Source organism: Lissotriton vulgaris, chromosome 1_1 (genome assembly GCF_964263255.1).
Source record: "Lissotriton vulgaris chromosome 1_1, aLisVul1.2, whole genome shotgun sequence".
NCBI classification, from domain to species: domain Eukaryota; kingdom Metazoa; phylum Chordata; class Amphibia; order Caudata; family Salamandridae; genus Lissotriton; species Lissotriton vulgaris.
The window spans coordinates 853,430,291-853,574,469 of record NC_141685.1 but is presented as its reverse complement, the minus strand read 5'-3'; the positions used below and the strand labels follow the sequence as shown (position 1 = coordinate 853,574,469).

Sequence of the window (144,179 nt, the reverse complement as noted above, 5' to 3'; positions counted from 1 at the left end):
CCCTCACCCCACCGAGCAGCAATATATCATCAGGGCTGTGAACGCTGTGGTCTCAGGACGCGTGCATCCATGCACTCAGAATAATCAGCAATGTTTGTTTCCCCAGCATAGGATTTCAAGCCAACCAGAGCCTTCTCGTCGAGTCACTTCCTGTGCGCGCACGACGGGCAGCACTGGTAGCTGGGAGCGGTAGTTTCGGAAGGGCGCCTCCCCCCTACCATTTCTCCCACATCTCGCGGAAAAGAGCAGCAGCTCTTTTCCAATATGCGGGGGGCACGAGAGGCTCAGCGGTCGGGGTTCCGACCATGACAGGTAACCTTTGCATATAGTGGACAGTAATGTAATCTTGTCTGATTTGGTAACTGTTACAACACTAATGATATTAGTAGCTCTTGTGGATTTTCAATAAGCATAAGTAGCCCTTACTTCAGAAAAGGCGGAGACCACTGGTCTAAAACCATCCTTAAAACAGATGTAACATCCCTAAAGTGTTTCTGCAAGACCATTTACTTTAGTTTCCTAATGGAATGTTCCTGGAAACATACATAGTGCCTAAATGACATTACATGTTCAAGACTTTTAGACGCACTACTATAGTTTGTTAAACCGGTATGTTAGCCTGGACACATACTGAAAGTTAAGTGAAACCTCAGTTATGATATAGGTCTCAAATCCAATAAACATAGCACATGGGAACTCTTACTCCAACCACCAAAGACTGTAAAACTCCCCTGTGCCACCTACAATTGTATTCACATCTTATCCATCAGAGAGCCACAACACAAGGCAGCCATGATGGGAATAAAAGTCACTGAGTGACAAGTGAAAAGCGTTAATGAACCACTTAATACAACATGTGAGCTTCACAGGCGTCAATGGGGCTCATATTTGACACTCCCTGTACCGCGTTTTAAGGCAATCACTCTTTGCATTCTGGGACTTTGAGGCCTCTTGTTTCATCTCAAACTGGGATGAGAAACCATGGCAGTGTCCTTAATGCGTAGATCTTCACAGGCAGTATGAGCTGTGTAGAGGACCTGTGAGAGGCCACCGTTTCGTCACATAGCAGAGCTTTAGCAGAGAAAAGTGTAACAAGTCCAAGCAGCAGACAAAATGCTCTTGACTAAAAGGCAAGGACTGGTCACACATGTCAGTCACAAAGGAAATCAACTTTGCTGCTGGCTAAACAAGTATTTCTAATGCAATAGGTCTCGCATTAGGAACGTGTGAGCTATTGGTATTGTAAATTACACATTTTTTTAAATATGTGTTGGCTTTGAAACTATATAAATTAATAGCATTGTTATTCACAAAGCCAATAGCTTACACTTTCCTAATGCGAGTCCTATTGGCTATGGCAATGCTTGTTGTTAGAAAGCATGGACAGTGCTGTTGTGTTGCTGAGTGATGATGTGGTTGGGCTGAGTGATGTGGTGGTGTATTAGAGTGATTTGGTGGTGTATTAGAGTGATGTGGTGGTGTATTAGAGTGATGTGGTGGTGTCCCAGAGTGATGTGGTGGTGTCCCCGAGTGATGTGGTGGTGTCCCTGAGTGAAGTGGTGGTGTCCCAGAGTGATGTGGTGGTGTCCCCGAGTGATGTGGTGGTGTCCCCGAGTGGTGTGATGGTGTCCCAGAGTGATGTGGTGGTGTCCCTGAGTGATGTGGTAGTGTCCCTGAGTGATGTGGTGGTGTCCCTGGGTGATGTGGTGGTGTCCCCGAGTGATGTGGTGGTGTCCCTGATTGATGTGGTGGTGTCCCCGAGTGATGTGGTGATGTCCCCGAGTAATGTGGTGGTGTCCCCGAGTGATGTGATGGTGTCCCCAAGTGATGTGGTGGTGTCCCCGAGTGATGTGGTGGTGTCCCTAAGTGATGTGGTGGTGCCCCTGAGTGATGTGGTGGTGTTCCTGAGTGATGTGGTGGTGTTCCTGAGTGATGTGGTGGTGCCCCTGAGTGATATGGTGGTATCCCCGAGTGATGTGGTGGTGTACCCGAGTGATGTGCTGGTGTCCCCGAGTGATATGGTGTCCCTGAGTGATGTGGTGGTGCCCCCCAAGTGATGTGGTGGTGCCCCAAGTGATGTAGGGGTGCCCCCGAGTGATGTGGTGGTGTCCCAGAGTTATTTGGTGGTGTCCCCGAGTGATGTGGTGGTGTCCCAGAGTGATGTGGTGGTGTCCCTGAGTGATGTGGGGGTGTCCCTGAGTGATGTGGTGGTGTCCCTGAGTGATGTGGTGGTGTTCCTGAGTAATATACTGGTGTTCTGGAGTGATGCGGTGTTGTCCCTGAGTGATGTGGTGGGGTCCCTGAGTGATGTGGTGGTGCCCCTGAGTGATGTGGTGGTGTTCCTGAGTGATGTAGTGGTGTTCCTGAGTGATATAGTGGTGTCCCGAGTGATGTGGTGGTGTCCTCGAGTGATGTGGTGGTGCCCCTGAGTGATGTCGTGGTGTTCCTGAGTGATGTAGTGGTGTTCCTGAGTGATATAGTGGTGTCCCGAGTGATGTGGTGGTGTCCTCGAGTGATGTGGTGGTGTCCCCGAGTGATGTGGTGGTGTCCTCGAGTGATGTGGTGGTGTTCCTGAGTGATGTGGTGGTGCCCCTGAGTGATGTGGAGGTGCCCCCGAGTGATGTGGTGGTGCCCCCGAGTGTTGTGGTGGTGCCCCCGAGTGATGTGGTGGTGTCCCTGAGTGATTTTTGTGGTGTCCCCGAGTGATGTGGTGGTGTTCCTGAGTGATGTAGTGGTGTCCCTGAGTGATGTGGTGGTGCCCCTGAGTGATGTGGTGGTGCCCCTGAGCGGTGTGGTGGTGTTCCTGAGTGATGTGGTGTGTGAGGGTGAGGGTGTGTGGGAGTGTGAGGGGGTGAGGGTGAGTGAGGGTGAGAGGGTTGTGAGGGTGAGGGGTGCGAGGGTGTGAGGTTGTGAGGGTGTGTGAGGAAAGAATGAAAGAGGAAGACATTTGCGCAGAGGGGGGCAGGGGAGAGGAGGCATTCTGGATAAAACAACACACAGCTCAAAGTTCGTTTTAAAAAGGAGTCATTGGTCAGTTATCACTCGTGAGAAAAAATGCAAGGGCTGCGACCTTTTCACTGCAACATTATATCATCATGGCTGCCAGATTGGAGAGGAGTCGCACTGGTTACCACTCCTAAGATAATATTTTGATAGGCTTCAATGCACCATATAGATAGTCCGGGTCCCAAACATGTACTCCTCAACAATGCGAAAAACTAAATGCGTTCACTTTTGCGGCCGCTTTCATGTGGTATCTGTGTGAAGTCTGTCCAGGATAACAGGATGCGCGCGCTGCGTGTTCAGGGATTTCATGCCCAAGAGGATGTGGCTTAACAATCAGAGCAGCCGAGTTTGAAGCTGGGGAAGTTGGGGAACCAGGTTCGAGCCTGTGATTCTCTGCAAATCTGCCCGTGCCTTTAAAAAAATATATACTGTGTCCTTCTGTAATGCAACTTGTGCTCATGCAAAGCACTTTGATACCTTGGAGTCGAGTTCGCGCAATACAAATTATGTTAAATTACAAGTCCCTGCACTTTCCAGGCACAAATTAAGTAGGGATAGCGCAAAGGGGGGCGGGGGAGAGGAGGCGGGGAGAGCAAGGAAAGAATGAAAGAGGAAGACATTTGCGCAGAGGGGGCGGGGGAGAGGAGGCATTCTGGATAAAACAACACACAGCTAACAGTTCGTTTTAACAAGTCCTGCAGTTCTGAAGTCGGTCCCTCCGCACCTTAGCCTATCTCTCTCTTGCACTATGCTGCATGTCCTGGTGCTGCCAGTCAGGGTGTAGTGATGCAATGTGTTCAAAGAAGCCAAATAAATATAAAAGCAAGCAGATTGCAGACAAAGCTGTAACGGGCAAAAACATGCTGCTTTGTATCAAAGATTTAGAGCTTACCTCACACACAAAAAACAAAGTAGTAAATGAAGTGCTGCACGGCATGTGTAACATATTTGAAAACAATGTCACTGGTGAGAGGAGAAATATGAGACACGGCCTGGTGGCCGTGAAAGTGAAAACAGTAATGCAGAGCTATGGAGTGGAAGGCACCCTCAACACAGCACACGTCTAAAACAAGAACATCGCCGAAAGAAAAAAAAGCGGCTGGGAAAGGATCCCTTTGAAGTGGCCGTGAAAGTGAAAGCAATTAGGGGGAGGAGAATTGAGGCCAGCGCGCACTGCGCACGCTGGAAGAGCATGTGCGAGGGAGGCTGATGGCTTTGATGTGGGGAAATGCGCGTGCTTGTGTTCATGTGAACTGTTTGAAATCCGCCCTATGGTTTGAGAACTTTTTTGCCTCCTATAATTCTCGACTATCCATTCCTTGTGGAATGGGATAAGCGAGACCTAAAAAGCAAGTACTGACTGCAGGTGTTACCCATGAAGGAGGCTTGGCAGCTACACGAGAAAACCTAATAATGATGTGTAACAGACAATCAACACCATTGAATTTCATTTCCTTGCAGTGCAAATGAGTTGTCTATGTCCTGAAAATGATGGGGCATATTATCAAGAATGGGCGTTACATTATCGCCGCTTTTATCGGCAGGAAACTGCTGATATAGCGGCGATAATGGGCTTGATAATATGCTCTATGAATTTCAATCGAAGCCCATGTTAGATGTCTTCACATCTAACATGAGCTTCGATTGGAATTCATAGAGCATATTATCAAGCCCATTATCGCCGATTTATCGGCAGTTTCCTGCCGATAAAAGCGGCAATAATGTAACGCTCATTCTTGATAATATGCCCCGATGTTCTATAGATCATTCTTTGTTTTACAAAATGAATTTTAGAGCAGTTATATAGAAATTACCTTGCATGTCCTAAGGTTTGGTTACGCCCTTCAATCCTTTTAAGTCAATGCCCCCCTCAATCTAGGTGTGTGCAAGGAGCTAAACGAGCAATTCCTTGATGTGTATTGGCTAATTCAAGGACTGGTAGTTTAGTTTCCAAAGATTTCTGGTCGCAAAAAAAACCATAAGCAGAACGGGATAAAAGTGACACATGACAGTAACTTGGCTATTTTTCCTGAATTTAACGTCCAGACAGAATAGTGGTGGAAACTGCAGCCTCATCTTTGGTGCTAAAAAGAGTTAATTAGGTGGAAACTGCTGAGTTCCTGTGAGGTCAATCAATCAATCCCTGCTGCTTTGTGGCCAGATTTTAAAAAAACAGAAAGCTCTCATTTTTGTTAAGCTTCACTCTGCTAGGATGTTACTGATGATTACCGTGCTGATATTTGTAAAATAGTTGTTTTCATTAACTGTAAATTTAACTGTACGTGCATAGTTCACCTCGCATGGTTGTGTGCTTGAAACTATTTATTTAAAAAAATGCGCTGATACATTATCTTCACCTAAAAGTACCGCCAAACTCAATCTTGTAACTGAACATAATAGCAACATTGTGGTATATTCGAACTTTGGCCAGCTTGAAAAAACATACTTCTCATAGCGAAGTCAGGAACATATACTTCTTTGAAAGGAACAAGAAAAACAGACAATCATTAACACACAGCCAGCCCTTTACTTAACTGCAGTGACAGAGTACAGGTGGGCTGGGACCAGCCCAAAGCCACACAACAGGGAACAACATCACCTTACTTCGATTACCAGACAGCAGATACACTGTTAGTGAGAATTCCCTAGGCAATATGTGAGAAATTGGGTTGCTTTTTGAGGAGTTGGGGTTATGAGCCCTTCTCGAGCAACAGGCACAATTCTTGTCAATTACCCTGTGCTTAACCCTGTGTTAGCTTTGCACAAATTCAGTCAGGTTTAACTTAAATGCAATGTGTGGAGAATGTATACAACACTTAAACAGTAGTAATTGAAAACACAACACAAGAAAAATACCATACCAATTATGTAAATGTTAATACATTGTTTGAGACCGAAGTAACAAAAATCAGTAGAAATTAAAATATGCAATTTTTAAGATTAAGATAAAGGTATCGACAAAAGGTGCAATGTGAAACCTGAGGGTATCTGGTTGCACTGGACAGGGACAAAGTCACAAATTCAGACCGACCATGATGGAGCGCAGGCCTGGTAAAGGACCAAGTTTGTCTTGCTGATGATTGTACCTTATGTCCTTGGTGAGCAGTCTGTGCAGTGTTGCTTTGTGGGCCTTCGTATGGCTTCGCTCTGGATTTGGTGCAACCTTCAGTTAGGCTGATAAGTACCTTTAACCCCACTTACAAAAGTCCAGAACAGGAGGAGTACCACTTTGAGCGTCAGCACTCATTCAGGCTGGCTCTAGGGACAGGTTCAAGATAGCTGGAGCCTTTTCTGTTGTGAGGCTCTGATCAGGAGGCAAGGCTACTAGCCCTTGGAATCATTCTGGTAGTCCTGGGTGCAGACAGAAAAGAGGGTCTCAAGCAACAGGGCAGTCCTCTGAGAGTACAAGGCAGTACACTTGGTGCAGTAGGGCAATCCTCCGAATTGCACATCAGGCCACAGACAGCAGGGCAGTCCTCCGAGCGTCCTTCTGATGGTCCAGAAGTGAACTGAAGAGTGGATCTGAGGGTCCTATGTCTATTCCTGGCACCTCCTTTGAAGTGGGAGGAGTATCTGGCGTCCCCCTCCCTCCACAGACATGTCTGGAATTTCCTGCCTCTCGGCTCTGGTCTCAGGTTATATGGGTACACAATGACCTAGAGTGGAGTCCTTTGTGAGTGTGCTGAGGCAGCCCATTTGAAGTGCAAGTGTGGTAGTTGACAGCTCCGCCTCTCCATCTTGCCTAGATGTCCCATCCTGCCACGACTTTGTGTGGCTGTCTGGAAGGAATACACAAAGGTCAACTGCCACTCACTTCTAGTCATTTGACCCAGGAGCAGGCTGCAGGCATCAAATGATTAGGACTAGAAAATGCTAAATTTCTAAAAGTAGCATTTTCAGTATTGTGACTTAAAATATGACTTTACTATTAAAGAGGGTTTCGAATTAAAATTCTTTGAACACCAAACATGAGATTCCTACTTGCTCCCACACAACAATTATCACTTATTAAATGTAATAAGGTAACTAAATGTTATCCTATGGGAGAGGAAGGCCTTGCAATATTAAATAAATTAATTTGAAAGTTTACACTACTAGGACATGTAAAACTTAAAAGTACATGTACAACTTTTTAATTACAATACACCCTGCCCTATGTGCCCTATGGCCTATCCTAGAGATGACTTGTATATATCGAAAAGGAAGGTATAGGCCTGTCAAGAGGTTGATCTTGTCAGATCGAAATGGCAGTCTCAAATTGCATACAGGCTGCAATGGCAGGCCTGAGAGTTGTTATAAAGGGCTACTTAAGTGGGTAGCCCACCAGTAGATTTAATTTACAGGACCTTGGTACCTGTGAAACCACTATACTAGGGATATATAAGTAAATTAAAAACCCACATAATCAAATTCAGCAAAACAGCAGTAGCGAAGGCAAAAAGGTTGGGGAGACCCTGCAGAGAGGGCCAATTCCAACACAATACGAAACATCAAGGAAAAATACTCCTTAAGCTTTTACATTTTATTTATAAGCATAACTGCATTAGAAATTATTAGTTAAATCGACCCCCCACAAACTCCTAAATAGCAAATGAAACCTCAAGAAGAACTATCAAACCCCAAAAATATATCTTTAATTTTATTTTAAAATTCATATGAATCTAAATTGTAACTCTCAAAAGAACCCCACCCGTTCATCTTTTTTATAGGTTCTTCTGACTCACGATTTAACAAATTATTTCTAGTGCGGTTATGCTTATAAATACATTGTGAAAGCCAAGGTGCATTTTTCTTAGTTGTTTGATATACTCATTATCCCTGCCAATTACTGCTAAATTTAAAAGGGTGCACCCTATTTTGGTGTTTAGATCAAGCAATATGAAGGCAGAGAGGAGCTAGAAGATTTGCGTGTCCTTAGATTTCAGTGCTTTGATGCAGAGACCTGTGCTGAAATGCACTAGTTTAACCTGCAATGCGTGGCACTTGTCATGACTGGGTTGGGGAATAACAGGTGAAAAGAAACATTATCTACACCAGTCTTTTCATCAAGTCTCCTCTGGCAGTAAACGGCTACAAGAGCCTTTTCTGATACTATCTTGGAGGTGGAGTAGAGTGTTACCTCCTTGTAATCTTCATTAATCCGAGGTCAGGTTTTCCTTGTCATAACCATGTTTCCCTTAAACCAACATAGTTTGCCTATCTGATATACTACATAAAGAAGGCAGTCCATGACATACTACTTCCTGTTTTCTTTTTATCTTCAGGATTGCCTTTCACATAAAAGGCTATCTAGTGAAGGTAAGATTAGAAGAATAATTGCAGATGGTGCCATGAACTAGCAGACCTGATTTTTTGTCAGGTTGTATACACACTTACTGACCAATTCTTGTGTAAAGCAGGTGTGTTTGGGTATGAGGGTAGTCTGAGGACCAACTTCAGTGGTGTGGCTACAAAAGGGAAACATACCGCTCTTTGATGAATCAGAGCACGTCTTATGTGGTGGTGGCTCACAATAGCGCGCACTGATGATGGGATTGGCACTCTCATGAAATCTGGGGTGGCCGTGTGAGTTTGTATCTAAGCAACAGTATATAAAGTGGATGTCTGGAACTGAGATTTGTTAGTGAACCCTCGGGCACAACCCCTTTCATGAACAACTATTTTGCCCATCTTGTAGTAGGACCTGGCCCAAAAACTTGCTTGTAACCAAGAACTCTACCTCTGAAGGTTGACCTTACCAGAGCTCACTGCTTCCTATCCTCCACTGATCTATTAACCAAGGCCTGTAGTTGAGGACCAACCAATTTAGATGCGGGCGGAGTGAGGGAGGCACTGTCACTTCACCTAGGGTGTAAAATATCCCAACTCTGGCCCTGTTGGTGAGCATCAACTCACGGTTGAACTAACTTAGCAGGCGTTTTGTGTGAGGTGCTTGTGTACTTGGATGTGTCAACCGTGGCCCCCCTGCCGGGCAATAGGTTAATGGTTACCATGTAACACTATTTAATTTCTCTCATTGTTCATATATTAGAGCTTCTCTTTCTTTATCCCAATAAGTGAGCTGTTAGTATTGGCTTGACAACTTCGGTTTTAGTTATGTCTGATTGCCAATATTTTCAATATGAATCTTTATAATTAAGCAAAAAGTAAATGAGACCATTTCATGCATAAAAAAAGTTTTGGTATAAAAGACAAAGTCTAACTGGCCAAGTTTTTGAATACTGATGCAAGAGTTAGCCATTGGATTTGACAGTGGAGCTCAGCATAATCACTGGATCAGTTTTGCTAGAATGGAGATCTACAATAGATTGTGTCACCACGAGTGAGTAGAGAAAACAAGGGCAAAGTCTGATGAGTTTGCTACTGGCCTGGACTGAGCTGGCTTGGAAACCATGGATACACTCGACGTTCCCAGACTTTCAAATGCCTCTTGTTGTTACAAATTAATCCCGCCGCCTGACCAATAGAAAATAAAACCGGCGAATCACCTTTAATCTTCTGTAACACGCACTGTGAATCAGATTGCGCCACAGGTCTTTGATAACCTAAGGTACATTTGCATACTTGTTTTTGCAGATGCGTTCTGAATAGAATTTTCCTAATAATACCTAAAGTACGTTTTAGTTTCGGCTACAGACAGCTTTAGCTAGGTGTCATAAATCTTAAAAAATACAATAAGAAGTACAGGAAAAGCGGGCTTTCAGGCAGCCTCCTTCAGCCATCGGTTTCTCAGTGTTTTTGAGGTTTTCCCATTGCTTGGATGGGCTGTCCATCAAGGCCAATTCTTTTCAGGGATGGTTATATTGCCATATTCGTTTCCCATTGGAATCTGGTGATGGGGCGTCAAGTAGTCGTTTTACTTGACTGCAGATGCAATATGACTGTGGTACTTGTAAATGCGAGTTAGTGTTTGTTCTTTGATACATTTACTTTGCCTACACAACATCATTTTATTTGCTGGTTCATTACTTTTTTGTTAATTTTTTTTTACCTGTTTGGATTCCTCTGGGTATTAAACAAACAGTGCAATTTGTGCAGCATAGGAGGACCAAATTATATGTCAGGGTTGACTAAATTATGTGGCGAAAAAGAGAAATGATGCTGCGTACTGTGGCATATTTTGTGATTATATTTACACATTATTTTGTCATTTTTATGAATGATAACGCTGTCTGGGTTAGAATTACACTCTTATTAGTACTAATTTAACACCTAAATACAGCAATAAGCAACTGAAAGATCACCAGTCAATTTTTCTGAAGGGCCTTCCAGTGCGCAGGAACACGTGTTGCCAGATTTATAGAAACCTTTCATTGGTGTGAGTCAGAAACAATTTTGTTTGTTACAATCTGCAGATTATGCAGAAGATGATAAATTATGTGGTCAATGTGGCAAATCCATCATTATGCGAAAAATCAAAGGTCCACAGAATTGCATTATTCCTGTAGTCCTGGGTATTCTTTGCTATGAAGATAACATGTTGGCTTTAAGATATTTTTTGTTGGTTTTAAGAAATGTTTTGTTCACCCTGAAATGATCTAGGCGCGTATATGTATGCACCAAAAATTCTGACCCGGAGTTAAAAGTGATCATTCTTTAATATTTTGCTGTGTATGCCTTTAAGCTCACCACTTGAAACAAAAACGTCATCTTCTGACTTATTCGAGGGTATTGTTTAACTCTGCCAATGCAGCATGCTCAGCAAAAGCAACATACCCTACTTCCAGCTTTCTTATTGTTGTAGCACAATGTATTGCTTCAGTATGGATTTTAGTTTCTAGGACAGTTTAGGAAAACACACACTAGCCATTGCCAAGCTAGCTTAAACAGGCATGGCGTTTTTCCCAATGCTTGTCTAAGGTATTTTATAGTCACTGAAATAAATGATGCAGGGAGGTGAATACATTATTCTACAAATAAAATGCCAATTACACCGGTAGAATCAACATGATTGAGGTATATCACGATATGAAAAGCAAAGTATGCGGAAGATTCTTAATGCATTACTGTCTAGCCTGTGTTTGTACTAAATGCATCTCTTTCTATTAAGAAACCCGCAAAACAATATTCTACGTTTGATTGTTATAAAGCATGAATCTCATTAGGAACACTTCAGGATTACAGATACCCGACCTTAAAAAGACATGCAATGAACTGTCTGTGGGAAATTATTGCTGATATGAGATCCCAGTCTGAGAGTTGTATGAATATTGCAACACGCATTTTGACAAAAAAGACATTACTTCCACACCCTTTAAATTACACATAAGTGTGCTCATGTGTTGTTTCTTGTTGCAGACAATGCCCCACCCGCCACCAGTCCACCCACTGTGAAACTCAACACCTTTGGGCAACATTGTCACTTCATTAGGTGCCTGAATACAGCAATCAAAGCTGCGGGTTGATCAATTCACATTTACTGAGTGTCTGGCATGGCGTTGTGCCCAGTGTCCAGCATTTCTATTAACCGTAGATCCACTGGAGCATGTGCTTTGCAAAAATCTGTGGGCCTCATTTATGAGGTTTTGCCGCAGGGCAGCGCAGCAGGACTTCCTGCTGCGCTTCTCTACAGCAAAAGAAAAGGGCAGGAATGCACCGAATCTATAAGATACAGCGCATTCCTGTCCTTTTCCCCTGCTCCGACGCAAAATGGGCTGCCGTGCGCCAACGCATGCAACTTTGCACCAAGGGGCAAGGGTGTCTGCGTTGCGGGGAAGATTATTTTTGCACAGGAAGGGAAATCTTTCTGTACAAAAATAATCCCAAAAGGCTTTTTCCTCTTTCGCATATGCAATGCAATCGGTTTCGCATTTACGCGAGTTTAAACTATTGGCATTGTAAATGACAATGTCTTTTATTCATGTTTAAAAAACAAAAACAACAATAAAAAGCATTGTCATTTGCAATGTCAATACCTCAAACTCGCTTAAATGCGAGACCTATTGCATTGCAGATGCTTGTTTATCGTGTAAGGTTTGTTTGTTTTTATGCATCATTCTGTCTAGTGCCATGAGAATGCCAGGAGCATCAGAGTTTGGAACTCTTCAGATGGTTCAAGCTCACAAATTTTCTTAACACTTTAGTTTTGCACTTTAAAGCCAAAGTATTTTGTAACAAGAATAGGAGGCGATAGGTGAAGGTTGAAAACACTGGAGGAAATGTCAAGCAAATGAACTACTCCACAGATGAGCGTGTAGGAATAGATGTCATAGAAATTGCTGTAACCAGTCGCAGATTGAGAATCTGGGCTTTTTACCATTCTGTGGAAGAAGGAACGTGAGCCGGGGGAGGAGGGGAGTAGAGGGAGTAGAGAGCAGGATAATGGTAAGATTGATGGGGTGGGCTTGTCAGTTCTTCTGCCCCATTCCTCCTACAGACTGGTGCTGCAGGGACGGAGCAGTGCAGATGCTAAGAGGGAAAGTTCTCCCCTGCGGATCCGGAATTTCTGTGGAAGCCTGTCCTCCTTGGGTCATTGTAAGGCTCCCACATCATAAGATACTATGGCTTGGGATGTGGAGGCCTTGCTAGAAGAGAAGAACAGCTTTCCATTGTGTCTAGACCTCTTAATATGTGGCACACTTTAGGATGAAGAAACTGATAACTGAAGACAACAAACCCCTCACTATGGCTCTATTGAATCCATTGTGGCTGACATCTGGAAGGATTATCGAAGCCTATTACTGAGAGCAGGTGACACGTTTAATCCTCAGCGTCCTAGATCTGACCGCCGTGCATCTAGTGAACTGCCAACCCGGAGGTGGTGACAGACAAACAAATGGAGGACCTGGTACCTGTGCTTCAGTGTTGAAACCAGAAACGAGGGGTGCTGTTGCTGCCACGTGCCTCCAGGCAATGTAAAGTCCACCCCATCAACAACTGTGGAACTAGCCTGTACCAGTGAAAACAAGAGGGGGGGGCATAAGGAATGCGGGGGTAAACCGGCGTGTCAGGCTGTAATGTCTGCGTGAATCAAATCACCATGGAAGACACTGTCACGAGTGCGAGGGTCAGGAGCGGGGTGGGAAGCTTGAGAGGCAGTGCACCGATGCAGAAGGTTGAGGGAAGCGTGGCAGGACTCTGAAGGGGAGTCCATGTAGTCGCGCAGGCAAATACAGCAATGAGGTAGGAAAGCATGGCAAGGCTCTGAAGGTCACAGAGTCACAGCGGGAAGTGTGGAAATGAGCACTGTAATGAGGCAACGAACGCAGAGGGCGGCCGGGCAAGGAAAATTTGCTCTGTATCAAGTCAGAAAAGCGGCATGAATGTCCTACGACAAGGGAGTCAGCGGGATGGGTCAGCGTGTTAGAGAGGAGTGCTACATGTCGGAATATGAGGTAGAAATCCACAAGAACAGGAGTACACTGTGGGGTAATGCTTCATATGTATTTGCAGCTTAAAAGTAGTGGAGACGCGGGGAGTTAAGAAAGTGAAAGCATGCCGTGCACGCGCTCTGCTTAGACGCAAAATGCAAAATGAAAGCAAAGCAGCGCATGCGTATGTCCTGTCTAGGCGCATTCACATGCTGTGTCTGGGCAAGTCGCGCATGCCCAATTCTTCACTTCCTATCGGCAGGCATGCGCAGTACATCGCTTTCTGTCTCAAACATGCACGGATAAATGTACACAACGTGAAGAGATGCAGTGCGAATGCGCTGCAACGCTAGGCAAGTGGGCGGGGCCTAAGGGAGACAGGGTGGCACAACCCTGCTTCCAAAGAAGCCAGACAGAAAACCAACGACTACAGATCTCGCCAAGGCAAGCAGGCAGCGCATGCGCTGCAAAGCAGGCGAGACCTAAAAAGGAAAAAAACGAGGAGAAATAAAGATATTTCTCCTTGTTGCGCCTCCCTTACGCCTCCCCAGGGGAATCTTTTGGCACTGCCTCAGATTTACGATTTCTCGTAAATCTGGGGCAGTGCCAAAAGGCCATGGATGTTGCTAGGAACGCCCCCAGCAACACCCATTGCACACAGGAAGCTGAGCCTACATTGAGGCTCAAACCTGGTTCCCTAGCTCCAAAGGCAGCAGCTCTGGACGCAAGGCCACAACTTCTCCCCAAAGTCTCCTGTTAGTATAATACAACCATCATTGTGGTACAGTAAGCCCTCACATCTGGGCCCGATGTCACTGCAACGTCTGCATTGATAGCTACTCATGTGGTTTGCAGTGAATGTGGAGTTGGCCTGTGTCACAGAAGCAGTTAGTCCAAAGTTTGGGCCCAATTATGGTGGGGGGCGGATCGCCACCGCCGGGCTGGTAGTGCTCCTCCCCGGCTCGGCGGTGGTGATTCGCCCACCATAAGTCCCTGGACTAATGCTTACACTGCAGGGGCCTGTGTTCGACCTCATGGCCACAGGTTTAAATCCTGGTGGGTCCACTCAGCCTTTCATCCATCTGAGGTCCATAAAATGAGTACCGTTGATTTGGGTAACAATAAACATCTGTTACTCTCAGAGTCAAGATACCATGTTAAGTGTGAATGTGTGCTTTATAAATACATGTTATGCTATAAAAAAAAGCATTGGAGACGTAAAACGCCTATGTCCATGAAGTAAAGGGAAGATGTATCGTGGCAGTAGTTGAGGCAATGTTGCCATAACAAAGTTATTGTAGATCACCAAGTGGCAAAATAGTACATAAATTAGAAAAGATTTCACCCAAAGCAATGTAACTGCCCTCCAAGTTAAATATAGGCGTGATAGGCTTGTATTGGGTTCAATGTTCCTGCGAAATGGTACCATTACCACACATCAGCCACGGCCCGTGGAGGGAGTTACGGTGGGGCAGGAAGGCGGGGCGGGGGAGGGTCAGAGTGGGGGGTGCTAAAAACCAGAACATGGATAATTGGAGGTAAGTAAACAATTTAATTAATAAAACGAATTTCGTAGCGCGCACTGCCTCGGAATGTGGATAATTGGAGGTAAGTAAACAATCTAATTAATAAAAGGAATTTTGTAGCGCGCACTGCCTCGCATTTTGCGAAGGAGGGCGCGCTACGAAATTTGTTTTATTTATTAAATTGTTTACTTACCTCCAATTATCCATATTCCGGTTTTTAGCACCCACCACCCTGACCCTCCCCCCTGACCCTCCCCCGCCCCGCCTTCCTGCCCCACCGTAACTCCCTCCACAGGCTGCGGCTGCTTGATACATTCCTAGGGCCATACTAGAGAAACTTTCTACTAGCGTAACAATCAGGACAGACCTGTTTACACTCCTTTTGCTGCATGTGTAATGAGAAAAATGCATTTTTCTTCAAACCATGTCACACATATAGATCGAGGAACTGTAATTGAAACCATACGTTCCACATGCATTGATGTCTATAAATAAGATTTAATGAGAAAAATACATATTTAAACAAAACAAAATCCGTAAAAATAAATAACCTTTTAAAAATTAAATATGGTAAATTAAATTGGTAGTCATGTACTATAAATGTAGCAAAGTGATTTAACCACAAAGAATAGTCGAATCTTTCCACAATTATTATGCACTTAAAGATGCGTGTTTCCACTTCTTATGAGGTTAAACACAGCACACCATTGTGAAACGGTTTGTGACGTTTTCCAATTGTTCCATTTTCTGCATTTCCTATTACACAGTCATAAAAATCATGCCATTTGATTTTCCTTTGCTATTTTTTTGCATAATTAGAAGTTTCTGTAATAGGACCACCAGATGCTCAAAGAATATTTGATCACAGTTTAGAGGTCGTGAATATGAAGGGATGGCAAAGGCTCTCTCCCTGTGGCGCCCTCCCAACAGTGATGAAAGGTTGTACGTGGCTTTTTATGATTTTTGCAGTTTTACATAGCTCAAACTCGGTCCGAAGGTCATGGAGCACTTTACATGAGCACCTGTTACATTACACAAGGACACATTCATTTTTGTTTTTTAACCCCATGCATGCTTGTGACGGAACCGTTCCGTCACAAGCCTCGGGTGAGCTGTGCTTGTGACGGAACGGTTCCGTCACGGCCCGCTCGCCGTGCCTGCACGCGTCAATTCCGCGCCTGTGCTGACGATTTAATGGGCGGGCGGGTTCGTGACGGAACCGTTCCGTCACAAGCACAGCTCGCCCGCGAGCCGTGACGGAGCGGTTCCGTCACAAGCACGGAACCGCCGCGCAGCCGCCCCACCCCCTTAGCGCTGGGGCGGAATAGCCGCCGCAGCGAAGGGGTTAAGGCACGAGGAGATCAAGGCGCATATTTATTACTTTTGTGGCTTGGGGCAGGGCAGCAGTGCAAAATAGGTTATACATATAGACCTTAGTGTTTTCACCAGGATCACAGAATGTTGAACCAACGCAGAGACTTCCCAGTTCCAAAGTTAGTTGCTCTTGCCATTATGCCACATCCTCTCATTGGGTGGATGACTCAATTCTACTTGGATGGCAAAATGGTGCTGGAACTAGTACCAAAATGATGCAATACTAAGTTGGTCAGAGATTCCTGGGGGAAATTTACGAAGAAGTGGTGTATCGCAGCGTTAGCCTTGTTGGCTAAACACCGTGCTCCGCCACTTCTGAAACGCAGGGCTGCACCCTATTTACAAGGATACAGTGCAGCCTGCGTTTCCCCCTGTGCAGGCACTAATTTAGCTGCCTAGCGCCAATACAGACACCCTTGGACCATAGTGCAAGTGTGTCTGCATTGCAAAGAAAGATAGTTTATGTGCAGGAAGGTGTCCCTTACTCCACAAAACAATGTGAAATGGCATTTGTAATTTCTATATGTGCTGCTTATTTTTTTTTAATGATTGTTTATGTGCAGGAAGGCACACCTTCCTGAATATTAATATTCAATGGCCTTTTGCTGTTTCCTTGTGTGCTGCACAATGCAGCACACCTGGAAACAGCAAAAACGAGGAGAAATTAAACATTTATTCTTATTGCACCTGTCTACAGTCTGGCGCTGCTCCATATTTACGCCATCCTTGCAAATATGGGGCAGCGTCAAAATCAATGGGTGTTGTGGTGAAACAACCACCACAACTCCCATTGCCCACCCCTTTCCTGCCAAGTGTATCATGAAAGGTGCCTTATTCATAAGGCAGTGTTAAGCCACGTTTCATGGCTTAACACCACCTTGTGAATAAGACAAAGCCCCTATCGCCACCACAACGTCTTAAATAGTGTAGTTATATACAAAAATATTGAAGATAGTATTAACTTCCAAAATCATGATTGGAAATAATGTTTAAAGATTCTTTATATTTCACCCCATCTATCAAGATGAGACTCACAAGTTTGTCAGATATATTTCATAGGGTGTGGTTAAAGATAAGTGGGAGACAATCCCAAATTGATGACTGAAAAGCACCGCATTCTTGACTAGAAGTGTGGCTCAGGGGTTAGAGGCGGCAGACCTGGAGCTTGAGTTCGGCCCAGGACCAGGGTTCAATTACCCGCCTTGGCGTGTGTTGGGCTCACGGGTTCACACTCTGCGACTCTGGGCAATAGCTTGCTTAATCTCCACAACGGCCCCTCGCGGTGGGATGCCTGGCTTTCACCTTGTGGATACCCTGCCAGGGTTATCTCACAGGGGAATACCAGGACGGGTTCCCTAAGCAAGCGCTGAGATGCCCCAGGGTAAGTTGTGCGCTATATAAGTTTCATTCATTTCATTTCAGATATCCTTTATACATACCATAGAATTCCATCTTCGTACAAAAAACTTTATTAGTAACATTTGTTATTCCCCATATCGAAAGAGCAAATTCTGTGCCATGGTCAATAATGTGGAGGAGACCTGGCTAGGAAGTTTTCAACAGTATTCCTAACTTTTAGCCATATATTCAACGTTTGAGGGAAGAAAGAAACACATTAGATACATCAAATAGTGTTTTCAGCCTATACCTAGAGTGTGCTTTTCTGCAATTCTGCCATTATATCTTCTGTGGTCATTAAACCCCTAGGAATTTAGGTTAAAAAATTAAAAGAAGCCAGAAAACATATTTTCTTTATCCTACTATCTTAGATTACATAATATAATTAACATAACATAAGTTTAGTGCATCAAATACATAGAATGCATTATTGATCTGTGGCATGTTTGGTTTTCTTGCAGGTTGAAATCCTGGACTGCGAGACCAAGAGGCAGTTGTGCTTTCTAGATAAGGTAAAATCTACAAGCCACAATGTTGAGCAAATATTATAATGACCGTACCAAGATAAGGGTTGAACGACAACGGCATACTGCTGTATTGGATATTTCGTGGATGTTTCGCTTATTGTAGTGCCTCTACATGCCAGGAGTCAATGTGATTTTTTTACCAATTCATCAATTGATTTTAGTCCTCATCAAGAAGGGACGGGGGTCTCTCCTCCAAAGCAATTGTATTCCTTCATGAGAGGAGCCAATTTTGCAATAGAGCATTCCGCAATTTACAGCACACATAGTTTCCGGATCAGTAAGGGCAGAGCACACTCACGAAGCAAGCTGAGGATCGGGTGCAACAGCCCCTTCCAAGAGCTCTACGATCCGACAGGAGCGTATTAAGTAAATGCGCGAGGTACCATAAGACCTCCAGTCCGAAGAAACAGGTCAATACATTTTCGTTCACTTTTGAGCACTCACTTTTTGTTAAACCTCACGTTCCCCGACCACCGGTCCTGATGAATGCCCATAAGTCCTAAACCCAGGCAGACCAAGGTAGAAACATGTCGACCTTTTTTTAAAAATATCCTCACGATCACCCCCCTCAAGTTTTTAATGACTCTGAGTGCATTCAGTACTCGTAACTCAGTCCAAGTGATGCACTCCTATAGAGTTTACTAGACCAACAGCTGAGTAAAATAAAGTAGCAGAACTCACGGTTGTTGTGTCTTTTTATAGTACCCTTATCACTGGCTCATTACTGCGTCAACCATGGGTAAAAACCTCCTGGTGGAGGCTGCATGAATCGAAATCAGACCCAATGATTATGCACTGACGTGATCCAAAAGTGGAGAACCAACATATACCGCTTCAGATACCACCATACCCATCACGTACATGAGGGTCTTTTTTCATCTGGGACATCCTCTTTTCCTGTATATCCAATGGTTGAGCAGGACAAGTGATCCATTCCCCTTTGATGATTACACATAGTAAGAGGAACAATCATTTGCAATGCAATAGGTCTCACATTTATGAGAGTTTATTCTCTTGTCATTTACAATGGAAACAGCCGAAACGGATGTATGACGTTACAACGCATACTTTTACTCCGCATACCATTACAACGCGGTATTTACAACGCATACCGTTACAACGCATAGCGCTTTGGGGTGCTGGATAGTGGTAAGTATAATTTACTATTCTAACTCCAGTCCCCGTGGACCCTAGGGAAGGTGTTGGATAGTAAATTAAACTTACCTCTTATCCTAGAGCGCCCCCCAGCGCAATGCGTTATAATGGTATGCGTTGTAATGCCTGCGTTGTAGTGGTAGTGTGTTGTAAAAATTGCGTTGTAACAGGTGAATACCGCCGAAACTCTTGTAAATGCGAGATCTATTTCACTTCAAAGAAGCAGCCGCCATTGTCCGAGGCAGCTTAAAAGTGAAAGCCAGCATGGTGCACTGAATGTAAGGAAAGCACGTTGTGCATGCAGTAGGAGAAACTCATGAAAGAAAACAGTGCTTAAAGACTAAATAATTATCAACAACAAGGCAGCCCTTAAAACCTGAACCAGGTGCAAACAATACTAGAATCCTAACAAGGGTTCAAGTTAACATAATACATGCACCAAATTTTAAGCTAAAAATCAAAAAAACGAAAGAAAACATTATCATATAAAAAATATGGAATATGGAATATTATACCGATGGAGACACAGAAAAGGAAAAAGGAAAGAGAAAAAGGAGAAAAAAGAGAAAACCAATTTATAAGTATATACAATTCATAGAAAAAGTTTTATTAAAATGATAAATAATTCAATCTTAAAACATATAAGACAAAAGGCGCTCAAAGTGATACACAATCAAAGACCTATAAACAGTGCAATGTGTAAAAAGACAAGTGACTGAGGAAAAAAGTTTCACAAAAATCAGAAGTTCAAGACAACACTGATACAACACCAAGCAAACATTTCATCCTCTTCAATTTCGGACAAATTTGTGCGTCAACGGCGTTTCGACCATAGTGAAACCAAATGGTCATCATCAGGACAAAATGTAATTATATGAGTGTCCGTACCAGTTTCAATAAAACATCTAAAAATAAAAATATATAGACATGGGTTTCAAACATTCAAGGGTTATATTACAGCAGAAAATGAGAGACATGTATCAAACATTCAAGGGTTATATTACAGCAAAAAATTAGAGACAAACTCCCTTTCTAAAAGGAGACAAGAGTCAACGTATATGTGTGGAAAGAATAGGTTAATGTGCAAAAAAGGCCCAAAACTCTAGAACAAGGAGATGTAAAAGTCAATTCACCTCTTGCTAAAGTAGACCCAACCGAAGGTACAATGATCGTATGGAGTCCGCGCAAAAAATGACTCTATAGAATTTAGCTATGAAGCCAAAAAAGTAATGAACAACTATTAATGGCCCTATCCACCTATGCAAAGGAACAGAGGAGGCAAGAGTGTCACATGCCATACTCACTTCAAGAGGAAATGCTGGATTATAATCGCAGGAGCTTATGCATAAATTCAAAAAGCTCCAAGATTAGGTGAAATAATGGAACGGCCTATTCCTTCAAATAATTTTAAGACTGAAAAGGATGAAAGAAATTAGACAAATAATTAAAACACCTTATAGCTGTAGATGATACAATACAAAAATCCATTCCAATACTAGGCATCATATACTTACAGCCAAATTAATTGGCAGAAGGCTTAAACATCAGTGCTAGTAGATCACATAATTACTGGCGTTTATTCATGAATAAACTAAAAAAAGGGGGGGAGAAAGAGATTTTATATATATATATATCCAAAACAAGGGCCTCATTAGGATGGCGGACGGACCTGCGTCCGTCCGCCACCCCTGAGGTGAAGGGACTGTTCGCAGGGGCAGTGGCGGTCCCTCCGGTGCAATTAGGATGTGACCGCCACCCTGTGGGTCACATCCTGGATCTTTAACCTTGCGCCAGGTGCTGCTTGAAGCAGCACCCGCCACAAGGTTAAAAAAGCATGTATTACATTTACATGCACAAAGCTGCAGGCACCGCGCAGTGCCTGCTGCTTTGTGCATGTAAATGCAGGGGGGTACCATAGGTACCCCCCATGTGCACCACCCACCCACCCATCACCCTGGGGGCCCGCAACGAGCCCCCAAAGCAAAGACCGTATGCCTTTTCACGGCAGCAATGCCGCCCCAGAAAGGCATAGGACCGCTGGCATCATAATATGGCTGGCCGTGTCTCGCAGACACCGCCACCATATGTATGCACTTTTTCCGCAGGTCGCGAAGGTGACCGGCGGAAAAGCGGCGGACGGTCTTGCTAAACCGCCACAGATCCCCCAGCCATCCTAATGTGGCGGGGGGTCTTTTCTGTGAGGATGGCGGATGGATTGCCTCTGCCAGGCAGGCGTTGGCTACCGCCGGCCTGGCAGAGGCAATCCGTCCGCCATCCTAATCGGCCCCCAAGTTTGGCTCACGGTGACGCTGGCGCTCTTAGTCTAGCGCGGTGCGTTTCCCTTTCGACAGGACCAATCGATAAACATTTCCACAAATTCCAACTCAAGGTTGGAAATGAAAACGCACTCACTCGGATAATTAATATCAAGGTTTCAGCTGCTTTATTTTACCAAGCTCCTCGCAAAGCCCAACGCGTTTCGCCTTAACCAAAAGGCTTGATCACGGGATGTTGAACCTTAGCAATGAGCCTTCTTTTATGTTTGTGCACAGTGATTAAACCATAAACATGCCAATACATTCTGGTAAATGTAGTTTTTCCAATTTTTTACAAATTTCAAAAAAAAATTCAAAAGTGCTCCATGTGTTAACAAAACAACTTAAAAGGAGATTATATGCATTGTCCTGGATAGCAATGATTTCATTATGTTGTCATTTATTATAGTCTCATATTTTTCAGTGTCTCTAGTGAGATGTATCGTTTTCCGTCACAATTGTGTTTCAGCTTCTTGTGGTTTATTAGGAGCAAAACAAGATTTGTTTTTCCTTTTTGCAATGAAGAGCATTTTGACTCACTGGTGAGTATGAGTGTTTTTGCTTTTACGGCTCAGTCCTCAATCTTTGTCATCTGTTTTACGGAGGTGTGCATTTTGACTCTTTAGTGAGTAAGAGTATTATTTGCTTTGGCGGCTCGTTTCCTCATCTGTCGTCTTATTCCTGTGTGTATTTACAAATGCACATATAATTCTTCATTCTGGTTTAGTCCTCGCGGATCTAAGGTCCTGAATGTGATGAGATGTTTTGATTCCTTTTGCCTGAGAGTTTTGGTCCGATTGCCTCCTCTTTCTGATTCAGGTATTTGTTCGATGGCACAATATCGTAATGTTTCCCAATTGTTATTATGACATTTGTCCATGTGTTTAGCAATGGCGTTCGTTCGGTCTCTATGTGTGGTGGCTCTTGCATGCTCCAGAATTCTTTTGTACACCTCAAAAATGGTGCTGCCAATGTATCTTTTATTACAGGGACATGTGACCATGTAGATTACGTGTGTACTTTTGCATGTGAGATGTTGGCGTATCTTCCATTTCTGGCATTTATTTATCTCAATTTCCTTTGTTGCTGTTGCAATCCTGCATACTTTGCACTGCCTACATGGCCAAAATCCCTCTCTTTGCAGCCAGGTGCTTTTGGGTTTCTCTTTAAAGTGGCTATGCACTCACTGATCGCCAATATGTTTGGCTCTTCGGAAGATGATTTGAGGATGGTCTCCAATTAGTTTTGCCAAGGTTTGATCCGATTTCAGGATTCCCCAATGTTTCCGAATTATTTTAGTTAGTTGTTGGTTCTCTGCATGATATCTAGTGATTAATCTGATTGTTTTATCTTCTTTTTTGACCGTTTTATTATGCGGAATTGCTTTGCGGTCTTGATCTATTACTTTCTTAAGACAGTTTTCCACAACTTTTGTCGGATATTTTCTTTTGAGGAATCTCTCTGTGGCTTTCTTGCTGTGTTTTTCAAATTCTAGCTCGTTGGAGCAATTTCTTTTTAATCGCAGAAACTCCCCATAGAGGATGCTCCACTTGAGTTTTTCATTGTGGAAGCTCTGTCCATGTAAGGTTGCATTAGTTGCAGTTTTTTTGCGATGTAGTGTTGTTTCCAGAGTGTTTTTGGCAATATAAATTTCTGTGTCTAAGAACACAATCCTTCCTGAGCTGATTTCAAAAGTGAATTTGAGGTTTGACGAGGTGTTGTTTAGTTTTTCAGAGTATAGTTCAAATTCCACTTATGTGCCATTCCAGATGATTAGTAGATCGTCTATAAACCTTAGCCAGAGTATAGTTTTTTGTTTCTACTCATAGTTTTCTGTGTTCCATGCTTCATTTTGTTCAAACCATCCCATTGTGAGGTTCGCATAGTTTGGGGAAAATGAAAATCCCATGGCACATCCTCGAATTTGTTTATAAATTCGCTTGTTGAATAAGAAAATATTGTTGTTGAGGCATAGTGAGATCATTTCATTAACACTCTATTATGTTCTCTGTATTGGATGTTTCTTTTCCCCAGATAATGTTTACAAGCATTGGTGCCGATCTGATGTTCAATGTTTGTGTATAATGAAATCACGCCCATGGTGATTAATTTATAGGACCGTTGCCAGACAACATTTTCTAATTTCCTCAGAAGGTCTGTAGTATCCTTCAGATATGATGTGAGGTTTTTAACTAATGGAGCAAGAAATTGGTCTATGTAGTTTGAAATTCCTTCTAAAAGTGAGTTATTGGAGGAGACTATTGGCCTGCCTGGTGGTCTTTATTGGCTTTTATGGACCTTCGGAAGACAGTAGAAGGTGGGCAGTGTCGGATGTTTGTTGCCCAGATATTTGTACTCCTCTTCAGGCCTTGTTGATGCCAGTCCATTAGAAGGTTCGTGGTTTTGATTTTTAACTCCTGTGTGGGATCTTTTTCAAGGAGTTGATAATAGCTTTCATCCATTAGTTGACGCTCGGCTTCCGCAACATAGTCAATTTTGTTTATGATGACTATGTTGCCGCCTTTATCGGCTGGCTTTATTTCCATGGTTTTATCTTCTGCCAAATTCTTTAGGATTTCTCTTTCCTTTTTTGTTAAGTTGTTATGTCCTTTCTTTGGTGTGATCTTATACAATTCCTCAACTACTAGGGAAGAATCAAGGGAAGACACTTGGTCAAAAGACAGACTGAGACAACCCAGGAGATAAGAGAATCAGAACAAGACTCAAAAGAACTAAACATCATTAACTTATCTACGAGAACTTTAACAACAACAGAAAATGACACACTGAAAAAAGGATTAAACTTCTGTCCCACATGCCACCTAAACATTGCAGGAACACGCATTGATTTATATAAATATATAAGCAAAATTATTAGCAAAAGTCTACGCAGAAAAACCTCCTCAAAGTAAAGAGGCCAACAAAAGATCAGTGAAGGAGCTCAATGCGGAAGATATGGAAGGTTTAATGTCCCTAATAACAATGGGCACAACATCTTTATCCCAAGAGGAACAAGCATTGATGGAAATTGAAGAAACAGTCCCAATGGAAGGGGCAAGTGAAAGCGGTCTAAAACAAAAATCAAGATTCAATCCGATATTACCACCAGGAAACAAGATTGATATATTTCAGGAGCTAATAGTTGAGGACTTGTATAAGATTACACCAAAGAAAGGACATAACAACTTAACAAAAAAGGAAAGAGAAATCCTTAAGAATTTGGCAGAAGATAAAACCATAGAAATAAAGCCAGCCGATAAAGGCGGCAACATAGTCATCATCAACAAAATTGACTATGTTGCCGAAGCCGAGCGTCAACTAATGGATGAAAGCTGTTATCAACTCCTTGAAAAAGATCCAACACAGGAGTTACAAATCAAAATCACGAACCATCTAATGGGCTGGCATCAACAAAGCATGATAAATGAAGGTGAGTACAAATATCTGGGCAACAAACATCCGACACTGCCCACCTTCTACTGTCTTCCGAAGGTCCATAAAAGCCAATAAAGACCACTAGGCAGGCCAATAGTATCCGCCAATAACTCACTATTAGAAGGAATTTCAAACTACATAGACCAATTCCTTGCTCCATTAGTTAAAAACCTCACATCCTATCTGAAGGAAACTGCAGACCTTCTGAGGAAATTAGAAAATGTTGTCTGGCAACCGTCCTATAAATTAATCACCATGGACGTGATTTCATTGTACACAAAAATTGAACATCAGATCAGAATCAATGCTTGTAAACATTATCTGGGGAAAAGAAACATCCAATACAGAGAACATAATAGAATGCTAAATGAAATGATCTCACTATGCCTCAACAACAATGTTTTCTTATTCAACAATCAAATTTAAAAGCAAATTCGAGGATGTGCCATGGGATTTTCATTTTCCCCAAACAATGCGAACCTCACAATGGGATGGTTTGAACAAAATGAAGCATGGATACAAAAAACTATATTCTGGCTAAGGTTTATAGACGATCTACTAATCATCTGGAATGGCACACAAGTGGAATTTGAGCAATACTTTGAAAAACTAAACAACACCTCGTCAAACCTCAAATTCACTTTTGAAATCAGCTCAGAAAGGGTTGTGTTCTTAGACACTGAAATTTATATCGCCAAAAACACTCTGGAAACAACACTACATCGCAAAAAAACAGCAACTAATGCAACCTTACATGGACAGAGCTTCCACAATGAAAAACTCATGTGGAGCATCCCCTATGGGGAGTTTCTGCGATTAAAAAGGAATTGCTCCAACGAGCTAGAATTTGAAAAACACAGCAAGCAAGCCACAGAGAGATTCCTCAAAAGAAAATATCCGACAAAAGTTGTGGAAAAATGTCTTAAGAAAGTAATAGATCAAGACCACAAAGCAATTCTGCATAATAAAAGGGTCAAAAAAGAAGGTAAAACAATCAGATTAATCACTACATATCATGCAGAGAACCAACAACTAACTAAAATAATTCAGAAACATTGGGAAATCCTGAAATCGGATCAAACATTGGCAAAACTAATTGGAGACCATCCTCAAATCACCTTCCGAAGAGCCAAAAATATTGGCGATCAGTTAGTGCATAGCCACTTTAAGGAGAAACCCAAAACCACCTGGCTGCAAAGAGAGGGATTTTGGTCATGTAGGCAGTGCAAAGTATGCAGGATTGCAACAGCAACAAAGGAAATTGAGATAAATAAAGGCCAGAAAGGGAAGATAAGCCAACATCTCACATGCAAAAGTACACACGTAATCTACATGGTTACATGTCCCTGTGATAAAAGATACATCGGCAGCACCATTTTTGAGGTGAAAAAAAGAATTCTGGAGCATGCAAGAGCCACCACACATAGAGACCGAGGGAACGCCATTGCTAAACACATGGACAAATTTCATGATAACAATTGGAAAACATTACGATATTGTGCCATCGAACAAATACCTGAATCAGAAAGAGGAGGCAATCGGACCAAAACTCTCAGGCAAAAGGAATCAAAACATATCATCACATTCAGGACCTTAGATCCGCGAGGACTAAACCAGAATGAAGAATTATATGTGCATTTGTAAATACACACAGGAATAAGATGACAGATGAAGAAACGAGCCGCAAAAGCAAATAATACTCTTACTCACTAGAGAGTCAAAATGCACACCTTCGTAAAACGGATGACACAGATTGAGAACTAAGCCGTAAAAGCAAAAACACTCATACTCACCAGTGAGTCAAAATTCTCTTCATTGCAAAAAAGAAAAACAAATCTTGTTTTGCTCCTAATAAACCACAAGAAGCTGAAACACAATTGTGACGGAAAACGATACATCTCACTAGAGAGACTGAAAAATATGAGACTATAATGTAATGTAATGTAATGTAAGCACACATTTATATAGCGCTACTATCACTCCGAGGAGCATCTTGGCGCTCAGCACCCAACCCCGCTGACATAGGTTGGTGGACAAAAGGCAGTTTCACGCAATACAAGCTTTACACTAGTGCTCTGCAGGCCGCATTAGGAAGTCTTCAGAGACTTCCTAAATCACTCTCTTTAACTATGCGCCGAAGCTGAGCTGGCAATTTATTCCAAGCTCTTGATCCTAACACAAAAAGAGATTTCCCCCCCTTGGTGGCCAATCTAAATCTGGGGATCACCAAAAGATTTTGATTGGCGGACCTCAAGCAGCGTGCTGGCACATAGCGCTTAAAGCCATTCAGCAGGTATCTAGGACCTTGAGACTGAAAGGCTCTAAAGGTGATGATAAGAACATTGAATAGAACGCGCTTGTGGATGGGCAGCCAGTGCAAGATCTTGAGCGCCGCCGAGGCAGATGGTCTTCTCGGCCAGCGGAGTACCAGGCGAGCAGCAGCATGCTGGACCATCTGCAGCCTGTGCAGCACTGCTTTATTAGTGCCTGCATAAAGACTGTTGCAGTAGTCCATTCTTGATGTTATAAGAGCTACTGCCACAGTCTTTCTGGCTTCCAGAGGAAGGAGATCAAAAAACTTCCTCAGTGATTTGATGATCTGGAAACATGAGCCATCTACGCCCACCACTTGCTGTTTGAATGAAAGTTGGTCGTCAAATTTAATCCCAAGATTTCGCGCAGAAGCATTAGTATTGGGAGGAGCTTCTGCGTCCTCGGGCCACCATTGTTTAGGGGAGAACAGATTTTGGGGTCCAAAAGGTAATATTTCTGTCTTCCCCGAGTTACATTTGAGGTGATTGTTAATCATCCACTCAAATGTAGCCTTGAGACAATTCATCGAGTTTTCTTCAGCCCCAGCCAGCTCCCTATCCAGCACTAGAATCAGCTGGGTATCGTCAGCGTAGGATATGACTTCAAACTGATAGGACGCAATCAGCTCAATCAAGGGGACCATATAAAGATTAAAAAGAACAGGACTCAAACTAGCGCCCTGTGGGACCCCTGAGCTGATGACCTTTTCCTCAGATTTATAGTCACCTAGTACTATTACCTGACGTCTCTGAGAAAGGAAATTAGTGAGCCATGCCAGCACCATTCCTCCTATGCCTGCGTTTTCCAAACGGTCTATCAAGATAGAATGTGCAACCGTATCGAAGGCCGCCGATAGGTCGAGTAAAATCAAGACGGCCTTCTTCCCTTGGTCCAATGCCATTCGTAGAGTCTTTGCTGAAAACAAATGACACCATAATGAAATCATTGCTATCCAGGACAATGCATATAATCTCCTTTTAAGTTGTTTTGTTAACATATATATATATATATATATATATATATATATATATATATATATATATATATATATATATATATATATATATATATATATATATATATATATATATAATTTATTAATTAGAAATATCAGCAAGTGATCTAATATCTCAGGAATGGAACCAAATATGATATTAAGGCTTTTAACTACATAGAAAAAGTCAAAAGTCGTATTCCTGATTTTAACTTGTACACAAATGTTAACATTATTCAATGTGCAAACAACTACAGACTAAATAAGACATACCGTGTCTCAACAGAAGTAAAAGGGGCAGTTGCCACTGAAGGTTACAAATGAAGACAAGGCAATACTAAGGAGGGACTAAAAAGCCTATCAAGAATCAGAAGCCAGCATTTACAAAGGACAATGACACAAGCCAATGAGAAATATGGGCGGAGAGAGGGCAGGACTTCATGTACATACTCCAACACAGCATGCCTTCCAGAGCATGTGCTGCCCAGTCTCAACCCAAAAAGCCAAAACATATAGTTTTTGTGCTGGAGGTACCCCTTCTTGCATAAAACCTATCCTGACCATATTGCAGGCACCCTTGCAGTTTGGCGTAAGAGACCCCACATTGGTGCTAAACAGCCACAAGTGCATCAGCCACAATGGTCCAGAATCATATCTTGTCCTGCCTCAATTATGGCAATGCTCATTTCCTTGGTTCAGCTCGCTATGTGATAAAGAGGCTGCAGACCAGGCAGAATGCTGCTGCTCAACTCCTCATGAATGTCCTTAGACTTCGATCTCAAAAAGTCCTTGAAGGAGCTCCATTGACTCCCAGTTGAGTAGAGGGTATAGTTTAAGTCCCTCTGTATTCTGAACAGGTCGCTTCACAAGAAAAGTCCTGTCTTACTAAGACCACTAGCGAATATGCCAGCGTGTTAAATATTGCATGAATTTGTTAGCATGAGCTGAAAGCCATTTTGTATTTCTTGCAGCCATCTTGTTTGCCATGTGCTGCTACGTGCTCGCCTTGTGCTCTGTCCTCCCTCAGTGTTGACTACTCTGGTAATCTGCCTAGAAACTAACTATATTCAGCATCTTCCACCTTCGCACATGCTCAGTTGAGCTTGCAGCTGTCCTTGCAACTGCACCTAGTATGTAAATGTCGGGATGTATTTGCCAAAAACAGCCACTGTTAGCTCCTCCCACTTTGTTGAGCAAGCTGATCTTGTATGCCCATATTAGTCATTTTGCATGCTTACATGTGCCAGGACCTCCCCTTGGTCTTATGCTGACTATGTAACCCTAAGCATATATAAGGCCCCAGTTTTCTGTACTCCTTAGACTGCCTCATTCATTTGCTACGGCTTCTGTGATGGCGCTCCAACATGGACCTCATAAGAGAAGTGGCTATCTGAGGAGTGATCTTGTCAGGGGGCAGAAATCTACTGAGGAAGACAGGACAGGATTCTACTAAGGAGGTACTCTGTGCACGGAGATTCTGGGGATTCTCTGTCTCTGCAGCCCGGTATGTTTCTGATCTTCCTGATTTTGATCCTCCACATGATGTCACTCCTGACTGAGAACCTTTTTGGCGTGAGTATTCTAAAAAAGACTGTTAGGTCATTCAGAACTTGGCAGTTAGAATTTGGACAACCATGTGATTGGTAAGAGTTGTTCTGCATCACTTGCTGTTGGTTTTGATGCCTTTGATTTGTAAGGTAGTTTAGTAACACTTACTGTGGCTTAGATTAATGTTGGCCAACTTTGGATTTGTATGGGATAGATATACGAATTAAAATTTGTGTAGGCAGGTAATGAGGAGATTTTTTTCTGTTTTGAATAGATTTGAACGGCACAACGTACAAGCATACTTTAGGTGCTACTTTGCGCATAATATTTGCATATTCTGCAATATTTTTGGCATGCCTGTTTCAAGCACGCATTGAAGAATGTGTTGCTTTTTGGAGGTACCATAGTGAGATGTGAATTAAATTATCCGGCTCCCCTAGAGGGAATGCCTAAATAGGTTTAGGTATAAAAACATATTTCTTCCTTGGTGATTCTGTATCCCCTGGGAATTAAAATATGACAAAATACAAACAAGGATTCTTTTTCTGCGCAATTCTATGAATGGAGATATGCAGAGTGATTTTTTGGTGTTCTGCCAGCCAAAAGTAGTGAATGGAGTGTATTTTCGCTTCTTGGAAATAAAACCCTCTGTTGGGCTGTTTTTTTTGCAGTCTTTTGGAATACTATTGAGAAGCTCTTCTTGTAAATATGACTTACAACTAGTATTTACAAATGGTTTGGTTTAAGTACAGTCTATGGGCTGTCCTTTGTTTCTGTCTTAAGTGTTGATCTGTGGGTTAAATGTGTGTTTAAATGTCTATGTGGTGTTTTGTTTTCACATTAGTGATACTTCTGTAAGTAAATAGCGATTGCGCTCTTTGTGCAAGGATTGCTAGCCTTAAGCACACTGTATTGTGTGTCCTGAGTGTATGCCCCCTTCTGTATATGTCTGGAATGAGCTAAATGTGTGTATTTGTGTTTTTTTGCTTTCATCAGTCTTTTATGCAAAATGTCATTTAATTAATATTAAATAAAACTTAAATAAAAATCCAGAAATGAACCATATGATATGCTAAATAATTATATGTTACTATTTAGTTTATAGAGTAAGAAATTATGCACATGTACAAACTGCCAATGTGTAAAAGATAAAATTAGAATTCACATTCAATAGGAATAAAATAGGCCTCAAAAACAAAATTGTGTGTTTTGCAATAAATAAACTTACAGCATTTTTCTTAGATACATTGTATTAGATATTAATAGGCAAAAACTTCATCTGAGTAAATGTTTGCTGAACTAAACACATATTATAAATGGGGGTGGGGTCGCATACTACTCACACACCGGCGGTGTCGCCCCTAAGGACTCTGATCAATGTAGTAAAGTGTTCGCGATGCATCATCTTTTGATCTTCTGCTATCTTCGCTGTCTTCGCCATCCCTGGACACGTGTTTCCGGGTATCACCCCTCGTCAGCAGGGATAGGCCGTGTACTGGGGTTGCCGATGGCTGCCAATATCTGCCAGGTATAGTACCACTCAGGCGCGTAGGTGCGGGATCCCAGGCTCGTCAGCCCACTGCTCACGGGAGCTTTAAAGTTACAAATGGGGGTGGGGTCGCACACTACTCACACACCGGCGGTGTTGCCCCTAAGGACTCTGGTCAATGTAGTAAAGTGTTCGCGATGCATCATCTTTCGATCTTCTGCTATCTTCGCTGTCTTTACCATCACATATTATAGAACATGCATTGAAATGCCTCAGTTTTAATTAGACAGTCACTGTGCTTACATTTCAACACTAAAAAAAGCTTTCCACCAGCTGTGTTTTAACTGCCGCTTAGCAGCAGCTGTTGTTTTGATTGTAGGCCACGGAGAGACGGGAATGTTGACTCAGCCAGGATTTTGACAGTTAAACACGGGGTAAAATCCTGCATTTCAGACTGCTGTTTTAAAAAGTTACAAAAATCAGGTTCATTATTTTAGATACCAGGAAAACATTTAAGGTAGGGATTTCCTTTCTTAAAGCCTTTTTTTTTACATAAGCACATTCTTGGTTCTGATGTTAAATAATAACTGTCCTTTTAAAAAAGTGGCGCAAAACTTTTCATGTTTCAAGTTAGGCTTCTGTGCTTAGGCTTATGAATGATTGCGTCTAAATATGATAGGCAAGGAATGAAGCTTGTTTTTCCTATGTGGATTGTTTTTTTTATTATAAATAAAAATAAAATATGAAAAAACTATTTAACAAATAAGTGTTTTTAAATTAGTTTTTTAATATTTATAAAGCTTAATACTCATACTGTGACCTCCCAGCATTAAAATTTAATTTAAGTTGTGTTGTATCACATAATGAGGAAATTTGCATGTGAAATATAACTCCGTGCAGGCGTAAAAAAACTCATTTAAATAAGGTTATATATAATTATTTTTAATTTCTAACTCCTGGGCTATGTAATGAACATTCTGAGGATGATTATTATGCAAAAAATGATAGGATATTCATTTTTAAGAGGCCCAAATATCAAAGTCGAAATTGGGTAAAATTCACTAAATAAACAGCATTTCTTTCCATTCAGAGCAGCTTTTAAAGTGCCCTAGGCTTCAGTAAATGCATACATTTAGATATAATACAAACAGCTGACTTCTCTATTGTTACACAAGTATATTACACACTGCTTACAATTGAAAATATGTATAAAAAACCAGCAGAAGTTATTCTTTTAACTACAAACAGGGACATAAGTGCTTTCCAGCTTTCTGTCTCTAAGCGAATTGGGACAGCCGCATGGACACCCTTGAATACAGAATAGGACAGCTGGGAAGAGTTAAATGTCAGTTCTATATTTAGAAGAATAGCATGGCTCCCAGAGTAAAGTTTGCTTTTACATTTTGACCTCTGAAACTTTTTGAAAGAGGACAGGGGAAAAAGGAGAAGTTTTACCTTTTTGTGGCAAAAACAAGCACTTTTATGCATTCATATGATAGAAAACGATATAATGGTATATGTGAACTTTGATTAACAGATATGCTTTGCCATATTTATACAGCACTAATGCTTAAAAGCTGAGGCAATGAAATTTAGTTTGACTTCATGTGCCCTCATGTTTCACTTGTACATTTGCTAAAAGGATTGGGGTTTGGGTATTCATATTTTTTAGCTCTTTCAAAAGTGCTATGTACCTCCTATAACTTTGTTTATGCCCAGTTACTACACATAGGGGTTGATAGTGTTGACAGAAGTGAAACCTGTTTCAGGTTTCCTACTGTCAAAATGGGAGAAGGAGGCTATCTCCTCTACAAATTAAGGCTAGGTAATATGTATGTTGCTCTCTCCTTTTCTCAATTTTTTATCCTGTCTAAACTGTCTGTGAAATAGCAATAAGACATTTAATTGGCTATTCAGTAATACTGTTTTAATTTTTTTTAGCATTAATAAAATGAATAAAAATATATGTTATGTTACTGCCCATCTTGTTTGATGAAATTATGACAGGATCAGTAGTCTAGATTGTTGTTCCCTTATTTTGACCTTTATGGGGAGCTAGATGTGGGTAGTTTTTCTTTTAAAATTCTTAGGTGATAACACCATTATTGCATGTTATTCCATGCTACATAGTTTTGCAAAGGCATTGCTAGTTTTTTATTAGCTACCCGTGTAAATAAGCTGACAGTCCTTATTCAAGCTGATGTTGCATAGTCTGGATCATGAAAAGTAGAACGCAGGGAAGATGCCCATGTGATCCTTAGAGAGTTTTATTTTAAGGAAATGTTGTTTTATAGATAAGAACCCCTGTGAAATTAGCAGTTTTAGATTTTCCCTTTGCACGTATAACATGAGAGGGTGGTCCTAAGCGTATAATGTAGGTGCTTTTTATTAAGAAGAATCATTTTAGAAGTGTCTGCAGTCCTTGTACAAATAATGTAACATGTATGAGAAAAAGTGTAGAACATTACCTTTTTTTGAGGGTTTTCAGATTAGTACACAGGAATACAACAATGTAAGGATTTAGGGTATGTCTGTGTTGTTTTTCTCATTTCCTCACAATTTAGAAAATGAATACAAACTTCTTTGGCTGCTTGGTATTGGGTGATGTATTACTCTTATTAGTTCACCAAAGAGTTCCTTTTATACTTGCCAATAGGTCCAGGTTGTAGTTTTTTTTACTCTCACATAGATAGATGAAAGTGGTTCTTGGGTGCCTTGCTAATATATGAGGCGTCCCAAGACTAGGAAGTATTCAGAGACTATCCTCTCTGTTGATAGACTGTTTCTGTGCCTTGTCTAAAGACCTTTTGTTCTGTCCACCAATATATATTTGCTGCTTTACAACCATTGCCAGAGGGGCCGGACATTAGATGCAGCCTGCGGAGTCAGTGTCAGCACCAGTCCAGCTTGAAGCCAAAGTGAAGGTAACCAGCACAGGCATTGCTGGCAACTAGGACCTCAGTGAAGGCGGAATCACTGGGACGTTAAGTGTATACCCCTGCCACTGCCTTGGGTGAAAGACGGGGTCACAAATAGGAAAGGAGAAATCGTGGATCATGCCCAGCTGAGAGTAACAGACAGACCAGAATGGCGAGGAGGCTTTGCTTGAGGTGACCCCTTTTGAAACAAGGGTTGCTTCAGAGATCCTAGCATCAGGCCTCTGAATCCTGGTCCTAAAGTGAATGCAAGTTTGCTCCTTTGTTTGTTGGTCAAGAGATACCTGGGTACACTGGATGCAAATGTGTGGCCCCAACGAATGAGCAGTGCACCAGTAGAGCAATACAGGAGTTAGGGAAGGACTTGAGATTAGGGTACAGGTGCTGTGTCTCTGGTGCCTCTTAGATTGAAGTGAAGAAAACTGGTGCACTGCCTAAGACACTGGACAGGATCGCTAAGAGCATGTGCCTGGTGGGTGGCTGCCCTATCCTGAAAGAAGAGACTTTTTTTCCTTGAAACTGGGCTGTGATTCTTGAGTTTCGAGTTGTGCAGCTCCACCGTGGAAACAACAAAAGCCTGCCAGTGAGTCTCAAATGGACACAGGGAGAAGACTTCCCCCTGGCTTGGTTGTACAGCGGCTTCAATTTCCCCAAGGACTTCTTTTTATTGTCAATAATGTGCCCCTTTAGTCGTCCCATTGTTGAGGAGGAGCAGCCCTTTGCCGCTCTTCGTCCTAATTCCTATGGCCCTGTGTGGTCCTCCTGGTCCCAGATATGATTGATGTTCTAGCCCTCATAAAAAGAAAATGTTACAGTCAATTAGAAAATGTTTTTATTAGAGATGTCCTATTAGCTATTCTGAAACTGAAATTGATAGTCACTGAAATGCATAGGAGCCCTGAAAATGTTTACTAGATGATTTTAAGATTTGCTTTTGCTTAGGACTAGAAAGATGATAACTCTGTTCGTAATAGTGGTCATTACTCTCTCCTGCAATCTGTATGTTAATTATGACCTGATGCTCCATTCCCCTTGTATTCCTGTTTATACCCACATAATGAAATGTTTAGAATGGAAAATGCCCACCTAGCAATGAATTAGGATATTGATACATTTATGAAAATTAATGTGCAAATATTTTCTATGTTTCTACTGGATCATATTAATGTCTTTAGCTCATGCTAAAAGGACTATCTGTTACACATTGCATGAATTTGTTAGCATGAGCTGAAAGTCATTTTGTATTTCTGGCAGCCATCCTGTTTGGCATGTGCTGCCATGTGCTCGCCATGTGCTCTATCCTCCCTCAGTGTTGACTGCTCTTGTAATCTGCCTAGAAACTAACTATATTCAGCATCTTCCACCTTAGCACATGCTCAGTTGAGCTTGCAGCTGTCCTTGCAAGTGTTCCTAGTATGTAAATGTCAGGATGTGTTTGCCAAAAACAGCCACTGTTAGCTCCTCCCACTTTGTTGAGCAAGCAGATCTTGTATGCCCATATTAGTAATTTTGCATGCTTACATGTGCCAGGACCACCCATTGGTCTCATACTGACTATGTAACTCTAAGCATATATAAGGCCCCAGTTATCTGTACTGCTTTCATTCATTTGCTAAGGCTTCTGTGTGATGTAGTCTCCCTCATCTGAGGTTTAATAAATATGTATTTTATATTACAGCTTCTGTGCCAATTTCTTCTTTGTTGGTTTAAAAGGACCAAGTATCAGTGGGACCCATGACAAGGTTTCTTGTTTTCTTCAAGCGGACATATTTTTCAGTCGGCTTCTGTTACCTTCTTAATCTTAATCAGCCCTGTGCGGTATGTTAAAGGTCATTTATGAAGCCACTTTCAGCCCAAATCTAATAAATTAAATTTTCAAAATATATCGCTCTTGAATACAGCAGGCCAGGCTCTTATCTCAGGGGTAAGCATTTATAACTTGAATGTACAAGACATAATGTCTCATGACATCCTCAACACACTAACCTTCCAGGAGGTATGTACTTTTCCCTGGATCTTCCTTTGATCATTTGACATTTTACACTTTGTTAGAACTATAGCTTAAGAGTCTGCGCTTTTTAGAACCATGTTTTAAAAGACAAGAGCAAACAGTTGTCTTTGGATCACTGAATATCGGAATACAAGTCCAGATTTATCAATATTTGATGGTGCTCAAAACAGGCAACTTGCTGCGCTGCATCAAATGAAGAAACAGATATATGCAATATTAACAAACATAGGGAGTATTCCTGCTCTCTATGAACAACAGCCTTAAGTGCGAAGTTTTGACTTCGGGGTATGTTTACAAAGTATTTTTCACTGCGAAAAGACTGTTACCACGCAAGTCTTAATGACACAAGAATACCATGCATTTGATCTGCAGGTAGCAGTGTTTCTCTATGTACCTTAATACTGAATTTAAACCATAATTGTGGAATAAAAGATTAATTATGACAAGTAAAGACAATATACTTTCAGGAAGAGGTTCAGTTGGCTTAGGAACTAAGGGCATGCTTATGGTGTTGGGCTGACTTATGTCCGTCTGCCACCCTATCAGGAATTGGGACCGCCCGAAAGGCTTTTGGTGGTCCTGGAGTAGGCATTTTGATGTGACCACCACGGCGGTCGCAATGCCTATTTTCTACCTTGTGACGGGTGCTGCTGGCTGCAGAACCCACTGCAATGCAAAACTATGACAATTTACATATCCATGCACTATGAGACAGGCACCATGTGGTGGCTGCTACATGGTGCAGAGATATGCCCCCAAGTCCTGTGTCTGGGGGCCAAGGTGTTAGAGGGGCCTGCTACATGCCCCCAAAGTCCCTATCCATCTGCCTGTTCATGGCGGGTTACACACTGGCACACTGTTTGCTGCTTAGAACTAATGCAAGGACCCTTGTGCTATGGTGCAAGGGTGCCTGTATTTTGGGCAGGATAGTTTTTGGGCAAAAAGGGACACATTCCTACACATAAACAATCCTTAATGGCGTTTACACTTTCCAAGTGTGCCTCAGAATGCAGCTCACTTAGAAAGAGAAAAAGATTAGACGAAATAAAGATCTTCTTGTTGTTGTGCCTCTATCAGGAAGAAACACAATTTTGACATATTCACAGGTTTACTTGTCTCGGTAAATCTGAGAATTCCCCAAAATACATGGGTGAATGCATGGGACACAGACTCTTAAGCTTCTTGAGCTGCATTGAGTTACTCCAGATTTACCAAGCCACGCACAGCCAAGCAAGGTGACTTTGCATAGCTTGATTATTTGACTTAACCCTTTCGATGCTGATGACGAGCTCAGCTCGTCATGATGCACAGTTGAGCTGTGCTGATGACGAGCTGAGCTCGTCATGAATACATAGTAAGAGCAATTTCCAGCACAGGGGGGGAAAACGCCTAGCAGCCAAGGTGTTAAGGATTATGTTGTCCTTGCGTCACCTTGCTTGATGCGATGGCAACGCAATCCTTTAATAAATCTGCCCCTCAATAAGGTAGTTGCAGGAAAGATTAAAGCTTTGCAAACCTGGTTATGAAAGAGTTACTTGGCCAGTGCAATGCCCAAGTGTACTGTGCACCAATCAGTAGAAATGTAGTGATTCTCCCTCAGCTCACAGTGCACTTGATGGATTAACCATGATGATTATCTATCTATCTATCTATCTATCTATCTATCTATCTATCTATCTATCTATCTATCTATCTATCTATCTATCTATCTATCTATCTATCTATCTATCTATCTATCTATCTGTCTGTCTGTCTGTCTGTCTGTCTATCTATCTACTTAGTTTCATATGTAAACCATGTGATTAAGGGTATCCTAATTGCAGACCAACAAGGAACCATAAATACTTAAACAAAGAATGGTGTTCAGACAAAATATTGAGGCAGTAATATCAGTATATATTTTAAATGTATATGATGTCATTATTTTGTATAAATATTGTTTTTAATATATGTGTCACATTTTAGTAGTTATTACATGTAATTTAATTACATTTTGCATCTTTTAGTCCCCCTAGAGGGTTGTAGGTTTTCAAGGAAATAGAGTGGGAACTAATTTAATTTTAATAAATAAATGAATATTTTTTATTTAATTATATTTGTTTAATTGATATTTAATAGTGTTAATTGTTCTTTTATTTTTTTAGGCTAAATGTTATGTGTGGGTTGTGGGGTTTATAGGGGTAAAGAGTGAGAAAGAATGTATTTTTAATGAATTATTAATTAGTTCTTAATGAATATTAATTAATTGATAATTAAATATTGTAATTGTGTGATTTGCTATGTGTGGGTTGTGGGTTAATATGGGTAAAGGGTGAGAATTAATTTATTTTGAATTAATAATTCGTTGTTAAATAATATTCATTAATAAATTGATGATTCACTATGGTAATTGTTTAATTATATTATAGTAAAGGGTGAAGAGTAAATTAATTTGACTTAATTTATAATTAGTTGTTAAAAACTATTAGTTATTTAATTGAAAATTAATTTTACGTGTGTAATTAATGTTTTTAACGTTCAGTTTTATGTGTGGGTTGTGGAGATTATATGGGGTAAAGCGTGGTAAATCAATTACTTTAATGAATTATAATTTGGTTCTTAATTAATAATTTTTATTTAATTTGCTAATTATGTTAATTGTGCACATATTATTTTAGATTTGGGTTGTGGCTTTTGTAAGGGTATGGGGTGGAAAGTAAATCGATTTTAAGCATTTAATAATTTTATTAAAATTATTTCATAATTATTAATTTAATAATTCATTGTGTAGTGTGTTTTGGGGGGCATTTTGTAAGAAGTGCATTAATTATAATTAATTATTCATAAATAATAAATTAATGAAAATTAATTTGTTGATGAATAGTTATATGAATAATGTAAGTTATTTTGTAGGTGCAGGCTGTGAGTTTTGTGGTGTTATTGGGTGGAAAGTAACTAAACTAATTTTATGCAATTATGAATATTTTTTTTAATAAATAATTTCAAAGCAAGAATATTTATATGTATGAAAAGCATTTTTGTATTTTATTTTTAATAATATTTGTAGGTATTTGTGATTTGTATTTAACATTATAATATGTTTTTATAATATAAAATATATATACGTATTTTTAAACATATTGATATATTTTTTATTTACTTTGTTTTTAAAATAGTTGTATCTGTTGAAGATATTTTGTTTGTTTTTAATGTTAAACTGACTGGTGTGGGAATAGTACATTTTACCCTTACGCTACTCAACACTTTCCCTACTCTTGCACTTATTGGGGTGGGAATAGTTCATTTTATCCCTCCGCAATCCAACACTTTCCCTACTGTTGCATTTACTGGAGTGGGAATGGTAATTTTACCACTAGGTAATCCAACACTTTCCCTACTGGTGTGCTGACTGGAGTGGGAATAGTAAATGTTACCCCTCTGCAATCCAATGCTTTCCCTACTGTTGTACTGACTGGACTGGGAATAGTATATTTTATCCCTGTGCAATCCAATGCTTTCTCTACTGTTGCACTGACTGGAATGGGAACAGTACATTTTACCCCTTAGCAATCCAGCGCATTCTCTACTGTTGCACTGACTGGAGTGGAAATAGTAAATTTTACCCATTCCGCAATCCGGTGCTTTTCCTATTGTTGCACTGACTGGAGTGGGAATAGTAAATTTTACCCCACCACATTCCAGCACTTTCCCTATAGTTCCACTGAATGGAGTGGGAATAGTACATTTTACTCCGCCCCCAATCCAGCGCGTTCCCAACTGTTGAACTGACTGGAGTGAGAATAGTGCATTTTACCCCTCCAAAATCCAACGCTTTCCATAATGTTGCACTGGCTGGAGTGGGAATAGTACATTTTAATCCTCCGTACTCCAGTGCTTTACCTACTGTTGCACTAACTGGAGTGGGAATAGTAAATGTTACTCCTCAGCAATCCAACACTTTCCCTACTGTTGCAGAGACTAGAGTGGGAATTCCTTTTTTTGTGTTAATTATCAATTGTATTGTTGTGTTAAGTGTACTGTGAATAGTAAATTGTAGTATTTTGTAATGTTATATTTCTATGTCATTTTATATTTAGGGGCCGATTCCGATTCGGGAAACAAATCCGTACGACGATTCGTATTCGTAGCTGTTTCCGTATGAATCATGCAAATCCGTCCGAATCGCGTAGTACGATTCGTAGGTTAAAAATACTTACGAATCTGTGCGAACCGTATGAAAAACAAGGCTAAATCCGTATGACTTAGACTCTCACAGTAAACCGTACGATTCGTAAACATGCCGTACGACCCACCAAGTACGATCCGGACCGGGTAATGAGTACGCGATTGGTACGGAACACGTCGCGTATAGGCAACTCGTATGGAGAGCCCCATATTCACATACGCACCATACCACTAAACTCAAGGGGTGTACGCACGGGGTGTACGAACCATACCCCTAGGGTCCGTACACCTACAATCATGGGGTGTACGCACGGGGACATACGCACCGTACCCCTTAAATCCAGGGGTGAATGCACCGTACCCCGATGCACCGTACCCCTGATATCATGGGGTGTACGCACCATACCCGGGGGGGTCCGTATCGTACGCATTTCGAGACAAAATCTGCTTTTACAGACGTTTTAAGCTCCCGTAGAAAAAGAGTCGGACGGAGTGTTGCCGATACCAATCGTACTTGCTGGGTCAAACAAAGCTGCTTTGTTCTGTACGGTCATTGCGAACTGCGTGTTCTGAGTGAGAACCGTACGAATTATTGAGTTGTACAGTACTTGGTACGATTCGTACGGAGAACTGCATTGGGTGCACATCGTACGTACGGGGATGATTCAGGATACGATTCGTACGGGAAAAATCATCCGTACGGCGATTCGGACTGGATTTTCCGGAATTGGAATCGACCCCTTATTGTAGTTAGACTAGTAAATCTTATTTTTGTGTTGTGTAAAATATTTTGCTCTGTTGTGTTGTGTTAGGTGGAAGTCATTATTTTTATATTTATTTAGTAGAAAAATGTTTTCTTTTTAATGTGTTGGGTAATGTATTTGTATTTAATATACTTTGCAATCATTTATTTTATGTTGTAATTTATATACGTATGTGTTTGATTTATTATAATAATATAATTTGCAATATTTTTTGTTTGTAACTTATTCTTAATTAAATTGTAAAATATTTGTGTTGTTTAATTTTCATTTTAAATTAAATTGATTCTCTTTTTTAATATGTTATGTTTTTGGTATATTTAAATATGTGTACATATATTTTTGATAATATTATGCTGTTTAAGATTTTTTGACATTATATTAATAATAAAAATATTAGTTTATATTTTATATATGTATAAATATATATATATACACTTAAATATAAATGTCTGTTTACATTTTTAAAAGGTAATTTATATGTTGTATTTGTTAAAACATACATTTAATTATATATATCTTTTAAATTAAAGTTATTATTCAATTTATGTTTATTTTATATTTTAAATTATATATATTTTAAAAACGATATTTAATACAACTATATTATTGTAAATGAAAAAAGTTCTTGTCCGCCCCCCATACCCCCAGTAAATGGGACTGCCCGCCATATGTGCGGGGGTCCCGTGGGTGACATTAGGATGCGCCCGCCACACTGGCGGGCGCATCCTGCATTTTTGACATTACAGCGGGCGGTGCTTTCAGCACCGCCCGCCACAATGGCAAAAATGCTGGTTGTGCATGTCGTGCATGCACAACATGGCAGGCACCGCGCGGTGCCTGCCATTATGTGCATGCACATGTAGGGGGTACCATAGGTGTTGTAATTGGCCCGGCCGCGTTAGCGATTAGCTGAACCTACACGTTGTCCTCCTTAACTTGGCTATATATGAAAACGCCATTTTGAATGTTGCAGCGGCCATCTTAGATCATGAGCGGCCTCGTGGCCGACGTGCCCTTTAGTCCGTTGTCCGTTCCGCTGACCACTCCTTTCTGCCTAGCAACAAGCTATTTTTAGTACTGGTCAAGCCGCACATGCGCAGTTCCCACTGACCCGTAAACCTTCTGGAATGTGCATCAAACTGACCAGCGGAGTTGTGCCCCCTCCAATGAGCTGGCAGTATTCCAGAACATGACCATATATGTCCTTAAATGTGTTCTAACTTGTGCCGCCTATCTTTTATTGCCCCAAAACTGTATATAAACGGGGTCACACCGGTGTTCGGTGTGATACCTCTTGCATTACCGAAGGGTGCTGTTTGAGTGTACCACCACCCCATGGGGTCTTAATAAACTTGTTCTTTGCCTTTTACAGCTTCCGTGCCAACAGTTCTTGAATGTGAGTGGGTTATCTTTGGAGCGTGTAGGCCTTGAGAACCCGATGAATTACTTCAATTGGCGACCACGAAGGGACTCATCGGCGACTCGGATGCCCGAAGGAGAGGTCGTGACGAAGGCTTGGAAACTCGCCATGGACGCGCGCTGCCACGAGTGACCCGAGTCTTGGCTGCCACGGTGTTTTTCCTTTCCTTCCGATCTGACCTTCCAGGTGGCGCCGGTCTCCGACTGAGTTTCCGAAGTGTCTGCATTGCCGAGAGAGTGCCGTTTGGCTGATTTGGTTTACAAGACCTTGGCAGTTGGAATCTGGACATTTGGGAATTTGGGTAAGATTTGTGTTCGGTAAGGTAGTCTTCGGACGCTTACTGAAAATCTGTGCTTTGTGATCGGTAAGGTAGTCCTCGGACGCTTGCCGAAGTCCTATGATCTTGGATTTGAGTTAGCTAACATTGTGAATTTGTGATCTTTGAACTTATATGTGTAGTGCACTTCACATAGGCAGGCATGTAGAGATGTTTCTCTAACTTTGTTTTTTTCCTTTGAGCGGCACAATCGTGTGGAGAACTGTAAGTGCCATTTTTCTGGTGTCACGCTTTCGTGATACTTTTTGAACATGCCTGTTTTCAGCACACTCCGAGGAATGTGTTGTTTTGGTGAGGGTACCTCAATTAGGTTAGCGGAATCACAGCCGGCTCCCCCAGAGGGAACTCCAAATAGGGACATGTATATAAAGTTTGGCCTTCCCCCTATTATGTACAGTAAATTATGGCATAAATACACCCAGGCCGATTCTGAATTGCAATGGCCTCTACACGGGTCGTATGATTTGAGTAAAATACAATTTGTAGAGCAATGTATGTTTCAACGTAGGTCTAGACAAAACATGTTGACTGTGTGCGAATGTGGGAGAAAGCGGCGCGTGAGCGAATGAAGCGTGAGGTTGCCTTGGCGGACAAAGAGCAGCGCAAGGCTGCTCGGGATAAGGCTTTACAGCTTGAGGAAAAGGAGGCTCAGGAGAAGAAAGAAAGGGAGGAACGGGAACGTAACTTGCAAACGACTGGTCAATTTCCTATTCGTCGACCACTCTATCCTGTCCTTAATAATGAAATTGATGATTTTTATTTGTTAGATCGGTCACCGCCTCCGTACGTTCCGCCGACGGCTCCGGCTGCAGATCCCGAGGGTGATGGACGGGATTCGTTGAGCAAGAAGGGGGTATCGGCTCTCAGGTTTACTGCGGAGAGGTCCGCTCATTTACGTAGTTGGGCCCGTAAAGTGAATAAGCATTGTGTTACTCAGGAGCAGTTGTTAACAGAAAAGAAAGGGTGGTCGGATCTTGAATTAATGTATTTTCTGTCCAGTCTGGCGGATGAAGTTGTAACTGCATATCGTGATCTTTCTGATACGTTAGAGCCTAAAGTGTTGTCGGTGCATCGTGAGAATTTAGCTAAAGGTGATTTTGATCTTTCAGATGTTGACGACCTGTTCAAGCAATTGATCAAGCTGCGGGATGAGACAACCCAATTGCGGGAGAAACGGAAGCGGAGGCAAAAGGAGTCCGAATCGGAGAATAATGGGCGGGCTAAGGAGTGTTCTCTCCGTGGTTCAGATAAGAGTTCTGCGTTGCATGTTATGCCTATGCGGGAAGCCGCGCCTTTATATGTTCCGCCAAAAGGGGAAGGTACGGATGATGGTAAATTGTCTAAGGATGCGAAAGGGTATTTTGTGTATAATTGGGTATATACGCCATGGAATAGAGCAGATGTCATGGCATTGAAAAATTCGTTACCTGATCTCCGGAAGAATCCGGCGGCATTTTATGAGGGAGTAGAGGGGGCTATATCATCTTGTGTGATGACTTTAGTGGATATAGACTTGTTTTTTGGGCTGATATTACCACCCGATATGTGGAGGCAGATTCGTAAAAATAATGATGAAACGGTACTGGGGGGAACGTGGAAGGAAATAAATGCCGCAGATTTAGACAGAGAACCAGCCTGTAAGCCTTGCCAGTTGATTCTAGATCTGCCGGCAGCTATCTTGAATAAATTAAAAACGCTTGTTCCCTCCAAAAAGATTGATTGGACTATGCTAACATCGTGCAAGCAGAAACCCGATGAAACGGTTTCAGATTTCTTTACACGCTTCGAGGAAGCTTTTCATGATTACAGTGGTCAATCTTTAACAGATGATACGGGTCGGCATTTGTTTGTAGATAAGTATGTAGCTAATCTCCTTCCAGAGATTGCAAAGCGATTGAAGTCGAGTGAAAGTTCCTGGGCCACGGCGACCCCTGCGTCTTTATTGACTATGGCTCAGTATTATGAGCGGCAGGAAGTGGAGGCTAAAGAAAGTGTAGAGAAAAAGGCGAAGGAATTGAAAACAAAGGTGATGTTGGCGCAGGTTCGGGGAACACAGGGTAGAGGGAATGAGAGAGGTAGGCGGGGTGGAGGAAACGCGTCGTATGGTCGTACGGACATTGCGGAGGATCAGTGTGCTTATTGTAAGGAGTTTGGGCATTGGGCCGAAGATTGTCCGGTACTTCGTGAACAGCGTAGTCAGCGTGGTCGAGGAAGTGGAAGGTCGAGAGGAGGTTATACTGGAGCGAGGGGTAGCGGAGGTGATCGTAGACAGATTGAGGAGAGGGGCCGTGGCCAGGACGAACGAAATACGTTTGATAGACGGAATCAATATCAGATTTTGGAAGGAGCGAATGTGGAGCACCAGGATTATGTGCATGCATAGGATTGCGTAGGATGGGGTAAGGAATCAGTTGAAGTGCCGGTAGATCAGCAAGGTCCATATGTAACAGCGGGTATTTTGGGTTCTACTGATCAATTTCTAGTCGACACAGGAGCTACTCGTAGCGCTCTGTCGAAAAACTTGGTTCCGAGGGCTCCCCTGTCTGGCGAAATGATTACGTGTGTAGGGTTTGATGGCACACCCTCCCCCAGCCCCTTGTCCAAGCCCCTTGCACTATGCATTGACAAATATTTTAGCTTTGGTCAATTTTTGTTATCACCCCATACCCCAGACAATATCCTGGGGATTGATTTGCTTAAATATTTTCGAGCGACAATACGCTGCGCTCCAGAGGGAGTGCGGGTTATTCTGAACGACAATTACCCTGACCCTGATGATTGCCCTGACCCTGACAGATTTTATGCCATTTTAGACATCCCCGCTTTGGCCTCCCTGCCGCACACGTTGTGGGCGACCTCAGATACGGATGTGGGAGAGATGCGCATTCCACCAATACACATTACTGTTAAGGAGGGGGCTCCTCTACCACGAGTGCCACAGTATAAGATTTCGAGAGAAGGTGAAATTGCACTGAGTCATATTGTTCAGGATTTGATTTCTGCGGGGGTGGTGGAGGAGGTCCCTTATAATGTTTGTAACAGCCCTATTCTACCGATTCTTAAGAGAGACACTGATGGCAAGATCTATCGATTTATTATCGATTTGCGAGAGATTAATAAAATTGTCATTCCCCAATATCCGGTGGTGTCTGATATTACGACTTTGCTCACCTTAGTTCCACCGACAGCCACCACCTTTACCGTTATTGACTTAAAGAATGCGTTCTTTTCCATCCCTGTTCATCCTGATAGCAGATATCTGTTTGGTTTTACGCTCAATAATAAATCGTATAGATTTTGCCGTGTTCCCCAAGGATATACTGAAAGTCCTAGCATCTATAGCCAGGCTTTGAAAAGGCAGCTAGATTCGTTTAAATTGCAGTCCGGCGTAGCGCTCATCCAGTATGTGGATGACCTTCTGCTTGCCGCTGACTCCTATGCACAATGTGAACAGAGTACACTTGCGTTGCTTTCCTTTTTGGCGCAAAACAATCACAAGGTTTCGAAGAAGAAGCTCCAATACTGTAGACCCCAGGTGACATACCTTGGTCATCTGTTGTCTAAGGAGGGGCGTGCATTAACATCTGATCGAATTCAAGCAATTTTAGACACACCAGTCCCCCGCACCCAGAGAGATGTACGTGCCTTTATAGGGTTGACATCTTTTTGTAGGCAATGGATCATGGGTGTTCTAACTTGTGCCGCCTATCTTTTATTGCCCCAAAACTGTATATAAACGGGGTCACACCGGTGTTCGGTGTGATACCTCTTGCATTACCGAAGGGTGCTGTTTGAGTGTACCACCACCCCATGGGGTCTTAATAAACTTGTTCATTGCCTTTTACAGCTTCCGTGCCAACAGTTCTTGAATGTGAGTGGGTTATCTTTGGAGCGTGTAGGCCTTGAGAACCCGATGAATTACTTCATAGGTACCCTCTACAATCCCCCAACATCCTGGGGGCCCACAACAGGTCCCCACCTAGAAATGCGCACAATGGCACTAGCCAGAAAGGCTCCCTCCTGCCTGCATCCTTATATGTCTGCTAGACACCGCCACCATATGACGGTCGACTTGTCGACTGGGCAGACAAGCGGCGGACGGTCTTTGGTGGCGGGCAGGCTAGGAGGTAGGGCGGATCGCCACCGCCCGCATGGCGATCGCACTATATCCTAATGGGCCCCACAGTCTCCTGTCCGGTGTTTCCACCTGGATGTACTCCTTCATTGCTACTGCTTCATACACTCTATAAGATTCTGGTGAACTAAAGTGACTTCAGCTGGACTGTCCAGCATAGTCAGAGCCTATTCCCCATTCAGAAGCAGAGTCCTCAATTTCCGTGGCACCTTTGATTCCATCCACCTTCTTCTTTTCGAATTGAGGCTTGGATGGTTTAGGTTTATCTTCCTTTTCCCCCCTTGTTTTGGCTGGGTCTGCTGAATCAGTGGGCTAATGAATCCACTATATTTTGCCTGTGTTTGACCTTATGATCACAGGTTCAAATCCCAGAGGGTCCACTTAACCTTTTATCCCTCTGAGGTTGATAAAATGAGTAGCATTGAGTTGGGTAACAATAAACAACTGTTATTCAGCGTCAAAATGCCCATGCGTGAACATGCGCTTGTTATGTTATTATAAAGTCAGAAGAGCATTGTGAGTCCTTCTTCAGGTTCACATACTACTCTGATCTGCGGCCTGATAATTCTCTTCTAGCATTTTTTAGATGACTTCTGAAATGACTGAGAGGAACTTGTATCAGTATCCTGATACCTATCAGGCATTTTAATAGTATCACATTGACTCAGATGATAGCATTTTTCAGTGGACTCCCGTTGAGGAGATCTACCCCTATGGTTAAGTCTTTTCTTTATTTTTGTTATCATCCTGCTTCTTTTTAGAAGACATGGGTGCCTGCTACGCATTATCCTTTTTAAAATTACTCTTAATTTGTGGTTTGCTAAGCCTGGCAGAGAATTTATTCTCCTGGTCTCCCAAAGCGATATGCATGAGTCGGTGGTGTACTGCCAACGCTGCTGTTTCCTCTTTAATGCTACTCAACATTATTGCAGCTACTGCTGCAAAGTTGCCCATTAGTTTCATCCCCAGATCCAGGGACAGGGCTGCCCGTACTAATTTTGGATCTGTTTAAGCACTTATGGCAAACAGCTAATGAGGGTGTACCCTGTGTTCTGGTATATACTGCAGCAAGGACTATGGCCCAAGTGGTGCACTCTTTCAACTGAGGTGCCATCGTCATTGGCAGGCATATTGTGAATATCCTGTTTTTTTGGGCTCCTGTATGAGGAAGCACTGTTTCAAGCTAACTTTTGTGCAATCCAGAACCAAATCTCTTCCCATCTGATGGGAACCTTACCCATGACTGCAGTGATGGTCAATGGACTAATTCCAGGCGTAGCCAATTGTGGTTGCACAGGAGCCCTTGTGGGATTTACTGTAATTGTGTCAAACATCTGTATATTCTGACAAGATATGTGTACAGTGTATGTAGCTCTGGTACTGTCAGATTTTCTATACCTGGATAGAGTGTATAAGGGACCTAGTCTAACGTCATCTGTTATGTGTGGTAGGGTGCCATCAAACCATTTTTGGTGTTCTTGATATGTTAGTGGTATTTCTAATGCTTCCCAAGCTCGGTGCTGCAACTGCAGTGTAGGCAGGAAAATGCATTGAATGTGCATTTGCTGCTGAGAATGTAACCCATGAATTTACTTCCTCATGTCCTATGTTCTTCGTGGGCTTCAACCATAAAAGTCACGTCTCCTACTGCGAGGGGGAGCCCATGATGTTTTAACATCTGTACAACTGCATGTCTGTAATTTACTGTTATGTTAACTGATACTGTGGCAGCCTTTTGGATATGTGGAGTTCAGAGAGGGTACCTCTATGGGGTGATCCTTTGAAAGGTTCAAGCTTGAACAATCTACAGTCAATACATAGAGGCTCCCTCCTCAGGTAAGGAGGATTTTTCCCTAACACCATGGATGTCTCCAGTTATGAGGTGAGTAGGGGTCTTGTTCACAGCTGGGCTTGGACTCTCGACTGGGACTCAGGTTCCGTTCATCTTACAGCAGAACGTCTATTCTGTAAGTGAGCTCCCACCCTAGCTGTCAACAACCCTCAGCTTTAGAGTCTCACAACACACACTAGAAGGTTTGAGAGTCTTCCCCTCTGCGCCAAGGAAACTTACTGAAACTGGCCAGCTTCCAGGCAAGCATTCCACGGCAGGAAGGAGTTCCCACATTCCCTCTACATTCTCACATGTTCCAGCCTTTATCTTAAAGAATCGTATGAAGGCCTTCCAGGGTACATTAAACAATCTCTCACAAATCAATCCTTGAACGTGATTAACCCAAACCACTTGCAAGCCTGTCTGTGCGCGTAGAAAGCTCAAGACAGGTAGAGTCAGAATACAGGATGACATGAGGCCAAGTCATAGCCATTAGTGAGAACATCATAATACTTGCCAAAGTACAACACAATGCACATTTGTGCACCTCTGCTTATAGCATCACATACTTCATATCTCAATGTACAACACAGTACATATTTGTGCACCATGGCTCATAACACTATACTTCGAGACCAAAAAGTACATGCCACACCTCTCTCTCATGCTTTCAAATGCACAGCCCACACATTCTGTTCTTGGCAAGGCTGCCATACATTTAGGCTACGATCAAATAACACACCAAAGTCAATTAAAATTATGGTAGTCAAAGGTCATCCCGTGGTGTCAGACCACAAGAGTGCCTCTAGCACTACACCCTGACAATCCTGTCGCCGAGTGAACAATAATAAACAACAATGGAAGAGGTCAAGAGGCAATGGAATGATGTCAAGTGCACAACCAAGATGAAACTCGCCAACAACCAGAAGGTTGTTGCTCGAATAGCCAGGTCTTGAGAAGCCTCCTGAAGGTTAGTAGGTCCTGGGGATGGGGAAGGTGTTCCAGGTCTTGGCGGCGAGGTGGGAGAATGATCTGCCACCGGTGGTCGCTCTTCGGATGTGGGGGATGGTGGCGAGGGCGAGGTCAGGGGAGCAGAGCTGTCGGTTCGGGGTGTAGAAGGTGAGCCGTCTGTTGAGGTAAGCCGGCCTGGTGTTGTGGAGCGTTTTGTGTGCGTGGGTGATGAGCTTGAAGGTGATCCTCTTGTTGACAGGAAGCTAGTGAAGGTCTCTCAGGTGTGGTGTGATGTGGCTGTGGTGCGAGATGTCGAGGATCAGGCATGCAGAGGCGTTCTGTATGCGTTGTAGTAGTTTCAGTAGTTAGGCTGAGGCTCCTGCGTAGAGGGCGTTTCCGAGTCCAGCCTGCTGCTGACGAGGGCCTGGGTGACCGTTCTTCTTGTTTCGGTGGGGATCCACCTGTAGATCTTGCGGAGCATGAGAAGGATGTTGAAGCAGGAGGATGAGACGGCGTTGACTTGCTTGGTCATGGAGAGCGTTGAGTCGAGGATAAACCCCAGGTTACGTGCGTGGTAGGTGGGTGTCTGCGCTGCTCCCAGTGCAGATGGCCACCAGGAGTCGTCCCAGGATGAGGGAGTGGGGCCGAGAATGAGGACCTCTGTCTTGTCCGAGTTCAGCTTCAGACGGCTGTTCTTCATCCACTCGGCGACAGCTTTCATTTGTTCGTGGAGGTTGGTTTTGGCGGTTAAGGGGTCCTTGGTGAGGGAGAGGATCAGCTGGGTGTCATTGGCATAGGAGATAATATTGAGGTCGTGCAGTTGGGCGAGATGGGCGAGCGGTGCCATGTAGATGTTGAACAATGTCGGGCTGAGGGATGATCCTTGGGGTACGCCGCAGGTGATCTCGGAGGCTTCGGAACGGACAGGGGGATGTGGACGCTCTGGGTTCTGCCGGAGAGGAAGGAGGTGGACCATTACAGAGCCTTGTCTCAGATACCTGCGTTGTGGAGGCGTGTGCGCAGGGTGCGGTGGCAGACAGTGTCGAAGGCAGCTGATAGGTCCTGGAGAATGAGGGCTGCGGTTTCGCCGTTGTCCATCAGGGCCCTGATGTCATCTGTGGCGGCGATAAGGGCAGTCTCGGTATTGTGGTTACTGCGGAACCCGGACTGGGATTGGTCCAGGATGTTGTTCTCCTCGAGGTAGTGGGTCAGTTTCTGTTTACGGTATTCTCAATGACCTTCGCCGGGAACGGGAGCAGGGGAATGGGCCGGAAGTTCTTGAGGTCCCTCGGATCCGCCTTGGGTTTTTTCAGTAAGGCGTTGATCTCGGCGTGCTTCCAGCTCTCCTGGAAGGTTGCGGTCTCGAAGGAGATATTGATGGTCTTGCGGAGATGCAGTGCGATGGTGCCGCTAGCTTTGTTGAAGATGTGATGTGGGCATGGGTCTGATGGGGAGCCGGAGTGAATGGTGCTAATCATTTTGATGGTGTCGTCGTCATTTATGTTGGTCCAGGTGAGCAGGGGATTGATGTGGGTCGTGACGGCAGGGTTTGAGGTGTCAGTGGTTGTCTGGCGGTCAGGTTGTTGAAGCTGTCCTGGATGTCTGTGATCTTGCGATGGAAGAAGGTGGCAAGGGAGTCACATAGTTCTTGCGATGATGGGATGTCATTAGTGTTGGTGTTGGGGTTGGAGAGTTCCTTCACAATGTTGAAGAGCTCTTTGCTGTTGCGTGCGTTGTTGTCGAGTCGGTCCTTGAAGGAGGCCCTTTTGGCGGATCTGATGAGGTGATGGTGTCTGCGGATGGCATTCTTGTGGGCTGCGTAGCTATCTGTTTGCGATGCATTTCTTCTCTCGTGTACGGCAGGTTTGCTTGGAGGCCTGTTAGTGTGTCTGTTGGAGGGTTTCTTGATCAGGGCGAGAGTGTTGGTGCAGTTGTCGATCCAACGTCTGAGGTTGCGGGCGGCGGTGTCGGCATCGGTGGGTGGGCTTCGGGCAAGGGTGGTGTTTAGGTGGTCTTTGGTGATTTTGCTCCAGCTGTGGCGGGGGATCTGTTGAGTGTGGTGGTGCCAAGCGGATGTGTCAAGCAGGTCCCAGAGTTCGACGGCGTGTTTGCGTGCAGAGAGGGTGTTCAGTAGTATGCATCTGAGGTGGTTGCGTCCTGTCCCTGTGGGTGGTTTGGCGGCTTGGAGGCTGGTGAAGCTGTAGTTCAGCGGGAGAAGGGTCCTTTGGTGTGCTTCAGGGCGGCCAGGTGGCAGGTGTTGAGTGCGTGGAGGGAGTTGGCGTCATAACGGCGTCGGGTGTCGTGGCGTTCGCAGGGACCAGGGGGTCTGGCGCTGGGCGTGGTCCAGGCACAGACGGGCGCAGACGGGCTTGCCTTAGGCATGCTTTCTGTGCGCCAGCGGCCCGCCCACTGTCTGCAGACACGCAGCACCCGCCATATAAGGGGAGGGAGGAGCAACTGGGAGGCAGGAACGGGGCAGCGAATGGGCAATCTAGAGGGCAGGGATGCAGGGGATGCAGCGGCAGGAAAACGAGAGGGTGGAGGGGGCGGGGGATACAGAGGTAAAAAAAGGGCACAATTACAGAACAACAGTACAAAAAAAGGAATAAAGGCGAAATACAACAATAACAATGAAAGAGCAGATAGCACAATCAAGGCAGGGCTAACATAGAGAAAAGGGGCAGAGCGAGCGCCAGAGCTTACGGCCTCGAACCTTCAGCAGGCGGCACACAGCCGGCTCAGGGGCAGTGACACATAGGTGGTGCTGTGTGGCGTGGGGAGAAACCTGCCTGAGAACAGGGTCAAGGGTTACCAGGATATGGACGATGGTAGTCTCACAAGTGTAGCCCTCACACGTGTGTACACATATTCACATGTAACCAGCCAAGTGCCTCTTACCCTAGCTGCGCTCCAGTAGCCTTATCTTAAAAGGTAGACACTGGTGGTAAACACACTAAGTCCATATACCCTGTGATTACCGTGGATAAGACACAAGTAGTGAAGCTCACACAAAGTAAAATATTCAAAAATGGGTAATCAAAAAAGCAAAATATCTGGGTATACTAACTGGGCTGAACACATTTTGCAACGGTTTTAATGTGTTATTTATTGTCCTCCAATTCAGCATTTAAAAATGATCAACCAAGTTTGTCACTTGCATGATCTGTGACACACGCTGAGCCATGGAAAGAGAAGAAAGTATTCCTTTGAGACTTACTCAATGCAAAAACATTTAAATGTTTGGCATTTTAGGAAGCTCATTTCTGCCAAGAGGAAGAGAGACATCAAAAAGGCAGCAACAAAATCAGCTCCCACACTACAACATACCATCACTCTAAGCAATACTTTGACATTCTTCATCAACAAAATCAAGTCAGTGACATCTGTTTTACCATAATTGGGTGTCATTGCTTGGTATGTGGCAAGGCCATCTCTGTGGGTTAAAAAACTGTCCCCATCCCAGAAAAACACAAGCTGTGGAACACCAAAAGCAGTGCAAGAAGAATTTTTTTAAATAATCGAAGTTCATTTTAAAATTCGAAAAAAACGAAAACTCTTTTTTAAAAGGATTCTTTTTAGCCTCACCTTTAATGGTTTAAAAATAGATAAGAATTATGTTGCTTGTTTTGTATGAATGTCTGAATGAGAGTTAGTGCAAGAGGGACACGTGGATAGATGAAATTGTGCATCAGTGAATCATTGAGAGATTGTATGAAGCTAAACAAGTGAGTGAGAGGTATTGTAATCTGGGTGTTGCCTTTAGGGCATGGTTTGCACCCATGTTCTGAATGGAGCACACCAAAAGTGGCAATAATTGATGTGCATGAAGTATAGCCGTTTAAAGTAGGGGATGCCTAGACAGACTCTCTCCACCAGCCTTGCAAACAACTCACCATCGCTCTGAATGGAACTCAGGAAGAGCATTGAGAATGGGATGCCTGCCCGCTCTCTGACATACTCTGCACCCCACTTCTTGCAGGTATGTGTACCCAGTGCACACAATGTTTAGCTGTGCCTACAGAGGTTGGGCTACAAAGTTCAATTCCCGGCCAAGTGCTGTGGCTCACCCACTGCATGCTCCCAACCCCTATTGTACACAGTACACAGCTGTGACTTATGAGAGCTACCTGTTGGAGTCTCTAACACTGTACTTGATCGGATCTCCACGTGTGCCCCATAATGTCTTGGTGGGTGATGATGTGTTGCCATTTGTTGCATGTGAATGTGTATACATACTTTTTTCATTGTTTTCATTTGAGTGTCACAAAGCCAGTGAAGGTGTGCTTGTTGACATCTCTATGTGCACCACAGAGTGTTTGGTTGAGTGGTGGTATTTGTGCAACAAGTCCCTGACTATTACTCAGAGTACATCATCGTCCCTTGTCTTCATCAGTGTCATCAAGTTAGTGACAGTGTGCGTTTTATACCTGTGAGTGCACCCATATGTGTCTGAGTGAGTGGTCATTTGGTCCCTTATGTCTCTAGGTATGATTCAAAGTATGTCACAGTTCATTTATCCTGTTAGACTGTCACAGATTTCACAACAGTGTGCTTATTGAGGCATTTGAGTGAGCCCCTCAGTAATAATATTTATAAACGTTTGTATGGTTAGTTCTAACTACTACAAATAATAATATACATCACTACAATTTTTGCTATGGAAACACATCACTGACTTTCTCTTTAATTAGTGCTCACATTTATTTTCTCATTAACATGTCACTTTAAGATAGTTAATATGTAATTTAAAGAAATAAATCACATGGATAAAATATAAGTGAATGTCAAACTCCACGTTGTCTAATCCGCTGTAGAAAGTTTTACAATTCTCTCTATGAAAACCTTTATAAGAAAAGTCATCTAAACATATCTCTTCCACCAGTCTAAGAACTGATTTTAGCTTTATTATATGAGGCTACCCTGATTTAAGTTTACAAAATCAGATTGTAATTTCAAATTAGAAATAAAAATAACAAATGATTGCAATCAAAAATATTGGTTGGAGTTGCCTTAACATTTCTGACAATAAACAATAGCAAAACGTATTGTTCTCCTGCACATCAGTCTCCAAGGTTTCCAGGTCAGAGCATATTTTCCATTTCCTCATAAATGGAGCGCACACCGCTAGCCACTCCTCCGGATCGCCCCTCGGGACTCTGGTACTTGCAGTTCTTCAGTGGATCACCAAGGTGGGTGCAAGTCGGTACTTGTAGGACTGATGAATCTCTAGACCCGATACATGTCCCGGGTTTTAGGATATCGCCCGAGACATGTCTCGGGTTTCGGGATGACTTCCCTCATCAGTAGAGAAAGATTGTTAGGGGTGGAAGAGAAGGCCGCCACACAACAGTCAAAGGCCTCGATGCCAGAACCGGCACGCAGGTGCGTCTTCCAAGAACCTGTCGGCCCAAAGCTCAAGGGAGCAGTATTGTGTTTCGTCATAAATGGAGCGCACACTGCTAACCCCTCCTCCGGATCGCCCCTCGGGACTCTGGTACTTGCAGTTCTTCAGTGGATCACCCAGGTGGGTGCAAGTCGGTACTTGTAGGACTGATAAATCTCTAGACCCGACACATGTCCCGGGTTTTAGGATATCGCCCGAGACATGTCTCGGGTTTCGGGATGACTTCCCTCATCAGTAGAGAAAGATTGTTATGGGTGGAAGAGAAGGCCGCCACACAACAGTCAAAGGCCTCGATGCCAGAACCGGCACGCAGGTGCGTCTTCCAAGAGCCCGTCGGCCCAAATCTCAAGGGAGCAGTATTGTGTTTCATCATAAATGGAGCGCACACCGCTAGCTCCTCCTCCGGAACGCCCCTCGGGACTCTGGTACTTGCAGTTCTTCAGTGGATCACCCAGGTGGGTGCAAGTCGGTACTTTTAGGACTGATGAATCTCTAGACCCGATACATGTCCCGGGTTTTATGATATCGCCCGAGACATGTCTCGGGTTTCGGGATGACTTCCCTCATCAGTAGAGAAAGATTGTTAGGGGTGGAAGAGAAGGCCGCCACACAACAGTCAAAGGCCTCGATGCCAGAACCGGCACGCAGGTGCGTCTTCCAAGAGCCCGTCGGCCCAAAGCACAAGGGAGCAGTATTGTGTTTCGTCATAAATGGAGTACACACCGCTAGCCCCTCCTCCGGACCGCCCCTCGGGACTCTGGTACTTGCAGTTCTTCAGTGGATCACCCAGGTGGGTGCAAATCGGTACTTGTAGGACTGATGAATCTCTCGACCCGATACATGTCCCAGGTTTTAGGATATCTTCCGAGACATGTCTCGGGTTTTGGGATGACTTCCCTCATCAGTAGAGAAAGATTGTTATGGGTGGAAGAGAAGGCCGCCACACAACAGTCAAAGGCCTTGATGGCACAACCGGCACGCAGGTGCGTCTTCCAAGAGCCCGTCGGCCCAAAGCTCAAGGGAGCAGTATTGTGTTTCATCATAAATGGAGCGCACACCGCTAGACCCTCCTCCGGATCGCCCCTCGGGACTCTGGTACTTGCAGTTCTTCAGTGGATCACCCAGGTGGGTGCAAGTCAGTACTTGTAGGACTGATGAATCTCTAGACCCGATACATGTCCCGGGTTTTAGGATATCGCCCGAGAAATGTCTCGGGTTTCGGGATGACTTCCCTCATCAGTAGAAAAAGATTGTTAGGGGTGGAAGAGAAGGCCGCCACACAACAGTCAAAGGCCTCGATGCCAGAACCGGCACACAGGTGCGTCTTCCAAGAGCCCGTCGGCCCAAAGCTCAAGGGAGCAGTATTGTGTTTCGATAAATAAATGGAGCGCACACCGCTAGCCACTCCTCCGGATCGCCCCTCGGGACTCTGGTACTTGCAGTTCTTCAGTGGATCACCCAGGTGGGTGCAAGTCGGTACTTGTAGGACTGATGAATCTCTAGACCCGATACATGTCCCGGTTTTTAGGATATCGCCCGAGACATATCTCGGGTTTCGGGATGACTTCCCTCATCAGTAGAGAAAGATTGTTAGGGGTGGAAGAGAAGGCCGCCACACAACAGTCAAAGGCCTCGATGCCAGAACCGGCACGCAGGTGCGTCTTCCAAGAGCCTGTCGGCCCAAAGCTCAAGGGAGCAGTATTGTGTTTTGTCATAAATGGAGCGCATACCGCTAGCCCCTCCTCCGGATTGCCCCTCGGGACTCTGGTACTTGCAGTTCTTCAGTGGATCACCCAGGTGGGTGCAAGTCGGTACTTGTAGGACTGATGAATCTCTAGACCCGATACATGTCCCGGGTTTTAGGATATCGCCCGAGAAATGTCTCGGGTTTCGGGATGACTTCCCTCATCAGTAGAAAAAGATTGTTAGGGGTGGAAGAGAAGGCCGCCACACAACAGTCAAAGGCCTCGATGCCAGAACCGGCACGCAGGTGCGTCTTCCAAGAGCCTGTCGGCCCAAAGCTCAAGGGAGCAGTATTGTGTTTTGTCATAAATGGAGCGCATACCGCTAGCCCCTCCTCCGGATTGCCCCTCGGGACTCTGGTACTTGCAGTTCTTCAGTGGATCACCCAGGTGGGTGCAAGTCGGTACTTGTAGGACTGATGAATCTCTAGACCCGATACATGTCCCGGGTTTTAGGATATCGCCCGAGACATGTCTCGGGTTTCAAGATGACTTCCCTCATCAGTAGAGAAAGATTGTTAGGGGTGGAAGAGAAGGCCGCCACACAACAGTCAAAGGCCTCAATGCCAGAACCGGCACGCAGGTGCGTCTTCCAAGAGCCTGTTGGCCCAAAGCTCAAGGCAGCAGTATTGTGTTTCGTCATAAATGGAGCGCACACCGCTAGCCCCTCCTCCGGATCGCCCCTCGGGACTCTGGTACTTGCAGTTCTTCAGTTCCATTTATGACTCCCACTGCATTGGGGGCATTAACTTTTTTATCTTTATCTTTAAAAAGAGAATTGAGCTTTGGGATTTTCTTTTTGAAAATAAAAAAGAAACCAGTTTGCTGCAAGGCACGGTTATGTTGTCGAAGCCTGGCACCAAATTTAAAAAAGCACTGACAGAAATCACTGTTCAATCATCTGAATCAACTAATTTACTCCATTGCCATGATGCAGAAACTGTCCTTCCACTGAAATTAAAGTCAACTCCAATGTCATTATGGAGATCCCTCAGGTAGTTACCAGTTACATGGCTAGGATTGCCCTTTCCATTCAATGCCAGACTCTGATGTTAAGCCATAAGAATATGTGATTGATATTACTGGGTTTGGAGGTTAGCCAATGTACATGACATGTCTGCACACCCTAGGGCAGATTTTCAAGAACTAACGCATCTCTGCATATTAGTAGAGATGCGTCAGTTAATTTGCATCATGTAAAAAAAACTTCCGCCACCATGGATGCATCGCATTTACAATGCGGTGCACCGTGGCGCAAGGATTGACAGATGCGTGACGCATCGATTGGCATAAAGGCAATGCATTGCTGGAGTCATGTCGCAAGCACAATGCAACACCAGCAATGTTTCAGAATGCCTATTTCTATTATTTCACTCCTTCTGCCTGCCTCAAGCATGCGTAAGGTTTTGACACAGTGGCGATGTAAAAGGGACTCTGTGAAATCTTGTAGATTTCACGGTGTCACTTTTACAAGGCTTTCTTGCATTGGAACGACACCCTGCATACATTATACCTGACGCAGGTATACTGTGATGCAGGCCTTTACACGTGACGCATCTCCATAGATGCGTCATGTTGTAAATGTGTCGCAATGTGGCACATTTTTTACGATGCAGCTGGGTCACAAAAGTGATGCAACAGCGGCGTAAAAATGTTGCAAGGGGCTTGTAAATCTGCCCCCTTGTGTTTAACCTTATGGAAAGATAGTAAGGTAGGGAGCCAGATGTGTGTAACAATTTCAGCTTTGCCAATGTCATGGCCAACAGGTAGAGGTTGAACAGCTATCCACTTCCTAATCATGGTTGCAAACGAGTGTTAATGTAACGTCTCAAAATGGTTAGGAATATGAGGAAAAGGAAGATGACTACTATTGGCTGGATAGTTATATTAGAGGTAGAACAGCACCAAACTACACTAAACAGGTAGCAAACTAGTCGCCAACATTTATGGCCCATGTTTATACAGTTCAGTTAGTCTAGGGGCAAGGCTACCAGCTACCACCAAACTCCGGATCTCTCTGAGTTATGTGGTCAACGGCAGGGACCACTTTGAGAAGCAGAACATGTTGACACTATCAAGGCCTTTGTGAATTGATGAGCAAGTGCAACACGGTTAACACAATGGATATCATTAAGCTATACTCTTTCCCCACCCCCAACACTGGATGAAAAGAACATAGCAAGGATATAGCAATGATTCAGATCCTTAGGTTGAGGAAAGGAAACACAACATATTCAGATATTGTCTAGATAACCAGGGCCATACTCCTGAGGTATGGTACCAGACTATCGGGAACTAAATAATATCTGATAAAAATATTATGTCTTTAATATAATGTAAATAAATATCACCCTGTTTGAGTTAATAATAAAATATCTACACCCAATGGGACAGTATTATTGTAAATAATGTTCAGGACATGATATTTATGTTTAGGCGATATTATGACAAGGATTTTCAGACATCCTACCTGTGTGGATCACAAGTTCCCTTGCTTCCTCCTCCTCAATCTTGTTGACAGGGTGTTGCTGAATTTGGACATCCTCAATGGCGCTTATTATGCTGCAGGGCTGAGACCATGACAACATTTTGGAAGTCAGCTCTGGATAATCTTGAGAACATAGGGGCATATTATCAAGAAAGGCTTCTATGGGAATTCAAAAGGGCATATTATCAAGCCCACTATCACCATTTTAGCGGAGGTTTTCTGCCGCTAATGCAGCAATAATTTTAACGCCGTTCTTGATAATATGCCCCAAAGAGAGTATGTTTCTGGATGCAGCTGTCTGAATTGTTAAACACAACTCTGTAACTAAAATGTGCCATGACTCCTCGCAAAACACGAATCTTTGATGGCTACACAAAAAGAATCACCTACCAAGAGCTAAAGTTACATTCAACTAAACTCATCATATTTTTCAGTCCAATAAATCCTACAATCTAGGGTGGGTTGTATGGATTTTTCAGTGGTGGCTCCAGGCCTCTGGAATATATCTCCTCGACTGCTGCTGTGTTTGGATGACTGTCTCAAATTCGCCCAATAGCTGAAGTCTTAGCTCTTTAAAAATTGCGGTGATTGCATTAATCTGTCCTGTCAAATGGTGGGTCAGGTGTGGTTTGCATCCAGGGGCCTGTTACGCATACAGAGCATCCTCTTCGTCACAATACAGTGGAAATAATACAGTACTTTTTGCTCATATGGGCCACTTTTTTGCCATGGCAAGAGAGGCGGGCAGTACCAGTGACCCAAAGAGCAGGGTTTGGAGTACGCTTTGAGGACTTTATCTATGGGATATAGAAATGGTCAAATGAAGCAAGTTTGAAAAGCTTGTTTTTATGTTGGAGGGTACATTTGTTAAGAGATAAATGATCAAATGGTTGCTGAATGGCATCTTTAATCAGTTACATTTATGGGCCTTAAGGAGTGTGTCCTGTGTTCTTGTAGTTTTGCGAAGTCTAGCTAGGGAGAAGGAGGATGTTACCTGCATCCAAATATCCATGACTGTCTTAACACAAACATTTTAGGAACTTTATTATAGTATGAACACTTATTTCATGGGAAATTCATTAAGAGAAGACAAATAAGATTCAATAGCTAGAAAATGTGCTGTATGTACTAATGAACTGGAAATGTGAATTGTTGACATTTTTGCTCAATCATGTTCCACTCTGTAAAAGATCAAAAAGTACTTTGATTTGATTAATGGAATTGCCAATAATTATGCAACGCATGTCCTTTGTCCATTATGCAACGCATGTCCTTTGTCCACTTAGGTAGAACCACACGTGACCATTCACGATATCCGATTGAAGTTCCATAACTATTGTAAGTATGCAATTTCTACTGGAATCTGGACTACCCCATATGTGATAATGAGAAGTGTGGATTTCCCAGGGGATAATAATGGGAGGTGGTTCAAGAAGGATTTCTTCAATCATGCCACCTCATTCCATGATCATCTTGAATTTTCATTAGGAACGTTCTTTTTCTTCTCGACTAACTACAGGCAAAATCCCATGTTCCTGGTTTTTAGGGCTAGTAGGAATTAAAAAAGAGGGTCTCGCTGTAGGCTGCTTTTGTTCGCGTTTTGCCTCTGACAATTGCACTGGCAGTAAGGATTATTTAAGCCAGTCTTCTAAATGCAAAGAAAGTGGTATGGCCTCCATTGAAGGATTCTCTTCCCAAAGATAATGACCTCATCATTATGGGTAGCATAGAAGATTTAATTCTGCCAATGGATTTTCTTGAATCCTCCAACAGGAAACTGTGTTGAGAATCGTATATCAAGATGATAAATATAATATTCCTAAAAGGTTACTGATTTATTTGTTGCATTAGGCAATTTTCTCATTATTTTTAAGTAAATATGTAGAAACAAAATCAGCCTTATTCATTTTCCTAGAAATGGATGACATGGATTCCTGCAAACATTCCAGAGGGTTCTTTTCTGTGCTTGCATATGCAAACTTTGCATGATCATTCTTAAAATGTCTTAAAATGTTTTAAATAACTTTGCTCCATAAGCTGTCAATCTTGGAAATTCAATATTATAGTTAATGTTGTTAAATATTAGTGTGATTTCTCTCTGAAGCTTTGGTAAATTTATTTTATCTGGTTATTTGTATCTATTATTTACTGACTGTGTATCAATGGTGTAATTGGTAATAGAATAATACCAATTTTGTCATTAGTTTCACTTATTTTCACTGATCGCTCTTCTTTAATCTCTTCAATATGATGTTATGTTTATTTATTCTTTCCTAGCCATGATAACAGCATTCCACTTGTATTGTAATTCTTCCATTAGTTAACTGTGTACTTTAACATTTGTTAGCAGTGATTGTGCTATGCTCTAATTTTGTACCAAGCGTCACATGGTAACCCTTAATTAAGTGGGGGCAGATTTACAAGGCCTGGTGCATCCCTGCATATTAGCAGGGATGCGCCAGTACCTATGCGACACGCAATTCTATCCTTGCGCCACCACGGATGCGTTACATTTACAATGCAGCGCACTGTGGCGCAGGGAAAGACAGATACGTGTCGCATATGATGGCGTAAAGGCGACGCACTGCAGGAGTAGTTTAGCAAGTGCGACGCAACTCCAGCAATGTTCATGGACCGCCATACCTAACGTGATGTGCCACTCCTTATGCCTGCTTCAAGCAGGCACAAGGTTTTGTCGCAGCGGCCTCTGAAAAGTGACTTCGTGAAATCTTGTAGATTTCACTGCATCACTTTCACAAGGCTTTTTCCGACGGATCGCCTACCCGGCATACATTAAACCTGACACAGGTTCAATGTGGCGCAGGTCCTTACAATGTGACGCATCTCCCTAGATGCGTCACGTTGTAAATAAGTCACAATGTGGCGCATAGTTTATGCCGCCGCTGCATCACAGAAGTGACGCAACAGCAGCGTAAATGTGTTGCAAGGGGTTTGGAAATCTGCCCCTTAATATTTATAGAAACTATTTCTTGAATTATGCGGCACATTCTAGCAGGAGTCTCCAGCAGGTTGATCGAAAGCCACCAGTAGCTAGTCTCCTGTCTTGGACTAGCTTGCTGCCTCTCCATTGTGTCTGAGAGAATGCAGCTGCATCCCTGCAGTTTCTGTGCTTTAAACTGTGTGCACTTGTACTGTGATACAGGGAAAGGTGACAGGAGCAAAAGGCACCCAACCCTCTCCTTAAATAAACAATTCTTCAGCCTCGGAAAGAAGTCAGACCATAAATAAATGTCTCAGATCAAAGCACACTGTTTGCAAATTTGAACCCTGCAAAATATTACCTTTATGAAATGTAATTAAACTCTGTGTAAAATATTGGGAGGGTTATTACACTACATCCAAAACACACACTTTTTAGATTTGCACTATGCCTATTTTTCTTTCTCTTCATCTCAATTGTCTCTCTTCTTTTGTTCTCTCCTTTTTCATTTAACTCTCTTTGTTTCTATCCTTTCTTTATTTCTTACTGTCTTCTCATCTTTCTTTCTCTTTCTTATCATCTTTCTCTCCCTTTTTCTCTCTTTTCATCTTTGTTTTTCTCTCTCTTTATTTCCTGTCATCTCTCTTTCATTCTTTTCAACTTTCTCTTTCTCATCTTACTCTTCATCTCTCTAATTTTCCCTTTTTGCTTTCTGGCTGCTGTGTCTTTATTTCTGTCTTTTCTTGCAGTTCCTCATTTCTTCCTCGCGGTCTTGCTATCCTGTTTCAGTCTTTCCTTTCATTTTCTCCTCTCCATTTATCTTTATCTCAAGCTTGTTCCTTATCTTCATTTCTTATTCCCTTTCCCTCTGCTTGGTTCCTCATTTCCTTCCTTAAATTTTTTCATTTTTCATTTCTTATTTCCTTTACATCTCGTCTTCAGACCTTCTTTTTTATCTCTTCGTTGTTCTTTCCCTACTTCCTTTTCTTTTTCTACTTCCTTCCTTCTTTCTTTTCTTTCTTTCTGACCTTATGTTGTCTGTGCCTTGATTTTCTCACCTTTGTTCCTTCCTTCCTTTCCTCGTTCCCTTCTTTCCCTTACTTCCCTTCTTCCTTGATCTCCTGCCTTCCTTCTTTCATTTTTGCCTCCTTCCTCCCTCCCAACCCTTTCCTTTCTTCTTTCCTCTCCTTTGTTCCCCTCTCCTTTTTTCCTTCTTCTACTTTCCTTTCTCACATTCCCCTTTTTTTCAATCTCTCATTTGTTTCTTTCGTTCACTTTTCTTGCATTCTTCCTTCATCTATGTTCTTTCTTTCTCCCCCTACTTTCTTCAAATGTGCTTTAATCTCTAAAGCAATCTCTTTGTTGATAAAATTATGTTACATTTTTGCCTCAAATATAAACACATGGACATGGGTATAAATGCAGAAATATGTTTACTGGCAGATCCCTATGAATCCTACAAATACATATTTTTCCTAATGGTCATAGTTATGGATAGAAGGTATATGATAAACAAGCACTGGCGTTGCCAATAGGTCTCACATTAGGAAAGTTTGAGCTATTAGTATTTTAAATGACACATTTTTTTATTTATGTGTTGGTTTTGAAAATAGCCAAATTAATAGCTTTGTCATTTACAAAGACAATAATTTTAACTTTCGCAAATGTGACACCTATAGCATTTGTAATGCAATATGTGTTGTATTTACGTGACTTGGATGTATGATATTACGAATAACCATTGATTTTAGAAAGGGTGCAGTACCACAGGCTGTTCCTAGGTGTCCCTATGGAATTAAAAACATACCTCTATTACCCACATATGGTACTACATTCTTAATGTAATTATAAAGAGGAAGCTTGCAGCAAAGCATACGTTTCCATTTGTTTTTATTGGAAGTGTGACTTTTGTTTGCTTGCGTTTTAAAAATGCACCAATGTTGTTTATTTAGCATGTCGCTTCCCATAAAAGCTGTTCTGCCTGCAACAGTAGCAAAATATTATGATTATTTAATGCTGTGGGGTCCGTAGCTATTGTGACACTTTTGCTCGGGGAAATACGCTCGCTAAAGTTTTGAGCTGTTCTGCCACAACAGTAGCTGCTAATAATAATTAAAAAAATGCAGTGAAGTCCTTGGGTACCGTGCCGACAAATACATTGTGTTCGGGGAAGTTGTGGTGGTTGGTAGAGGTCATGCCTGCAACACTAGCTAACAAAGCCTGTAATAAAATAGTGCTCACAAATTGAAAATAAAACAATCAGAGCTAAGTAATCTGTACTAAGGAGGGACAGCATTTTAATATCTGCCAGGCACTCTGTTTCTGGATGTGCTCTTGCATGCTTACATTGGAGCAGCTGTTGTCTGAAGAACACTCCATAGTTCAGGCAATATTTTTAGCTAAACAGATCCGGGTAGAAGTAAAGGAGCTTTTAAGTTGTTAGAAATTTTAAATATTTGTGTTTTCTGTAGTGTACTGATCTGTCCCTGCAGGCAATATTTAAAATTCGTATGGTGAGATGGGTTAAAACGGAGTACTTGAACATGCTTTGAAGATGACATTAGGGTGGGTGTGGTAGATTTGCGGTAAGTATTTTGTCCACCTCCATTTGCCCTGGGCTCCCAACAATAACGTTAAGTTAGTTGTATGCTTTCCCACCTTTTGTCTCGTTTCGTAAAAGGAGTTGCTTTAACTCTTTGGCATGCACAATAAGCCTTGTGTCTACGAGTGTCATTTTATGGCCGATTTGGGGGGTGTCACACTTTAGCAATCGCTTTAGCACAGGCACGCAGTTGGTTACCAGGTATAGAGCAGGATAACAAAGCATGTTTTCTTAGAAAAATATCTAAATAAGGGTCTATTTAGCAGTCTACCTGTTAAATCTCAGAGAATTTCCAGGTTTACAGCATGCGTTTTTGTGATTGTAGATCACGTGCTCTACACTTCACTGCCACTTCGTGTTGGATTCGAGGTATTGCATGTTGTTTACTTCAAGATTCCTAGTTGTATTCTCCCCGACTCTGCCTAATTTTAAAAGCGTTTCACCCATTCCTTTTGTCTGCTTAACATGCTTTATTATTGGAACAATTTCATTTAGTGTAGGCAATCAATCAAACGTGTGTTGAAACAGTTGCATCATTCGGAAATGAATGGGACAAATCACGCACTCGCTGGAGCAGAACTCGAAGCCACGTAGGGGAATGGGGAAAAATACGAATCAACGTATTTTGAGTATGTATCTGTATATTTATAAACTTGAAACCGTGCGTTAATGATAGATGGGACAACGGGAAGCAAAGAGAGGACGCACGAAGGGAAGCTGAGAGAAAGGATAAATGGGAAAGCAGAATGGACGACAGGGGAAACCCTAGAGGAGACCAAGGAGAGAGACGAGAAACATCGAAGGCAAAACGGCATGGGGAAGGCCACAGGAGAGAAAAAGGCTAAAAGAATAGATAAGGGAGAGAGAGGAGCAAAAAGAACAAAAACGGGCAGAGGACGCAAAAGAGAGGACAATGGGTATGAAGAGAAATAAGAGCGGCCGGCCGGGAAACTGAAAGTAGAGGACAATGGGTATGAAGAGAAATAAGAGCGGCTGGCCGGGAAACTGAAAGTACGGCCGGCCTGCGGCCGGCCATGATTCAATTAGGGGAGGAGAAGCCGCAGAGCGCACACTGGGCGAAGCCCTTTGATGTGCTGTGCTGAAAGTACGGCCGGCCTGCGGCCGGCCATGATTCAATTAGGGGAGGAGAAGCCGCAGAGTGCACGCTGGGCGAAGCCCTTTGATGTGCTGTGCGGCCGTGAATGCGTGTGCTTGTTTGGTCACGTGATTCACGTGAACTTAAAGAAAACCGCAGCGCAAGAAGCCCTTGGTTTCACGAGGATTTCGAACACTTGAATTATCGCTCCGCTCAATGCGCTTGCGCGCATTGATAGGTCGCGAGACCTAAAAATAACTTACTTATTTCAGTTTGTGTGTGTGTCTGTATGTGCCTAGGAGTTGTTGGGCATTTTGTCCTATAGCAGTGACATCTCAAGGGCCGGCTTTGCCAATTATTTTTCTACCATTGGAACCAGTAAATATGATCTCTAGATTGCAACAAATTGGCTTTAGAACAATAGGTTTAGCGCATATTCAGCATACAGTCATTCCATCTATTTCAATTTCATGACAACATGTGACACTTGCCTCTTGCAGGGCAAGTAAAAGGATTAAACAGCTCCATGGGGACCCTACAGAATAAGACAGCTATGCCATTTATATTTTTTCTCCCTGCAACAAGACTGAGTGTTCAAGGGACAGCGTTTAAGTTGCTTGGCCTTAATGTCATCAGATCCCATGGACTCAACATAATCTCGTATGAAGAAGACTCTCAACTGATCTTCTCACTCACCGAGGACCCCTCCAATGCTGAAACCAACTTCTGTAATGCCATGCCCAAAGTAACTAAATGGATGAGAGACAACTGCCTCCAACTCAACTTCAACAAATCTGAAGCACTGAACTTCAGAAAGAACACCTCCACAGGAGACCATAGCTGGTGGCCGGCAGGACTCGGGCCCACACCCACACCGATCAACCATGCACGCAATGTCTGCATCATCCTTGACAGTCAACTGACCATGAAACGACAAGTCAAAGCAGTCACCTCCTCCTGCTTCCAAACACTTTGCATGCTCCACAGAATCTTCAGATGGATTCCAACCAACACCAGAAAAAATATCACTGAGACCCTCGTCAACAGCTGCCTCAACTACGGTAATGCCCTCTATGCCAGCATCCCTACCCAGTGCCTCAGCAGAGTCCAGACCACACAGAATGCCCCAGCAAAGCTCATTCTGGACCTCCCTAAATGAGCCCACATCAACGCCCACCTGAGAGATCTCCGCTGGCTCCCCTTCCAGAAGAGATGCCAGGCCAAGATCCTCACACACGCCTACAAAGCCCACCATGACCTAGGACCTGTCTACATCATCAATCAACTGAACTTCCAGCAAACCTCTAGACACCTACACTCCTGCTCACTCCCCCTCACATACACACTCGGCAACTGTCGCAGCCACATCAATGGCCACTCCTTCTCCTACATCACTGCCAAGACTTGAAACAACATTCCCCTCCTTCTCCGTACAGCCCCCTCACTGGCAGACTTCAGACAGAGACTCAAGACCTGGCTCTTCTAAGGAAACACAGGACCCAGATACCCCTAAGTGTGACAGTGTACACGCTACAAATGATGTTTGATTGATTGATTGATATGTACCTTTATATAATCACTAGGGAATGGCTCTGCATAGGTCTATTTAATCAGACGTAGCTCTCACTATTGAAAAGGTTGGAGACCATGTTCTATAGTTTGTATTCTTTACTGTGTAAATTAACTTAATAAAAATAGGGGTTGCAGATGTAACATTGCATATTACTTGATTCCAGACAATAGTAGCGGAAGATCATATGACTATTGATTGAAATGATGGGTCATTATATGTAAGGGCACTGCTTATGTTAAAAAGAGAGTGCAACAAATTCATGAATGGAGATTTCAAAGCACCCCAAAGAATCACCTACGAAAACGAATAAAAGCTACATGTAAAATGTACATGATCAGTATCCAGATTGGTTAAATGATGTGTGTTTTAAAGTAGTTTCGACAGATTGTTAACAGCAACATAAGGTAAGGACCTATTAATAATACCCCTCTTTCTACATTGCCTTTTCCAGATCCCCAGTGGTATCCAGCAAGGCAGTCAATTCGACTGGAAGCCAGTAAGTATCAGACAATTGTAGATGAAGTGGGACTGGGGCTGTCAGTGCTTTAAGTGCGTGGGGAAAGGTGGGATGCTGTAAAAGAGGTTTGGCCTAAGATGCATGTCTAAGAACTTTTCCCTGGTCTAGAGAGCTAATTGTACAGCCTGATACATATTAAATAAAAGCTTGTGCTTACCTAATTAATAAATTGAGTTTAATTGGACAAAGCTGTCCCAAAATCAGCAGGTGACAAGATATGTATAAAATATATATATATATATATATATATATATATATATATATATATATATATATATATATATATATATATATATATATATATATATATATATATATATATATATATATATATATATATATATATACATATATATTTTCCTGGGTAATAAGCAATAGCAATAAAACACTTGACAAGGTACATTTAAACATAAGCGGCACCCTGACTGCTTGCCACAGCTACTCTTAGAGAGTCAAATGACAAAAGGGATAACTTGGTTATTCAATTGGAATTAAAATGTTTCCTACTCCCTGGCACATCAATGGTAAACAGCAGTGTCCAACATGTAGCTTTGCTTTTTTGCCACAGAGGACACATCCAATAACGTTGTAACTTCTGAGTACGACAGGCAGGCAGTTACAGTTTTATTTTCTTAAGTTGATCAAGAGCAGAAATAGAGGCCCTGATAGGGCCAGAGTTCAATGTTTTATGGGGGTCTCGGCTAGACAGATCTTGCTTTTTCACTTTGAGACATGTTGTATATACTTTGTGGGCATGCTGGGTCCCAGCAGGCAGCATCTGATGAAGACACGCTAGGAGAAGCACTCATAGTGCACTACCCTTCCTCCCCAAGCCCCGAAGGAGGAAGAAATGACTCCTTAGTAAGTTGTAGGCACAATCTATATCTATAACAACGCCGCACCTTGAGCCATTGAACTCATGCGCCAAGGAAGGGTAAGTGAATCTACCTACCTAGTACGTTTCAGTTTTAAACGTCTTTATTTCAAACATTTCTTCATAAAAGACAACACATAAGATATATACAAAAATACAGCATAATGAGTACAATTCTTTAAAAATACAATTCATTCATTCATTACACACTAAAAATTCAATTAAATAGTATCAAAAGACGTTTCAAGAATCAGTAAAAATTTACAGTTCAATCATAAAACCACAATGGTGTAATATTGTGCGTTTCTACACTTATCTCATTTTTCACCTTGTATGTGTCTGGCTCTGATGATCCAAGCCCATCCGAGGAATTTCGCCATACCTATGGACATCCACTCTGCAATATTAGATCTTAACACTACCAAAGCTTCCTCACACACCCGTAAATTAATCCTTCTGCAAATGGGTTTAAGCCATTTCCGTCGTGGTGCGCAGTAGGCTGGACAAGCAAAGAGGAAGTGCCAATAGTTTCCTTTTGCTCACTACACCAGGGACAGTACATAGACGATTGGTTGCGCCATTTATGTGTAAACTCCCTTACTGGTAGTGTGCCAACTCTAATTTGATGGTAGAGTTTCCTGTCTGCACTTTTGGTGATATTATCCCAATAGGTCTCAGTGTGGGGAACCACTTTGTGGAGCAAATAAAGACCTGTCAGGTTGGGGGTCTGTGAAAGCAAAACGAAATCTTCTTTTACAGTAGCCCAAAAAAGTAGTTTGAATTCCTTTTTCGACTGGAATACCTGATTTCCCGGATCTGACCACTGTAAATGAAGACCCATTTTAAAAAGTGTGGCCTTCACAGTTTTAAACCAAGATAGATTACCTGACCCTAATATCGATCTCACATCCAGAATCTCGTTAGCAAACATAGATAGTTCCGGAGTGGACCAGATACGTTTCCACAAGGATACCATCCTATATTGAGCCTGATTTTTAATAGAACGACAGCCCATATGTAGCATAAGGGGAAGTGACAGTGTTGATTGTGGGAGTCCTACCAGGCTACGGAAAAACTTATTTTGGATTTTATCTAGTGGGGCGAGGTCTACACTACCCCATAAATCCGAGCCATAAAGGATGGCTGAGCTCATTTTAGCATTGTAGATCTTTAGTGCTGGCAAAACTCTTTTAGTTTGGGAGAATCACTGTTCTTTAACTAGTCATCCCGATAAGTGGGCAAATTTTAGGCAAAGTGCCTCGATCTGCTTCTTCCAGCGCAGCCTATAGTCTATAACAACCCCTAGGTAGGTCATGACCCCCACTTGCTCCAAGATGGTACCATTCATTGTTACTTGACCCCTTAATGGTTTGTTCTTAGTCAGGACCATAAATTTGGTTTTTGATACGTTAATTTCAAGGTCATTTATTTTACAAAACTCCACAAATTTGTTTATTTCAGTCTGAAGTCCCACCTGTGTTTTTGCCAAAATCCAAGTGTCGTCGGCAAAAATCAGAAGGGGGAACCTTGTCCCACCCAAAACTGGCGCATGGGTCGGGGTAGATGGAAGGAACTGCACTACTTGATTTATAAAAAGTAAGAACAAAGTTGGTGCCAAGACACACCCTTGTCTTACACCACGAGTCACTGGGAAAGGCTCCGTCACCTGGCCCTGACTACCCCATCTAACTCTGGCAAAGTTTTGGTCATGCAGCCTAATAGTTAGCTCAAGCAGTTCGGGCGGTATTCCCATTCTCATTAAGGCCATCCACATCTTCTCTCTAGGGACCAAGTCGAACGCGGATTTGAGGTCCACGAACGCTGCGTATATAGTGCCTTCACCTAAATGCACTGTCTTCCAATATATCAGTATAAATCTGAGCACTTGGTCGACAGTGCTTGTACTTGCCCTGAAGCCAGCTTGCAGCGGGACAGGATATTTTCTTCGCTCATCCAAATCTGAATTTTACCCAACAGCATTCTAGCAATAACTTTCTGCAGGGCATCAATAAGGCTTATAGGGCGATAGTTCCCCGCAAGGGTCTTATCACCTTTTTTATATACTGGAAGGATTTCGGCCCCTTTCCAGGAATCAGGTACCCTGGCACCTCTGGCGATAGCATTAGCCAAGGTAGTTATATAAGGAGCCCAATTGTCCAGATCATACTTAAAGAGATCCGCTGGGACGCAGTCCATACTGGGTGCTTTACCAGCTTGGACCAACCTTAGTGCATTCACTGCCTCGGTTTCTTTAAAAACTAGGGTCCCACTATTAACTTCAGGAGTGGGAAACAAGTTACTCTCCCCTACATTATTTCTTCCCATCACCATGCCACAGAACTGGGCTGAGAAATACTCAACCCAGTCCTCGGCAGAGACATGATTTGCTGGGGTTTGCAGGTCCCATGACCCTCCCCACCTCACTACCTGCCAGAATTTAAGCTGGGTTGTGGACATGCTGGCCTCATAGAGCTCCAGCCAGCGATGATCATCCCATGATGTCCTCGCATGCTTTAAAACCTTCTTGTATTTCATCCTTTCCACTTGGATATCCGATGTTACCCTAGTTTTAATAGCAGCAACCAGGGAGCTATGAGCCTTACGGCAGGTTTTATCATACCAGTTGGCACCTGAAGGTTTTCTACCGGTTTTCACCAAAATTCCTGGTTTTGTAAAAAAGATTTAAGTTTAACAAAAAGAGACTCATGGATTATGCTAATTTGCTCCAGTGACCCCACTTCATCCAGTATTGACTTAGCTTTTTTAACAGCTGCTGACACTTCTAGCGATATTTTTTCGATGGTGGCTGGGTCATCCAGGACCCTACCCCAGCGAACCCTACGACAATCGTTGGTGAGGACGGCCTCAGCTGTAATACAATTTGTTGCATTTTTTCTAAGCAAGCCACCATCAACTTTCAGGTTTATTGACAGGGGGTTATGGTCACTTTCTGGTCTCCCAATTATTTCCATATCCCCTAATAGTGTCCAAAACTCCATTTTAATTAAGAAATAATCAATGCGGCTAGTACTATAGCCATTATCAAAGGTGGCCTTTCCCGCCAAATCAGACATCGACCTCCCATTTGCTGCCCTTAAGCCCCACTCCAAACACAAACCAAGCCACTGCAGAACGGCCTCAGTAACCTTTTTGACTGGTGCTATGGCAAGGCTGGGGATATTCCATAACTGATCTACCTCACCATAACAACCGTCATCCAAACTGGGTTGTGGTTCAAACGTGCAGTTTAAATCCCCTGCCACTGTTACGCACTTGTCTCTGTCAATATTATTCATTAAGAGGTCTAAGTCCTCAATGATTGCGGGACTCTTTCCCCCTGGTAGTCCCCTGGCGTATATATTAATTATATACAAATACTGGTGATTTGCTCTGCTAAGTTTTAGCCCCAGTATATCGGCATTTGGGGTAAACAACTAAAGGGGCCTATAGCATAACGATTGTCTAATCCAAATAACAAGCCCACCTGACGGTCGTCCCTTTGTCCCTTTATGTGCAGGTTTAAAAAAATGTAAATAACCAAGACAAAAAACGCCATCAGTTGACCAACTTTCTTGGAATATTAAGATGTCATATTGCTCTATGAAAGCCCCCCATTCTGCCCCGTCCATTTTCCCTTTCAGACCCGCAATGTTCCAGGAGACTATCCTAAGAGTGTGTGCAAGAACTACTGATTCATTTACAATAGATACAACGTGCCCCCCGCTTCTCTCTTGTGATAGGAAACTACTTTCACATCCATCTACCAGATTTATGCCAATAGGGCTGTCTCCTACCAGTTCCCCCGATAAAACTTCTGCAACGATTCTTGGGCTTTGGGTTCTACTATCCACCTCCAGTGTGTGTAGGGAATGGGGGGACATTTGTCCGTATGCCAATCTATGCGCCCTACTGTTGTGATCCACTAACCCCCTATCGAGTCAATCAACTCCGTCCAGCCCGCTTAACGGTGCAAATCGATTTGAGAGGTGGGGCAAGAACATAGGGTAAGTAGCCACTTTGGGAGGATATCTTCCTCTAGGTCTATTGTTATGATAGAATTGCTTTTGGCGGGGATAATCTCTCGATATATTAAGTTTAGGGTAGAAGTAGTGCAGGGACAGTGTTTGGACATCACCCACCCTTCCAAATCTTGGTTCCCTGCAGATAAAATCCACCACCCATGGCTCCCTGAAGCTAATGACTACGCAGTCCCCTTCAAGATCTTTTTTACTATAACCTACCCAGTCCACTCTCCTAACATTAAGGATTTCTATTTTGGACGTTGGTGGAAGAGGTCTGTTCTTATTTAGCCAGAAATGTACTTTATTATGTAAATCTCTGTGTGTTTCCACCTTTCCCTCCCCTAAGGGGACAACTCCTGTTAAAATTATAGTGTAAGGCAGTGACTCAGGAGGGAGATTCACACATTGCTTTCTAGATGGAACTATCTTCCTATCCTGGTTATTATGATCTGTTGGATGGTTAGGTTTGGGTGATCCTCTAGAGGTAGGCTGTGATTTATTAACTAAGTCTGCCTTATGAGATATAGGCTTTGCAGGTGTATGCTTTGTTTTATCAGTAGCCAGCTTCTGCTAGGGAACTCTCAAGAGTGAAGATACAGATTTGACCATTTGCCCCGTACTCCCATTATTGGATGGTTTTTGCTGGGCACACATTGGTGTGGGCCCTAAAGGGGCAGTTGATTGTTGTATCTTTTTCAGAGTGCCCACATTTTCTCTTACTAATGCCTCTATGAGGTCCATTTTGTCGTTTAGTAACCTAGTCCGTTCAAATAGGGGCAAAAGAAGAGATTTAATCAGCAGCTCAAATTTATCCAGGAGAATACCTTCAACATCATTTGTGGGGGATTTAGTATTCACTGGGGGGGTTTAACAGTGGGGCTGCTATGATATTTGTAGAAAGAGCAGTGTTATTTGTTCTCAAAACCTTTTTAGTGCCCCCCTTCTGTGATGACTCTTCCCGTTTCCTTTTACTAGATATATGTGTGGGCGTATTGTCCGAGGGTTGGGGATCGGGTTTTGTGCTCTGGGCTTAGTACATTCCTAGAGCTAGCCGTAATATCAGTCTCAATATTTACTAGATTGTGGTATAAAGAACTGCCTTGCGATGAATCTAGAGCAATAGTAGTAGCGCCCCCTCCAACTCTTGGTCTTTTGATACAGTATCTGTATCCATTACATTACTATCAGTACAAACCATTTGGGTTAAGGGAACCGGGGAAACAGCCTCACGAATTTTCCCTAGTGAAGAGCGCTTTCCAGTGACCAGGTCAATAGATAAGCGTTTTTCAGCGAGGGCTATTTCTTTTTCCAGAATGCTGGTAGTACGTTTAAAAAATTGATCAATGGTACCTGTAAACACCCCATTTGATGTAGATACCTGAACCTGCCTTTCCTTACCAGAATGTAGGGTCATTATGTTAGTGTACACTTGACCACCCTTCTGGCAGTCAAATACAACAAAGATGGAGAGAGAACAGCAAGCATTATTTACCCAGGCGTCTGCGAGTCCAATTAGCCAGGGCCAAAATGACAGAGAGGTAGCCCAACCCGACCTCGAGCGGCCTCGGACGGCCGCAGACGGCCCGCCCTTGTCCCGGGCTTCTCCCGGGCGCCCCCAAATATAGGGACTAAGCAGGTGGGGAGGGGCAAGCAGGGAGGGAGAGCGGCCCAGGTGCTGGTAATTCGGCTGGCGGGCGCTCCTGGGAGTTGTAGTCCCGGACCCGCTGCACGCTTGCAACCCTGCCTGCTATTCGTACGCCCACTGTCAATGTCCGATGTCCAGCACAGCCAGTGTCCTCAGGTCCAGCTGAAGACCCCCCACGAAGCAGGACCCGCAAAGCGGGTACCGCGAGGAGTTGCAGGAAGGAACTAAAAACACTGGGTCCCAGCAAGTAAAAAGGAGTTACAGCAAAGCGTCCCAAGTTTGATCCAGAGGCTGGGGTTTTTAAACACTTTGGTGGGGAGGGGCAAGCAGGGAGTGCGGCCCAGGTGCTGGTAATTCGGCTGGCGGGCGCTCCTGGGAGTTGTAGTCCCGGACCCGCTGCACGCTCGCAGCCCTGCCTGCTATTCGTACGCCCACTGTCAATGTCTGATGTCCAACACAGCCAGTGTCCTCAGGTCCGGCTGAAGACCCCCCACGAAGCGGGACCCGCTAAGCGGGTACCGCGAGGAGTTGCAGGAAGGAACCAAAAGCACTGGGTCCCAGCAAGTAAAAAGGAGTTACAGCAAAGCGTCCCAAGTTTGATCCAGAGGCTGGGGTTTTTAAACATGTTGGTGGGGAGGGGCAAGCAGGGAGAGCGGCCCAGGAGCTGGTAATTCGGCTGGCGGGCGCTCCTGGGAGTTGTAGTCCCGGACCCGCTGCACGCTCGCAGCCCTGCCTGCTATTCGTACGCCCACTGTCAATGTCCGATGTCCAGCACAGCCAGTGTCCTCAGGTCTGGCTGAAGACCCCCCACGAAGCCGGACCCGCGAAGCGGGTACTGCGAGGAGTTGCAGGAAGGAACCAAAAGCACTGGGTCCCAGCAAGTAAAAAGGAGTTACAGCAACGCGTCCCAAGTTTGATCCAGAGGCTGGGGATTTTAAACACGTTGGTGGGGAGGGGCAAGCAGGGAGAGCGGCCCAGGTGCTGGTAATTCGGCTGGCGGGCGCTCCTGGGAGTTGTAGTCCCGGACCCGCTGCACGCTCGCAGCCCTGCCTGCTATTCGTACACCCACTTTCAATGTCCGATATCCAGCACAGCCAGTGTCCTCAGCTCCAGTTGAAGACCCCCCACGAAGCCGGACCCGCAAAGCGGGTACCGCAAGGAGTTGCAGGAAGGAACTAAAAACACTGGGTCCCAGCAAGTAAAAAGGAGTTACAGCAAAGCGTCCCAAGTTTGATCCAGAGGCTGGGGTTTTTAAACACGTTGGTGGGGAGGGGCAAGCAGGGAGAGCGGCCCAGGTGCTGGTAATTCGGCTGGTGGGCGCTCCTGGGAGTTGTAGTCCCGGACCCGCTGCACGCTCGCAGCCCTGCCTGCTATTCGTACGCCCACTGTCAATGTCCGATGTCCAACACAGCCAGTGTCCTCAGGTCCGGCTGAAGACCCCCCACGAAGCGGGACCCGCGAAGCGGGTACCGCGAGGAGTTGCAGGAAGGAACCAAAAGCACTGGGTCCCAGCAAGTAAAAAGGAGTTACAGCAAAGCGTCCCAAGTTTGATCTAGAGGCTGGGGTTTTTAAACACGTTGGTGGGGAGGGGCAAGCAGGGAGAGCGGCCCAGGTGCTGGTAATTCGGCTGGCGGGCGCTCCTGGGAGATGTAGTCCCGGACCCGCTGCACGCTCGCAGACCTGCCTGCTATTCGTACGCCCACTGTCAATGTCCGATGTCCAGCACAGCCAGTGTCCTCAGGTCCGGCTGAAGACCCCCCACAAAGCGGGACCCGCGAAGCGGGTACCGCGAGGAGTTGCAGGAAGGAACCAAAAGCACTGGGTCTCAGCAAGTAAAAAGGAGTTACAGCAAAGCGTCCCAAGTTTGATCCAGAGGCTGGGGTTTTTAAACACGTTGGTGGGGAGGGGCAAGCAGGGAGAGCGGCCCAGGTGCTGGTAATTCGGCTGGCGGGCCCTCCTGGGAGTTGTAGTCCCGGACCCGCTGCACGCTCGCAGCCATGCCTGCTATTCGTACACCCACTGTCAATGTCCGATGTCCAGCACAGCCAGTGTCCTCTAGTCCGGCTGAAGACCCCCCACGAAGCGGGACCCGCAAAGCGGGTACCATGAGGAGTTGCAGGAAGGAACCAAAAGCACTGGGTCCCAGCAAGTAGAAAGGAGTTACAGCAACGCGTCCCAAGTTTGATCCAGAGGCTGGGGTTTTTAAACACGTTGGTGGGGAGGGGCAAGCAGGGAGAGCCGCCCAGGTGCTGGTAATTCGGCTGGCGGGCGCTCCTGGGAGTTGTAGTCCTGGACCCGCTGCACGCTCGCAGCCCTGCCTGCTATTCGTACGCCCACTGTCAATGTCCGATGTCCAACACAGCCAGTGTCCTCAGGTCCGGCTGAAGACCCCCCACGAAGCGGGACCCGCGAAGCGGGTACCGCGAGGAGTTGCAGGAAGGAACCAAAAACACTGGGTCCCAGAAAGTAAAAAGGAGTTACAGCAAAGCGTCCCAGGTTTGATCCAGAGGCTGGGGTTTTTAAACACGTTGGTAGGGAGGGGCAAGCAGGGAGAGCCGCCCAGGTGCTGGTAATTCGGCTGGCGGGCGCTCCTGGGAGTTGTAGTCCCGGACCCGCTGTACGCTCGCAGCCCTGCCTGCTATTCGTACGCCCACTGTCAATGTCCGATGTCCAGCACAGCCAGTGTCCTCAGGTCCGGCTGAAGACCCTCCACGAAGCGGGACCCGCGAAGCAGGACCCGCGAAGCGGGTACTGGGAGGAGTTGCAGGAAGGAACCAAAAGCACTGGGTCCCAGCAAGTGAAAAGGAGTTACAGCAAAGCGTCCCAAGTTTGATCCAGAGGCTGGGGGTTTTAAACACGTTGGTGGGGAGGGGCAAGCAGGGAGAGCCGCCCAGGTGCTGGTAATTCGGCTGGCGGGCGCTCCTGGGAGTTGTAGTCCCGGACCCGCTGCACGCTCGCAGCCCTGCCTGCTATTCGTACGCCCACTGTCAATGTCCGATGTCCAACACAGCCAGTGTCCTCAGGTCCGGCTGAGGACCCCCACGAAGCGGGACCCGCGAAGCGGGTACCGCGAGGAGTTGCAGGAAGGAACCAAAAACACTGGGTCCCAGAAAGTAAAAAGGAGTTACAGCAAAGCGTCCCAGGTTTGATCCAGAGGCTGGGGTTTTTGAACACGTTGGTGGGGAGGGGCAAGCAGGGAGAGCCGCCCAGGTGCTGGTAATTCGGCTGGCGGGCGCTCCTGGGAGTTGTAGTCCCGGACCCGCTGTACGCTCGCAGCCCTGCCTGCTATTCGTACGCCCACTGTCAATGTCCGATGTCCAGCACAGCCAGTGTCCTCAGGTCCGGCTGAAGATCCTCCACGAAGCGGGACCCGCAAAGCAGGACCCGCGAAGCGGGTACTGGGAGGAGTTGCAGGAAGGAACCAAAAGCACTGGGTCCCAGCAAGTGAAAAGGAGTTACAGCAAAGCGTCCCAAGTTTGATCCAGAGGCTGGGGTTTTTAAACACGTTGTTGGGGAGGGGCAAGCAGGGAGAGCCACCCAGGTGCTGGTAATTCGGCTGGCGGGCGCTCCTGGGAGTTGTAGTCCCGGACCCGCTGCACGCTCGCAGCCCTGCCTGCTATTCGTACGCCCACTGTCAATGTCCGATATCCAGCACAGCCAGTGTCCTCATGTCCGGCTGAAGACCCCCCACGAAGCGGGACCCGCGAAGCGGGTACCGCGAGGAGTTGCAGAAAGGAACCAAAAGCACTGGGTCCCAGCAAGTAAAAAGGAGTTACAGCAACGCGTCCCAAGTTTGATCCAGAGGCTGGGGTTTTTAAACACGTTGGTGGGGAGGGGCAAGCAGGGAGAGCGGCCCAGGTGCTGGTAATTCGGCTGGCGGGCGCTCCTGGGAGTTGTAGTCCCGGACCCGCTGCACGCTCGCAGCCCTGCCTGCTATTTGTACGCCCACTGTCAATGTCCAATGTCCAGCACAGCCAGTGTCCTCAGGTCCGGCTGAAGACTCCCACGAAGGGGGACCCACGAAGCGGGTACCGCGAAGAGTTGCAGGAAGGAACCAAAAGCACTGGGTCCCAGTAAGTAAAAAGGAGTTACAGCAAAGCGTCCCAAGTTTGATCCAGAGGCTGGGGTTTTTAAACACGTTGGTGGGGAGGGGCAAGCAGGGAGAGCGGCCCAGGTGCTGGTAATTCGGCTGGCGGGCGCTCCTGGGAGTTGTAGTCCCGGACCCGCTGCACGCTCGCAGCCATGCCTGCTATTCGTACACCCACTGTCAATGTCCGATGTCCAGCACAGCCAGTGTCCTCAGGTCCGGCTGAAGACCCCCCACGAAGTGGGACCCGCGAAGCGGGAACCGCAAAGCGGGTACCGGGAGGAGTTGCAGGAAGGAACCAAAAGCACTGGGTCCCAGCAAGTAAAAAGGAGTTACAGCAACGCGTCCCATGTTTGATCCAGAGGCTGGGGATTTTTAACACGTTGTTGGGGAGGAGCAAGCAGGGAGAGCGGCCCAGGTGCTGGTAATTCGGCTGGCGGGCGCTCCTGGGAGTTGTAGTCCCGGACCCGCTGCACGCTCGCAGCCCTGCCTGCTATTCGTACGCCCACTGTCAATGTCCAATGTCCAGCACAGCCAGTGTCCTCAGGTCCGGCTGAAGACCCCCAACGAAGCGGGACCCGCAAAGCGGGTGCCGCAGGAGTTGCAGGAAGGAACCAAAAGCACTGGGTCCCAGCAAGTAAAAAAGAGTTACCGCAAAGCGTCCCAAGTTTGATCCAGAGGCTGGGGTTTTTAAACACGTTGGTGGGGAGGGGCAAGCAGGGAGAGCAGCCCAGGTGCTGGTAATTCGGCTGGCGGGCGCTCCCGGGAGTTGTAGTCCCGGACCCGCTGCACGCTCGCAGCCCTGCCTGCTATTCATACGCCCACTGTCAATGTCCAATGTCCAGCACAGCCAGTGTCCTCAGGTCCGGCTGAAGACCCCCCACGAAGTGGGACCCGCGAAGCGGATACCGAGAGGAGTTGCAGGAAGGAACCAAAAGCACTGGGTCCCAGCAAGTAAAAAGGAGTTACAGCAAAGCGTCCCAAGTTGGATCCAGAGGCTGGGGTTTTTAAACAGGTTGGTGGGGAGGGGCAAGCAGGGAGAGCGGCCCAGGTGCTGGTAATTCGGCTGGCGGGCGCTCCTGGGAGTTGTAGTCCCGGACCCGCTGCACGCTCGCAGCCATGCCTGCTATTCGTACACCCACTGTCAATGTCCGATGTCCAGCACAGCCAGTGTCCTCAGGTCCGGCTGAAGACCCCCCACGAAGTGGGACCCGCGAAGCGGGACCCGCGAAGCGGGTACCGGGAGGAGTTGCAGGAAGGAACCAAAAGCACTGGGTCCCAGCAAGTAAAAAGGAGTTACAGCAACGCGTCCCATGTTTGATCCAGAGGCTGGGGATTTTTAACACGTTGTTGGGGAGGGGCAAGCAGGGAGAGCGGCCCAGGTGCTGGTAATTCGGCTGGCGGGCGCTCCTGGGAGTTGTAGTCCCGGACCCGCTGCACGCTCGCAGCCCTGCCTGCTATTCGTACGCCCACTGTCAATGTCCAATGTCCAGCACAGCCAGTGTCCTCAGGTCCGGCTGAAGCCCCCCAATGAAGCAGGACCCGTGAAGCGGGTAACGCAGGAGTTGCAGGAAGGAACCAAAAGCACTGGGTCCCAGCAAGTAAAAAAGAGTTACCGCAAAGCGTCCCAAGTTTGATCCAGAGGCTGGGGTTTTTAAACACGTTGGTGGGGAGGGGCAAGCAGGGAGAGCAGCCCAGGTGCTGGTAATTCGGCTGGCGGGCGCTCCCGGGAGTTGTAGTCCCGGACCCGCTGCACGCTCGCAGCCCTGCCTGCTATTCATACGCCCACTGTCAATGTCCGATGTCCAGCACAGCCAGTGTCCTCAGGTCCGGCTGAAGACCCCCCACGAAGTGGGACCCGTGAAGCGGATACCGCGAGGAGTTGCAGGAAGGAACCAAAAGCACTGGGTCCCAGCAAGTAAAAAGGAGTTACAGCAAAGCGTCCCAAGTTGGATCCAGAGGCTGGGGTTTTAAAACACGTTGGTGGGGAGGGACAAGCAGGGAGAGCGGCCCAGGTGCTGGTAATTTGGCTGGCGGGCGCTCCTGGGAGTTGTAGTCCCAGACCCGCTGCACGCTCGCAGCCCTGCCTGCTATTCGTACGCCCACTGTCAATGTCCGATGTCCAGCACAGCCAGTGTCCTCAGGTCCGGCTGAAGACCCCCCATGAAGCGGAACCCACGAAGCGGGTACCGGGAGGAGTTGCAGGAAGGAACCAAAATCACTGGGTCCCAGCAATTAAAAAGGAGTTACAGCAAAGCGTCCCAAGTTTGATCCAGAGGCTGGGGTTTTTAAACACGTTGGTGGGGAGGGGCAAGCAGGGAGAGCGGCCCAGGTGCTGGTAATTCGGCTGGCGGGCGCTCCTGGGAGTTGTAGTCCCGGACCCGCTGCAGGCTCGCAGCCCTGCCTGCTATTCGTACGACCATTGTCAATGTCCGATATCCAGCACGCACAGCTAGTGTCCTCAGGTCCGGCTGAAGACCCCCCACGAAGCGGGACCCGCGAAGCGGGTTCCGCGAGGAGTTGTAGGAAAGAACCAAAAGCACTGGGTCCCAGCAAGTAAAAAGGAGTTACAGCAAAGCGTCTACCTAGTACGAGCAATACAATTAGACAATCGCTCCCACCTCGGTCCTGAAGAAAGCCCACCGACCCATCAGGGCAACAAAGGGCTGAAACATGTTGATCTCTCACGATCTGACACCTGGTGCAGTGACAGCGCCTTTTTGAGATAGGTGCTGTTTTTTGTTGCAAAATCCTGTAACACCCATGCACCACCCAGGAAACACCCTCTTGGCACTCATGGCACTAAGTAATGCAAAAGCGCTGCTTTATTTTACTTTCAAGTGATTTTCCAGCGCAAAACAAATTTTGCGCTGGATAGTAAATTGGCAAAAAAAAAAATTGTTTCGAAATGCATAACTTTTGAAAAAACAAACATGGCGCACAATCTTAGCAAACATACCCCTAGGTAACGGATAGGAAAGAGAAGAAGATGAGCTAAACGGCAAACTCTAAATGATGAAAATGAGAAAGAGGATACTGCTGTGCAAAGAATAGGAACAAGAAGGTGGGATCTATGCTACAAGAGGAAGGATAGGAATGAGGAGCTCTAGTATGTGAGTCATTAGGTGAAGCAGCTGGATACATTGTTCATTGGCAGTCTGGGCATTGTTTTAGTTCTCAGGTTAAAATTAATATACAGAAAGGCATCTCTAGCTGAAGTTTTAAAAATGTAATCTGTCATGCTTTGCCACATTATTTTAAGATTTGTTTAGACTAGAGATGTCAAATTTAAATTCTTCCTGAAACGTTTTGCAAGGATTACAAAATAAATGTTAACAAACGTTTTTACAGTAGAATTTTCGCACATAATCTGTTTATGAGAACATTCTCCCTCTTAAAAGTGTTTTCTTTTTTAGATTGTTTTCTGCGGAACCTACTTTTCCAGGACATTTTCTAGAAATGTGACATTTGCACGCTTTGCATGGCTTACGAAGCTTTGAAAAAAAGTAATGATGAGGAATAACTTTTCTTTTTTTCATACCCAAGAAGTAGAGCCTCTGCAAATTTAGAAATGTGTGGAAACTCAGATTTTAAATGTTACAATTTGTATGAATAGTCACATCACCCTATGTTAAAAAAAAACCACATGCTGCCATTGTTATTATCAAAATGCTGATAGTAATTGCACGGAGAAATTGTGCAAAACAGAGAGGTAACAGTTTTAGAGCGTGGTATTACTAATTTTTCCATCACTCATTCCTTTTTAGCTTTATATTTTTCACTGCTTAAATGAGTGACTGTGGGGCATATGCATCAAGCATTTTACCAGTCGCAAACGGGCCGATTCGCAGAATCACCCCGCTTGCAACTAGAAAAATGCCTTTTCCGATGCATGACCCTTTTTTGCATTTGCACTATAGGTAATCTCAATTTTTTGCGATGACCTAAATTGCGAATGCATTCAGGGAATCGCAATTTGCGATTCCCTATTTGAGATGCATGGAGCATTTCCTAAATGCGGCTGTGCATTTAGGAAATGCTAATTACCATTAACCTCACGTTGATGGTAGTTTGTGCATGCATTAAAAAATGCACAAAAATGCATTTTTCCATGCGCTATGTAGCGCACACATGCCCTATGGGCATGCGTGTGCTACACATGTGCATACTTACCTTGTAAGGGGGTGTCTCAAGTGGGCATTAGGCCCCCAGGCATCCTCGAAGTTGCATTCGCAAATTGTGATTACCAAATTGCTAATCGCAAATTGCGAATGCATTGTGGGCCTGTAGGCCCATAGGAATTGATGGGAATACACTCCCTAATAGCGATTCACAATTTGTGATTTGCTATTAGGGAATGTTAAGGATTCACAAGATTATTTGTCAATCCTTCATGCATAGGCATTTGTGATTACCAAATAGCGAATCCTTAAAATTTGCTGTTTGGTAATCGCAAATGATTACCTTGAGGCATGTGCCCCTATGAGTTTCAGGTTTAGAAAGCAGTCAGTGTGTTGCTCAACTTGGTGCGTTACATTGGATTTACTAAACTTGGCATGTAAAGGGCCACCTTGTGTGACACAAGGACAACTCAAGGCCTTAGTAAATCTGCCCCCCAGTCTTATAAGTAGTTATCGAATGGCTGAAGCTCCTCACTGATGAATAAACAGAGGGCTCACTTATGTTTATTTTGCCAAAAAGAAAGTTATATTTTTTAAGTCGATAATTATTGGCTTGACGAGTATGAACACAACAGTTTTCGAAATAGTTCATTAATGCCTATTTCCAAATGATAAATCTCTTACAATGTCTGCACTCAGAATTTATTCAGGTGTAGAAACACGATTTAAGAACACCTTAAATTATATAGTCAAAGAACTACCTAAAGCTAGGGATGGGCTAAATATTTCAGCGAAAGCCAAAACGGACAATATCCGCTGTTTTTTGTGACTTGCAGCGCAAAATCAATTTTATTCCACAAGTGAAAAAAAATCAGGCAGGCCCATATAGCGCACTTGTACATGGCAGCTTCTGAACTGCTGGTCGGAAAGTTGATTTAAGTAACACTTTTGGGGATGGTTGATGTAATGACCTTAATGCAAATATGAAGGAAATTTAATTGGCCATCCCCTGACAGTGCTGGACACACATAGGGGCATATTTACAACAAATTTGCGTAGGGCAGCACCGCAAAGCTTCTTGCTACAGTGCTTTACACCCATTCATTCAAAGACCGGAATGCACAATATTTACAAGATAAGGGGCATTCCTGTCCTTACAGCCAGCGCTGGTGCACATTTCGCTGCCCTGCACCAATGCAGGCACCCTTGCACCATGGTGCAACAGTGTCTGTGTTGTTGGCACAATTGTTTTTGTGCAGGAAGGGACCTTCCTGCACAAAAACAATCACGAGAGGTGTTTTCCTCTTTCTGTGTGTGCTGCAGAATACACCACACATGGAAAGAGGGAAAAAATGATGAGTATTGTAAACATTTACCTGATGTTGTAAATCTGGGGCAGGGTCAAATTCCATGGGTGTTGATTTGGAACACCCACAGCAACACCCAGGAACGCCTCTTTTATTCAGAGTTAGGCAAGGCAGCGACTTGCGCTGCTTCGTCTTGCTCCATATCTACAAGCCATGAAAAGCCACGCATGGTGACTTTGCGGGTCCTTGTAGATATGGGCTTGTTCTGTGCACCACAGGAGCATAAAAAAGTGGTGCAAGGGACTTGTAAATATGCCCCATAATTCTTACAGTGAGAACTTCACACACAATTCAGTTTTCACTACGAGAACAAGGGACTGCATGTACTGGCAAGGCATTTCAATGGCAGTTCGCTTTTTTTTCAAGCTGTGTTAGGTGGATGCGAATCGTGTAAAAATGAAAGAACTGCCCCAAGATTAACGTCTTTGTACTGCTGAGTACATTTTTAAAAAACGCAAACCCCTAGCTAGAATAATGTAATTGCATAGCATTGCTTCTTTGCTTCTATTTGCTGTGATAAAGTGCATTAGTCCTTTTAGTATGACTAATTATGATTTTTTAAAAACATTATTTTTCCAAGAAGGTAAATCTTTGAAGGATGAAGACGTGCTACAAAACCTGCCAGTGGGCACAACTGCAACGCTCTATTTTAAGGATCTTGGGCCGCAGGTGGCATGGACAATGGTATGTGTTTTTTAATTCTGAAGCTATTCCATTGTCTTCAATGGGGTTCTTAACATCTCATTGTTCTAATAATTCATATCACTATCAGCCGTTAGTATGGCACATTCTGTTTCCTAAACCTTGGTGCCATTTTCTTTGTATCTAAGAGTGTCATTGTTCGATTGTGAATGTTGGCTCTTGCTTAAGCCTGAGCGGTAAACTCCACTCAGTTTGCAGAGTTTGCAGAGCTTTTCAAACTCTGTGCTGCTCGCGATGTTCCAAAAAATTCCACTCCGCTAAGTTTTTCCTCGCTTGCGCTTGCCAGCGGTAAGTTGGCAAGCGTGAGCAAGGAAAATCCAAAGCTAGACCACTTCCCAGCGAGATTTCTCAACGCAGGTGGTCGTGAATGGTCGCGACCACCGGCGTTGAGAAACCTTTTGTTCGCATTGGGGAAGCTGCTGCTCGAGTAGAACTTCTACTTGAGTGGCAGAAAGAAGCAGTGCCCTCTTGTGCACTGTGTGAGATGCTGTTCGTGCTGTAAAACACAGGACAAAAAACTGCCACTAAAAATCAGTGCGAACGACTCGAGATAACCCGCTCCGCTGCTCTCAGAATTCTGAGTAGTTTTTTTGTCTCTACACATAGTTCCAGATAGCAAACTCCGCACAGGCTTACTCTTGCTTTCTGATTGTGCAAGGCTGGTAGAGAGTTTGTCCAATGGTTTGTTTTAAAACTGCTTTGTGTAAAACATTCCGGGGCAGATTTACAATAACTGGCGCATCCCCAGGGATGCGCCAGTTATTGTGCGCCGCAGCTCCGCCACCCATGGTGCGCCGCATTTACAATGCGGCGCACCATGGCGCCAAAATGGCACAGATGCATGACGCATCTGTGCCGTAAAGGTGGAGCATTGCTGGAGTTGCGTCGCAAGCACGACACAGCTCCAGCAATGCTCTGAGGGGGCCTATCTGTCCAATGCTGCATCAAGCCTTACGCCTGCTTCAAGCAGGCGCAGGGTTTTGACGGAGCATTGGCCTAAAAGTGACTGAGTGAAATCTTGTAGATTTCACTTAGCCACTTTTAGGAGGCGTTCCTGCGCACGAATGCCCCCCCTGCGCCGGAACGCCTCCTTATGGCGCATGGCTTTACAACGAGATGCATCTTCCAGATGCGTCACGTTGTAAATACCCCGCACCATGGCGCATCTTTTGCGCCGCCGCAGCGTCACAAAAGTGACACAACGGCAGCGTAAAAGAGGTGCAAGGGGCTTGTAAATCTGCCCCTCTATCCCTGGGCATGCTTTAGCCAGACCTCCTCTCATAGGGGGACCCTACTATTCTACTTGAAGGCAATAGAAGCACAAAGGAGATAAGCTTTCTTCATATCTTTTTGCTTTTCACTTAACAGGTATGTGCTTGCACTATCTACTACTTTGTACACAGTAGCTCATCCCACTCAAAAACCCTTTGCTTTGGGTTATAACCATTGAATGTTCTGTGTTGTGTGTTTTCGGTTTATCTTAAACATAACGTCCTTACATTATCTGTATATGTATTACTCTCAATTAAGATAAGACAACATTATATGAATATCAATTATACATGAGGTATAGCCAGGCTGGCGCCCGTCGTGCATACTTGACTTAGTTCACCTTTTTTTTCTTTTACAGGTATTTCTGTCTGAGTATGCTGGACCTCTTTTCATCTATTACTTTTTTTATTTTCGCCTACCTTTTGTCTATGGACAAGAACACGCTTTTACATCAAGTCCACATTCAGTCGTAAAGTAAGTACAGCAGTGTCTTTCGAAAATGTCTTGCTTTATTTCACCAGACTTCCCTATTGATTGTATCTTGCTCTTTCTAGCTTGGCTTGTGTTTGTCATTCACTTCATTATGTGAAAAGACTGATTGAAACAGTGTTCATCCATCGGTTTTCACATGGGACGATGCAGCTCAGGCGCATGCTGAAGGTAAACCCGCAAAACACTTCAGGTTTAAAGCATTCAATGTTTATCTGAAACTAAAAAATAATGTTCAATACAAAAACGGCTGACTTCTTTTTTTACTAGAGAATCTAATTTTTTTTAAATGTTCTGGCTTACGGGATCTATTGATTTTGTTAGGTTCTCTGATTTATTTTCCCCTGGCTTCTTAAACCAGCCTGTGTGGCCATGTTTAGCTTGTGCAGGGTTGGCATGGGAGGGCTGAGGACAGTATCATTAAAGACAGTACTTCTCTATTTTGTGTAATGCTTACACCAATGTTAAATAGAATCAAAATGGAGTTATTTTAAATTTTAAAAAAGAGAAAGAGATAGAGATAGCGCTACTTTGGATTCCAACTTTCACCTCAGACAACTTTTCTGTTTCCAGAGGACTCCATGGGGCATATGTATAAGAAAGTGGCGGAGCACGGGTTAGATCCAAAATTGCTAACGCCGCGCTCCATCACTTTACAAAAATATGGCGCACCCCTGCATTTCTCCCTGCGCGTGCACTAAATTCAGCAGCCTAGAGCCAACTCGGGTACCCTTGCACCATAGTGCAAGGTTGACTCAATTGAGGGAATGATTATTTATGTGCAAGATGGTGTCCCCTCCTGCACATAAATAATCCAAGATGGTGATTTGTAACTTTTTTGTGTGCTTCATTGTGAAGCACACATAGATGTTGCAAAACTTCCTTTTTTAAAGGATTGTTTATGTGCAGGAAGGTGTAATCATTCATGGCAATTTGCTGTGTCTATGGGTGCTGCACAATGCTGCACAGATAGAAAGAGCAAAAACGAGGAGAACTAAGGCATTTCTCCTCATTTAGCCATGCACCCTTGCAAATAAGGGGCCGCGTCAAAATCAATGGGTGTGGCGGCGGAACACCCACCACAACACCCATTGGACGCCCCTTTTATGCTAAGGGGCATTACATTGTCATTCGGAAACTCTTCTGAACAATTCGGTTTCAGAATCGTTTCCAACCAAATCTGGTTCTGCAAGTCCAACCGACCGATTACGATGCTTCCGAACATTGTTCGGTTGGGCTCGCATTGACTTCAATTGGAACCTGTGTTCCGAATGAGAACACAGGCTCCCATTGAAAAAAGGGGTGGTTGGGGAAAACCTTGCACCCCATGGTGCCTGCCACACTGTACATGGTTGCAAAGAGGAGTCTCATGGGTACCCCCAATGCCCCCATCTGGAGGCCTACAGGGGATGGGGGGCCTGCTACAGGCCCCCAAAGTCAGATTCCGACATCCGTTTTGTGTCGGACAAACCAAGTTGGAATGGATGTCAGAGTAGGACATCGTAGTAGCTTAGTCGAAAACAGTGTACGATTCGGCTCCGAATAACTCGGTCTGTCCGAATGCCGATCAGAACCGATTGGACAGACCGAACAGTTTTCTTGCACCATAATTGGTTGGTCGGACATGTATCCGATTTGGTCAGAAACATAGGTTCCAAATCGGATTCGCAGAATCTGAATCCTGTTTGGAACCTTTCTGAACGCCATCATAATCAACCCCTAAGTCTAGCATGAAAGGGGCTTTATTTACAAGGTGACATTAAGCCACATTAAGTGACGTTCCTGTGGCGATAGGGAATTGTAACTATGCCCCCACGTGTTTCCCTCATATATTAAAAAACTGTGATGATCTCACCTTCATTAATGCCTGGTGGAGGCTAAGGCCCCAATTATGAGTGCACTGGATATTTCCTATTCTGAGTTTCTCTAAGCAAATTGGGCATTACATGCCAAATTGTTGTTTTTTCACACCAAAGTTTACATGTACTGGGATTTAGAAAGGCACTTTTCGCCTTATGAATTTTGGCAGGTATGACTTGCTGAAATGTAGAGGGGAAAATTTGGGGGAGTGCAGTAATGACAGCAATACTCGCAATTCAGATAATCACTGTAAGAGGACTTACCACACATATCAGAATAGTCTGGGCCGGAGGAGTTTTTTGCATGATTACCATGTAATGATCCATAGTGGCCCTCCTGTTTTAAGATAGTACTATACATTATCAGCTCCTCTACCGATGTGTGACATAATATCTTGAGTTGAATGGTCTGCTTTGATTATGGACACTTTGTACAAATTCCTATAAACAGAGCGCTACTGTAGACTTCGTGACCCTGTATTCAAACCTACAATCTGTATTTCTAGTATCATTAAATGTATGGAGTTAGCTACTTGAAACAATATTCCTTGTTACTGATTTTAGTACAATTAAGAAACGGATCACTTTGGGATCAATTTACAAAGATTTTCCGGGTGTAAATGTGACTTAGCTAAGGACATTCTTTAATTTACACACACATAAAAAACAGATAGTTGAGCAAGCAGGAAATATTTTTACTGGGTGTATAGAAATGGGATCTACATGTGTGTAATGTAGCAACGTAAGCCAACACTATGCAAATGTAGTTGTAGGCTTCACGTTAACTAGCATACGCTCCCACCAGATAATCTTAGGAATGGTCAGAATACATCAAAGAAGAGGTGAAGTCCTACACAGTTGTAACTTTGCAGGTGCCTAGTGAGCATTTTGAAATGCATTTACCAAAGTTTTTTTTGCACCTGATTGGTCCTGCCTGAGAAGGAAAGAGTAGGAAAAACACAAATATGGATATATTCACAGTGTGGATGTAAGAGGGATGTCTTTATTATAAGAATATATGCATTGAGGAAAAAAGTAAAAGGAGAAATTATAGAAGAATCCCAAAAGGTCTCTAACCCTAAGCATGCCTCATGTATTCAGGACATTGAGATAACACATGTATGTGTTTCATAAGTAATATAAGTAAGATGTGCATGTCAAGATCATAAATGTATTTGCTTATGCCTTTCAGATGCATTGCTCACACACTCATATGTACTAGGAGAATGTATGTGAATGCCAGGAGCATCAGTAAACTACAACTATACTACACTTAATGTGGCTTAACTCTGCCTTTTAAATAAGGCCTCCTTTCACGCAATGCTTAGCTTGAAAGGAGTGGGCAGTGGGTTTTGCAGTGGGCATTCCACCGCAACACCCATTGATTTTGACGCTGCCCCCTTTTTACAAGGGCAGCATAAATAGGAGGCAGCGTCAAAATTAAGACCAGGGAAATCCTGGTCTTAAGTTGGCGAAACGAGGAGAAATGCTTTATTTTTGTTTTTGCTTTTTTCATGTGTGCTGAATTGGGCATCACACATGGAAAAAGCAAAAAGCAAAAAGCATTGGATTGATTATGTACAGGAAGGGCACCCTTCCTGTACATAAACAAGCTTTTTAAAACATGCCATTTTGTGACTTACAAGTGTGCTGCATTAAGCACACATACAAGTGGCAAAATGGCATTTAAAGATTGTTTATGTACAGGAAGGGGGTCCTTCCTGTACATAAACAATATTTCCCCTGCATACAGATATCCTTGCACTATGATGCAAGGGTGCCTGTGTGGCGCTACACTGCTTAGTATAGCGCCAGCACAGGGGGAAATGAAAGGCTGCACTGTATTCTCGTAAATATGGTGACTCTTTTGTTGTACATACGCCCCTAAATGTCCTAGTTTACATAGTTTTGTTTTAATTTTTTTAATTTACTAGCTACAAAAACAGCATGTGGGAAAGAAGCACCATTTATTGATAAAGCTGATTTTTTAACTAACTATAAAGGCAAGGGCTATGCAATATGAGTCTATCTTAACTGTTTGTGATAGATGTATAGAGTAGATTTTTTTCCAGGTGTAGAATTGTCAGTAAGTGTTTTCCGATTTCATTGGTGGTGTAATATATTGAAATAAATTTTATTTGGGTAATTGCTAGCCGTTTTGCATGAGGTACTGTAAGCAGCCATAGGAAGAGGAGGGGGAAATCCTCTTTTCAGAGCAACCATTTGTAACTGACAGTGAAATACACCTAGCTGCCTCAAGCAAAAATGTTGATTCGAATTGCAGAGTTATGCCTTAGTAGTCCTTATAGGAGGCAGAACTGCTGAAATATGATCAATCGCAATGCACAGAACATCAGAAGCCATATATAAACTTGTTGCAGACCCATGTCTACATCATTACACTGGTAAAGTAGAGCTATCTTCAATCATACTGTAGTGTAGTTCCTATATTCCCAATAGGCTCTGCGCATTGGAAAAATATATATTATAGATGTGACGTAGGACTTATGTCTACTAGGTCTCTATTGAATATATTAGACTTAATTGTGAGTGCCAGCTAGCTCAGATGTCACTAGAAACTTTCTCGAATTCACTAGAAGGGATTATTTTCTGACAACCGCATAAACATGACAACTTTGTTTTCTCAAGATAAAATTGATCTTCAGAGTCATGGAAACAATAGATAGATATTTTACTCAGTCATTCGTGCATGCTTCGTTTCACCAGAGGTGCAGAGAAAATAGAGAGACAGGCATTTTCAATAAAAAAGTATTTATTGAACAGTCTTCTTTCTCATGCAGAAGAAAGGAACTGCTACAATTGTAATACTGGCTGTAAAGTATAATGCGTACAGCAAGAAGAGTATTATAAAATAAAACTGTAAAAGCATGGTATGGTTTCTAAGCCATAAAATACATACATAAATAAATAAATCTAAAGGTACTCAACAGGTGCTTCTAAAATACGCCTACCCTGATGTACCTAACCTAAGTCTAGTACGAGGAAAGACTTAAGTGTGGTGTAGCATAAGTTTAGTATTCTTTTGCCAAGAATCTATCCAGAATTTCTCTTACGGTCTGATCACCGTGGTTTAGAATGAAGGAGGCCTCAAGGCCCATAGGAATCAATGGCAATTACGGAATCGGTAAATACCGATTCGGTAATTACCGAATCATACTGATTCGGTAAAAATTACCGAATCATTTCCTACATCTCATTTACCGAATCTAGAATACCGAATTGGTAAAATATGGTATTCTAGAGTCGGTAAATGAGATTTACCTATATCGGGCCCTAAATCTTCTAAGCTGGCAAAGAAATCCTCTACCACATTAGGTGAAAGTTGAACCACCTCATTAAGTAGATCAATCATACACAGATGAGAAGCATTGCCGTCATCGTCAGTCGCATTAGCAATGTTCGCAGTAGATGGTACCTGTGTGCCTGTTGGTCCGCGTATCTCACCCTCAGCTGAAATAGCCGGTGAGACCTCAATGAATGCAGTCATCAGGATTGGTAGTCATTGGGGACAGCACAATGCATGAGCCGTTACCGAACCAAGCAAAGCGTCAACATCCGTTGGCAGCGCTGATGGAAGTGTCAGACAAATATCCAACACGCATTCCTCTCCACAAAGCAGGCATCGTAGAACAGGTAAGATGCAATCTTGCCAGATTGGTCTGAACAATAGGAACCACTTGGTATTCAGATCTCTCAAACGAGCCATGCCAAGAATCTGTGTAATGCAGTCACAATACTGCATTGCCAGAAGAGTGTTCTCCATGGTAATCTGGGTATCGCTGGTGACTGGACTCGCCATAACGGAGCAGGAGGAATAAAAATAGTATCCCTGCTACGAGTCCTAAAAAGAGAGGCAGGCCGCCGAATACAGAGTGCACGAAGTTAGGAAAAATGCCTAGGACTGCTTCAAAGGGTGCTAACAGTCCCGAAAAAATCGTCTTAAATACATGTACAATACCACTGGTATCAAACATGTTTAAGATATGACCTAACATTTCTGCAAAATGTATGGGGCAGTTCGTTGATAGTAAGGCATGTATCTCCGCAGAGGACCTTGCAACTAGCAGATCACACGTCTCTCTGGACGAGGTCAGTGGCACAGTTTTTTGTAAAAGAATGGCTTTCATTCTACTTAAAGTATCAAGAGGTGTTCAGTGAAGGCCATAGTGGCAACTCCCCGTCTGTTTTAGTTTTTGGAAACAATACTTTCATACAGCAAGTGACCCTGGCTGACACACTAACTAGATATGCTATTCCTGGCATCATTCCACAACAGCTGTGATCATTCAACATTATGTATGTATCTCCCATTGGAAAGCTGCCTAAAAATTGGATCTATCACTGCTACCGGGAACCTGCAGGTGGCATGATAAGTTGGTTGAAGAGCCATCGCAAGTTCCATGTAAATTAATACCCTGACACAGAAGTGTACCGCTCAATGTGGTTTTGCAATTTTTACCACTAAGAAATACCTCATTTTCCCCACTCCAACATTCGTGTGTGTATGGTAAATCCCAGGTCGCCTTTATGTATTCCTTACTCAACCTTTCATACAGGCCTGCTGGTATGAGTTTTAAGCAATACTGAAACTGGAAAATCATCGCTGGTATCTTAATGGTGCCATGTATTATCCATTCAACGGCTGGTTTCTCAGAAACGGTTAATGGTAATTTCTCCAGTTTTTTTATGCTCAGCACTGTATAGTCTGCTCCCACCTGTGCCAAAGAGATGTGTTTATCTATAAGGTTAAATCCAGAAAACAATGACATGGTGTTGATTAGACGCCAAGGCACATAGCCTGAACAAAGGTTTTGTAACGTCCAGCCTAGCAGCATTATAGAACACAATTGAGACTGTCCATGTTGTAACATGAGAAAGTCTTGTTCCATTATGTCTATGGCAGAGGATACCATGCTGTTCAAAGAATAAATTCTGGATGACAGAGTCGTTAACCCATTGTCAACTACAGAGAGAGCTTTCTCTAAATTAATACGATCAATTTCTCGTATTCGTTCTGCAGTTTCCATTTACGTGACTTTCCATGCTTCATTATAAGAAGAGTAAATACCTGCGTATATGAAACGTTTATGACATTGTTTGCGAGGTCCTAGTAAGAATTCTCTCAAATCAATGCCATCTTTAAGTAAAGTTAAGTGTTGTTTTATATCTGGCAGTGCGGATTTTTGTAGCCACTCAAGGCACAGTTTTCCTACATTGTAAGTTGTTATTATCACTGGATGTTGTCTCTGGATATATCTTGGATCTGGCCTAATTACTGTAAACCCTTGTGTCTTGTTCAGGAATCTATCTTGACAGTTATTCGTGTCTGTGGGCCAGATTAATAATTTTTTTTCCAATCAGAATTTGTTCTGTTTTGTTGTAAAATATAATTTACGTCTACCTCCTCAACTGTAGTTCCATTACTATCAGGTGTGGGCTTAGGTATGGATGGTTTGTTTAAGACTTTTATCTTAGGCAGGCAAATAAAAGATGTATGTTGAACAGTTTCATTTAAAAACATTATTTGTTTTGGGATGATGCAGGCTCTAAATAAGGCTTCTAAACCTTGCACCTGCCAGTCTATTGTGCCCCAGACAGTTCTGTCCCATGCTATACCACCAGGTAGAGGAACGGCTGTGATGTTCACTGATGACAGATCTCTTTGTTCACTATGAGATGATTTGTGTGGCTTCAGGAGCAAGTTGGTGTTCTTACTTGCTGTGTCCATTTTGCTGTATTTTCCATCTATCAGTTTTCCCAAACTTAAAACAAGAATGAGCCAAAGTAGTAGAAAAAGTACACCTAACGTAATACAAAATTCAACCCATGGTGAAACCAGATATGTATCTGCAAGCTGGTGAAAAAGTTCTGTTACTTGTTCCTTGAAAGTTTTATTTGCTGGCGTTGTTTCGGGCTCACTGGGATCCTCTGAAAAGGTATCAAAGTTGATGAAATAGCCAGAGGTAGGTCTGTCAATTGTTGGTGTCGCATCCGGATTATTTTATATCACTGGAGCTGTTTGTTCCTTTGAAATATTAGTATAGTCAGATGCTACATCATTGTAGACAGGAGTTTCTTGACGAACTGTTACTTGGGTCTCATGAGTCACAAGTTCCATGGCTTTGTTGCATAGTCCTTCTTTTCTCACTGCAGATTCTTCAAAGGTGATGAGTCTTTCAGTTTGAACCTCTTGGATAGTAGCAAGATTTGGTCGTCTGCTACACCTTTGGAGTCCACTGGGCCTACTACTTATTATCGGCCACATGGTGTGGTTTTACCAGGTCAATTGATACAAACCAGTTCTCCTTTCTTCCAGCAAGGGGGCGGCAGAAACACTGTTCTTGATCCGTGGACTGCTAGTACAGGTACTGGTTTTCTGTAAGAAGGCCCAAATTCCTTCTTATCCGCTATTTTCTCTCTGACCAAATCCCCAATTTTCGAAATCCAGGCAGGTCTTGCTGGGACAGGTGGTTTTTCTTCAGTGGTCGTTGGCTTCTGTATGGTGTTGCTGAGACTTCTTGTTTCATTTAAGTCCTGCAAAACAGCCAAACGGTCTTTGATATCAAAGGGTTTTTGTTCTACCACTCAAGTATGATGATTGAGGTCTTCGACCATCATTCTAGTACCAAAAAGGATTTCATATGGAGTGATTCCACCCAGAGAATTTCTTGGCAGATTGTTAAAACTACGTTGGACACTTATTAGATGTTTAACCCACCCGTCACCCGATCCTAATACCCTAGCTGTTACAGATTGCTTTATGTCACGTTTGTTTTCTTTCCACAACCGATTTTCCCTCAGGATGGAATGGACTAGAGTATCGCAATGCAACGCCCAAGCTGGCCATGGCCTCGTTTTAAGCTCGAGAGCTAAACGCCGGACCCTGGTCAGAATGTAGCGTGCTGATTGCGTATGTGCTGATAAAAACTCGCAAATCTTTTATAACAGTTCGGGTGTCAGCCGAGCGCTGAGGCCACATCCAAATGAATCTTGTCCTAATAGTTGTGGGACCGCTTTCGTCCATAGGGACGTCTGAGCGTGGATAGTCTAATGCTATCTAACAATGGTGTCTGTACTGCGCTGGCTACACTGTAGTCAGGAATCTGGCAGCGCTCTAAGCTGTGATTTCTGTAAAAGACATCGTAATTAATTCCAAATTCGTAAATGTGGACATTCATCCCTGGCCACCAGTACATTTCTTTTAATTCTAGTAGAGATTTTGAGATCCCTTGTTGTATCAGACCCTCTCCCATATGTACTTCTTGAATCAAAGCACCTCTCCGATTCCGGTTTGGCATTCCCTTATTATGTATGAATATTCGAGTGGATAGTTTAGAGGTAACACTGCACCGCAGCCTTTGCTTGTAGCATTGACAGCTAGCATTGTTTCACCATCTATTTTCGTTTTTGAACGAGTGATTGCAGCTACGGAAGACGTTTGCACAGCTGCCTTCGCGGCTTCATCAGCCAATGAATTCCCTGCAACGTGAACGCCATCACGCTGATGACTCAGTGTATGGATCAAGTGAGTCTTTTGTAGTTCTTTCTGTAATAGAACTACTTGTTCCCAAAGCAATTTATGCTTGATTGTGCCACCTTTCGCATCTTTGAAACCGTTTTGAACCCAGTTCTGCAAGTATTCATTATAAGATTGGACGCAGTAATACGAATCGCACACTATGAGTGTGGGGGAGTCGCGATCTGTATTTTCATGCGCCATTCTGAATGCTTGTAGTTCAGCTCGCTGAACTGTACAATCTCCTAAAGATTGAGTTTTTGTGACCATAGGTCTGAATTTACCATCGTGCCAGGGACCTTTAACAATCGCGCGCCTAGCACTATAAGCTTGTTTCTCCCAATTGTGGGTTGGACTGATCCGTCTGTATAAATTATACATCCGTAATGTTCTACAGGCAGAATCTCAGTGGGCAGAGGACATTCTTGTTCGTATTGTAGAAATTCTTGAGTTTTCAAGTAGGGGTCAAAAACGTATTCAACGTCTTTTGCAGCAAGTGAATTAACCCATTGTATCCATCTCGGATGTGAAGCTTTTGCTTTCGGAATGCTCGCTTTTGTCACTGCCTCTAAGGCAGGTAACATTTTCGTGTGTTTTTGAGTCCAATTAGTAGGTTTGAAATCAGGTTTGATTAATTCTTAGAGAGGTTTAACCATTTTTTCGTAATTGAGAATGTAAGTTCTTCTGAAATTTAGGAATCCTTGAACTGACTGTAGATTTTTCAGTGTTTTTGGAGGTTGCAGCAGCGCACGTTTTTCTAAAAAGTTTGCTGCCAGGTTTTTTCCTTTACTTGAAAGTTTGTAACCTAAGAATAGGACGTTGAGGTGGGCAATCCTTGATTTTTTAAAATTGAATTTGTACCCTTCAGAGGCGAAGCCAAGTATTATGGTGTTCACCCTGTTCAAGTGCCTGTCCAACTCATCGTCTGTAAGATAGATGTCATCAACATACGATAATGCCTCATCATCATACGTTTGTAGTAACTCTGTTACTCTGGCTGAAAATAACCTTGGACTATTCTTGAATCCCTGGGGGAGACGACAGAAGTGACTCTGTGTCCCCATGATTGAGAAAGCGGTCAAGTACCTGCTTTCATGTGCGATATTTTGACAGAAGAAACCGTTTGAAATATCTAATGTGGTTTTATATTTTTTGCGCACAATGTTGTTCATCAGTGCTGCACTGTGTGCATTTTGTACTGCCAAAGTTTTGCAACAAGAATTTAAATGTCTGTAGTCCAAAACCAGACGATATGTATTGTCTGGTTTGAAGACAAGAAAAAAAGGATTGTTTATGGATGAGGTGCATGTTTCAATCACCCCTTGGTATTCAAGTTGATCTAGGATCTCCCTGACCTGTTTTTTAGCTTCTTGCTTCACTGGATACTGCATCTGAGCAGTAGGTTGATTTTTTAACTGGATCTTATGGTGAGGAGAGTCCTTATCCCATCCAACATGATTTTTGTATAATGCTGGAGCGTAGGCTACAGCCCATTTTCTGGCATAAGTGTATTTTTTATGAATAGGAATATGATTGGAGGAGGCTGGCATAATGATCTCTTCGCCATGTGGGAACTCCCTGACAAATTCAGGTGGCCAGTCTTTTTCAGTCAGAAGGATGTCAAAACCCTTAGATAGTTTTTCCCAAAAGAGTGCTTTTATTTTTCTAGTTATGTCCCTCTTGATCCGGAGTGTTACTTCATATACCTTATGGGGTACACTAACCCTGGTATCGGCAGTTTCAACCTGAATGTATTCAATCAGGTCCACTGTCTCCAGATGATCCTTCAGGATCTTGAGAGCTATGGTAACTTCTGCTGCGCAGTCCAGCATTGTCTGGGCCCACTCCCCGTTCTTGAGTTGTGTCCTCAAGATCCTCGGCATGTCTGATTTTTAGACTTGCTACCTTCTTCTTTGTGAATTGAGTTTTCTTATTTTTTGGAACTTCTTCATCGTCTTTGGACTTCACGCGTTCTTCCTTGTGTTCTGATCTTCCCCTTCTTTCGGATTTCTGCGAGGAAGTCTGAAAGGTACGAGAGGAACGTGTATCAGTATCTTGATATCTATCAGATTTTCTTAAATTATCCCTATTTCTGAGATTATATCTCTTTTCAGAGTGCTCCTTTTGAGGAGATCTACCTCTGGATTGGGAACACTTCTCTTTAGGAAGTGTCTGTCTAGTCTTTTCCCACTTCTTTTTAGGAGTAGTGAGTGTGTTTTTGATAAAAACTTGTTCAGGATTTTCTGTCAGTTCGGGCTTTACTGGTTTCCCTCCCAAACTATCTCTACCTAGTTCTTTATAGGATTTTTCAATTATTCTGGCCAGTTCATATGGTTGCTCAGTTACATCAAGTTCTTTAAGTTTTAGGTGGATTGCCACAGATGCTGCTTCACCTTTAATATTAGCTAATATTATAGCTGAGATCTGTTTGAAATCCTTCAGTAACTTCATACCGAGATTTAAAGAAGGCTCTGCCCGTATTAATTTTGAATCTGTTTTAGGACGTCTGGTATCACCGCCATAGACGGAACACCATGAGTTTTTGTGTATATTGCAGCAAAGACTGTACCCCAAGTGTCACAGTCCTCCAGGTGAGGTGCGATCCCCATTGGTAAACAGATTGTTAGAATCCTGTGTTTCTCATGAGGTGTACTATCGGGAAATACTGCCTCGATCTGAGTAATTTTTTGAGCTAACCAGAATGGAATTTGTTCCCTTTTTGTGGGTGATTTACCAATGACTGATTCTATAGTCTGTGGTGTAATTTTGTTTGTGTTCCCTTGATGAAGGGTTTGCTGTGGAATTCTTATAGCAGGTTAACTGTTAGAGGCTGCTTGACATATTGTACCAATTGTTTATGTATTTTAATTCATTGTTTTAGCTGAGCTAACAGTTCTACATCTGACATTCTTTCAATGTCAGGATGTGGTGTATAGCTGGCTAGTACCAGCCATGTTGCTCCTGGTCTACCTTGTGGACCGAGCCTGGTAATGTGATTTTGATGTTTTAGGGAACCTTTAAACCAGAGCTGATGCTCTTGGTAAGTTAGTGGAATTCCAATGTCCTCGAAAGGAATGTATTCCGCTGGAGGTCCTCTATCTTGTAGAAGTGGAACACATGTGTTGTTGCATTTGCTTCAGGGAAGATAATCCATGAATAGAATACCTCTATCTACCGATATTCCTGTGCCTCTATGACAAATATAACCCTACCACCTCTTGGTGATAGGCCATTTTCTATAAGCTTTATATCTATTGTTTTCCTTAGGTTTTCCGGGATGATTATAGTATCCGGGTCATTTTGTTGGAAATCTGTAACGTCTAAACCCGGTTGGTTTGCAGACGCTGCAGTCCAACTGGCCCCGGGATTATCCTCGTCGGCCATTTTGTTGAAAGTTTTGCAGAGCAAGTTTCAAGGAGACAAAGATAAGGTGCACAATATTTTGGAAAACTGTATCCTTCAACGTTGAATCAAACCAAAATCGAATATATAGGATTTTTCGTCCTACTCATTTATGGCGGATATTTCATCCTTTAACCCACTCCAGACGTCTATTGGAGTATTTTACCGGAAAAAGGGGTGTCTGTAAAAAGCACGACTGAGTTACTCTAGTATCTAGCGTTAAATTAGTGCCTTACCAAACGTTGGGCGCCATGTAGTGTAGTTCGTATATTCCCAATAGGCTCTGCGCATTGGAATAATATATACTATAGATGTGACGTAGGACTTATGTCTACTAAGTCTCTATCAAATATATTAGACTTAATTGTGAGTGCCAGCTAGCTCAGAGGTCACTAGAAACGTTCTCGAATTCACAAGAAGGGATTAGTTTCTGACAACCACATAAACATGACAACTTTGTTTCCTCAAGATAAAACTGATCTTCAGAGTCGTGGAAACAATAGATAGATATTTTACTCAGTCATTCGTGCATGCTTTGTTTCACCAGAGGTGCCGAGAAAATAGAGAGACGGGCGTTTTCAATAAAAAGTATTTATTGAACAGTCTTCTTTCTCATGCAGAAGAAATGAACTGCTACAATCGTAATACTGGCTGTAAAGTATAATGCGTACAGCAAGAAAAGTATTATAAAATAATACTGTAAAAGCATGGTATGGTTTCTAAGCCATAAAATACATACATAAATAAATAAAGACTAAAAGTACTCAACTGGTGCTTCTAAAATACGCCTACCCCGATGCACCTAACCTAAGTCTAGTACGAGGGAAGAAGTAAGTGTTGTGTAGCATAAGTTTAGTATTCTTTTGCCAAGAATCTATCCAAGATTTCTCTTAGGGTCTAATCAGCTCCGTACCTTGGTTTAGAATGAAGGAGGTCAGTCTCAGGACTCGATTTCCCAACACCCCGCTAGGGGATCTTGGAAACACTGGAGCTGGATTTCTCGGCAAGAGAAAAGACAGCGTCTCTCTCAGTGCCTCTGCTGGAGGGTTGGCTTCCTTCGGCACTTGTTGTAGCGAGATGCGTCGGGCAAGTAGATAGTCGAACTGCTCCAAACCACCATGTGTTTGCTTGGGCAAGTGTGGGCATATTTATACCTTGAAGGTGTCGAGTTTGACGTAAAGATGGACAGAATAACGTCATCAAAGAGTCTTGTTCTTTGAAAACTCTATGAGTTCATGGACAAATCAATATTCAAGCAAGGGGAAGTCCCTAACTGCTGAAGCCGAGTTTTCCAAGAAATTGTTGTGGATTTTCGGAACTAGTGGAAGTAGCCATGCCGTATTTGAACTGCATGAGCCATGTCTTAATATGGTTATGATTTCTATGCCTATATAAGGACATGGTGATTTATACGTATATAAGGGCATGAATGGGGAAAATTACACTAGGGTCCTAAAATGCTATACAACAATACAGATTACGTGAGATTTTAAGGATGTGGTAGGAACCTTGCTTCATCCCCTTGATTAGAAAGGACTTGGTCTTGTACATCCTTAGTTGTTTGCTTGGTTAGGTGAGGGTCATTCACACAGAAGAAAATACATTTTCTCTGCCAGCACATCTCTTGCTCGTTCTCGACCTCCTCCCTGACTGACAGGAGGAGCCTGCTGATGTAGGGATCTTATAGGTTGGGACTCTCGCCTATAGATTTTTCCCTAGCCCCACCAGCTATTGGTAGGTGGAGGCCTCCTCTTCCTGTTCATTCCCTTCTCGACACTTGATTGGCTGATAACTGAACAGAGAATTGTGTGACTACTCCCCCTACCAAAAGTGGGCCACCACTACTTTCTTGTGGTATTCTGTGGCTATGGTGATTAGGACATGGCAGCCTGCCATGCTCCTTGCACTGGATTCTGCAACTGAATTTATAGGTTATGGCCACTAAATGTCACCATTTAAGGAAACGTTAGACAACCAACCACCACCCCGATACCAAACCCACCGGCCACCATTGCCCCAAATGCAGGAGCTAGCAGTGTGTAGAGGCTATTTTGGTGTACCTATGAGACAACCCCTCACCCTACTCCTATAGGGCAGTGTGTCATGACAGTGGTCCAACAACGCTTACATCTGTCCAGCAGGACCGTTTTATATAACTCATATATTTGCCGATAGGGAACCCGTGACATTCCCTAGTAAATATGCAGAAATAATTAGAATTGGGCTTATGGGATTACTAAGGACCATGAATTGGATAATGTCTGCAAATATCTTGATTACTCAACATAAACACTTTTAGACATTCCATACATTCTGGTAGACAGGAGTGAAGTTACGGGAAATCTTAAGCACTTGCACACTCTCTTAAACACTTGCTCACTTTCTTTGAGCCGGACTCTAGAATCTGGTTTCTGTCTACAAGCAAAGAAATGAACCATAATCACTTTTAACTACACTTGGAAAGATTAACTATGCAGCACCTACAGGCGCTGTGAGGGTAGACAAGGTGACCTTAAGACATGTTAAACCAGTGCAGGTATCCTAGCCTTATTCTTGTTTAAGATTGCGTCTGGAGACCAGCTCTCATGGCGTGCATTTAACTGTGACAGTGGATCCCCTTTGAAGCTATCCATGAGTTGCAGCAAGCAGTGTTGTGTATCGAATTGGCTAGAGTATCTGCATGGGTGTGGGCACAGTTAATGCATTAGGAACATTGCTGAGGTTACTGCCAGAGAAGGCAGTCCCAACGGCCCGAAATTTCAACTTGACACCACAAGGCGGGTGCAGATTCCAAAGAGGTCCTTCAACAGGATCCAAGCCTGGATCACGACCTGCCGGAAGAAATGCAGGGACAGGAGACTGCCCACTGAATTTGTCAGAATTTCCTTTTGCTAAAGACCTTGAGACTTTATAAATTGCATTATTTGAGGCTCTGACTGTCCCTGCATCGCTTGTGCACATGTACACACTAATTTATAGCTCTTGCCTCAAACTTAGTCATATCCCCTCTCAGATCGGTGCCATTCCCCCTCCAACCAGCTCCTCTCATTGAAGTACCAAAGAAAACTGGGTTTTGTGTGAAGATGTAGCTAAAAGTGGGGGGTTAGCTGTAAAACAGAAGCAGGGTGCACTGCCAGAGGAACAACTTGTTCACATAGATGTACAAATGAAAATATAGATCTTGAAGGTGTGTTCATGTTAGCTCAAAAATAGTTCATCTATACTCACCTATAGAAACTTCCCTTGACAATACAATGGTAGTCGGTATTCTGGAGTCAACATTTTTGTAGGTTGATATTTGTGACCTATATTCTGATATAAAAAGCAAAACATCCCTGTATAACACAGAGAAGGTGGTATGGTAGTACTTCTTGTAACTAGACACACAGATCAGGCAGTGCTTAATTTGAGCCGGTGGTTTCTTGGTGCTCGGCACGGCACTTAAGTGTCAGCACCGGCGCTTGTGACACTGCAACAAGGTGGTGCTGTCTGGTCAATTTAAAGATGACCTCAACAACAGCTAATTATTTACTCAATATTAATTAAAAATTACTATTACCTGCCACCTGAGCCATTCTCATACATTTGGGGGCCTGAAATAGTCTGACTTGTCACACTTGTATTAGTGTGATGGTTAGTAATTGCATATTGGGAGCATGGCAGGGGCAATGTGTGTTGCAAGCTGGAGTGACCTCCTGACAATGGCACTGGCACTTTTTATTTCACAAATCAAGCACTGAATCAGTGAAGGAAACAAAGGCTCCAGAAAGTAACAAGCAATTGCAACTCAAAAGATCTTGCATTTGCGAGATTTTAAGCTATTGTCATTTACAATGGCAATAGCTCAAACTACTGTAAATGCGAGAGATATTTCACTTCAAAGAAGCGGCCACCATTGTTCAGGCCTGCTTTAAAGTGAAAGCAGGCATAGTGAGAAAAGCATGTCGTGCCTGCAGTAGGAGAAAGCCATTAAAGAAAAGAGTGCTTACAGACTAAATAAGCCATACCTTGTAGCATCCGAAGTCAAAGGGCCAGTCGCCATGGGAGATTACAAATGCAGACAAGGTGGTACCAAAGAGAGACTAACAACCCTAATAACAACTGGCAAGCCAGCGTTTACGAAGGAAAATGACACAAGCCAATGAAAAAAACTGGCAGAGAGTGGGCGGGGCTTCTCTTCTATACTCCACTATAACAACAAGTCTTGCAGAGCAGCGCATGCGCGCTGACTCAGGCTTGACCTAAAAATGCAACCACAGGATGCAGATAACTGATGCTATTGAAAATATGCGCCTGATAAAAAGCATCATATCAGAATAAATGGCATTTCATTACACATGCACACTGAGTTCTTGCCAGGCCTGCATTCACTAATATGACTACACCTAACGTAATCTGTCTTCCAGAACTGCCTCTATTACTGGGGATTTGCAGCGTGGCTCGCCTACTACATACATCACCCACTATATACTCCTGCCTGTAAGTACTGTATTCCTTATATCGCCAGAGGATCATGATCAATACTAGGAACATTACACGCTTTTAAATATTCATTGATTTCTGTTTTACTTCCCTGCAGCATATGGAAGATACCAAATCACTCTTGCGCTGATAATGTTTGTCAACAAGATCCAAACCTGGATCAAAACCTGATGAATTCAGACCTCAGCAAGGCCTGAAAGTGCAAAGGGTTCGCCCTTCTGTGCACGAAGTCCTCAGACTACACAAAGAATTTGGCCCCGAAACTGAAAATACAAAGACAAGTTTAATAAACCTTTAAAGGTGGTACCACTGCCTACACAACACTCTACAGCATTGTACAGGGTAGCACAAAGAACTCATGCACACAGTCCCCTTTTATACACAAAGAAGGGGTTCATAAGTAGGCGGGTACAACACAAAGCATGATTTACGACCATATATTGACATTTCTAAACATGATCGATACATGGGTGGAGTTAACGGTTCTTGAGGCCCGCGAAAATGCACATTCCTATCTACGCTAATTAAATACAGATGTGGCTCTTACTGAGCATGCGCTAGCTGCACAAAGGGCTATTTATAAACTGTTGCTGGGCAGATCCTAAGGGTGACTAGCAAAGAGGTAGGACTCGTCACATGGCGAGCACATGGCAATACGTAGCAGACAAAATGGAGGACAGAAAACAAGATGGAGTCTGATCGTAACAAGAGTTTGAGCGGGAAAACACACAAAAGGGGAATGCGATATCATGTCTTTAGCTAATGCTTAACATTATCGCTGTTTTATTTACAACAGACAACCCTTTCAGCATTAGCTGAAGACATTCGGTTTTCTAGGATAATCTAAATACTCATCGTTAATGTCGATGCTCATCATTTCAGCTACCTCTCTAATTATACTTTTCTGGTGGACAGCCTCAGCAACAGCTCTTTTATTAGGTACACAAAATGAAACACATAGGGAACATATCATTGGACTACATTGAATACATACACAACAGGTAAAAATAATTGCAATAATTATACAGAGACCAGTAAGAACTTTCCAACCCCATGTGGAGATCAAAGTCCAGAACCAACCTGAAAATGTCCAGGTTCCATTTTCGACATGTATATCAGCTGCGATCTTATGTAATTTATCAATTGCCTTGTACACAGAAGGAGTGTGATCAGGGATAAATACACAACAGCTACTTCCAATAATTCTACTAGCACCACCTCGATCTGCTATCATTACATCCAAAACCATTCTGTTTTGTAATGCAACAATTCTAGTAATTTGCAGTTCCTCAGTAAGATTTCCAAGGGCTGCAGCAGTTTGATTTGTCACAGCCTCCACTACTCTAGTTAATCGCCGTATTTTCCTACTATTCAGAGCAGCTCCAACAAAGAAAAATAAACCTAAATTAAAATCTATGTATTGTTGCAAACTAGTGTCAGTCTGGTCCACATCATCATGGACAAAGTCTGTTTGTATCTATTTACAGTTACATTATTCAATAATTTCAAATCTTTATGATATGATGCAGGTGGTAGGAGTACAGGCGGTAATAAAAATGCTACATAACATACTCCGGACCATCCAGCTGGTAATCTGTAATACCCTCTATTGCCGCATACAAAATAAGTGTTATGAGAGGCCAGGAAGGTGCTATTATTCAGACCATCAATATTTAACACAATAATACAATCACTAACACCTACAGGGATATAACCTTCACTCTGTACACATAGGTCTGCTTCTGCTTGAGGCCCTGAAATCACAAACTTTTCATTGCCAACAATGTCTCTAGTGTTTGTAAAAATATAGGGCGTTGAATCATTGTCCGGCCGGTATTCTTCCCACTCCCATATAGTTCCTTTGGCCTGTGGATAACCTTCTTTGTCCTGATGGCATTCTTTATTCAGTCTGAAAAGCAGTCTGCCCACTGTAGGCTTCCTTGTAGCAAAAAGCAAAGTGTACCGTGCTCGACAGGAGCCATTATGAGAGAAAGGGAGAGGTGTAAACGGTGTTCCCCCCTTCTTCTGATGTGCTGGCATCATCCCACATATCCAACAGTTTGTGACATTAGTAGCTACATGGGTGTGGTGTAGCATCTGAATTAAAGTATTATTCAAATACGACTGTCGATGCTTCAACTCTTGATATGGGAGTGTATAAAAGAAATGCTCATCTGGCACTGGAGTGGAAACAACATACAGCTCACAGGCAGGAATTGCATCCTCGATAAACCACGTGATTGTAGCAACAACTGCTACAGTAACAATGAACCCTAAAGCACAAAAAATCTTCTTTTTATCCATTCAAACAAATGTACAACAGTATTTTCCTGAAACTAAAGGGTTGTCAGAACTCTTCCCCCTAGGCAGCCGTTGTTTTCTTCACCAGCGGGCCAAGACGGGTGTCGCTACACTAGTGCAGGGCTGATCCCCCCCTTGCCTCATCGGCTCTCCGTTTCACTGACCTAGGGACCATTCTGACAACTTATCACACAACTGCAGGCTCTTTCCTTGGTCGCAGATTATATCTTCTTGTTCCAGGGACTGTCGGGTCCGGGAAGAACTCCCCAGATTCGTCAGGTACCACAGCACGGCCTTTCTCTGCAATCAGGATTTCTCGATGGTCGGTCAATACAGCAGGTTCCACCAGTCCGGGTTGCACCTTCCCACAATGTACGGAATGGATCCAGTTCTTCCGGTTGGTGATTCGGACGGCTGTTCTCGTTGCAAGAAGAACCTGTTCGGGACCGCACCACCTCGGCTCCAGACTGCTCGATCTCTCGAATGATTTTATGAGGGCGAAATCTCCAGGCGGAGATTATGGCCTGCACCTGTGGACCGGTCAGGGAGTGCTTCTCGAACCTGTTGATGAATGGAAACCAGACTGACAGTTAATTGTGCCAAATAGTCATTCATTAAAACACAAGGTACATCATACACTGAACTTGGCTTGGGCACTCCCCATATATTCATGGGACGCCCGAATACTATCTTATAGGGCGTAAGGCCCGTCCGAGAGTGTGGTACTGATCTGATAGACAATAATGCCAAAGGCAAGGCATCGGGCCAAGTCAAAGAAGTAGAAGCCTGTATCTTTGCAATTTTAAGCTTTAGAGTACCATTGTACTTTTCCACCAATCCTGCTGACTGCGGGTGGAACACTGCATGAAATTTCTGTTTTATTCCCAATCCTCTCAGGACATACTTAACAACGTCCGCTATAAAATGAGGCCCGTTGTCACTCCACAACAATCTACAAACACCATATCGAGGAAAGAATTCCTTCAATAACACCTTTGCCGTAGTAATTGCAATATTGTCCTTCGTAGGGTATGCTTCAATCCATTTACTGAATGCTCAAACCACAACTAAGACGTACTTCAGATTATTGCAGCGTTCCAGCTGAATATAATCCATTTGCGATACTTTAAAAGGTGCGGTGGGTGTTGCAAATCCTCCTGCTGGAGTTCGTGTCCCTTTTCCTGGATTGTACTTAAGACAAATCATGCAGGTCTGTACTACTCTCTTAGCCGTGCTAGCAATCTCTGGATGCTCCCAAACTTGCGCAAGCAATTTCACAATTGCCGAAGCTCCAACATGTGCTAGCCCATGTGCCATCTGAACCATAGGTTGTACAATGGCGGTGGGTAACTTCCACTTATCCATTTGCTTATTTCTCCAACAACCTTCATCATCCAACTCTCCATCCTTAGACCATTGCTCCCGTTCTTTATCGGAACGGTCCTCTGTATCTCTAGCACTTCCTTCCTAGCATCGTGCCAACGCTCAACTTGTGACTTCACAACGTACATTGGAGTGGAGTCAGGCTGCATCGCAGTTTCACGAGCTACTCGGTCTACGAAAGCATTTTCTTCTCCCACTTTATCTGTCACTTTCTTATGTGCATTGCACTTCACTATGGCTATCTTCTTTGGATAAGTCAATGCAGTCAAGAGATTATGCACTAACTCCCCGTACATTATCTGTGCTCCATGTGATGTCAAAAAGCCCCTTTCCTTCCAGAGCAGGCCAAAATCGTGCGCTACTCCAAAAGCATAGCGGCTATCCGTGTAAACATTCACGCACAACCCCGAGGTAAGCTCACATGCTCGTGTCAACGCTATCAGCTCTGCTGCTTGAGCTGATTTCTGTGGTATGCGTGCTGTCTCCACTATTGTGTGTAACGTAGTAATTGCATATGCTGCTGAGGTAGTACCATCTGATAGCTTCAGGCAAGACCCATCCACCCACAGCTCTCCATCCACATCTGTAAAGGGCGTGTCCTGCAAATCAATACGACCCTTTGTCTGTTCCTCAGTCAGGAAAATACAATCATGTGTTTCTTGCGCCTCAGGCTGAGTCGCCGGAAATGGCAACAACGTGGCTGGGTTTAGTGTTGCACATCTCTTGAATGTAATATGAGGGGCCAATAGTGTCAGCTCATATCCTGTTAGACGAGCACTAGTTAAGTGCTGCGTCTTTGTCTGATTCAAAAGGGCATCAACAGCATGAGGGACCAACACCAACAGCTTATGAGATAACACAATCCCCTCACTCTGACGTATTGACACAGCTGTCGCTGCAACCGAGCGAAAACAACCAGGTAACGCTCGAGCAACAGGATCAAGCACTGCCGAGAAGTATGCGCAAGGGCATTGTTTATCACCGTGCATCTGTACTAACACTGATAATGCACATCCATCTCTCTCATGTACATACAATGTAAAAAGCTTTGTGTAATCAGGGGTGCCTAGCACTGGTGCTGAACAAAGGGCCTATCGTAATTGCTGGAAAGCATTCTCACACTCATTTGTCCAGGGAAGGGGAACTGGAGTGTCTTTTGTCAAAAGCGCGAACAGTGGTTTAACTATGTGTGAAAAACCCAGTATCCACTGTCAGCAAAAGGAAGTAAGACCCAAGAATGCTCGAACATCTTTCTGCGTAGAGGGTATTGGTGTGTCCAACATTGCTTGAATACGATCTGGTGTAAGTGCACGCCCCTCCTTAGACAAAAGTTGACCTAAGTAGGTTACCTTTGGTCTACAATATTGCAATTTCTTCTTTGACACCTTATGATTATGTGATGCCAGAAAAGCAAGCAAAGACAGCGTACACTTTTCACCTTGTTCAGGGGTATCAGCTGCCAACAAGATATCATCGACATATTGTATAAGCGCCACACCTTCAGGTAGAACAAAAGAATCCAATTGTCGTTTCAACGCTTGGCTATAAATGCTAGGACTCTCAGTATAGCCTTGAGGAACTCTACAAAATCTATACGATCGATTATTCAAAGCGAAACCGAAAAAATATCGGCCATCAGGATGAATAGTGATCGAAAAGAAAGCGTTCTTCAAGTCTATAACGGAGAAAGTGGTTGCAGTTGGTGGCACCAAAGTAAGAAGCGTTGTAATGTCAGAAACCACTGGGTATTGAGGTATCACTATCTTATTCACCTCCCGCAGATCGATAATAAATCGATAAATCCTGGTGACAGTGTCTTTCTTCAAAATCTGTAGGATAGAACTGTTACACACATTGTATGGAACCTCTTCTACCACCCCCACTTTAATAAGATCTTGCACAATCTGTTTAAGCGCCTCCCCCCCCTCCTGTGAAATACGATATTGAGGAAGGCGTGGCAACACAGCTCCCTCCTTTACACTGATGTGCACCAGGAGAATAACCATCTGTCCCACATCAGTATCTGAAGTAGCCCACAAGGTACGAGGTAAAGAGGCCAATGCAATATCCTCTTTAATCGTACAGACCCTCTCTCTCGTCGGATAGTTGTCGTTCAAAATAACACGTACTCCTTCAGGGGAGCAACCTATTGTAGCTCTAAAATGCTTGAGCATATCCAAACCCACAATGTTATCAGGCGTATTTGGGGAGAGCAAGAATGGACATGGTGCAACAAACTTATCTACATGAAGTGCAAGAGGCTGTGATAGTGGGCTAAGAGAAGGTGTTCCATCGAACCCTATTGATGTAATTGTTAAGCCAGACAGGGGAGCCCTCGGAACCAATTGTTTAGACAAAGCTCTACAAGTAGCTCCTGTATCAACCAGAAACCGATCAGCAGAACCCAAAACATCTGCTGTAACATAAGGACCCCTCTGATCTACTGGCACTTCAATTGATTCCTTACCCCATCCAACGCAATCCTATGCATACTGTGAATCATGACATTCAGGGCGTTCGTAGTCAGATATTTGGCATTGATTCCGTCGATCAAAAACATTAGACCCTTCTTGTGGTCGCATATTAGAATCAAACCTAGCACGGTCATTTGTCTTGCCCCTAGGGCCTGGAAGCCCCCTCGATTTCTCATCGGTCCTTGACCATGCCCTTGCTGCTGGGCGCGCAACAATGGACACTCTCTAGCTCAATGACCCATCTGCTTGCAATACGCACATTGATCCCTAGCCAAATCCGAACGAGCAAAGGAAGAACCATACGATCCTCGATCACCCCTTTCGGTACCTCTATGGAGCGGTCCATACACTTGCGCTAACATAACTTTTGTTTTGAAATCTTTAGACTTCTTCTCTTCATTACCCTTCGCTTCTAATTCCTGACGCTCATAATACTGAGCCATCGTCAGGAGGTATACCGGAGACAAAGTCGTCCAAGAGCTTTCACTCGCCTTTAAACGAGCTGCCACTCCTGGTAATAAATTCGAAATATATTTATCAACAAAAAGATGTCGGCCCGTGTCGTCTGTAAGCAACTGACCGCTAAAATCATGAAAAGTTTCCTCAAATTGCGTAAAGAAATCTGAAACTGTTTCATCTACCTTCTGCCTACACGACGCTAACATGGCCCAATCATTTTCTTTAGGGGGGATAATTGTTTTTAATTTAGCCAAAATAGCAGCAGGAAGATCTAAAATTGACTGGGGTGGCTTTTGCGCAGGTTTCCTATCTCTATTCTCATCCTCAAGATCCGCCCACCTAACTTTAAAAGCAACAAGATCATCTACTTTCCGCACAGATCTCCACATATCGGGGGGTAATATAAGCCCAAAAAACAGATCAATATCAGCTAATGTCATAGTGCAAGAGTTTAGAGCCCCCTCAACTTCCTCATAAAAGGCGGCAGGATTCTTTCGGGGATCAGGTAATGCAGCTTTTAATGCCATAACGTCTGCTCTATTGCAAGGAGTATAAACCCAATTATAAATGAAATACCCTCTAGCATCAGGAAAAGTTTTGTCCAAACTAGTACCCGCTCCCTTAGGAGGAACATACAGAGGCGCTGCCTCTCGCATAGGTTTGACATGCACTAGATCGGTCTTATCTGAATGAAGAATAGATGACTGCTTCCCGCCGCCGCTCGGATTCGTTTGCTCCTCCTCCGCCTTCTTTTTTCGCACTTCATCCCGTTGCTGAAACATCTCGTCCCACAACGCAAACAGCCGTCGAACCTCGTCGGGCACCTGAGAAGGAGGAAGAAGACTTTTACGCAATTCTTTAGAATCATGTACCACATCATCAGGTTCAAGATCATCGGAATATTTCCGAAAAAGATGTAACTACTTCATCAGAAAGAGATTCAGTAAAATATAATTTCTCCCTATCCTGCCATCCTTCAAGAGACTGCATTAACTCAGGAAGAGAAACAGTAGCCTTGAGAACTCGATAAGCGATCTTTCGGAGGTCAGCCATACGATCGTTCGATAACATAGACCGCGTGTCTACCTTCTCTGGGGGTGATCCAGAATCCTCACCTCCCCCTCTCGGGGCGGACGGACCAGCGTACGGAGGCGGAGAACGATCTAATAACGAAAAATCATCATCAGTTTTATTAAGGACAGGATAAAGAGGCTGCCGAACAGGATACTGGCCAGATATCTGCAATCTGCGTTCCTTTTCCTGCTTTTCTTCTAATTCCTTTGCTTCACGCTTTCTCGACTCTTGCGCTTTCTCACGCTCACTCTTTCGTTGTTCCTTCTCAATCAGCACTTACTCACGTTTCTCACTTCTTTCACCCACATACGCACACATTCAAACATATCTTGCTGCGCTCGCCGCTTACACATACACTGCTCCGCATACTCAATTTTGTGCAAATCAAACGATCCATACAAAGGCCATCGTAACTCAGGATCCTTTTTCGTGTATTTCCTCCACAATGTGCTGTACATTATAGGGGAAAGACCAAACTTCACATGCATGTCCCTATTAGGAGTCCTCTCTGGGGGAGCCGGCTGTGATTCCTCAAGTCTTAACCGGTCACTTCCAAAACAGCAGCACCACTTACGGAGTACGCTAAAAACAGGCATGTCAAAAATAGTGCAAAATATGCAATATTATAATCAAAATGGCACTTAAAACGTTGCGCCGCTCAAATCCAAAATTCAGGAGAAATCTCTCCACATTGCCTGCCTATATGTGTTGCAACGCATATATCCCAAATCCAAAACCAAATATGGCTAGTCACACCAAACAAATTTGTCACAGCAAGCGTATCCTAAAACTGCCTTGCCAACCCAGACTACCAAAAGCTCGCAGCAAGTACCGTACAACGGTTCTTACCAATCCGGAGCGTCCAGATTCCAACTGCCAAGTTCCAAATTCGCCCAAACGGCCACTGCATGGCAAACCGACAGAAGAGGTCTCAGTCGAGGTCCGGCGCCACCCAGATGGTCAGGTCGGAAGGGAAGGAAGAAAAACCTCGGGATGCCAGGACTAAAACGCTGCTGGCAGTGATCACGTCCCCGGTAATGTTCCAATCCTTCGTCACGACCAGTCCTTCGAGCATCCGAGTCGCCGATGAGCCCCACGTGTCGGGCGCCAATTGATGAATTCAGACCTCAGCAAGGACTGAAAGTGCAAAGACAAGTTTAATAAACCTTTAAAGGTGGTACCACTGCCTACACAACACTCTACAGCTTTGTACAGGGTAGCACAAAGAACTCATGCACACAGTCCCCTTTTATACACAAAGAAGGGGTTCATAAGTAGGCGGGTACAACACAAAGCATGATTTACGACCATATATGGACATTTCTGAACATGATCGATACATGGGTGGAGTTAACGGTTCTTGAGGCCCGCGAAAATGCACATCCCTATCTACGCTAATCAAATACAGATGTGGCTCTTACTGAGCATGCGCTAGCTGCACAAAGGGCTATTTATAAACTGTTGCTGGGCAGATCCTAAGGGCGACTAGCAAAGAGATAGGACTCGTCACATGGCGAGCACATGGCAATATGTAGCAGACAAAATGGAGGACAGAAAACAAGATGGAGTCTGATCGTAACAAGAGTTTGAGCGGGAAAACACGCAAAAGGGGAATGCGATATCATGTCTTTAGCTAATGCTTAACATTATCGCTGTTTTATTTACAACAAACCTGCCGGGAGAGATGCAGGGACTGGAGACTGCCCACCCAATTTGTCAGAATTTCCTATTGCTAAAGACCTTGAGACTTTATAAATTGCATTATTTGGGGCTCTAACTGTCCCTGCCTCTCATGTGCACATGTACATACTAATTGATAGCTCTTGCCTCAAACTTAGTCATGTCCCCTCTCAGATCGGTGCCATTCCCCCTCCAACCAGCTCCTCTCCTTGAAGTACCAAAGAAAACTGGGTGTTGTGTGAAGATGTAGCTAAAAGTGGGGTTTTAGCTCGCTGTAAAACAGAAACAGGGTGCACTGCCAGAATAACAACTTTTTTACATAGATGTACAAATGAAAATACATATCTTGAAGGTATGCGCATGTTAGCTCAAAAATAGTTAATCTATACTCACCTATACAAACTTCCCTTGACAATACAATGGTAGTCGGTATTCTGGAGTCAACATTTTTGTAGGTTGATATTTGTGACCTATATTCTGATATAAAAAGCAAAACATCCCTGTATAACACAGAGAAGGTGGTATGGTAGTACTTCTTGTGACTAGACACACAGATCAGGCAGTGCTTAATTTGAGCCGGGGGTTTCATGGTGCTCGGCACCACACTTAAGTGTCAGCACCGGCGCTTGTGGCAGTCTGCCACAAGGTGTGCTGTCTGGTCAATTTACAGATGACCTCAGCAACAGCTAATTACTTACTCAATATTAATTAAATATTACTATTACATGTCACCTGAGCCATTCTCATACATTTGGGGGCCTGAAATAGTCTGACTTGTCACACTTGTTTTAGTGTGATGTTTAGTAGTTGCATATTGGCAGCATGGCAGGGGCAATGTGTGTTGCAAGCTGGAGTGCCCACCTGGCAAGGGCACTGGCACTTTGTTTCACAAATCAAGCACTGAATCAGTGAAGGAAACAAAGACCCTGGAAAGTAACCAGCAATTGTAACTCAAAAGATCTTGCATTTGTGAGAGTTTAAGCTATTGTCATTTACAATGGCAATAGCTCAAACTCCTGTAAATGCGAGAGCTATTTCACTTCAAAGAAGCGGCCACCATTGTTCAGGCCTGCTTGAAATTGAAAGCAAGCATAGCGAGAAAAGCACGACGTGCCTGCAGTAGGGGAAAACGATTAAAGAAAAGAGTTCTTACAAACTAAATAAGCCATACCGCGTAGCATCCGAAGTCAAAGGGCCAGTCGCCATGGGAGGTTAGAAATGCAGACAAGGTGGTACCAAAGAGGGACTAACAACCCTAATAACAACTGGCAAGCCAGCGTTTACGAAGGAAAATGACACAAGCCAATGAAAAAAATGGGCAAAGCGTGGGTGGGGCTTCTCTTCTATACTCCACTACAACAAGTCTTGCAGAGCAGCGCATGCGCGCTGACTCAGGCTCGACCTAAAAATGCAACCACAGGATGCAGATAACTGATGCTATTGAAAATATGCGCCTGATAAAAAGCATCATATCAGAATAAATGGCATTTTATTACACATGCACACTGAGTTCTCGCCAGGCCTGCATTCACTAATATGACTACACCTAACATAATCTGTCTTCCAGAACTGCCTCTATTACTGGGGATTTGCAGCGTGGCTTGCCTACTACATAAATCACCCACTATATACTCCTGCCTGTAAGTACTGTATTCCTTATATCGCCAGAGGATCATGGTCAATACTAGGAACATTACACGCTCTTAAATATTCATTGATTTCTGTTTTACTTCCCTGCAGCATATGGAAGAAACCAAATTACTCTTGCGCTGATAATGTTTGTGGTAGGTTTGTTCTCTTTTCTGCTCATTGATGTGCTGCTTGAAAATTGCTCAAGAAGTGGTGTTATTATTAAAGTACCTTTGATGAACAGCCTAACACATGACTCAGCGATACACAATTTGTGCATCTCACACAAAGTGAAATTAATCAATTATGAACTCCTGCCTTCATTTTAGGGTTCACATTTCACTCATCCCAAATGGGAAGCGATTGAGAGTTATGAACTCTTCTCTGGAAAGTGTATTTGATTGACCAGTTATAAATAGTTTGTACTGGCTGGAGTGGCTGGTATGTGGGCTTTTGGTCAGTTCCTGAACAACTGTGGAGACATTTTCAACACATTTCTTTTGGGTCTTCAAGCTATTTAGGGTTATACAGCCTTTATGGTGCCTGTTAGTTTCTGATCGAATTTTTATTTACCCCTTCGACTTTCTCCTAAAAACATGATCTAGTAAAAAACACTTGTAATTGGTAAACTGGACATTTAACCAGGGTAGACTGATGTCCTCCATTAGAAGTGAGCTTCCACTGAGACTGCAAGCCATTGTGCATCAACCCTGCTGGCATGGCAGATACACCTTGGTCTTTAAAATGATACAGTTAACAAGGAGTTTTCATAACTCGAACCTGGCCGCCACGTCCCGGGGAATCAGCTCTTTCTCCCCACGCAGCAAGAGTTCCAGCTGTCCTGGAGCACATCTGTGTCTTAGTTCTTTCTCTTTTTCCCAGACGCTGCCATTAAGCAGAAATAGACGTATACAGGAGCCACACCAGCAGCAAGGTTCCATTATTTTATTTTATTTTATTTTGAGATTATACAGAATCAAAAAGAGAACATCAGTTAAAATTCAATGGAAAAACTACAGCATCATAACATATGAACGTAAGCATGTGAAAAACAGTCTTGTAATAGAGCAATTACTTAGAGAAGCCTAATAATTCATAAACAGTACGTCAAGCAAATTGTTAAGGGTTCGCCCATTAATAAATAGTTACATGAAAACGCTAAAAATAGAAAATCAAGAGAAAAAAGAGAGGTATGGAGAGATAAGAAATTAGAAATACTAAAAAAAAAGAGTGGAACAAATTAAGAGGGATACATCATCAACAGCCATCTTGAGAGTGGTTCAGTTTCTGATGAGAATTCAATAGACTCTCAAGGAACATGTTTCTCCCAGATTGTGATTTGAGGGCAAGGATAGAAACTGTATATTTGACTTGATATAAAAGGGAACCAGACACCCCACATTTTACTCTACGCAACATATCCTGTGACTTCCAAAGTTATCACTTTTGTTCTGCAGTCTGTCTTGTGTATGTTAATATTTATGCTAAAACAAGATGGCACCTTTGCTTCAGAGTCACTCGCCCTTCCAGAAAACACATAAATAACTGATAAGTCATCTGTTGCTGTGTTCACCTGGTCCAACTCACATGGGAGCATGGACGAAGGTGGTGGCAAAGACTTTAATACAGTGGTCAACTATTGCCCAGACTGAAGTATGGCCTCTCAACCTGATATACACTGCTGTATCCAATGTATGCAGAATCGTGGATAGGTAACTGTGAATATTATATATTGGATGTCTTTCGGAGCACAGAGGTGAAAAATATGTGAGCTATTCATATATTAGCTGGCTATAATTTTATATTGTACATGCCCTACCCAGAATCATCAGCCCCTGCTTCCAACATATGTACATGGACAAAGGAGTGATAGGGTAGCCTTACATAAAATAATTATAAAAAATAAATAATGTCATCCTGCTACAATATAAAGATACCACATCACTCAAAAGAGAACTCCAACAAATTAGAGTGCACCAAGAAGGGTTCGCAGAAAATCCTGTCCAAAGGATTTATTGATACGCTGAAAGTTCAGTAATCCATTGTGTATAGGTCATCATGACAACAGCCGATACGTGTTTCGTCACGAAAAATGACTTTTTTTAAGGCTGTACACATATACAATTACAATTGACAGAGATAATAAACAAAATTGTCAAATTCCTATTGAAAGTGAAGGGAAGAATGTAGAAAGAAACCAAGCACCCATCTTCATAAAAAGAGACAAAGGGACCCCCCTCTATCAAAGTTGCGCAATACACCATTCCCAGAAAAACCTTGTAATTCTCTGTATCAGTGCGGGTGACCCACCAACATTGAGTCATAAAGTAGGTTAAAAAACGTGTGAAGTTAGTAACACCAGATTTTAAAAGAGGTGTTTTTATCATAGGCAAAGAACACTAACCTAATAGTGTTTAGATGAATGGCAAGACTCAATAAGCTGCATTGAGAAGTCATCCTGGAACCGACTACCACTTCATTATGAAATCTGCCTAATATTTTTTTTAAAAATTACCTATCCTTGATTCACACTCCGACCACCCTCTGTGCCATCTGCCTCCTCCCTTCCCAAAGCCGTGTTCTCTACCCTCGCATTGAGAGAGGAGAGCACCACCATGGTGACAGTGGCTCTGTGACAGACACTTGTCAGAGAAGGATGTTTTGTTCTCTGAGGTCGGGTCTGCAGATCCCCACTGACAGGGGGAAGACAGCTGGCACATGCACAACACCACCTGCACTCTCCCTTATCTCAAAGGAGAGGTGAAACAAAGCAGGCAAGACCGCCAACCACAATTCTGTAATGTTGCCCGTGTTAGGGCGAGCCCAAGTTTGTAGCCCCTGCAGGGGTGCCAAGCCACACCCCCTCATAACGTGGCTCAAGTGGGCCGAGCCAGCTTCCGCGTGGGCCGGCACGCAGCCAATGTAATAAATAGCCCAGGGCTCTGGGTGTGGCTCAGTTTGGTTGCTGGCCACTAAAGCAATCCACGTGTGTGCGTGTGTGATATTTTCAGGGCTCCCACGCAACACTACACTGGCGACGAGAGTGGTCTCGCCACCCCGCCGCACCCACTCATGCCCCCACGCTCTGTCCAGGAGAGCTACCGGCTGTGTGCCCCGAGTGGCCTGGCTCGTCCCTTGGCACCTCCCATGTGGTGCTGTAGCCCTGTTGTGCAGGCGCGATGCCCCTCTCCCGCCCCCGGCTCCGTGCACTGTCCGCACATTTCCAGCGCTCTGCCTCATCTGCCTGGAGCTGCCGCCGCCATCCTCACCACCGGCCGCGCATGCACACGCACCCGGCTGCGGCCCGCGCTGTCTCCAAGCCCGTGGAGGGGCTGCATCGCCTCCAGGTGAGCGCGTCGCACGCTCCAATGCTTCAGCTGCCCGACGGCCACACAACGACTTCCCTCATCTCGCGGCTCCATCGGCTGCCTGCAAGTTTGGTGACTCCGCTCCCAGCAGCTACAGGGAAAAGGATGCAAATCCCGCGCAAGTGACTCCTGCCATTGCTCACGCAGTTTGCGTGGTGCGGGCCCGTTTTCCGTGCCATACAGACTTCTGGGGCACCCTTCACGTGTCCTTGACCAGAGGGCCCCACAGCACGCCCCACCTGTTGCGCCCAGCGCTAGGCGCGCCCCACCAATAGGAGAAGCTGGTTCCTCATCATCCACGCCATAAATCTGCAGTCATGTCCACCGTGCCTCCTTTGGAACCCTTTACCGTCACCGGCCACCCACCGTCGCAGGCTGCGAGGTGGAAGAAGTGTGTGGAACGGTTGGAGAACTACTTCGAAGCGGCGGAAATCGCAGCCCCACGGCGGCACGCCATGCTGCTACACCTTGGAGGGGCGGAGATACATGACATCTCAAAAGACGTCAGGGAAGGTGGGCCACCCAGAAATCACGCTTAAATGTGCGACGCAATCACCTCGTATTTTGAGCCCTTCGCAAGCACCGACTACGAGCGGTTCCTGCTCCACCAGGCCTGCCACCTCCCGGAGGAGTCCGTCGATGTGTTCTACGCGAGATTGAAGAAGCTAGCCAGCACGTGTACCCTCCCTGATGCGGACAACAAGATGCACGCCCAATTCATCCAGGGTTGCTCATCCTCGAAACTGCGTGAAACTTGCAGGAAGACAACATGCCCATGTGAGAAATCCCCATGCTTGGGCGCTCGAAGGAGTTGTCCAAAGCCAGAGCTGCGCATATGGAATCCAACCCTGCCGTCGCAATCAAGACGGAGCCAGTGTGCGCCATACAGACCGATGCTCCAGACACCCGCCCAAGACCCTCTCGACGAGGGACTCCCAAGTCCACAGTCGCTGTTTGGCCATGCCTGTGCGTGGTGCGGAGGCTCGACACCCCACAGTGGAGCCTGCCCAGCACAGGGTAAGACCTGCAGTGCTTGCGGAAAAGTCAACCACTTCGCGAGTGTGTGCCGGTCAACACCGAAGAAGAAGCAGAATGGCCCACCCCGGAGAGTGAGGACGGTGGATCTACCCCCGGCAGCCCCGCCAGCAGCTACATGGATGACGACGAAGTAGACACCGCCTCTGTCCATGTTGTCTGGATGCTGAACACCCTCAAGGCCATGCCGTCGGCAGCACCCATGTGCACCATCAACGTGCAGGACCAAGCCATAGCAGCTTTGATAGAAACCGGGGCGACCATCAACTTGATGGCAGCCAGCGTATACCGGACACTGGCGAATGCCCCAGCCCTTCACCCCACCAGGGTACAAGTGTACGCTTACGGCACTAGACGCCTGCTCCGCCTGTTTGGGGTGTTCCGAACAGACCTGTCCCATGATGCTACCCACCTACAGACCAAGGTCTACGTGTCTCAGGAAGGCTCAGGATTCCTCCTGGGATGCAGAACGGCTCAGGACCTGGGGTTAATCCACTTTGCCCTCACTGTCTAAGCCCACAGCCTCGATCATCTGGTGCAAGAGTTCTCAAGTCTGTACGACGGCATCGGATGTCTGAAGGGACCAGCCATTCACCTTCATATAAATCAGTCACCCCAGTAGCTCTCCGGCACTGACGCATAGCGTTCCACCTACGGCCCAAGGTGGAGGCAGAGCTGCACCTGCTGGAACAAGCAGGAATCATCAAGAGAGTAAGCGGTTCCACCCCGTGGGTGTCACCAATCGTTGTGGCAAAGAAACCAAAGCAGCCCGACGTGGTCCGGATTTGCGTGGACATGCGCATCCCCAATCTCGCTATAAAGCGCAAACGCTACCTGACGCCTACTATAGATGACATAATTGGGGAGGTATCCGGCTAAAAATGGTTCTCAAAGATGGACCTACGATCAGGGTACCACCAGATTCAACTCAACCCGGACTCGCGCCCGATCACCACCTTCTCTACTCACGCCGGGCTCTGCTGATATAACTGACTCAATTTCGGAATATTGAGCGCCGCAGAGGTATTCCAGAACATCATCCAGAAGGTCCTGCAGGGGCTGGAAGGTGTCTTGAACATCAGTGACGATATTCTAGTTCATGCACCCACACTATACGAACACGTCAGATGCCTCCATGCGGTGTTTGCCCGACTTCAAGACCGAGGCCTTACCCTCCACCTGGACAAGTGCGACTTTCTGCACAAGGACATTAGCTTTTTTGGCTACCGGTTTTCTGACCAAGGGATAGGCCCAGATCCAGACAAGGTCAAGGACATCCATGAGGCCCCTGCCCCGACATCAGTCATGGCCGTCCGCATTTTCTTAGGTATGGTCACCTACTGCGGGCGGTTCATAAGAGACCTGTCAGACCTCACCGGCCCTCTTCGCGACCTCACCAAATCCACCAGCACCTGGGAGTGGGGCCCGAGCAGCAAGTGTCCTTCCAAAGAACCAAAGCTGCGCTCTCCGCGAACACAACCCTGGCCTACTTTGACCCCCGGAACGAGTAGCAACTAGTGGTGGACGCTAGCCCAACAGGGCTAGGGGCTGTCTTAGCACAACAACAAGCCTGTGGGGGGTGGGACCCCGTTGCCTAAGCGAGCAGAACCCTTACACCAACAGAACAGCTCTACTCGCAACTCAAAAAGGAGTCCATCGCGATCTTGCGGGGGTGCAGACACTTCCACATCTACCTATACGGACACCTGTTTGTAGTAATAACAGACCACAAGCCTCTAGTTCCGCTGTTCCAAGGCTCTTCTACACGCCCTCCACCCCGGATCGAAAAGTGGGTGCTCCAGTTCCAAGAATTTCAGTTTACTGTTGAGTATCGACCCGGCACCAGGAGCCCTGCTGATTTCCTATTGCGCCATACCCACCCAGTCACTGAAGCGGAAGCGGCAGAAGCCACTGCCACGGAGGAATATGTCCGGATGGTTGTTGAGAGATCCAGGCCACTCCCGATGTCTCTCGATGAAGTGGCGAGAGACACCAAGGACGATGAATGCCTTCAGATTGCCATTCAAGCCCTCGCATCCGGAAACTGGAAGCCCCTTCAAAGCCCAACTTCATTCCGCACCCTCGAGGCTCAAGCCACGCTGAAGGCGTTACACCAAGTCCGAAATGAACTATCCGTCTCTATGGAAGGGTGTCTTTTGAGAGGACCTCGCCTCGTACTACCTGAAAGCCTCACTCAACGAGCCGCCCTCCTTGCGCATGGCGCGCACCAAGGCATTGTAAAGTCAAAAAGCCGCCTTCGGAGCAAACTCTGGTTTCCTGGCCTGGACCGGATCATAGAAACTGTCATCCAAAGATGTCCCGTGTGTCTGGCCACCAGTCTGCCAAACCGCCCGGCGCCAGTAATCACGGAAGTAGGCCCAACATCCCCGTGGGAACGAGCCAGTGCAGATTTCGGGAGCCTCCCAGGCGGAAAATACATGTTCGTAGTGGTGGACGATTTCTCACGATATCCCGAAGTGGAGATTTTGTCTTCCACCGCAGCCTCAGAAGTCATACCAAAACTGGAAAAGATAATCGCCACCCACGGCCTCATTGGCGAACTATGGACCAACAACGGCCTGCCCTTCCACGGCACTGAACTGGACGAATACCTGCTGTCTCACCGGATCAAACACCGACGTATAACCCCACAGTGGCCCCAGGCAATCGGGGAGGTAGAGAGCTGATGAGGACACTGAACACAACTATCCAGATAGCCCTGGCGGAGGGCCAAAGTCTAGAGCTAGCTCTCTACCAATTTCTGTGAGAATACCGGCTAACCCCCCACTGCACCACAGGAGTCCCGCCAAGCTGCCTCTGTTTTGGCAGGGTGGTCACAGACACCATCCCCCATCACCCGATGTGGGCAATGTCACCTGCCCCTCCGAGCCAGTCCATGGAGTGGAGAGAAAAGACGAACTTGGACGGGTCCCGGAGAAGGAAAGCCGCAGACAGCCCGATTGGGGTTGGTGATAGAGTGCTTGTACGGGACCGCCACCCAGGGGGGAAGTTCCGCTTACCTTTTGAATTGGATCCCTGGATCGTCACCAAAGTCCATGGCACCATGGTCACCGCATCCCGCGGAGGGGAAAGAGTCACTAGAAATGTATCGTTATTTAAAAGAGCCCCGATGGACGATGGGGAAGAGTTTCAAGAACCAGGAGTGCCCGCCATGACACCTCGCAAGGCGTAGGGGAAACGGCTGAAGAAGACACTCCCCCACTGACCTCCAGCGGAAGGATCGACCCAGCCACCCAGCACCCTGAAGGTCTCCCGTCAACAGGAGAACAGAGCAGCCGAGACATGTCGGAGAGAGACTGTTCCGAAGACATGTTCCAAACCCCGCCGGACAGAAGTACCCAAGGCAGGTATCACCTGCGGCCCCATCCAAGGCAGTCACAGAGTACCGAGACTTTATTGCCCGCTGCCAGTCATGGAAGTAAGGCGAGCCTGTGCACCAGCGAAGATCAAGTAAGACTGTTCCAACTGTTTGACAATTTACAGAGACTGTAACATGTTGTGTAGTTATTGGTGCATTGTTCCATGGTTTTGTAATGTTTACAGTTTTTGGGTAAAGGAGGAATGTAATGTTGCCCGTGTTAGGGCGAGCCCAAGTTTGTAGCCCCTGCAGGAGTGCCAAGCCACACCCCCTCACAACGTGGCTCAAGTTGGCCGAGCCAGCGTCCACGTGGGCCGGCACGCAGCCGATGTAATAAATAGCCCAGGGCTCTGGGCGTGGCTCTGTTTGGTTGCTGGCCACTAAAGCAATCCACGTGTGTGCGTGTGTGATATTTGCAGGCTCCCCATGCAACACTACACATTCTGCCACTGGGGTCAGGCATCCGAAGACCTGGACACAGCAGCAGAGCAAAGGGTAATCAAGTACATCCAATGGGTAACCACTACTGTGACATCATTGCAGAGAATAACCGAATTTCGATCTAGTTATTCATAATGAAGCTTCCCACAGAAAAATAATAGTTTGGAAGCTGACAATAACTAGGTTGTTTGACTCCAAGGAATTACAAGTGACATTAAATAGAAATGTCTAAGAGCAGTCTATAGTGCCACGCCGAGGTGGAAAATTCAGCCTAACCAATGCTGGATGTCTACATGTACTCACAAATATTTGTTAGGATGCTCTGACCTGCCTCAAGTTAAACACTGAAATGTGAAAGTGCCACAATGTTGCTTTACACAACAAAATGTAGTCCTTAAATTGTTGGGTTCAGGGGAATCGTCCATTTGATATTTGTGTCTTTAATCACATTTTAAATACAAAAGAAGTACAAGACACACAAGTTAGGTTTTGCTTGGCCTAACATAGCCTGCTTTTCTTTTTTCAGAAACATAGATCATTTTTATTTTGTGGATTGTTTTGCATAAGTATGTGGAAAGACTTTATTTGATAGTATGCTTTTTTTAATGCAGATATGCGAAACTGGAAACTTCTCCATCAATGTTGCACTCAATAGGCTGAGAACAAATGGTAAATATCATGGAAATAAAATGATTTTTGTACGGCTAATCAGGTGAAACACATGTATGTCCACTTTTATAAAAATATATGAAGAATACATTACGCACAGGTAAGATCAGGAGTTATGATCATTTATTCCAACTCATCTTCAAACCACTCTCCATCTCCCCGTCTCGAGTTCTAGTCCAAGCACGTTCCAAGCGCACGCAGAGATGAACTCACAAATAGATATCTGAAAAACAGTAGTAGAAAGGGAGAAAGAAGCAGCCACCACAATAAAGTTCTTGGCAACAAACTGTTGATGGTCTTAAAGTATTTTTGCACCAAAAAGAGTTGTTCATACTCCAGCAGGATGGGCCAGATTTACTAATACGTTGTGCCGGGTTTGCAGTACGTTTGTAATGCAAACCCTGTGTAATGTAGTGTGTTGGTTTTTACTTTCCAAAGCAAATGAGGATTTACGTTGAAAAGTTGGATAAAGTAAAGTAGTTGTAAGGACTACTTTAGGCTAGATGACATCAAGGAGGCGTTGCATGGAGGTACATAGGTTTTTCCATGCAACCATCCATGGGTTTTGACACAAATCCCAATCTACCAACAATTGTAGAAAATAATTTTCACCAAAACCTCATGCTATCTCGTGGCAGGAGTAACACAGGAAAAACGTTTTAGGCTTTCCATACTTTTCCAAAGTTTGCATGTGCAGCGGCGGGCAGGGCAGGTAAGTGCGGTGGTGCAGGGGGGGTTGGGGGGGTTTGGAGTCAAAGGACGACAGAATAGGTACAATTAATGAATAAATATAACCTATTACATAGTCTGTCTACTCCCCCTGCCCCGCCCCGTCCACCGCCCCACCTCGTTTACCTGCGCCGGCTGTGACTGTGCATTAATGCTGCATTGTACAGCACACATACAACTTGGGAAAAGTATTAAAACATAGGGGTATATTATCTAGAACGGAGTTAAGAATATCGCCGCTTTAGCAGCAGGAAACTGCCGCTAAAGCAGCAATAATGGGCTTGATAATATGCCGTAGAGAATTCCTATAGAAGCCCATGTTCTCACCAGAACATGGGCTTCTATGGGAATTCACAAGGGCATATTATCAAGCCCTTATCGCTGCTTTAGCTGCAGTTTTCTGCCGCTAAACCGGCAATAATTTTAACACTGTGTCTTGATAATATGCCCCTAAATTCTTTGTACTGGAAGGCGGTCCTTCCAGTACAAAGCCTACACTTGACAGACCTCACACATCCTTGGCCCATGGTGCATTGGGTCATGGCAGCTTGAAGGGCAGCAGTACTGAGGAAGACAAACACCGTGCCATACATTAATAGAACATTAGGAGGAACTTGGGTGTTGTGCTGTGCTGTGTCCCCTTTATTTCATTTTCCCCAACGTGTCTGTTGCTGTTGGGAAAGAGAGATATGGCGTGGGCGTTATTTAAACTGTTTGGGGAATGCCAAGTTCCCAATGGTTAAACTGCCGCTGGCTCCAGTTAAGGGAACTGTCAGCATCCTTTCTGTCCAGATTCACCCCATGAACCATGGCAACACTGGACAGAAAAATTCCCTAAATGTTCTCCAAGTGCAGGGTGACAGCACCCTGCTTATAAGGGACATTAGTTAGGGTATTTTGAAGATGGACCCAGTCTTTTGTGGTCTATCTGCAGATACAAGTCACAACTGGCTTGCTGTGCTGGCAGTGACATGGCCCTCCCTTGCCATGTTTTTTAGTCCCAGAGCAGCTCTCCCATGGATGTAGCAGAAGGCTTTAATTTGGGTGGGATGGCAGTGCCTGGGGTTCTGAGGCTGCCTCTGCCGCACCCTGTACATTGCACGTTAGCTACATCTACCCATAGCTGGGTACCTGGTCTTTCTCTGATGAAGTCCTCTGAGCCCCCTAGCATCTGCACACCTCTGTCCATGATTAACTACTGTGCCAAGGAAATGTACCCATTGCATTCTTTAATTGTACACATAATTAATAGTTTCCTGAAGAAATTCATGGTAATGCAAGATCTTGCTCTCCGTGGGATCAAAGCCAATCAAAGGTCTTCCTCTCATGTCATTATTTTTCTTCTAAATTTAGCCATCCAACTCCAGCAGTCAGTCATCTTTTATTTGTTCAGGTTTGGATGGATAGTTCAATCTTTCTAGCCCCACGCATCTAACACGAAGTAGTTAAGCCAATGCAATGCAAGAACATGGTGAAAGAGTGCCGTGACGCATAACTAGTGGGCACAGCGCATAAATAACTTGACCATCCCAAGGAGGGACCTGCTGAGGAGGAAGTAAAGACAAAGGGGCAGATTTATGTCGGACTTGCGCCACGTTTACGCCGCCGTTGCGTCACGCAACGGCGTGGAAACGGGGCGCATCCCTGTGACCTATTTACAACGTGACGCATCTAGGCAGATGCGTCACGTTGTAAAGCCCTGCGCCACATGAAACCTGCGTCAGGTTTCATGTGGGCGTTCTGTTGCAGGGTGGGCGTTCCCTCGGAGGAAAGCCCCGTAAAACTGACGCAGTGAAATCTACAAGATTTCACTGAGTCCGTTTTACGACACTGCTGGGTCAAATCCTTACGCACCACGTTATGTATGGGTGGCCTCTGTACATTGCAGGAGTTGCGTCGCACTTTCGACGCTACTCCAGCAATGCGCCGCCCGTACACCACAAGATGCGTCACGCATCTGCCCTTCCTTGCACCATGGTGCGCCGCATTGTAAATGCGGCGCATCTGTGGTGCCGCAAGGAGGGAATTGCGTGACGCATCAGTTCTGGCGCATCCCTGCTGATTTGCAGAGATGCGCCATAACTCATAAATCTGCCCCAAAGAATAGAAGTAGCAGAGGGTGGAGCCTTTACACAGAGAGAGTGGAGAGTATTAGAACACAAGGATGACGTGTGTGAAAAAAAGAAAAGGGTGTAGAGAGAGTGGGACATTCACAAGGAGCAGTACTTTGAGGTGGAGAGGGCGCAGTGACGATGTGGGGCACAGTTAAGGTGCACATTGCAGGGCAAGAAAGTGGCAACAAAGGTAGATCTAGTCAGTCCTTGCTGTGCCACCTTACATCATACTTTAAAGGTGACCTAAGGTCTGTAATACATACTCTTTAGATATCTTTTAAAATTAGAAAGGGATATTTGGCTATTAGAAAAAGGAAGATATTGCAGTTTACTGCTGATGAGTATGGTTTGAAGGGAGTTTTAAAATGCATCACAAATAAAAAGATGAAGTCTGAATGCTATGTGCCAGAATTATGATTGTCCATACGTAAGAGTTACAGATGACTTTGTGCAGCTGCATGCTATTCTGTTTTTATCAGAGCCTTTATTTTTCAGAGTCGAAGATTCGTCGGATCCCTCACCCAACAAAGAATCCTTTCACATGGCTATTTTTCTTTGTATCCTGTCCCAACTACACCTATGAGGTATTTGCCAAATATATCAGACAGAGCCTAATATGATACTAGATACAATAGGCATGCAACTGTAAAACGAGTTTAATGTTTCTGATGCCATGACTAGCAGGGAACCCCCAGGTCAAGCATCTAATAGTGCTGTTAATGAGGCCTCTGCTGACTTAGCTCCTTGAGGAAAGTGCTTGCTGTTTAGATCTATGGGTAAACTGCAGTACAAACGTTTGCATTCAGCAACAGTAGGTGCAGTCTGTTCAGAAAGCAGCCGTCAAGCTGACTCTATATGAGATTCTCGGAAGCCAGAACAAATCGCGAGCAGGGTCGGACTGGCCTTTAAGGAATCATGTGTAAAGTAACAGGAGTAGAAACCCATCAACCTTGTTGGGATTGGGGTAGAAGGATGTGTATGAGAAACAATATCCCAACTGGTATTATTTATGGACAATTAAAAAGGATATCCGTACAGTATTATCCAAAAAGAAACAAGGAGACTCAATATGAATTTCGGGGAACGTCGTTTACGACGCAACTTTTAGCACGCAGTGCTATTACAACGCGGTTTTTAAATCGCATTCTATTACAACGCATGACTCTGGGGGGCGCTCAAGGATAGGGAATACTTTTAATTTACTTTCCAACACCTTCCCTAGTGTCAACGGGGACTGGTGTTGGAATAGTAAATTAAAATATTCACTATCCAACACCCCTTTCTGTTATGCGTTGTAAAAGAATGCGTTATAAAAACTGCGTTGTTACAGCATGCGTGCTAAAAGCATGCGTTGTAACAACATACATCCATGAATTTCATATGTGCTCACAGCATCATTTATATCAACATTTGAGAAAATCACGTGGGACAATAGCAATTACAGTTAGTGTCAGCACTGCAATTAATAAATGACCAATAATAGCCCAGTATTGTACAAGGTGCACAAGTGCAAAGTGGGTGGCACTACGGCGACGCAAGTCACAGTGAAAAACAGCGTGGTCGGCGCAAAATGAAAAGTGAGTAAATATATACAGTGTCTAAAAACAATTTAGTATTCAAACAATTTAGTTTTGCATATATCTTTTTATGACAACCACTAAGTAAAAGGGCGCCTAGGAGTTCGCTGGGAAGTCGACGGCGTTTCGATCCATAGGACTTAGGATCATCATCAGGACTGGAGGGCCAGGGGCAGTGCGTCAGGCAATAGTTGGGTGTGAACCACTGGTCATGAGACTGGGCGCTTGTCTCAGTTTTTTAGGGGGCAGAGCGGGAGTACAAGCGGGTCCGGAGTTGCATCCTCGGTAGAGTAGATGCCGAAGGTAGTTGAGAAGTAATCCGGGACCGGATGGTCCAGACAAGGTGCGGATACTCTCGGGGTGGGTGATTGCGGTAGAATGAATCGATCAGCGGTAATTCGGTCCGTCGGATGGCCGTAGTTATCCGCGTGGAGGGGAGGAGAGTGAATCTTTCCTCTGTCGGAGTCAAAAGCGAGTGAAGCGATGTATCTGGGTTGCTGTATCCGCACCTTGTCTGGACCATCCGGTCCCGGATTACTTCTCAACTACCTTCGGCATCTACTCTACCGAGGATGCAACTCCGGACCCGCTTGTACTCCCGCTCTGCCCCCTAAAAAACGGAGACAAGCGCCCAGTCTCATGACCAGTGGTTCACACCCAACTATTGCCTGACGCACTGCCCCTGGCCCTCCAGTCCTGATGATGATCCTAAGTCCTATGGATCGAAACGTTTTCGACTTCCCAGCGAACTCCTAGGCGCCCTTTTACTTAGTGGTTGTCATAAAAAGATATATGCAAAACTAAATTGTTTGAATACTAAATTGTTTTTAGACACTGTATATATTTACTCACTTTTCACTTTGCGCCGACCACGCTGTTTTTCACTGTCACTTGCATCGCCGTAGTGCCACCCACTTTGCACTTGTGCACCTTGTACAATACTGGGCTATTATTGGTAATTGCAGTGCTGACACTAACTGTAATTGCTATTGTCCCACGTGATTTTCTCAAATGTTGATATAAATGATGCTGTGAGCACATATGAAATTCATATTAAGTCTCCTTGTTTCTTTTTGGATAATACTGTACGGATATCCTTTTTAATTGTCCATAAATAATACCAGTTGGGATATTGTTTCTCATACACATCCTTTAAGGAATCAGGCAGTGCCTTTGGGCTGGTCAGATATGTCATTGTGTGCACCATTGTTTGGCTGCGTGTGAGCTTGTTTCAAGGTCTGCTGGGCTGATTTTTGCTATGGATTTATCTGATATTTAAACAAACATTGGCTAGAGCAAGCTCAAATCCATTCAGTCTTCTATACTTTGAAAAGCACCTACACAGCGTGTCTTTACAAGTTCAAAACTGTCCCGAATTGCTAACATGGCCCACATTTTTAACTTTCTAATTTACCAGTGGGGGCCACTTTTATTTTGGTGCCCTTGGCTATTGTCCGACCCTGATCAGGAGTACCACAAGAGTGAGACACAGCAAAATCTTTGTGAATTATGTTCTACTAGTGAAGCCATTCTTTGCTTCCACCTGGAGCTTCTGTGTTTTGTCTCCCAGCTTCACCCTTTTCTATACAGAGACTGTCTGGCTGGTTTTAGGATTTATATTATCGCCTATTTTTTAAGGCACGCACCTGTTCTGTCCAGTTTCTCTTTTTTCTCCAGTCTCTGTCCAAACAACTATAATTAAGGCTCCCTGTTTTCCGTTTTTTCTGATTTTTAACAGATAAATACAGACTGAAAACATGTATTTTCTTGTTTGTATTTATTTTTAAATGTGGATAAAAACGGAAATTGGGTTGCTTTTTGAGTCATTCTAAATACTGTCTGCCATGACTGCCAGGCCAATAGCCGTGTGGATTGATAGGTAAGGGGGCTAAAAAAGAAATGACTTTTATTAAAGAGCCTTTAACAGCAGTAGATATGGGCAAGGTGGATACTGAAATTTGCCTATTGTCTTATAAGTGCATTGATTTATCTTCTGCTGGTGTTTTCAGCATTGAAACCTAGTAGGCATTCAATCATGAGTGCATATTTACTGGTTAAATAAATGCGTAAATATACTAATTTCAGCTTTATTTTTTCACAAAACCCAAAATAAAAATGGATAAATACAGATGGAAATGATATGGAATACCATAAAACCGTGAGCCCTAATTATAATGCATCAAAGAAAATATGATAACCAAAATGGGGAAAATGTTGTTAAATTTAAAGTACATATAACAGGTAATGCAAATATTGTCTGAAAGCAAAACAAAACATCTTTCATTTGTGGACTCTTCTATTTACCTGGCATCGAGGGTGCTGGATATAATAATGTTTTCCACATGTTGTGGGTATGACAGACAGCTTAGCATTAGGAGGACTTATTAGACTTGTAAATCACGATTTTTTTGAGTTGAGGTAGAATCTACATAGATTTCTCTAATCATATCATAAATTGACAACAGAAAATGTATTACTCAAAGTGTTCCAGGGCGCGGCGAATGTGCACGCCTACTTTCTGTGCTGCCGGGCACTTTGGCTGCAGACTCTTGTGCAGCACCTTCTGTAATACAGATAACATGGCCTGCTACATGTGCAAGGGACCCATGCAAATGAAGGAAAACTCTGCGCCTGTGCCAGATTATGAGCGTGGGCTCCAAATCAAGGGAGCAAATGTATATATTCACCATCTGTGCACCACTAAATGTGGAATAACATGCACAAATGACAGGTCACACTCTATTCCACAGTGTAAAACTCAACATCAAATGTAAACTGCACACTCAAAGATAAATTCTTCACTCCATGCCAGCAACATTTAGCAGCTTGATAACAATCAGGGTTAAACCTCGAAACAGGCATCAGCGAAAGCCTTTTCAAATCGTGAGAGTACCTCGAATTTAATAGCACAAAATCGGGCACAGCTGCCCTTGTTCATACAAACAGGAGCGAACTGCTGTTGTTTTCAGAGCTTCTCTCTTTAAGAAAAATACATTCTCACTTCCCTGCATCGCTCGCAATTACAAGACATAACCATTGTCCCCCTGTCATATACTCCATCCCAAAAATACTGCCCAAAAATGTAATTCACTGGTAATACAATAGGCTGGGAACATTAATATTTCTGTATTATCATTGGCTGGAAGAAGGAGTCTATCTCTGCTGAGACATTGACTCTGTTGACATCAAGTTGTGTTTAATTAATACGGATGGTCACACATTGAGTGAAAGTACTGTATTTTTCTATAATGAAGTTTTAAAGTTTACATAACAAGACTTAAAACCCATTTACATGTGTTGTACTGTGTGCATTTGAAAAGTGCTTCCTTGTTTCTGTCCTCACAGCTTGTGTTAAGAATTATTTTAGTAAATATTATTGTTAATTCAAGCAGTTTTACAATCGTGTTTTAATCTAGCTTTATAATGTATTATTTTAGTGTTACTAATAATCCTGTAGAAAAGAGCTCTGCTCTGCTCGAGTGCATCATTGCAAGGCCATATGCTCTGGCTAACGTGATTCGGGGGAGTGGAGGGGTGGATTGAAGAATCTCGAATTTCCCAACTTAAAACGCAGTGGGCCTTATGGTGAATGTGTGAAGTGACCAAGGTTCAGCATGGACTGTTCCCTTGAGGAGCAGGGTCAGTACTGATTTGCATTGGATGGTTCTCTGGTGTGATTTAGAGTTTGAAAGACAGGTACACTTTTGCAACGGAGCACCCTGTTGTCAAATTTAAGGTCCACCCCCATATTCTGAGATGGGCAGACCACAAGTTTCATTCCAGTGCAGTAAAATTGTCAGGGTACAACTTCCTTTGTTGGCCCGGCGGTGAAGGTGCCATTGGAAGTAAGCTATCTGATCATCCATCCTATTTCCTGCACAAAAACTATCCTGGGAGTTTTTTTCCTCTTTGTATGTGTGCTGAAGAATGCGGCACACATGCAAAGTGGAAAGAAGGAGGCTGAATAAAGATATTTCTCCTCATTACGCCAGTCTCAGGCAAGTGCACCATTGTGGTGCAAACCCATGTCTACAACTCTTTCTAAACATAGGATTGCATCATAATTGATAAGTAAGTGCATGAAAACACCCATCCACCACCCATAGATTGTATTGTTTTGTATTGTAAATAGCATTTGTAAAGCGCAGCAAACACGGTACGGGTACCCTGGCGCTATGGTACATGACGCAAACCATCATAAAACAGAGAAGGTAGAACTCAATTAGACAGCACTCAAAGACAAGAAGTCAGTTTCTGGGGAACAGCCACATTTTAATCCCTTTCCTAAACAGAGGCAGGGTGTTGCATTGCCTAGTTTCAAGTGGTAGTTCAATCCATAGCATTGCAGCAGCAGTACTAAAAGCCCTTCCTCCCAATCTAACCTTATTAAACCTTGAGACCTTCACCAAACAAGCAGAAGAGGAGCGGAGGATCCAAGTGGGAGTGTACCAAACAAGTTTCTTCTGTAGAGGCTTAGAACCAGATCCATTCTGAGCCCTAAACACTATGCATAAGGACTTAAAATATGTTCTTTGCAACACTGGAAGCCAGTGTAGCTCAGCTGAGCACATTGATGCAGAAGAGTCCCATGGTCTGGACAGAACTAATTTTGCCGACCTATTTTGGACGCGTTGCAGGTGCTGAATCAGGAACTTTGGAGACTCCAACAGTAGGGCATTGCAATAATCAAGTCTGCTTAAAATAACGCCTCTTACTGTTAAGGCTCTGGACAAATTTGGAAGCAGCGGGAGGATCTTTCTCAATGCTCTGATAAGACCAAAACAGCTCCCCACAGTTTTATTCACTTGCATCTCCAAAGACAGATTAGCGCTGAACGTGACTCCCAAATTTCGCGGCGCCTTAGTCAGAACCAGAAGAGTAGATGTTACAAGGGGCCAAAAGTTGAGAGGGAGAGGCAGAGGAACCTTCCCAACCGCACAGTGTAAAATTTCAGTCTTATCTGAATTGAATTGTAAAAAGGTATTCTGTAGCCACTGCGCAGTATCATGCATAGAGGCATGGAAATTCTCCAATGCATTACACTGGGTTCCATCCAGGGATAAGATAATCTGGGTGTCATCAGCGTAATTAACCAACTTCACATTGTGAGCCTGAATTATGTTAATCAATGGGCTCAAATATATGTTGAACAAAATTGGGCTAATAGCAGACCCTTGAGTAACACTATGCCAGATGTTTGAAAAGGCTGATTGAAACAGAGGAAGAGCCACTGCCTGACACCTGCCAGATAGATAGGATCGGAACCAATTCAGAGCAGTGCCCACTATTCCTACCTCCTCTAGATGGGTCAGCAAAATTCCATTGTTAACAGTGTCGAGCAAAATAAGTATTGCCGATTGTCCCCTGTCTGCCAATAAACAAATATCAACTACAACAATACCGGGAGAGGAAGGGTCATAGGGTAATTTTAAAGACCAGCCCAGTTTCACATCCCCAAATACTAACTTGTAAGCAACACAGCGAACTGGGGGTCTAAAGACCAATAACATGGCAGGCTATCTACACTTTCACAAAGATAAAGTGGTACCTCAGTCACAAATAAGCCAAAGAAACTAAAGAACTAACCATAGGAGAACAACGCTACAGTGATATGTGGTAAGATCCAAACTCATTTATCTGGATAGCCATCAACTTCTCGTTGTGATCAGTATTATCATTTTGTCAACCAGCTAAAGAAGTGGTGTATCTCTTGATCATAGAGGTCACCATTCATATGGTAATGGGCTGGATCGCACCCACATTCACTTCCAAAAACACAATGAGCGACTAAGTAGTTGACCACCGAGAAGATAAAGTGCAGTGCAGAACACAAAAATATGTGATGGGTTAAAATAGGGTGATGTGGCACAAAATAGAGAACATTTTATTAAGGTATAGACACATCCCCTAATTAAAAACAGAACAGTGCAACAGGCAGTTTAAACAAATAACTACCAAAAAAAGGGCCAACATGTTTCAGCCAATCGGGCAAGTAGTCCCTAGGCTTTCTTCAGGGCCTCTGCTCTCAAATATTGCTACTGCATACACACAAGATAATCCTACCTAGTGAAAATATGGCGCTAATCAAAAACGTGAAACAGAATTCTTGCTGTTAATCATGAATGAAATAACGCAAAAGAGGTTGGAATGGATACAACCTGCACCGTCAGCCATATTAGGATGGGCTGTTAAAAATGCTTTTCCGCAGCGGGTTTTCCGCCGTGGAAAAGCATGTGTAACTTCACTGCGGGGGCCTGTTGCGGGCCCCCTGGGTGAAGGGGGGAGGGGGTGCACATGGGGGGTACCTCGGCAGGCACTGCACGATACCTGCTGCTTTCTGCATACAAATGCAATGTATGCATTTTTACCATTGCGGCGGATGCAGCTTGAAGCCGCACCCGCCGCGGTCACATCCTAATTGCACATCGTATTTGATTGGTTTGTATGATGCACAGAGGCCACTAAGTGCTTAATTCCCAAAAGAATAAGTGTGAGGGCCTAAAGATTTGCTCAGAATCCCACAAAATATAGGTGTGCCGAATACCAAAGCTGCCTAATCTTATTCGGCCTCCTCTCTTCTGTATATTATCAGACACTCCTTGCCTTCATGGGTGTCAAGTCACTAAAACGCCTGGGGCAGCAGAAGTGACATCACAAACGTTTTGACCCTGATGACATCAGAAGATGTGAGATCATGTCTCTGTCGACACAGGTGACATAAGTGGTGCCACATGACCTTCAGTCCAGTCCCAATCACTTCACAGGAAGTGCTCTCTCAGCTAAAGTATAAAGTTATCAAAATAACAGATCATTACTAAAATAGGTAAATAAATAGCATTATTACCTGGAGGGCGGCTATTATATGCCAGTAGTGCAACTATGAAATGTCATGGGCACCACCATGATAAGGAGCCATAATATGCCACAGGTGCAGCCTTCGCAGGCCCAACTTCAGTCCTCAAATGCTGAGGTTCAACATTTATTTGCAAGATTCTACCAATATTTGGTAATGCTCATCCTTAATTTGCAGAGGCTTGCACTTCATTTGTCCATGGTTCAACCATTTTTATTCCAGTCTTAACCATCACGTGCCCAGTCTCATCTTCGTTACGCCAAATGTAAACTGATGTGTAGATGTCTAGCTCTGAAGTGCACATTTACTAGAAAACTGTTGAAGCGCGTTGTTAAGCCAAGAAGACTAATGCCGCACTCCAACAGTTTCCAAATGCAGGGATGATCTGTATTCACAAGAATATGGCGCACCCCTGCCTTTCCTTAGCGCTGGCGTTAAATGTAGCTGCCTGGCGCCAACCAAGACCTTCTTGCACCATTGTGCCTGTATAGCAGGGAAAGATTGTTTATGTGCAGGAAGGTATCCCTTCCTGCACATAAACAATCAGTAATGACGGTTTGTAACTTCTATGTGTGCTGCAGAATGCAGCAAACATAGAAGTTGCAACTTGTCATTTTTTTTAATGATTGTTTATATGCAGGAAGGGACACCTTCCTGCACATAAACAATCATTCATGGCATTTTGCTCTTTCTATGTGTGCTGCTGAATGCAAGAAACAGAAACAGCAAAAACAAGGAGAAATAAAAAGCATTTCTCCTCATTTCTCAATGTTAAGACCAGATTTTTCCTGGTCTTAATTTTGGTGCTGCCCCATATTTACGCTACCCTTGTAAATATGGGGCAGAATCAAAATCACCTCAACACCCACTTCCCACCCCTTTCACTATAAGTGTAGCATGAAAGGGGGCCTTATTTACATGGCGGCATTAAGCCATGCTAAGTGTAGCATGAAAGGGTGCCTTGTACAAGGCAAAAGACACACAATTGATGGACAGAATGCAGAACAAACCAGAACATTCACCCCTAGTCAAGAGATTCGGGTTAAATCAATCATTCTTTTGCTCACCACGTCACCCCAGTTTTGTCACCTGGCCCCTTGGACCCTCCGATGGTAGGGATCGCAAGCACTGTACCAGGGGCTACAAAAGGTATATCACGGGGTCACAGATGTGAGCCCTGTTGACTCCTAAAGGACGTCTATACTTGACTCCTTATCTCACTTCTGCAGGTTCCTGCTTTCTCCATTTGTCACAGTTGTTTCCTGTCTCTCTCCTGTCCCTTCTGTCTCCTTTGTGTGGTATTCCGTCTCTTGTTCAAGTCATAGTCTATGCCTCCACTGCGTAACAGCACAGCCGTCCTCCTTCATCCCCAATAGCCCTTTGCTTCCAAGTGAGACCTTTATTTCCAAACTATTATAGCAAGCCCAGCTTAAAAATTCTTTCCTTGTGCCTACACTTTATCAGCAGCAACTTGTGTTTTAAATAATCAGTAATATCCCTATATATTTTCCTCATATGTACACACGTTCAAACAGCTTCCTCATACATTTGCAAATGAATGGATTAGAACCAACTTTTCCTTCATTCTAGCTTCTTCTTCTAATGCTACACTCTACCAATGTACTCTAAAGCATAACAGTAAGCACAATAAACTACGAGGGGCAGATTTACAAGCCCCTTGCGCCTCTTTTGCGCCACCGTTGCATCACTTTTGTGACGCAATGGTGGCGCAAATCCAGCGCCATGGTGCAGGGTACCTACAACGTGACGCATCTGGGAGATGAGTCACGTTGTAAAGCCCTGCGCCACAAGAAGGCGTTCCTGCGCAGGTTGGGGGGCGTTCCGGTGCAGGAACGCCTCCTAAAAGTGGCTGAGTGAAATCTACAAGATTTCACTCGGTCACTTTTAGGGCCATGCTGCGTCAAAACCCTGCGCCTGCTTGAAGCAGGCCTAAGGATTGACGCAGCATGTTAGAGATAGGGCACCCCCTAGCCTTGCTGGAGCAACTTCAGCAATGCGCTGCATTTCCGCCAGGGATGCGTCACCCATCTGCCCATCCGAGTGCCACGGTGTGCCGCATTGTAAATGCGGCGCATCTGTGGTGGCGCACAGGTGGGCAGATGCGGCGCAACTCTTCTGGCGCATCTCTGCTGATTAGCATAGATGCGCGAGAAGTAGTAAATCTGCCCCCATGTCTGTATCGATCGCAATATAATAAGTTCCATGAACTTCTGAAGTCACTTATTCAACAGTCTCAATATGGAATTAGAACATTAGGATGTTGAGAGCGCAGTTGAAGACAATAATAGCTGACATAGGCCTTCTGCTCCAATATGGCAATGTTTGTCTTTCTGTTTCTCCCTGTTTAATTTTGGACATTCTACCCTCAGTGGTGGAATGTTCTAGCCCTTTTGCCTCAGCTAATACCAAATATTAAAGCGCCTCAACATCATTATAACTCAAGCTCAGGGCCTTTAACAACTGGTGTCAGTCTATAGTGGAACTGCTTCGACCTTACTAGTATCCTGAGTATGTACATCTGTGAGTATTTATTCCCATGCAAATAATGTCTATTTATGGTGCTGAATAAACATAGTCAGTTTCACAGAAGAAGGGTGTTATATAGATATTTCAAAGCATTTGAAAAATAAGCAGGGAATTGATGTGGAGTAGTCTTTGAAGAAGCCAAGATCTCTTTTTTTTTTTAAAGATTGTTAGAGATCCTGTAACCTGCAACGTGAATATCAAATAAATGATATAAATGTTGCCTGATTCCCCATCTGGGAAATTCATGGCTTATATTGGCCTTAGATCCACATTTAGGTACCAATTCTTTGCAACATCTTTATTAGGAACATCCCAAGAATTTGAAAAAATGGCAACGTTTTTTCACTGTTGTTTGCTACCATCTAAATTAATCCATCACAATATAAAGTTTGTGCAGCTTTGATTGAACAACACAATCCCGTCTTAAGCTTCAACTGGACAGAGTACACAAGGAATATATCCGTGTTCAGTAACACCAGAAAGGCCGGCACAAGATATTTGGTCAACAGGATACAAGAATTTATTTGCTTATCAGAATAACAAATATTTTAGAAACGTGTTGTATTGCTGTGATATCTTGGAGACTGCTTTCTTGCATTATCCTTTCACTGTGACCATACCTGCAAAAATCCTCCCTTCTCTGTAACCTCACCAGCCGGGAACACTTCTGTAGTTGCTTGGTCCTTCTTCAGGTGCTTATGAATTTTTAAGCAACCACACAGACTTTGCGACCTTAAACTTTCCTAAATAAGCCTGTCAGGCCTTCTAACAGTATTTGTGATATACATACACGTACTTGCACAATGCATTTTAATCACCGATTTTATATGTAGACGAGACTACATTTCTAAAAGACCTACATGGCAATGCTCTTTGTTTGAGAGGTAGTGTTTATTGCATAATCCATACATTTCCGAACATCAAGTTCAGTTTAAGTGACTTGTTTATGAATATCTAGTATGATTATCATAGAAAGTTTGTTATGGCACCTCACATTTGGCTGTTTTCTTGTTACTTACAGGTGGGCACATGGATCAGCTACACCGTCATGACCCAGTGTTTCCCAGGTATGTGAAAATTACACTCATCATAGTCAGGACATGTATGGTTTGAAGGCGAAGTTACTAACAACCTTTCTATCTTCATTTTCAGTGGGATTGTTTACAACTATCTGCTTTATTCAGATGACCATTTGGGCCAAGAACAAACACTGCATTTATATGAAACAGTTCAAGGATTATCCAAGTTTCCGGATGTCTATCATTCCTTTCTTCCTGTAGGAACTGGTTATTTTGAAATCTTGCAATGCCTTTCTGAAATAGATACATATATGCCTTTACCATGGCACTGTTCAAAATAAATGTCTCCGACTTTTCAATGCTATTAGCCACTGATATCATTGCATCAAATACTTAAATTTTGTAGGATGTGTGACTAAATCTCTTTACCAACTGAGAGATCTTCACCCTACGTAGCTCATGACCTAGTGGTCTTGTAAAGTATGATCCAAAATAAGCTCTAACTTCCCGAGTTAACTAACTGGAAATGAGTTCAGAATCTCTCAAAAGGAAAACATCCAAGTTCAAGTTTTTTCTAGAAGTCGAGACCGATAATGAAATCTCTTCTCCTTAACCACATCCTCTACTAAATCTAGCAGGAGGTAGAGAAGGCACACCTAGTCCTACAAATAAATGAGTTCTATAACTTCACTCAAAACAATGCAGTATGATATTTTGAAAATATTCTTCTCTTTTCTCTGCTGGCAAAATGTTTAGTTGTAAATAAACAATGACATTTAACAAAAAGAGTTTTGGTTGGAAAATTAATCAATACATATTTAAACGCAAAGCATAACATCGGAATGGATTCTTAAGTAGATTAAGGGTGTTGCTATGAAGGCAGATTAAATAAATCAAAACTCAAGGCAATCCTATTCCTATTAAATGAGAGCTGAATGTCACTCAACAAAAAAGGTGTGCTAGGGTCCCTGGGAAAGCCAAGGACCAAGCTGCTTCATGCACTCTTGATTCAGAAACAAGAATGCGTTTTATATCCTTTGGTAGCATATATACACCTCAATCCATTCCAACCCCTCATTTGCGACCAATCCTACATGCAAGGTTGTCATGCCCAACATCATAGATTCAGCGGCATGAAAAAGAGCTTATGGGCCGATTTTGATGTTGGGCGGAATAGCTACTGCCCGACACCAACCCGGTCCTGAGACCGACCGACACCCAGTCGCAGTCCCGACGGCCTAATTTGGATGCGACCGAACACTGTTCATTATTTACTAATGGGACTATGCAATACGGCCGCAAACCAGCCGTAATGCATGCTTCCATAGAGAAATGAGAGGTGTGGTTCTTCCCTGCACCCCGTAGCAGGCACCGCAGGCAGTGTAGGGATCAACAGGGGCCCTGCTGGGGGGCCTTAAACACACTTCCCAACATGGTTTCCATGTCGGACAGGAAATCGTGCATCGTAATCTCTGGGGCGGAAAGGCCCGCCGTTGAGACTACTGTCTGGCTTCCAACTGGCTGACAGGCTCCTGGAGCCAGTCATAAGCCAGCCAGAATGACCGGCCGGTTTACTTTCTGACCGCCAGCTTCCAAGAAGCCATTTACAATGGACTCGGACGGCTCCGACTGCCGGGCGAAACCTTCTGAGCTGCATCATAATTGGCCCCATAGTGTGGAGGAAAATCTGCCCTTCCTCATAGCCAATGAGTGTTTGGACAAAATATCAATTTAAAATCATCTGTAGACAGAAAAATCAGAAATTAAATATCATGACACACAAATATCCTGATAAACAAATATCGTTGACAAGAATATATATTTTTGGAGGTAAGTAGCATAGTTGTAAATAATATTGATATTTTAAAATAGTTTACAGTCAGTCAGTCAGTCATAAGCTTTTATTCGATATGCAAGATATCTTATAAGCACATTTACAGTACAATCATTACAGAATACAAAAATACATTGCTATAAGAAGTCAGTATAAGAACTCGTTAAAAAAGGTAAAAGGACATAAAGAGCCCATTAATAATTTAGCTAAAAAGGGAATTAAACCGCTACTGACAATCTCTTACAACGAATAAGCCAAAACTGTTTTAAAAATTTTGCTGTTCCACACACAATAGGGGGGGAGGTGTCCGTAGTTAGGATACGCAAGGCTACTAGGTGGCTACGTGTACCCATATTTCGGCAAAGAGGTTTCAACCAAAAACTCCTAGGCCTTGCATAGTCCGGGCATTCAAATAGGACATGCGCTATGGACTCAACCCTACTCGGACAACATGCACAGTTGGGGGAAGTACGGGCCGCTGATGTCCAATTTGATACCACAGCGCCTAGCGGGAGGGATCCAACTCTAAATTTAAAATAAAGGGCTCGGTCAAAGGGGAGGGGGATCAGGTCCAGGTAGGGTTCAAAGGCCACAATGTCTTTGATTTGTAAGAAGGCGACAGTGGACTTGCAGTGGTTCGAGTTTGTAATTAGGCGCTCCGCAGTCCATTTCCAGAAAAGCGCCTTAACAACTTCTTTTGGAGGGGCTGAACGTGATGACCAACAGTCTCCTAGTCCGATCATCTCCAGAAGCTTTTTAGTTTCTCTTAACCATCTTATCTTAGCCCAACCCCCCAAACTCATTATTTCCCCCAGGCCGTCAGCTTAGGATTTTAGCTCTTCACCCCTCCAGATTCGTGTCCATAGCAGGAGCGGGCGAAGCTGGGCTTGATCTTTAATACTTTTACAGCCCGTATCCAACAAAACTGGTACAGATGGTGTGCTCAGTGGGATAGAGATAATGGATTTTAGTAGCTTGGTCTCCGCTGTCGCTAGGGCGTCCAAACGGCAGTGGCCCCACAGTTCTGCCCCATACAAGGCTGATGTCACTACTTTGGCCTTGTAAATATCAATTACTGGGGTGAGAGATCTCCTAGGTGAGGCTCGGAATTCCCTCATAAGCGCTCCTCCTACTCTCCTATGGTTGAGGACCATTTTATCAATGTGATTTGCCCAAGACATCCTATCCGTAATCCGGATACCGAGGTAATCGAATTCGGCTACTTTCTCTAAGGCAACCGAGTTAAGTGTAGGTGGACGGCCCAGTTTCCTAGGTGGATTTAGGACTAGGTATTTTGTTTTGTCCACATTTATTATTAAACCTTTTGCAGCACAAAACTCCTGGAAACGCGTTAGCAATTTCTGCAGGCCTTGGGGGGTCTTCGAGATCAGAAGCGTGTCGTCCGCAAAAAGCAAGGTGGGTATACGGACTCCTCCGAGACAGGGAGCGTCGGCTGGTTCTTGTTGAAGGTATTTTACCACCCCGTTCACATATAGTGAAAATAGGGTGGGCGCCAAGACGCAGCCCTGTCTTACGCCCCTGGACACTGGTATCTTCTCAGTGAGCTCTCCGTTTTTACCCCAACGGACCTGCGCAAAGGTATGGGCATGGAGGCTAGTGAGGAGGGACAAGATGTAAGGGGGTAATCCCAACTCATGAAGCACCCTCCAAAGATCTTCCCGGGGGACTAGGTCAAAGGCAGTCTTCAGGTCTATAAAGGCCAAGTAAAGACTACCCTTGCCTAGTTCCACCACCTTCCACCCCAGTAGTGCCAACCTAAACACCTGCTCTATTGTCCCCATTCCAGCCCGAAAACCTGCCTGAAAGTCTGATAGGATTTTATTCTCCTCCACCCATTGGAGGATCCTTCCAAGGATAGCTTTACCAGCTATCTTTTGGGTGGAGTCAGACTTATGGGGCGGTAGTTCCCCGGGGTTTCCCTACATCCTTTTTTGTAAATCGGGACCACCACCGCCCCTTTCCAGGATTCTGGCACTGCCCCTCCCATCATGATGTCGTTTAGGAGAGCGGAAATGACCTTTCCCCATTCCGCTGGGTACGCCCTCATCAGGTCCCCCGGAAGGCCGTCTGGGCCTGCTGCCTTGCGGGGCGCTACCCACCCTATGACCCCCTCAATCTCTAAGGGAGTGAAGAGGTCATAGGCGTGAGGTTCAATTGCTAGTGTAAGGTCCATCCCAACATTTAATTCCCCGTCAGGAGGGAGGTATAAGGTCCCGAAATGTTTTACCCAATTTTGAGGTGGGATATTGCAGGGTCTCATAGATGCATCGGGTTTATTCCGTGTGCCTATGAGATTCCAGAAGGCCCTTGAGTCCCTACTTTTACTAGCCTGGAGCAGGTCTTCCCAGAATTTGTCTTCCCACTCCCTCCTAGCAAGTTTGAGGGACTTATTATAGGCCTTCCTTGCTTCCTGTATCACACTTCGGGATTTGTGCTTAACTGCCTCAACTAACTTTGCCTTGTAGACCCTACATGATTGGGTATACCAACCATCAACTGGTTTTTTAAATTCTTTGTTTCCCGACTTGTTAGGGTGTGAGGTAAACACGTTAGTTAAGGCTTCTACCAAGGAGATAAATAGCCCGCTCACTCTACCCACCCCTTCTAGGGAGGTTCCGAGGGTTGTTACCGCATGATTTAAGAGGGTTTGGATTTCCTCTACCTTTGCCTCGGAGAGAACCAATTTCGCCCATTTTATTCGTCTACCACAGGGGGAGACTTCAGACTCATCCGGGGGTGCGGGTATCGGGTTAATGTTGTCCTTCCGTAAGGGGCGCCACCACTGGTCCATGCTTAAAGAGAGTGAGTTGTGGTCACTTTCGGTCGTCGGGACCACCTGCATGTCCCTTACATAAGACCATAGGTATACATCTATTAGGAAATAATCTAACCTGGAGGTGTGTCCTGGATGGTTGTACGTATGGGCACCCCGCCTATCCGAGGATGTCCTCCCATTTGCTGCCCTTAAATTAAATTCGAGGGTCAGGGAGTATATCTGGAGCGCCACTTCTGTCCACCTTCTGATCGGTGGGATTTCCAGTACCGGGATCCCCAACCTGGTATCCTCTTCGTCTTGGTCGAGGGAAACGTCCGAACCCAAGGGTTCGAACGTACAGTTCATGTCGCCCGCAACCAATGTACGCGTCTTATATGGGGTGTTTTTTAGCAAGGTCTCGAGGAGAGATATTACAGGAGACTTTCTCCCGCCCTTGGTTCCCCAGGCATAAATGTTATAAACATTTAAAACAATTCTTCCCCTTTGATCTATTAGGGTGATGTTTTGTATGTCCGGGCAACCTGTGGGAGACTCCACTACTCTGCAGTCTAGAGAGGCTGCGACCCAAATGAGAAGGCCACCCGAAGGTCCCCCTCTCCCTGTTTCCGAGACTTGCGCAGGGGAGGAATAGGAAGAAAATCCCACCCTATGCACCG

At 44.1% G+C, this 144,179-nt stretch overlaps 1 protein-coding gene across 1 annotated transcript; it reads left to right on the top strand.

Moving 5' to 3' along the window:
- The first annotated feature begins 84,958 nt into the window (after positions 1 to 84,958).
- Positions 84,959 to 139,629, top strand: LOC147748020 (very-long-chain enoyl-CoA reductase-like). The gene is made up of 9 exons (XM_086926744.1): positions 84,959 to 85,102; positions 86,751 to 86,866; positions 86,947 to 87,052; positions 115,100 to 115,172; positions 115,273 to 115,316; positions 123,996 to 124,053; positions 127,392 to 127,480; positions 138,895 to 138,940; positions 139,026 to 139,629. The coding sequence occupies exons 1-9, from the start codon at positions 84,959 to 84,961 to the stop codon at positions 139,151 to 139,153; spliced, it is 804 nt and encodes a 267-aa protein (XP_086782870.1). The 3' UTR covers positions 139,154 to 139,629.
- Positions 139,630 to 144,179: the final 4,550 nt, after the last annotated feature.

Coding starts and splice junctions, on each gene's coding strand:
- LOC147748020 (XM_086926744.1), top strand. CDS start 84,959: ATGACTAATTATGATTTTTTAAAAACATTATTTTTCCAAGAAGGTAAA. Junction 85,103..86,750: donor CGCAGGTGGCATGGACAATG/GTATGTGTTTTT, acceptor TTTCTTTTACAG/GTATTTCTGTCTGAGTATGC. Junction 124,054..127,391: donor CAATAGGCTGAGAACAAATG/GTAAATATCATG, acceptor TTTATTTTTCAG/AGTCGAAGATTCGTCGGATC.